This window comes from Melanotaenia boesemani, chromosome 4 (genome assembly GCF_017639745.1).
Source record: "Melanotaenia boesemani isolate fMelBoe1 chromosome 4, fMelBoe1.pri, whole genome shotgun sequence".
NCBI lineage: Eukaryota > Metazoa > Chordata > Actinopteri > Atheriniformes > Melanotaeniidae > Melanotaenia > Melanotaenia boesemani.
Genome location: NC_055685.1, coordinates 22,238,700 through 22,380,647, shown reverse-complemented (window position 1 = coordinate 22,380,647; position 141,948 = coordinate 22,238,700). Strand labels below are relative to the sequence as shown.

At 39.3% G+C, this 141,948-nt stretch overlaps 8 protein-coding genes across 13 annotated transcripts; 5 read left to right on the top strand and 3 right to left on the bottom strand.

Moving 5' to 3' along the window:
• The first annotated feature begins 1,252 nt into the window (after positions 1 to 1,252).
• On the top strand, positions 1,253 to 7,921 carry fscn1b (fascin actin-bundling protein 1b). The gene is made up of 5 exons (XM_041984355.1): positions 1,253 to 2,293; positions 4,467 to 4,623; positions 4,712 to 4,833; positions 5,431 to 5,601; positions 6,476 to 7,921. The coding sequence occupies exons 1-5, from the start codon at positions 1,462 to 1,464 to the stop codon at positions 6,679 to 6,681; spliced, it is 1,488 nt and encodes a 495-aa protein (XP_041840289.1). The 5' UTR covers positions 1,253 to 1,461; the 3' UTR covers positions 6,682 to 7,921.
• Positions 7,922 to 10,875: 2,954 nt separating this feature from the next.
• Positions 10,876 to 20,129, top strand: zgc:112980 (uncharacterized protein LOC503706 homolog). 2 transcript variants are annotated; one of them, XM_041983545.1, is made up of 19 exons: positions 10,876 to 10,961; positions 11,201 to 11,333; positions 11,436 to 11,544; positions 11,632 to 11,725; positions 12,152 to 12,302; positions 12,410 to 12,521; positions 12,968 to 13,093; positions 13,180 to 13,203; positions 13,327 to 13,464; positions 13,658 to 13,813; positions 13,900 to 13,953; positions 15,139 to 15,365; positions 15,472 to 15,551; positions 15,703 to 15,792; positions 15,900 to 15,977; positions 16,056 to 16,160; positions 16,791 to 16,896; positions 18,373 to 18,431; positions 19,087 to 20,129. In XM_041983545.1, the coding sequence occupies exons 2-19, from the start codon at positions 11,207 to 11,209 to the stop codon at positions 19,087 to 19,089; spliced, it is 1,839 nt and encodes a 612-aa protein (XP_041839479.1). In that variant the 5' UTR covers positions 10,876 to 10,961; positions 11,201 to 11,206; the 3' UTR covers positions 19,090 to 20,129. The 2 variants fall into 2 exon arrangements, with proteins under 2 accessions (XP_041839479.1, XP_041839478.1); XM_041983544.1 differs by having other exon boundaries at positions 13,180 to 13,239; positions 13,339 to 13,464.
• A 170-nt stretch (positions 20,130 to 20,299) lies between these two features.
• Positions 20,300 to 29,171, bottom strand: LOC121638649 (guanine nucleotide exchange protein SMCR8-like). Its single transcript, XM_041983543.1, has 6 exons — positions 28,230 to 29,171; positions 26,929 to 27,341; positions 24,707 to 25,455; positions 24,075 to 24,488; positions 22,245 to 22,743; positions 20,300 to 21,266 (listed from the first exon to the last, which is right to left on the bottom strand). The coding sequence occupies exons 1-6, from the start codon at positions 28,413 to 28,415 to the stop codon at positions 20,828 to 20,830; spliced, it is 2,700 nt and encodes an 899-aa protein (XP_041839477.1). The 5' UTR covers positions 28,416 to 29,171; the 3' UTR covers positions 20,300 to 20,827.
• Positions 29,172 to 32,308: 3,137 nt separating this feature from the next.
• Positions 32,309 to 37,386, top strand: plk1 (polo-like kinase 1 (Drosophila)). The gene is made up of 11 exons (XM_041984357.1): positions 32,309 to 33,030; positions 33,525 to 33,693; positions 33,996 to 34,140; positions 34,244 to 34,337; positions 34,432 to 34,657; positions 34,827 to 34,869; positions 34,996 to 35,093; positions 35,457 to 35,534; positions 36,006 to 36,160; positions 36,325 to 36,507; positions 36,626 to 37,386. Exons 1-11 carry the CDS (start codon positions 32,668 to 32,670, stop codon positions 36,818 to 36,820), a joined length of 1,749 nt encoding a protein of 582 aa, XP_041840291.1. The 5' UTR covers positions 32,309 to 32,667; the 3' UTR covers positions 36,821 to 37,386.
• A 1,046-nt stretch (positions 37,387 to 38,432) lies between these two features.
• palb2 (partner and localizer of BRCA2) lies at positions 38,433 to 47,785 on the bottom strand. Of its 3 annotated transcripts, XM_041984134.1 has the most exons (14): positions 47,674 to 47,785; positions 47,366 to 47,463; positions 47,236 to 47,295; positions 46,974 to 47,148; positions 45,411 to 46,793; positions 44,276 to 44,587; positions 43,161 to 44,029; positions 42,918 to 43,070; positions 41,316 to 41,398; positions 40,665 to 40,814; positions 40,461 to 40,577; positions 39,572 to 39,659; positions 39,290 to 39,486; positions 38,433 to 39,198 (listed from the first exon to the last, which is right to left on the bottom strand). In XM_041984134.1, exons 2-14 carry the CDS (start codon positions 47,441 to 47,443, stop codon positions 38,979 to 38,981), a joined length of 3,885 nt encoding a protein of 1,294 aa, XP_041840068.1. In that variant the 5' UTR covers positions 47,444 to 47,463; positions 47,674 to 47,785; the 3' UTR covers positions 38,433 to 38,978. The 3 variants fall into 3 exon arrangements, with proteins under 3 accessions (XP_041840068.1, XP_041840067.1, XP_041840069.1); XM_041984133.1 differs by having other exon boundaries at positions 43,161 to 44,587; XM_041984135.1 differs by lacking the exon at positions 38,433 to 39,198 and having other exon boundaries at positions 39,290 to 39,362; positions 43,161 to 44,587.
• Positions 47,786 to 49,714: 1,929 nt separating this feature from the next.
• On the bottom strand, positions 49,715 to 55,884 carry LOC121638690 (retinol dehydrogenase 8-like). Its single transcript, XM_041983614.1, has 6 exons — positions 55,776 to 55,884; positions 53,418 to 53,579; positions 53,151 to 53,330; positions 52,853 to 52,946; positions 50,604 to 50,787; positions 49,715 to 50,522 (listed from the first exon to the last, which is right to left on the bottom strand). Exons 1-6 carry the CDS (start codon positions 55,879 to 55,881, stop codon positions 50,295 to 50,297), a joined length of 954 nt encoding a protein of 317 aa, XP_041839548.1. The 5' UTR covers positions 55,882 to 55,884; the 3' UTR covers positions 49,715 to 50,294.
• Positions 55,885 to 55,972: 88 nt separating this feature from the next.
• On the top strand, positions 55,973 to 98,120 carry LOC121638689 (collagen alpha-1(XI) chain-like). 3 transcript variants are annotated; one of them, XM_041983613.1, is made up of 66 exons: positions 55,973 to 56,070; positions 68,585 to 68,752; positions 68,854 to 68,945; positions 69,101 to 69,222; positions 69,515 to 69,677; positions 72,577 to 72,699; positions 73,876 to 73,995; positions 74,102 to 74,230; positions 74,330 to 74,377; positions 75,228 to 75,269; positions 75,472 to 75,534; positions 75,618 to 75,692; positions 76,186 to 76,269; positions 76,402 to 76,458; positions 76,718 to 76,771; positions 76,896 to 76,949; positions 77,100 to 77,153; positions 77,239 to 77,292; positions 77,366 to 77,419; positions 77,521 to 77,565; positions 78,175 to 78,228; positions 79,465 to 79,509; positions 79,586 to 79,639; positions 79,713 to 79,757; positions 79,831 to 79,884; positions 79,993 to 80,037; positions 80,119 to 80,172; positions 80,363 to 80,407; positions 80,551 to 80,712; positions 80,796 to 80,849; positions 80,993 to 81,046; positions 81,122 to 81,166; positions 81,351 to 81,404; positions 81,508 to 81,552; positions 81,636 to 81,689; positions 82,577 to 82,630; positions 82,860 to 82,913; positions 83,019 to 83,126; positions 83,265 to 83,354; positions 83,432 to 83,485; positions 83,653 to 83,760; positions 84,012 to 84,119; positions 84,211 to 84,264; positions 84,361 to 84,414; positions 84,785 to 84,892; positions 85,016 to 85,069; positions 85,163 to 85,216; positions 85,305 to 85,358; positions 85,449 to 85,502; positions 85,602 to 85,709; positions 89,767 to 89,820; positions 90,239 to 90,292; positions 90,418 to 90,471; positions 91,403 to 91,456; positions 91,536 to 91,643; positions 91,736 to 91,789; positions 91,984 to 92,037; positions 92,120 to 92,227; positions 93,001 to 93,054; positions 93,165 to 93,200; positions 93,306 to 93,359; positions 93,461 to 93,776; positions 93,951 to 94,063; positions 94,160 to 94,228; positions 95,900 to 96,133; positions 96,216 to 98,120. In XM_041983613.1, the coding sequence occupies exons 2-66, from the start codon at positions 68,629 to 68,631 to the stop codon at positions 96,360 to 96,362; spliced, it is 5,100 nt and encodes a 1,699-aa protein (XP_041839547.1). In that variant the 5' UTR covers positions 55,973 to 56,070; positions 68,585 to 68,628; the 3' UTR covers positions 96,363 to 98,120. The 3 variants fall into 3 exon arrangements, with proteins under 3 accessions (XP_041839547.1, XP_041839545.1, XP_041839546.1); XM_041983611.1 differs by lacking the exon at positions 55,973 to 56,070 and adding an exon at positions 57,656 to 58,067; XM_041983612.1 differs by lacking the exon at positions 55,973 to 56,070 and adding an exon at positions 59,165 to 59,368.
• Positions 98,121 to 104,319: 6,199 nt separating this feature from the next.
• LOC121638804 (noelin-2-like) lies at positions 104,320 to 141,605 on the top strand. The gene is made up of 8 exons (XM_041983800.1): positions 104,320 to 105,188; positions 112,370 to 112,519; positions 116,131 to 116,286; positions 121,016 to 121,235; positions 123,900 to 124,006; positions 138,364 to 138,540; positions 139,614 to 139,787; positions 140,861 to 141,605. The coding sequence occupies exons 1-8, from the start codon at positions 105,045 to 105,047 to the stop codon at positions 141,179 to 141,181; spliced, it is 1,449 nt and encodes a 482-aa protein (XP_041839734.1). The 5' UTR covers positions 104,320 to 105,044; the 3' UTR covers positions 141,182 to 141,605.
• The last annotated feature ends 343 nt before the right edge of the window (positions 141,606 to 141,948 follow it).

Sequence of the window (141,948 nt, the reverse complement as noted above, 5' to 3'; positions counted from 1 at the left end):
TCTCAAATAAATAAATAAATGACTACAATTACCCACAGACATATTACATAACTTGGCTCAACAGACAACTTCCTTCTTGAATAGATAGACAAGAAAATGTCTATGCAAATGTGCAAATTATAGAACCCAGAGAAAATGTGTCAAGCTCCTATCTAAAGGCAATCTGAAGTACAAGAAGTCTACAAGTCCATCACTATGGTTTCTCTTTAATATAAGTCCCACATTTAAAGCAACATTGCTCCATAAACTATATTCATCCCACACTTCGACATGGTCAAAATTCCACTAGTATAAAAAGTCTGTGGTGCTGCCACAGCAGAAAACACAAACTGCAGTGTAACTCAAAACATCTTACCCAATGAATCTGCCTTTGTGGGACTCATATCTCTGCTAATATAGTTGGTGTGTGGGAAAGACTGACCACACTCCTGTTAACTCTGTAAAGGTGAATGTGTGGGCAGGAGCCATGGCGGAGCCCAAGGGGAGAGGACCACCGAGGCAGTTTAAGATGATCACAACAAAGAATGAAAAACAGCTAAACATTTAATATTGTTGTGAATACATCTAATTTTATGCCTATATGTTGTTTCATGTTGTAGATAGAAAGAGGAAGGGTGCAGAGGCATTTACAGCCACAACCTAGTCACCATGGACAATTAAATGAACTGAGGAGAGCAGAAAGAAAAGCCCCACAAGTTGAGAACTGCATGCTGGAGGTAGACATTATGTAGTTTGGCATGTTTTTTATCGCCTTATTTCAATCTATTTTGAAGATGTGGGATTGGGTTGATGATAGATGTTAAAAACTGGATGGCATATCATTTTTTTAAAAACTAAGGTGTTGCTCGTTGGTTTCTCTGAATACTCCTCTACTAATCTTGGCTTCATTTTCTCATTTGAAATGCTCTTTCAAAAAGCTTTGACAACAATTTAAGTTTTGACTCGCAAGTTACGTCTGTTGTCAACAAACGTTTTTTTTTTTTTTTGTTTTGTTTTTTTTTTTTAACTAAGGGCCATCTCCAAAGAAAATAATGAAAGGGTGTTGTGCTTGTGCAGGGTCTCTGACATTTCTGTGAAATGACCATGTTCAGGTGCAAAATTTAACTAAAATGTGAAAAAAATTAGTAGTGGTGGTCTGAAAAATATAGTGTATCTATATGAACTGTAAAGAGTCATTGCTTTTAAGGGTGGGGTGGTTTGCTAAAATTGCAGCACTCTCCCTCCAGCTTCTGTGACTGTGATGGGGCGTGTACTGCCGTTAGGAAAAAAAAGTCCAGTCCTGCAGCTCCAGCAAGGCAGTGTGGATTTTCGGTCAGGAGATTCTCTTCACCTACATTATCATCTGTCAGAGCAGAGCAGCTCTCTTTGTATCGCTCCCCTGGACACCCCCACAACCTCTCTCTGTCGGTGCCTCTCTCATTTAGCCCAGCAGCTCTCCTCTTTTCTTGTCACAAGACAATCATGTCCTCAAACGGCGCCGACGGGGACCTCCTGCAGATCCCCCTGGGGCTCATCAACAGCGCGGGGAAGTATCTGACGGCGGAGTCTTTTGGGTTCAAGATCAACGCCTCAGCCAGCAGCCTGAAGAAGAAGCAGATCTGGACCCTGGAACAGACCGGAGAGGACGGCAGCGCCGTGTTCCTTAGGTCCCACCTTGGCCGCTATCTCGCCACTGACAAAGACGGCAACGTTACCGCGGACAGCGAGACGCGCGGCCGAGACTGTCGCTTTGTAATCACTGCGCACGAAGACGGGCGGTGGTCGCTGCAGTCCGAGCCCCACGGTCGCTACCTCGGCGGCAGTGAGGACAGGATCACCTGCTTTGCGCAGACCGCCTCACCGGCGGAGAAATGGAGCGTTCACCTGGCCGTGCATCCGCAGGTTAACCTTTACAGCTTTGCGCGCAAACGCTTCGCCCACCTGAGCGCGCACGGGGTGCGGCAGGAGGTGTCAATAGACCGGGATGTCCCCTGGGGGGTGGACTCCCTGGTGACACTAGTCTACCGTGATCAGCGTTATCACCTCGAGACCTCTGATAACCGATTCCTCCGCAACGATGGCAGCCTGTCCACCAAAACGGACAAGGACACCGGCTACATGCTGGAATTCCGCTCTGGAAAAGTTGCATTCCGCGACTGCAACGGCCGATATCTGGCACCCGTGGGTCCCACCGGCACGATGAAGTCTGGGAAGGGCGCCCGGGTAGGAAAGGATGAACTGTTTGGCCTGGAGCGCAGCCACGCGCAGGTCGTGCTGACTGCAGGCAATGAAAGAAATGTCTCCACGAGACAAGGTATGGTTCTGCAACTCAGAACAAAAAGAAAGAGAAGGTTGAATCACTGCATAACTGGGCACACACACATGACTTTGGCGTGTGTCTTTGAGAAAGAATGTAGAACAGACCTAATTTTTCCTACACCATGTGTTTTTCATTATGCTGCTCTCACTTTCTCCCCTCCCTTCTTTTGGCCTGTCTTTGCCAAGCTTAACGTTTTCTGCAGTAATTCTGTCACTGCATTGTGGTAGCTGGTCCGGGGCAACTTCAGTCCACAGATATCTACCATTCCTTATCACAGAGTAGTCAGGACATTAGAGCAAGTTGCTTTTGGAAACAAAGGACTAAAATGGAGGAGATGCAAAAAGAACATAGGCCGCAAAGAGGAGAGGTGTGACTCCAGAGTCTGCTGAATGGAGAAGTCTATGCTCCATGCAGCTTCTTTTCCTATTTGCCACTCTGTCAGTAGTAAGATTCTGCTGCCATGTACTGGGCCCGATTATACAGTATTTTATCCAAAAGTCAATATGCCTTAATGTATTCTGAACTGTGTGTGAGAGAGAGCATTCCAGGGATGAGAGATAGTAGAATGTGGTAAGTGGCTTGTGACCTGCAAGAAGGTGATTTCTCGAAAACATTTACATGTGGCTTTGATCTAACAAAGATTGAATTTGGCTGTCTCAGTGTATGTCGCAGAGTAAAGGGCTGCTTTACCATGTCCAGTCAAGAAAAAATAAATAAAATAAAAGCTGGTTAAACCACACCAAAATGTCCTTGACTCCAGCAGAAAATGCACAATTTACACAATTTTTCAAAAGTTAGTTACTCTTTCCTTCCTATTGCTCACATTACAAAGTTATTAACAAACCACCAATTGTTAATCATGTTTTCTTCTTTGTCAGCTGATACCACTTGATGTCACCATGGAAACAAAGATAGCTTTAATTAAACTTTTCTCAGCAAAGTTTAGACCAGCTTAAAATGTCTTTCGTAAGACGGATTGTGACTATGACTAGTAGATTGATTGAGGAAGAATATCTGTTAAAGAAGCTGGTCCTTCACACTGTCCATAACACTTACCACTCATCTCTGCACCAAACCTGATCCAAAGTAGGTTAGATTTTCAGCACAAGTTCCCATGGTGATGAAATAAAAGGAGCTACTTGAGCTACTTATATCATAGTGAGTGTAACATTGCTTATGAGAGAGACTTGTCAGCTTAGCACATGGAACTGCTTGATAGAAATCACTCTGATGAGTCCAGAAAAATAAGTCTAGAAAAATATTGTGTATTTTGTTACTGCCTGTCAACTGTGCAGTGTCCCCAATAGGACTTCAAAATACAAGAGATACACATTGGGTAGTGTGAACAATACAACGATAAACATGGGTTTATACACAACGTGTACTTCCGGTACAACTCAGTCTTACCATGTGCAGATATGCTCAGATGGCTCTGCAGGTTGTGTCTGTGGGGGACAAGATACTGAGTACATGGACTGTGAGTGTTGTGACGCTGTGTGAGAACCAACACTTCATAAACAAGACAAGGAGATGATTGCAGGTTTAAAAGAATCAGAAATAAGCAAAGTAATATGTCCTTTGTTTCTTATAATAATCTAGCTTTTTACATTTCACTGCACTTGGTGCCAAAGTAGAATGTAAACAAAAAAAGTGCAGACTTTTGCTGCTGATGTCTTTAAAATAGCAAAATAGGACACTGGTTTCAGTGGAGTATGTATGCAGAGTGTTGTTCTATTACACTTCATCTGAGTGTTTTGATCTATTTTTAGTTCTAGTCCTTGTTTGTTTGTTAGAGTAGATTATATGCTTCAAAACTGAATGTCATTGACTTCACAGTATCCCAGTTAGCAAAGAATGCAGTTCAGTCACATGACCTATTTTTTTTAGATAAAATCGGCTGCACTCATTTAGACCTAAATTAGTCATTTTATCATGGACAAAAACATGATGTCTCAACATTAGTCTTCAATAATCTTCCCAGCTACTGATAATTTTGTGTTCATGGCTGTAATAATAAAAAAAATCTCCATGCCTCATCTTGGAGGGTCCTTGGAGTTCTGTGTAGCCTGTTGCTTTGAGATCTGTTATAGGGAATTTTATGAATTAGATGGAGTTTTCATCTCCAAACACAAATAAAAACTCACAGCAAACTACCTATTTTTTTTAGGCATGGACTTGTCAGCCAATCAGGATGAGGAGGGGGACCAGGAAGTCTTCCAGTTGGAGATGAGCCGTGAGGACAGGAAGTGTGCTTTCAGAACTGCTGCTGGAAAATACTGGACACTGACAGCAACTGGAGGACTGCAATGCACTGCCTCCACTAAGTAACCACGCAAACACATTTACATTGTATAATGCATGTCTTACACTAAACAATCTACCTGAATCCTGTGCTTTATGGATGCTGTCCAGGTCTGCCAACACTTACTTTGAACTGGATTGGCGTGACGGCCGTGTGTGTATTCGTGCAACTAATGGCAAGTATGTGATTGCAAAGAAGAATGGGCAGCTGGCTGCTACTGTTGACAATGCAGGTATGTCCTGTTTCTGATATTGCTCAAATACCATGAAGTCATGACTTCACTTAAAACATCACCTGATGTTTTATACAGGCGTGTTATTTATTTAACAAAAACTGAACCAAAATGCAGAAACAGTGTGTGAAAAGAATGAGTACACACCCATCAATCAATAGAACCATCTTTAGCAGCAATAACTTGAAGTAACTGCTTTCTCCTTACAGTATCAAATTGTCCAGAAACAGCATTATATCCCTTCACAATTTGATTGGCAAGGGTGGCAGGAGCCTGTGTTGTATTCATGACTTCATCACTGAATACACCCTGATCTGTATTCATAAATACATTTATGTTGTTTACGCATGTGTTGCCAACTCTAGGTAAGAGTTAGTTGTGGGGTAGGGGGTAGCTGTGGTATTTTAAAAAACGGTCCTTTTGTTCAAAAGCACCTTGTCGGCAGTTGTATCATAGCTTCAGGAAAGAAAAAAAAATATTTTTTTTTTCTCATAAACCTAGCAGGAACAATTTTTAAATAAACATGCAGATCTTTGAATGTATTCAGATGTTGCCAGAAGGTGACAGCTCTTGGTTTTAATCACCTTGTCTCTCCAGGGGAGGCTGAACAGTTCCTGATGAAGCTAATTAACCGTCCAATTATTGTCCTCCGTGGGGAGCATGGTTTCATTGGGGCTCGTAAAGCTGGATTGCCGACTCTGGACTCCAACAGAGCATCCTATGATGTTTTCCAACTGGAGTTCCATAATGGTGCTTATTCCCTCAAAGGTGAGTGACCATGTTTACCACTACCTGTGACTCCCATCCATCCATCCATCTATCCATCCATCCATCCATCCATCCATCCATCCATCCATCCATCCATCCATCATTCATTCATTCATTCATTCATTATCTGCTTTATCCAATTTGGTGTCGCTGTAGCCCATCCCAGGGACAAGGGCAGCCTTCTAGTCTATCACAGGGCCAAAATAAAGAGAAACAACTACCCTCATTCACCCCTAGGGTCAATTTAGAATCACCAGTTAACATAGGTGCATGTATTTGGAGTGTAGGACTAAGCTGGTGTACCCAGAAGTGCTGCAAGAGTTGACTACTGCAGAAACATTGTTATACCCGCACATAAATGTTTCTGATTAATTGTGGTTTTCTCATAGTCCTATTTGTTTAAAAAGAGCTTAATTTGAACCTTAACTGACTAAACTACCTATAAAATAAATTCCTATATAATTTCTTAAATGTAAAGTCGAAAAAATAAAAAGGGAGTAGTTTATAGAGCAGCTGGGGTATAGAGTGAAAAAGAGTGAATTCCATAAGCCTCACATCTGGGTTTGTTGGTTTCCTTAGCTGTGCAATTACCTTTTATGAATTAGCTGATTTGATCACAGTCACTAAAAATTAGACTAATGTTGCTCATGTAATGAATTTGTTTTGTTTTTTTATAGATATCTTTCCAGCTATTTCCACTAAGGCTACATGATAAAATTGTGATATTAAAGTGCTGATAAATAAAAATGTTTGAAACATTGAACTAAATTAATGATTTCTGTACAGCTTTCTATATGTATGTCCAATTTGGTCCAGCTCTATATGTATTGTATTGTATGTGCACAAGGCTTCCTTAAAAGTGCTGTTTGTCCAGATTCCCAGGGGAAGTACTGGTGTGTTGAAGATGACACCAGTGTTGTGTGCGGTAGCTCCACACCTATCCAGTTCCTGCTTGAGTTCTGTGACCTCAACAAGATGGCCATCTGTGCAGTGGGTGGGAAGTACCTTAAAGGTGACCATGCTGGGGGGCTGAAGGCCAGTGCCGATTCCCTGGATGGTGCCACCCTCTGGGAATACTGAGAAAGGGCTTTTCTGTCGGATACAATGCTTCAAACTATTGATAGAGACTGTAGGTAGCTGTTTTTCTTTTTTTTGTTGTTCTTTTTTTTATTTGCCTTTTACATTGTACCTGTATGTAAGTGTGTGTGTGTGTGTGTATTGTTTGGATGGCTGTATAGTAGAAATTGAGTTTGTTAAACTGGACATCATGGCACCAAAGCAATGCAATTATTATATATTTTTTTGTTTGTTTGTTTGTTTGTTTTTTTTATCTCCTTGTTTGTGTTTTTTCCCCTTACCATTAACCATTCTCGCTGGGCTTTTACTGGACATTTGGATTTATAATGACTTCTTCTTTAACTGAATGTGCCATTGGACATTACTTGTTTCAACTCCAGTCAAACTCACACAAGCTTTGCCAGTTAATTGTGCCTATCTGTGATAACTATTGGTGTAACCAACATTTACAATGCTACAACTCATCACTTACAATATCTAGCTTTATGCTGTTAAATGTGCTGTTAAACTGATGTATGATGGCTACATATGCTGCTTTCATCTCTTAATCTCTTTCCATCCATACAGTATAGCACATATTGGATGAAAGGATGCTACTGATTTACATTCCTCTGCTGTAAATAACGCTTTCTTTGTCACTGAATGATTCAAAACATAGTAACCATGGAAATGCAGAAAGGGGAAATGGCTGGCAGATTTAAAGTGCTTTTTGCCTCTGCATTCTTATCTTTTCCTCTTTTAGATGTAAGAAGTGGTCAAATGTTTTCCTTCAGTTAGATTTCCTTAGTTTTCTCTGTGCCCCTTGGATGAATGTAAGTTTTTCAATAATATTCAAAGATAGTGTTTAATGACCATTAAATTCACCCATTAAGTGAGTGTTCTTTTTAGAAGGCGTGACAGGGAATTGAATGGGAAAGTTTGGTTAGTAAACACAGCATACTGGAATGCACATAAACATGGTTATGCAGTCATAAAAGCATAAGCTCCAACTGTGAAAAGACAGTGACTATTAGTGCAATAATGAAGTGCCCATTGAAACTTACTGGTAGTTAAAAGCACATGTTGTGATGAATTTTCTGACTCCGATTGGATGCTGCTGCTAGTGTAAAAACAAAATGGTACTATTGTTCCTCTGGCTATTATTTAATCTGTGCCTTCCACAGAGCATTCACTTCTCTTTCTTGCTCTTACATTTGAACTGAACTGAGTAAAAATCTACAATAAAGTTCTGTCTCATAGTGAATCTTGTTGTTTTTCTTTCCCAGTTAATTTTATATATCCAGTTATGGTATTGGTAGTGGTAGCTGCTTGGAACTAAAAAAAAATGTCAGTGTCTGATGTTGGTTCACCATTTTCAAAGATTTGGTGGCTTCTTATCAAGGTAAACTGCCATTAAATGTTCAACTGCAGACTTAAGATGACTTTTGTTTAAAGTTGTGCTCCCCATTTAAGAATTATTTTAAACATTTGGTGATTAATTAACCGTTTACTTTGACCCATTATCATTTAAAAATTTCAATTAGTTCCTTTCTTTGGTTCATAAGCCAAATTTCTTCAATGTCCTGCTAAGTTGCATGTTCTATAGTGTTTATTTTCAACCAAGCAAGCTAAAAAACATTGTAAATTTACTGTTTCTTAGTTCAGTATTAGCTTATTTGATGTGTAATGAACCTGTAACTCGAAACTGGATTAAGAAAGTCTAGAGATTGATTGGATGGATTTATAATGACTATAACCAGAAGCGGAATACTTTGTTAATCCCTGGCAGGAAATGAAATCGTCTTTGTAGCAACAAGAACTGAGTGGTGCATACTAACATAAAAACATTAAAAACACGAAACATATAAGAACATAGGGATGACTCCACATTGGCTATATCAGAATGATCAGCTAAGCTTATGTTAGCATGCTAGCATGCTAAAGTTAGTATTTATCTAAATACCAATACTGGAACCCCTGTTTGTTGTTTGACTGAAGGGATTTGATTAAAACAGAAAGGAAATGCACTAAAAGAAGCAGTGAGGCAAATCATACCATCATTATTCAAATCGGTTCAGTGATATGGAATCTTTGTCCTCTTGATGTCAACTGAATTAAAAACAAAAAACATGAAAAAAAAAAACGAACATTTAAACATAAACTATCTGTACATGTTTAATAAAGCCTATTTGATTCTTTTTATTTGCCTTGGAGTATTATTCTGAATAATGAATTTATGAATTTCATATTTTTCTTTTCTTGTTTAGTTAAAACCCTTTTCACAGTTATTCCCAATGAAGCATCCATTTTGTTAAGAGAGAAAATTCACTGTCATGGTTTTGATAGTGCTGTTGTGTGTGGGAGAAGGATAGAAGAGCCTACATCATATCCCCCCCAGAGATTTCACTGAGCCAAAACTGCAGAAGTATGGCAAGGAGTAGAGGGATGTAACCTACTCTACTTTCTCTGTGCCTCTGCAGATGAAGCATAATTTCCTCCTCTATGAGTAAAAATAGATTTATAAATAATAATAATAATAATAATAAAAATAAAGCTAGTCTTTGTGTCTAATGTAAGATTATCACAGATAGTGACAAAAATTCACTACCAAACTAATATCCTTCTTTTTTCTCTGCAAGATGTCTGGATGTTGCCATGGTAACATGTTATGGCAGATATGGAAATTGTAAGGGATGACTGTTTAGATTTGTAACAGACATGCATAAATCAGTAAACTCAGTCAAACTTGCATCAGTTAGTCATGTTTCTTGAGAAACGCAGTTTCTCAAATACTTGCAGAGCTAGATGAAATCTATTTTTGTAAATTCAGCCTCAATAAAGCACAGATATTTAGTCCTGAAATTAATTTGAACCTTCTCTGTGCTCATATATACAAGAACACATCCACTCCTTCACTGTATTTGTGTATTTAGTACATCTGTCTGCCAAAAAGGCTGGGTTCAGGAGTGAAAGTGTGCTTAGCAAAAGTGGAAGCAAAATGATATGGAAATTTGAATGGGAAGGACTATAGTTTTGAAAAATAGAGGAGAAAAAAGATGGAATACATTCAGTAAAAAGAGAAAATGTTTTATGCTTTGAATAACTTTTAATAATCACTATTCCTAACTAACACCCACATGATTAGTTGTGTCATGCAACAAATTGCTTTTATCTTCTCGAATGATCAACTTTAAAACTTTAATGCTTTAAAACTGAGCTTGGAGTTCACATGTTACATGGGAAAATTCAAATAATTTAAGTTCAAATAATTCATTTCAAAAACCTTTTAATAAATGTGTGGTAGCAGTACAATTATATACTCCTATTTTATATCTTATAATGTTCACACAGAGGAAATATAATTCTTCTGTGGCTAGGTTAGGAAATCAAAATGTATGTGAGTGATGGCTTAACTTTGACCATCAAGATCTCCTATATTATACAAGAACATACCACTATCAAACAATCTTAAGCTTAATGCAGACCATCGTGGGGCAGGCTCTTTTGATCCAGCAGTCTGCAGAAGTATTCTAGCCCCTGAAAATTGGTACCACTACTATTAGGTGGCTGTAAGAAAAAGCAATAATCTAACATCCCTGGAAAGAGTTTTTCTTGTTGATAAGCCCACCAAGGTATAAAAAAAGCAGACATATTGTCAAAGGAGAGGTGAGTATTGGGACTTTATATAAGGGTCTTACCAACCTTGTTGAAAACAGTTTTGCATGTTCATTAGCTAATACATTAGCTTCTCACAACTGCAATGACCCCCAAACCTACTGTGTCTAACAATAAGAGGAGCAATCACCATATTGTGTGACTGTGACCATACCAATCACTTTAATTATGGCAACAGTGATGATCATTTTTATACTGACAAATCAAATTACTGTGTAATCAAATATAAGCAATAAAAACATAAGCATATTAGACTTGGTGAAGAAAGACTCCAGGATTTAAAAAGTCTGGTTGATAGCCTGATCTGGGGCAGGACACTCAAAAAATCTTCACAGTAACTTCTTGTTTTTATGAAAGTGAATTAAGCATAACTTCAGCCAGGAAAATCCCAGCTTGTTTGGCTATACGGGTTTCACGAAAAAAGATAGAGAAAGATCTGTATATATTTATTGAGCTCAACTGCAATTTCTTGTCTGTGGAGGGCAGCATTTCTCTCTGACGTGTCCAAACCTGCAGCAGAAAAAGCTTCAGCCGAAGAAGAAGATTTTTATTGACTTCCGGTGATGGGTTTCAGTTCGGCTGGCGCGAAGAGTAATATTTACTGACCATCATTTACTTTTAGGAGTTAGGTAAGAAACCTCTGTGACGCTCATACTTAGAGAAATGATTTAAATATGTTTGCTTGTTCGCATTTTGTTTACTATACGTTTGGTTACGATAATATATTTTAAAGCGGAAAAACGTAACTTGATCCTGACTTGAAGTCAAATATGGGGCGTCTTTTGTTTAGACTCAGACGGGTGGTTTAATCGGCGTTTTTAATGTGCTTATTTGAACTGAATACCTTCCTCCCCTTGTTTTGTGGCAGACATTTATGATGAGCTCCGGGGAAAACAGTGGAGAAATAATTATCCTTAGTGATGATGATGATGATGATGACAAAGATCCGGAAAATGATCTGTCTTGCCTTATTGTGGAGATGGAGGAAGTAAAGAAGACTGGTAACGACCGCTTTCCTTATTGATTAATTCATTGGTTGATTGTAGTTGGTTATGCTTTTTTTTTATCAGATTGTCAGCATTTCTTTCTCATTTGTGTTTCAGACTGTGTGTCACCTCCATGTACTTTGCAAGAGGACGTGATTGTGACCTTTTCCCGTCGTGCTGATGTGCTACCTCACGCTCGTTACGACTGTCCTGTACACCCTTTCACGTGAGGACATGGCCACACAGACCTTGTAACTCAAGGCGAAGCCCCCATCTCCTTATAATCAGACTGCTTCTTTTCTTTTCCTCTCAGGCCTTCAGATTGTGACACTAATGCTCCTGTGGCCAGTAACCAGCTCATTTGTGATCAGTGCTTCTGCTACATCTGTGATAAGCTGGCTTCATCGGTATGTGCCAATATAGTTTGTAAGCAGTGAAAGACCCCGCATTAATCCCTTTCCACTCCTTTCCCTTTGTATCTTGTGAGCTTTGTCTAACCATATTTAGTCTTTATTTGTGATTTGTGACCTCTTTAAATGTTGTAACTTTGGCACAAGGTCTGTCAGTGCCAAAGCATCTTACGTACATTACCGTTAAAGTTTTTCTTAAGGTTAAACATACAAATGTTGTCCCAAAGCGGCAACAATATAACAATCTAACTAGCACTATAATCCTTTTAAATTAAATGCATTCAAATGCAACTTGAGATAATGCTTCCTTTGTCAAGCTTGTTATGTGAAATTGATGTTAACACAAGTTACTTGTTGAGTTGTAGGTCCAAACTTTTGACTGTTACTGTGTTTTAATAAAAAAAACAACACCATATGTTTCAGTGTGCAATGTGGTCATGCAGTGGAGCGTGCCACTGCAACAGCCACAAGAAAAGTGACTTCTGGAACAACATTAGAAACTGTGAACTGCTGGGAGAACTGAAGATTTTCAACCTCACTCTGTCGGAAGTAGACTCTCACCTCCGACAAGCAGGTGCAGAGTTCATGTTGGCACGGGGAAAAAACTTAAAGTTGAACCACTTTTAGTATTACTTGAATTATGAGTGACAAATTTTGGGGATGTGCCCTGCTCACTTTCAGAAATGATGCTGCAGAACTTCAGACAAGAGCTGTGTACACTCTTCCCATACTTAAAGTTGGGAGAGACGCCGCTGCAGGACTACAGCGTGGACCAGCAAGGCTTTGTCCCCAAGTAAAGCTCCTAGTTCATTATTCTGTGCATATTTATACTAAAATTTTTAGGCAATATTATAAAGAGAGATGGAAACTTTAAAAAAAAAATGTAATTTGTTAAAGTTGCTCCAAATATAACATAAAAATAACATTTTCAGATAAAGTTTATCATCATTTTGATATGTGTTAAAATTGCTCTCCTAACCTTTTTGCTATTTCTGACCACCTGGGGCACGAGCCCAATGTTTTGCAACTGTTCTAAATGGAGGGGGAAACTAATTATAAACACACTGATGATATTCACTGGTCTTACTGCCATTCCTGTGACGGGCAGCAACAGCAGCTATGTTGAGTGTTACAATTTTAGAGGGGGGTATATCTTGGAAATCTCGGAGCAGAAGAAAAATGCTGATGTACCTGTATTTCAAACAATTTTTTATAAGTAAATAACATTTTATTTTCCAGTTACACCTCTGTCTTTGAGTTTGTGTTATCTTTCCTGAACAAAGCGGATAAACAAGACAGCAGAGCGGCGGCCATCTTGAATCTTGGAGCTGCACAACATTTTATTAGACATTTCCAAGTATCAGGGTATGGAAAAGAAAATCTATATCAACAACTGAATTAATTTGCATATTGTTTGTTAATCAGTTCTCTTTCATTAACATTTTCTACAGGCCAACAATACCATCTCTCATGGCTAGTGTTTCTGCAGCAAAGATGATGCTACTGCAGAGGTTCATGCTAACACAGACCGGTGTTGTAACCAGTGTTGTATTCATAACAAATTATTATTTGTATGTTGTTTTTATTGTTTGGTTTTGTTTTTTGCCCAGAGTCATAACATCAGTCCAGAGATTGATGGTGATGGCGGATTTAGCTCCAGATTTCATCTACAAACTGCAGGATTTTTACCTGAAAAGAATAACTCTTCCAGTTGAGATGAAGGGCATGAGGAACAGGTGTGTGTGTGTGTGTGGGGGAGGTGGGGGTGGGGGTGGGGGCGCTGTCAACAACCAAATTCCAGTCTCCACAAGTCCAGAATTGTGTGTGTGTGTCTATATGTCTTTATGTGTGCTTTCCATTTTTTTCCCCCCAAGCCTGCATGTTAAAATCTTAATGTTCTTTTCATGTTTGTTTATGTCTGTGCTCCAGGCTGTGTGTTCGTCCCTGGGATGACATCCTGTTGGTTTCTGTGCTGAAGGGGCAGAATGTGTCTGGGATCCGTAAGGACAAAGGCAAAAAGGACGTCCTGACTGAACAGATTTCTGTGGTTCTACTTAGAACTGAGCTTCTTCAGAAACAGTGCAGGTTGACACACACACATATGATTTCTTTTATGTACTTTATATGTGAAGAAGTGATTGAAAACTTGCCTGTATCATTTCTGCCTTCAGGTACAGAGAGTTATGTCGATATCTCCGAGTCGTCCAGACTGATGATTCCGAACTGTGAGTTTTTATTATTTTCTGCCTTTCAGAAGAAGCAAATATGTGAAAGAAAGTCTGCTCACATTTTTGTTGCTAATCCTATTTTCAAGTGTAGAAGCATATAAAAGGATAATTTGTTTGGTCATTTTAGAGAAAACCTTTTATCTTTTAGCTTAGCATCTAATCTTGTTGCATCCATGTGCACCATCGTATATCTAGCAATGTTAGGGGCCCTAATGACAAGATCATCAGTGACCTTGCTAAAAACATAAGACCATGTCAATATGGCCTTGCTCTATTAAACAAAAACAGATGACATTTAAGGTTTCTTGCATTCATGCTCACCAGAGCCGTCCCTTGGCAAAGGTCATAAAGGCATCTGCCTGTGGCGCCACTCATTAGAGGGGGGCAACACTGTGAGGGGGGGAAAAAAAACAGAGAGAGAGAAGTCCCCGACTGGCAACCTTTCCATCTGCTCTGTCTATATAAAAAATAAAAGTTTAGATACATAAAAATACCCCCCACCCCTCATTTGGCCAGAACCTGGTCCTCTCTGTGTCCTACGAGAGAGGGGGAGGGATGAGTTATGGTGGGGCGCATCTCAGGTAGGGCTTACAATTGACAGATGTCTAGCTTGTCTAAGCACTCAGGGGCTTCCAGAAAGTTTAAAAAAGAAAAAGGAAAAAAAGATGTTCCAGTGTAGAAGTATGTGGTTTTATCTAACTTTAAAAATGCTGTTTAACGTTAATCTATACCAGCTAGAGATTAGCTAAGCTAGAATGAAGCAGAGTTTCCACATAATGATGGTATACTTTATATCAAAATTTAGTGTTAGTGTGGCCTGTTCATTTTTCTTAAACTGATCTTTTTACCAAATCATTGCCCTTGCTGGGTTTTGACCAATCAAACGTCGGCTGGCAGTCACATGACCACAGCACACAAACCATGGCTGCATTGCAGCACAAAGAAACTCTTCACATCTAGCTGACAAGCTATGAAACACAAATGAAAAATATCAGCTACAACTGTCTGTGATGCTAAAACTGAGGAGGATGAACACCTCTGTCCTCATATAGAAGCATGTTTGGAGGATAAAGTGGTTTTTGGTGAAATCTGTTTCAGAAGTAGAACTTTATACAGACGTGCATGAAGTTGTTCCTTTTAACTTTTGATACATCTTTTCTTTTTCCTTTTTCAATGTAATAGCTTCCAGATGATACAGGACCTCATGCCTTTCTTCCTGTGCATGGAGGGGGACTTTACATCGGCTCTCACAAGTTTGTTTCCCTCAGTGAACTCCCCCAGCATCCGCTTCACCTCACAACTCTTCCTCTTTTATCTTCACATCTTTAAAACTGCAACTGCACCCAAGCTGATCGTCAGTCATCCAGGGCAACTCTGCTGTTCTGCTGCAGCGTGGGAACCAATCAAAGGTCAGAGAATACTATACTATATAATATATATATTTTTTGTTTACCTAAACTTAAACAAAAAGAAAGACAATGCCTTTTAAAAGTGTAGGCTCTCTTCTCTGTGTAGATGCTGTCCCACTGAAGCATGTGGAGCTGGTAAAGTTTGCTCTCAGGGCTCTGAGATGCTCTCCCAATGTCTACACTGATGTAGGTCTACAACTTCTGCTCCACTAATCTTTGAAATATCTTCATCTTTGTGCAGACCTTCTGTGGGAGCCCTATTGCCAAGGCTGTTTTGATATGTCTGAAGCAGTGATTTACTTGCATTTTCTCGTGTATTCCTGTATCTTTTATCTAGTGTCAGTGTTGGTCCAGTTTACTAACAATCGTCAACTCACCTTCTGGCTCGCTCACTGCGCTACCTGAACCCAACCCACAATTTCTTCATGTATGTATTTCCTGTTTATTGACCACTCCTCAGTTTTTAATGACCTTTTTATCATTTATTTTATTGGTAATGTATTAATTTTGTATTTTCCTTCCCCTGTGATTAAGGGAGCGCGGGATGTGGTAAATTCAATACTGTTGAGTCAGCAGGGCTCCAACATGCAGATCCCACGGTCCTTTCTGGAGGTCAGTAAGTGGAAATATTACACGTTGAAGAAAACTCATCCATGTCACTACTGGAAACTACAAATGCTTTATTTACAGGTGTACCCAGATCAGGCATTGTTGCTTTTGGTAACAGGAGCTTTAGGTTTCAAAATCCTGAATTCTCCTCTGAGACCAGCGCTACCTGTGCTCAGCACTTTTAAGGTAACTTCCTGCATTTTCTTTCCTTCAATGATGAGACGACTGTTTGTGGTTCTGAAGTCTAGGAAACTGTTTTAAAATCGCTGATGCGCTCTTAAAGTGGAAGTTATTAAAAGCTGCTTTCATGAGCCATTAAACAATCACCCACTATGAGCATGATCTACAGCAGGGGTAGCCAACGTTGGTCCTCGAGGACCCCGATCCGGCAGGTTTTCCAGATTTCCCTGCTCCAGCACACCTGACTCAAATTAAATGGATTCAACAGCCTATAAGGATCTCCACAATGACTCGTTAGTTTAAGTCAGGTGTGTTGGAGCACGGAAATCTGGAAAACCTGTCGGATTGGGGCCCTCGAGGACCAACGTTGGCTACCCTTGATCTACAGCATCTTTCATACATTTTGGAAAACTTATCATTGTACTAAGTACTAACTTGCTCTTGCAGATGTATAATACCAGTATGGGTTCTATTTTGCTTTGACCAAACTCTATTCATACTTTGACTCATCTGTATGTTTAAAATTAGTAAAATGCCAAGACAGAATACTATAAAAAAAAATTTTTAATCGTGGACTCGGATTCTCATGAAAGTATGGTTTTAAAGTTTTATCTAACAGCTTTTTGTGTTTTGCAGGACAATTTGTGGGCATTTCACTGGCTGTGTGAAGGGTTATCTTCACATGGACTACGCCTTGAATCCCTCTCTCTGGAGATCGCACAGGAAGTGGCAAACACAACAGGTATGATGGCAACTTCTGATAATATGTCAGTGTTAAAACAGAATTCATTGACAGACAGCGGCTCAGCTCACTGGCTGGGAAGGCTTTTATTGGCCATCCTAAGGGGCGTCCGTGACTGACTGTGCTGTTCCAGACAGTCCTGGTTTGTGTGCAGCTTTAGCACCAAAATGCGCTGCTTTTACAACACAGTATTGCTCTACTGTACCATCAACAGCGGGAGCAAACAGATATGTCATTCTCTGCATATGTTCTAAGTCTTGTTCTAGCTCTGGAGTGTTACTCTTTTAGGATGGTGGTGGTAGCACTGTGAGAGTCACTTACTTTGATTTCTCTAGTGTTTTTAACACCATCCAGCCACTGCTGCTGGGTGAGAAGCTGCTGGCTCAGATCCTTGAATGTCTGCAGCAAAATGTTGGAGATCTTTTATCAGCCTGTTGTCTCCAGTGTGCTTTTCTTTGCTGCTGTGAGCTGGGGAAGCAGCATCTGACCCAGCAACACCAACAGATACGGGAAATTTTTCCTGCAAAATTCCATCACTCTGTTCAATATGTCACCTCTGGCAGACAGGGAAGACACCAGGCTTTACCTGCTGCTTTTATCCACTTGCCTTTTTATTATCTTTTTAAATTCTATTTTGGCTTGCACATTGTTTTTCTTACATTTGATTTTGCACATCTATAACCTAATCTGTCTTGTCTTTCTGTCTTTTTATCTTTCTCTTTGTCTTTATCTCTCTTTATCTCTATCTTTTTATCTCTTTTTCTCTTTCTCTTTCTCTTTATCTTAATTTTATCTTTATCTTATCCTAAGGGAGAGATTGTGTGCTGCTTCCCCATGCTGTGAACATGAGTTGCATTCTCTTTCTGAGCATCTTATAGAAAACGAACTAATCTTTGATTTATTGTTCAAAGCTAAAATGCATCCAGGACCTCACCTCAAATCAACCAAAGATCCCTGCAGATGTGGAAACCATGCGCTGGCCTTGTGACGGCAGCATGTGATCATTCAAAACATGTATTGACTTTTGCCACAATAGTCTGGTTTGTTAAAATCTTACACTGACCACAAAACTCTTAAAAGTTTAATTATTCAGAGCTTCTTTATGTTTAAAACCTGAATCCTCGTCACCATGTTTTCATCACTATAATATACTGTATTATGTCCACATGTGAGGTGGACTCGTGCTTTCCGTGTGTACTTCTGCATGTTGTGCGATGTGTCTGTCAATAAAAACCACTGTTGTGTGGCTGCTTCGTCAGATGGAGATTTTACTCACCTTTTATTAAATCATATCTACTATTGAATCATATTTCATCATTAATTTGTTGCAACAAGAATCAATACAGTCTTGAGTGCAGAAACGACCAGTTTTTATTTACCTTCCATAATTTACTCTGTGTCCTTAAATGCTGAGGTGTCCTGTTTCTCCTGTTTGTTCAGTTCTCACCGTTTGAACCGTGTGTCCTTTGTCTGCAGGCCATCCATTGACTGTTAAACTTGACTTCTCGCCAGCAAATGCCCCCTCGAAATCAAACGTAAGGTCCTTAGAGCAGTTGCTTCCTTTTTTTTTTCCTGTGAACACATCATGTGAAACCCATGTGGCTTAAAACAGTGATATCATTTGAGAGGAATGTTATCGTCCTTCTTTTCTGAAGACCCGTTTCGATCAGTTGAACTACTTTACACCGGGGGATGCCTGATGCTGTCATGCATTTCACATTTGTAGCAACATCCCCCCACAGTTGACATGAATGTGTGTCATGTGACCCTTGTAATGTCACCATCTACAGCGTTAACTGTGGTCCAAAAACTTGCTTTTTGTAATTGATTCAAAAAGCAAGTACTGCATTCTTCTTGGAATAAAAAAGATATAAATGATATAATCTTAGATACATCTGTGAAGGTCAGTACACCATAAAACACCTGTTTTTAGACTATATATTAAAGTTTATGAACCTGTTAGGAAATCAGAATAATCCGTTTCAGAAGTTCAGGAGCTTATTAAAAATCTAATTGGTGCTTCACAAATTACACAAATTGGATTAAGCAAATTGTTCACTACATTTATTAAATTCTAAAACATATTTGTTTTATTACCAACTAATTGGTTTGTCAACTGCCAAGTTAATACCTCCTCATGTCAGCTCTTTAACTAAATGTGTTTAATTTCTAATATTTTTTCTTCTTCAGTGATTCCAGGTGTGGCCTGATTCAGCATCTTCAACAGCTTGGCAGCTGTGGGAGACCTGAAGCTGCCGACAGCCGTCTCTCTACACATGGCTGAATATTACAGAGCATTAGCTACTTCCTGGTGATGTTGGCCTGAACCTGTACGCACAGAGCAGGTGTTGGTAGCTTGCTGCTCAGACTGAATATTCTTAATATAACTTCATCACTTTAGGTTCTGATCTTTGTGCTAACAGCTAAAACCAGACAAAAGTTTAATTTTGAAGTGTAAGTTTTGTTTATTGAGTGTTTTATGTTAACTACTTTGTGAAAATGCTTTTGGATATTTTTTTTCTTTCGTCTAAACATGTTTTGTTGCACAGATAATTATCCTGGTAAATAAACCAAAACTTGTTTTTAAGAGCCATTTTGAAAAAAAGAAAAATCTTTATTTTTAGGTAAATCACTGCTTAGACTTTAGAACCAGTGAAAAGAATGACTTTATTTTCAGTGTAGTCACAGTGAATTTGTCTAAAAAGTATAAGTAAAATAATTTACGAAAACCTTGTTGCTTTCACAAGTTCTTTAACTGTATTGACCAAATCACATGGTCTGCAGGGCCATATGTGCTTGTGTAAGACCAAATCTTTAATCAGACTGTTATATTCTGTCTCCATGTATGACGTTAGGGCACAAAATACAAAAATTAATGTGTTCTTGTATAGCGTTGTGTGTGTGCGGGGGAGATGCTGTTTATTTCAACAGCTGACTTTTCACACAAAGAAAAAACATGACTGCACTTGCACAAAACTAAAAATCTAACCAAATATCAACATTTATCTAATCTCATAGGTGCTACAAACATTTTTGATTGCACACAAAGTACTGCCATTAATCAGGAAACAGCCACAAAGTAAAGCAATTTCTCTGGTTTAGAACCATGATGAACCTTGAAATAAAGTTTCAATGCAAATATCATCTGCAATGATGATGAAATGTAAATCTTTTCCTTCATTTTATCGTTGAGTTGCTTAGATTAAAAAAAGTCATTTAAATAATTTTGTCTTCTGAAAGTGAAACTAAAGTTTTTCTTATTCCCAAACACCTGCTGACTTAATCAGCAAAGATGTAGAAAGTGCTCCACATTCACAAAAAAAGACATAAAAATCATGCATCATGATTCTAAAAGGGGTTTTAAATATCTGCTCTGACCTATATCAGTAAATTTTTAGCTCAATTTTGTCTTCATACCACTAGTGACATTAAAACTATAAAAAATACACTACCCCAGGTCTTGAGGTAACTTCTAGTTATTCACATTGTACATCCTTGTTTATCTTTACAACTGCTATACAAAACTACAGTTAAATTATGCAATACTTAAATGACAGTGGGACAAGACCCACCCCCTACCAAAAAAAGTTAAGCATTGACATATTAACAAACATCACTACCACACTGGTTAGATGGTACTCTGAGTTATGTTGAGGTCTTTTTGCTTCCTTAAATTGCACAATGCTCATATGTGGCTCAGTTTTGTTACATTATAAAGATTCACGTTTGACTGATAATCGTACAGTTTTAAAATAAGACTTACATATATCCAGTAAGCGAGATTATCAACACGTCGCATGAAATAAAATTATTTTGTTCACAGCGGTTGGTGATTTAACATGAACTACAGTAATTACAGAAGTGCATTTTGATGTTGGTGTTAGAAAACTGGGCATCTCCTCTTCAGTGTCTTTTTTTTTTCTTTGCATTCTTATGTTGCGTTTGTATTTCTGTGAAGATGCACTGAGCAGTAAGAGAATCGTAAAACCGGCGGTCCACGTCCTGCGTGGTGCTGTTTGATGAGGTCAGATAAGAAGTGCATCACTCTTAAATCACTTTCACTTCCAGAGAATCCTTGTGCTTCCTTTTCCTCAGCACTGCGTTCTCCTACAGTAGTGTTTGGACATCGTAGAACAGGTGCAAAAGTTTGCAGCAGTACCTGGTTGGACAGCGCAGTCAGGCAGCTTTCTACATGCAGTAGATAGGTGATGCCTCGGCTGATACCAGTGTGAGGACTGGTCAGTACGCTGATGAGGGAACCGGAGTAGGATGGACTCCGCAGAGTCCTCTGATCAAGGTCCAGCAGAGCCAGATAACGACCGTATCGACTCAGAGAATGAAGAATGGTGGCTGATGAACTGGAGGATGATCTGGTGAGATGAGAAAAACAGAAGTATGATACCTTTAGTGTTTTTTTTGTTTTGTTTTGTTTTTTAACCAGAGTTGGGGAAAAAACTCAGTTTTTATTAATGCAACTTTAATTGAACTTATCTAAATTTAGTTTAACATGTATTTAGCATATGTGATTATTTGCATTAAAATATGGCAGGATTTAAGGTCGAAGAAATTGGAAAAAAAAGACATTTCATCCGTGACTTTGAGTTGCAGATGAACAGAACTGGAAGAGATTGATATTCAAAGATACTGACAGTTCCAACTCAGTTGTATGAAAATATTTCCCCCCATTTTACTTGGTGTCTCATTTCTGGTTCTGCTGTTTCTTCTAGTTTATATACAAACCTAAAACAATTTTTTTGCTCTGTTAAAAAAAAAAAAAAGGTCAGGATAGAAGACAGCTGCATTAATCTCATACATTGCACCAGGGATCACAACCTTGTCAGCATACCAAACCATTTCAGGTTTGTCCATGCCGTAGTCACCATCTGCCACAGAAAATATGTTCTCAGATATTCTGTTCAGATCTATAAACACTACAGGATCTGACAGATCAAAGAAAAGAAAATACAGGGAGAAAAAAATGCTTTTGTAGTTAAAGACAATATTATGCTTCCCTACAAGTGTCAAAGCTATTTGTGCATGTTATAAGGTTTGTCCACACCAAAGGGAAATGACTGTACCACAGAGGACACTATGAACAACCTAGTTTGTAGTCCAAGTTTTTCTTCTTATTCAATAATGCCATTAAGTGAAGGAAGCACATTTACACAATACTTGCTTAGTTGCTAGTTGGCATAACTCAAACAAGGAATGAGAACCCTTCACCTTAAAGAGAAAGCAGCTAAAATAGGGTTTTGACAAACATAAAGAGAAGTCAGAAGAAATGAGTTTTTTTTTCTTTTCTTTTTTTTTCAAATAAAAATAATATGCATGATGCAGGTAATCCTCACCTGTGTATTCCTATCAGTCTCCAGGTGAGCAGGTCAATCAGCTGAAGAGGTGTGGCCAAACAGGGCATCACAGCACTTCCATCAGGACCAGGCGCAGGCAGGAAGAGGCTCAGAGCACCCACCAGCTTCCTCACTAAACTCTCGTCTCCTCCGATGACAACCAGTGGCCGACCACTCAGGAGACAATACACGGCATGCTGGGAATACGAGTGTTGCTTGATGAAACGGAGGGCTCTGAGTCCAGCCTTCCTTCTCCTCCTCTTTTCCAAGTGGATTTTGCTCTGGTTATTTTGAGTGGGGGAGGGTGGGTCTGAGGAGCTGGTGAAGCTGATGCAGTCCGACATCTCATCTACACTAAGCAGCCTCAGAGGAGTGCACGGCGGGGACCTCTGGTCGGAGTCTAGCAGGGCAACAGGAGGGGCTACGTTCACATAGAGATGAGGTACTAACTTCACCCTCTGATGGGTCTTGGGCCACTGGGATGCTGACTGTGCTGATACTGAGAATAAAAACAATTTTGTTCCATGTTAGTAATCTACTAAAAACAAGTAATTTCTAACTGTATTAATTTATTAAGAGATACAAAATAATCTGAGAATTGAACTTTTCTTTTGTTCATACAAATGGCTCTGTTTAGTTATGTTGGATTACATCGCCATACACTTGTAAATAACGAGGGTATAACAGAAGATTTAATTCGACCTGATATCATACCCTTCTGTTACAAGATGCACAATTAGCCAGCTTCCATGTTTCACATCTGCTGAAGCCATTTATATTTTAATAATATACTAAGAAAATAATACCACAGTTTCAATCCTGGACCTCAATAACAAGCTCATTTTGTTTTAATCTTTAGATAACTACCAAAATCTGACTACTTATTATGTAAACTAACTATTACTTGGAAGTGTTTTCACCTCTCTGGGTTGTTGTAATAAAAGAAAACATGTTCTTTGATACCAAATTGGAAAGAATTTATTTCTTAGTGAAAGATTTAATCTTATTTATCCAGTATATAAAGGGTGAGCTTTGTAATTCAAAGTGCAAGCACACAAGGGCATGGTCAGTTGAGGGTTTTCAACTGAACCTGATGGCCATCCTCTATTAGATTATATTTATGCTTCACTTCAGAGTCTGTGATGGTATCTTTCATGCACAAAATATGAAAATCAAAGACAATAATATAGCAGTTGGAATTAAGAGGAAAAAATGTGAATTTTTCACTTCTTTCAACACATTGTTCAAATGTTCCTTAGAGCAAATGTATTACCATGACTTCCTGTAACCTGAAAATAACGAAAACATCTGCATTAATTAAAGTTAGACTCACTGAAGTGCAGAAGAAACAATTTCTGTATGTTCTGAAGATTTTAAGTTTGTTAACCAGTTGTTTTATACCATTACCCAGTTTATTTTATACCATTAACCAGTTGTTTTATACCATTACCCAGTTTATTTTATACCATTACCCAGTTTATTTTATACCATTAACCAGTTGTTTTATACCATTAACCAGTTTATTTTATACCATTAACCAGTTGTTTTATACCATTAGCCTCAGCAGTTTTGCCTAAGTCATATTTTATGGTTTTCAGGAATGATGATGCACAGTGAATGAGGAGTGTAGGGAGAGTAGAGTTGGACAGATTTCACAATTTGGCCAAAATATGACTTTGCCAATTACACTATGAGGTCAATATTCTTTGAGTTGTTGGTTTTATTGTTTATAGACATTTTTCCATTAGAAACATCTGCAGTGTCTGTGGTCTTAAATTATTTTTACTGTTTATGTGGCTTCAGAAATGAATATTTTTGTAGTTGTGTTACCTTGCAGCAGTTGGCATGTCCTTTCTGGAGTGGTGTCTTCGTGGACTTCATTTTTACTCTCAAGATTTGAATCTTCTTTAGTCATAACACCGCCACTAACCATTATTTCCTTTGAAGGCTCCTTAACAGACCCTTCAAGTTCCAGTTCATTCTCTGAATTAGCAGCTTTCTCCACATCGAGATCTTTGTGACATCCAGTCTGTGATTCTTCCTCAAAGCCGTTGGTAAGAGGGTGAAGCTCTGATTCCTCCTCAGTGATGGCAGTTAGGTCGTCAGGGAAGATGGACTCGGTGGTGCTCAGCACTTCGATGCTGTCCTCGCTGTTGGCACGCTTGGCACAGGCTCGCACACGCCTGACGCCTGCGTCCACTGGTGCACGCCGAATGCAAACATCTGTCACCCCCACTGGCGTTTCTGTGGAGGAGACAAAACTCTTAGCTGATCTGCTTGTTTCAGTCACTCATTTTATCTTCAACATACCAAAACAGAGACACATCTTCAAATTGTTTTTTAATTATTGGTCATTTTCTAGTTTTATAATGACATCCAACAAGAGGCTGGGTCTTTAGAAGACATTTTCTGTTGGGTAAATTACTGATTATAAAGCTGTGAAAAGCACAAGTCAAACATACCTCTACTGTCAGACCCAACAATGATGCGCTGTGTCCGATAAGACTTCTCAGTCCCGAGCACTTCAATGCTGTCACCGCTGCTCACACTCCCTGTCATCTCTGTGGGAGCAGTGGGGTCAGGGGTCACTGTTTCAGCTTCTACTACTTCTAGTTTGATTGGTATCTCCTCCACACAGGACAAGAACGACTCCAAACTCTGTGGTTCTGATTGAACTCTGTCCAGATCCCCTTTTCTATTTGAAAAACCATGTTGCTCCACCTCAGCTCCTTCTGCTTCCATCTCCTCAACATCCTCTGGGCTCAACAGCTCAAACAGGAAGTTAGTGAACTTCAGCTGCCTGGACAGTGAACGTGTGATACGAGTAGTTCGCAGGACACTCCTGTCACCACGCAGACGGCGCTCTGTGTCCACAAGCTGCTCCTTCATCAGGGACAGGAAGTAGGTATTACAGAGCTCCTGTAGTGGCTTCAGACGGTGCTCTGACTTGCAGGAGGTGGAGGTAGAGAGGGAGGAGGAGGTATCAGGAAGAACTGTAAGATCAGTGAGGGAGTCAGCTGGGTCATAGGGCAGGAAGTCGGGTTGTTTGAGCTTCCTGTTTGGGTAGGATGTGACCTGGCGTAGGAGCTCTCTATGATTTAAGATCAAACGTTCCACAGCCTCAAGCTCATCTCCTTTGCTATCAACTTCTGTAGACTCATTTGCTGTCCTCTGAGGTTCTGTCTCCTGTAACAGAGACAAGCGTCTGTACCTGGAACAGTAAGAGGAAGTGACGTTAAGTCCAGAGCTACAACTGAGACGTCCCGGAAGACAAGATACGCAGTCACCAATGTGAGGTGGGAGATACATCAAGCATTTCCCAACCATCACTGAACTGGAATATGCCATTCATGTTGGATGCTGTCATTTCTCTGGGCTAAAATTACATTCAGGTCCCTCGGATAAACCAACACCACGGTTACATCATTTAAAAACAACCAAGGTTGACCAAAGTGCCTCACAGGAAACAAGTTCTGCTTTGTTCTAACCTTCTTTAAATGTAGGTAGGCCTAGTCCGTGTAGCACAATACATTTTTTTAATTTTTTATATCAAACATTTATGTATTAAAAAAAAAAATCTCCAATAGATATATTTGCTTTTCTTTGTTAGTTTCACTCTTTTCTTTCTCATGGAGCATATTGTGTTTTCTCCAACACAGAAGTATTTTTTGTCTGTTTTATAATGTCTATATTTGTAAATGTAACTCAAGCCGTCTTCAAAATAAAGCTAGAATTTTATAATTGTATGGCCTTTATTTGTCTAAAACTCTGTGCATTTAATCCTTCCGCTAAAAGAGTAAACATGACATTATTAATGTTAGTTGTTATGTCTGAACCAATGACATTAATCATCCCAATGGATGAATAGAGTTTAGAGCTTTTCAAAATTTCCTGCATAAATCAGCTGATTTCATCTCCTCTGGATAGACAAGCCTCTGATAACGATGGAGTTTTTCATTTGTGGAGTATCGTTGGTTTGTAGACGTGTTTTATAACTACACAGTAACAGTACAAAAAGGAGACAATGAAAACAATCTTTAGCTTTAGGTGTGGGGACAGTGAATGACCATGATAGAGAGGCTTGAATGAATGCTGAATAATTTACAACTGTGAATCCTGCTATTAAGCACAATCCTACTTATCCCGCCTGGAGCAAGCCTGACCCACAAAGGACCCCACACCACAACAAACAGAACCCAAAGGATCTGCTGCCAATGTCCGAGTACCATGTGATGGTGCAGACTATTTTTGATTTCCTGTGCAGTTAAAATTTTTATTCTTATTCATTTTGCAATTAATTTTTCCCTTATAAAGGACTTAAGCTTCTCAGGCATCATATCATTCCTCATTTCCTTCTTCGAGTGGACGCCCACACTGGCAAACCAACTACTATCTCTGTAGAATTTCTACATTTTTTGAGAATCATAAGTTATCTGCTTAACTTGCTTGGTCAGTTCATTCTGACAGAAGACTATCTCCCACACAATTCCTCCTAGATCCAAGTAAAACCATTCAAATTATATTTGACACCTCGTGTTTTATTCTGCAATTTGTTTTTTATTTCAGATTAAATGTGCTGAACCAGAGCCTGAAGAGAGGTGGAAAAAAACCCACAGTTAAATCAATTACTTACAGCCTGGACCATATATTCTTATTTAATGAAAACGGGAAAGACTGAGCTTACTCGAGCACTTGTAGTTTCTGCTGCAGCTCTGTGGAAAATGCCTGTCTGTTTCCCGTCTTCAGGCTGTCAGATGCCTGAGAGAAGCACGCTGACAGCTCAGCAAAGTTCTCCATCAGCTTAGTCTGGTCCGAACTCACATAGGCCATGCAGAAAGGACGCACCATTCCCCGAGCCTCCAGGTCATACAGAGTCAGGTGATGAACATATGCAAATGCATCATGTGCGGAATCTCCCAGGATCACTTTAGAGTCCTCACTGAAGTTGAGTCGGGGACCAGGTGAAGAAGGTGGAGCATGGCAAGGGCCTGATGCCTGATAGTCCACAGACATGATACGAACAGAGAAGTGGTTGAGGTCAAAAGAGCCGATGACCTTCTGGTCATCTGGTATTGTCAGCACAGGCTTTGGACCCACCTGGAGACAAAAGTAGGAGTTTGGAGTGATGCAATCTGCTTAAACATCTAGATATCAACATATATTTGCTTTCATTTCTTGTTATTTAATGTCAAAGTTCATTAAGTGTCTTGCATTTGATTAAATTCAAGTTATCTATAAAAGCCTCAAACACAAACTCTGAACTTCCACAATGATGATGTAAACTTTTCGAGGAAAGTTTATGTTTGCGTTAATAAGTATTTAATATTTAGCAGGAATGTAAAGAAAACATGAGGATGCTAGTGGTATGCTGTCACTGGCAAAAGACAAAAAAAAAAGGATTTGTTTAAGTTTCTTTAAAAGATTTGGTCACTGTAGATAAGGTGATATCTGATCATCAGATGTTTTAATAAGTTTGGCCTATATAGCATTTGCCATTTATATCACAGTTATATAACATTAGTTAAAAAGAAATGTGGTCCTTTTTTGTTTTTTAGTGTATGTTCATAAGGGCTCCTGGAGTCAGTGATGGTTCCTCTATAAGTCTGACTGCATTTTGTGAAGAATTAAGCAGATCTCACTTAAAAAGATCTTAATCTCAAAAACACTTCCTAAAAGTTCATGTTCAACATGTTGCCACGCAATCATAAAGAAACATGAATTAAGTTCACACTTTGAGTCATGAGATGCAGTAACTAGCAAAAAAAAAAAAAAAAAAAAAAAAGTATTTTGAGAGAAAAACACTAAATAACACAATTTCACACAATTAAACATTAACTATTTTGATCACACGTGTACACATTAAATCCTATGGCTGTATTTGTATATTGCCATATTCTTTTGTCTGTAATTTATATCTGAATAGGAGGGAAACTAAATCGTTTCTGTGCACCTTTCACATTTCTTTTTCTTTTAAGATACACGCACCTGCTCCGAGAATTCAGCCACCAGTATGAAGTCTCTGTGGAACTGGGCCCTTGTGGTCCAGGGATGAAAATATGGGAAAAGAGGGACAGAGAGGTCCTCAGGTAAACTCTGAGCCTCCTGCTCCTCTCCTCCTTCCCCAAAACCCTCTGTGCCGGTGAAAGCCAGCAGGTCCGGCGACCCGATCATCTTCACCCGCTGAGAGAGGCTCAGCCCATGAAGGACATCAGTTTCGACCGAAAATCTTTGATCTAGACGGAGGCGGACTGAACTTGAGGGTCAAACACCGCCATGTCCCGGTTCCGCCATGCCTCTTGTCAGTGAGTCAGGACAACGTAACAACAACCGGGTAGTTAAAAACTTGTTGCGCAGTTTATTTTAAGCCGCAACACGACATGGATACAAATGTCCAAACAGAAACATGAAGGAGGTTCCTGGACCTGGTTTCTGTCAGCAGCAGTCGCGTAAACAAGCGTCGTTTTCAGGAACAGACATCATGGAAAAGTTAACGGAGAAGTGAAAGTTCCCCGCGGGCGGCAGTCACACGGTTTCCTCATAACGCTTGTCCCGGGATCTGTGTTCCTCTTTCCTCACAACGAGTAGCCTAATTTTTAGCCTAAATGTATTGCCTCGAGTTTAAGTTGTGGACCGCAAACGGAAGTCTCTACACTAATAATTGTGCACGTGACAGAAGGGTGCCCGGGTCCGCTCGCCGCCCCTCTTTTCTCTTCACTTGAGAATGGATCTGTCCGTGGCCAAGTCAGGCACATTGATTAACACTTCCGGTTATCTCTTTCAAGGCAAAATACACAAACCAGCAGCTGGCAACTCTTCTGTCAAAAACGGCAGTGCAACTAGTATTTACATGTATTTACAACTCAAAATGTCTGGGACAAATGGGCTATTTTTGACTCTCATGGCTTACCCAGCAAACTCGTGTATGTGGGCCCCACATATGCGTGTTGGCTGGGTGGTTATGACGCTGGCAAGTGTTATGCAGGCCACAGGTGGCCCAAAGGTCATGAGCTAGGCCTAACATTGGTTAAGCATGTTCTTTACTGGCCAGAGAGTGTTGTAAGCTGATTTTGGCAGCAGTAAATGTTGTGAGGGCGAGACACGCCTCAAAGGCTGAAAAAGAAAATAGATTTTGCTGTTCCTACTATATGGTTGAGTTTAGGCCGCTAATGTCTCCTGTGTCAACTCTCTGTCAAGACTAGATAACATTACTTATACTGCAGAGTAAACATGCAGACAGACAATGATCAACCCATTAATACTAGTGCAGCTGTTCTTGTGTCTACTTGAATCTAATGACTGAAGTGTGTCTTTGTTTTTAAGACTAATAGATATACCACCAAACCCTCAAACCCCACCACTCTCATCCTATGTCTGCCTATATTTCACATATGTTAGCCACATAATGTTGGCTGTAGTGAACACTTACATCTGTAACGTTTGTTGAAACCTCCTGTCATTATAAAACAAAACACAGATTTATATTTCATAAACTCAACTCAGCTGTATTTAGGACTTTATCAAATACATAAGAGCAGCCCAAAGTACTTTAAAGGGCCAAAAAGAACATGGAAGAACACAACGTGAAAACAATTTAAATAAAATAATTTTGAATCTATACAAACTATAAATAAAAAATAGCAATAAATGCAAGATGCTGTTAATAATAAGATAATATAAAATTATATTGATAATAGCAAGATAAAAAATGTTTACTTAAGTTACTTTTGATTCCCATGTTAATAAACTTGAAGAACAACTAATCAGAACTGGGGTGGCCACTGGCAAGAAGGGTGGCCAGTTACATTTCAGGGGTGGCCCTGCCCCCCCTCAGTGGGTTGCATGGAAAACACAAATTCATTAAACCTGTTTAGGAGAAGTGACCAAACTTTTATTTGAGGAGACTATGATTTTTTAATGTTTGCAGTAAGATATGACACATCTTTTACAAATTGGTAGTAAGTAGCGTGAGACAAATTTTAAGCAAACATAGCTGCTGTGCACTTCCCTGTTTGTCGACTGGTGTGGTCTGATCTGCTGAGCAGAGTGCCGTGTCAGCACAAAGCTGCAGTGCCAGTTTACAGCAAAAATATTCTCTGATTGTTTCACAGTGTTCATGCTCTAAGTCACAAAAAAATTGGTCTTTAACACCATAGTAGAATGAAACCTGAACAGATTTTATGTTAATACAGTTGAAGTGGACTTCCATTTCTTAATGTCGGCCTGTGTTTACTGAGGCAGCGCTAAGACTGATGAGCACAGACAGGGTGGAATGAAACACTTTATCAGATTTAATTAGCCAAATCTACCTGAGCCTCAGACTTTAGAGGAAAATAAATTCTAAAATAGATTATTTTTTTGCTCATGGAAAAACATCTCCTTAACATTTAAACTCTGTGTGCTGTTGGTTGAAATGCAGTTTCTGTGTGATCAGTACAAACAATCAGGCAGAATCAGCAGGATATAGCATATTCCTTGTAGCATCGTAGTTTGTCATGTTTTCATGGTCAAATGTACTTTCGCTACTATTCTATATACACAAGGGTTTGGCAGTCTGTTAAAATTCATACATCCACCCATTTTCTATACCTGCTTATTACTTATCAAGTGTGGACTGAAGCCCAGCAGCTACTAGACAAAAGGCGGGGTACCTTGGATGGGTCACCAATCCATCGCAAGGCCTATACTACAATCAAAGTGGACTAAATGTTCTCATTGAGGTCATATGAGGTTTTGTGTGGACTTGTGTGTATCCTCCAACAGTAATTACTCTGTGCTGTACTTTAATATAATGTCAGCAACAACAAGATGAATGCATATTTTTCAAAAAAGAATTTTTTTTTAAAAAAATTGTAGCTTTTCAACTACAATATAAAGTAATGATAACCAATAAATGTTTGTGCTTTCCAAAGACAGCCATGTGCAACTCTGCAAAGAAGTATAATTGAAGCCTTAAGGAAACTGAGCAATCATCAATACACCTGCGCTTTCCATAAATAAAGCACATTACAATATTTGTTATGAAACAGGGTTACTGTTGTATTCTTAGTCAGTTAATACTGTAGTATTTTGCTGTAGTACCCAGTTTCGCTCATCATCTATTTTACAATTACATTCTGCACAAAGGTGAACTGTATGTTATATTATATCATTATTTGGTCTCTAACATGAAAACTATATACACTATGTTTAGAAGGGTATCCTTTCTTTAAGGGTAAAGGACCGACAATATATTAATTTATTGCATCAAAGTGACATATTGTAAAATAAAATTATTAACTATACCAATTTTTTTTAAATATAGAGAGAGACAATAATGAATAGCTTTGTACATTTAGGGCACCTTTATGGAACTCTGATTAACATTTCCTAAAGGTTATTGTTGACTGATGAGCCAGAAACTGAATGCAAAAATTAAAATGATTAATTATTTTTAAAAAGTTAATGTAAAACTAGAATAGAATTTGAACTTAGCTACTGCTTGAAAAGCCTGTATATCTATTTTATAACCACGTCACAGACATTGTATCTACATTTGTGTTCACCTCATTTATTTGGTTACACCTATTTGTTTTATTATTTTGTTCTGTTCCGGAGCTACCTCAACACTTGGAAAAATGTCTATGACATTGTTCTTATGGCCTCATATTTCTATACATTTTGACCAATAAAGTAAAAAAGAAAGAAAGAAAAAACCTTTAAATAAACATTTTTGTGACTATTTCTGATAAAGTTTGACCATAACATGACTTATGTAGATTAAAAAGAAGAAAAGTTCCTAACAGAGTAGTCTTCAGTGAAACCTTTCTGCTCTAGTTCACAGCAAGCGTTTGGAATTAAATCCCACTCCGACTACAAATCCCGTCAGTACTTGTTAAAGTAAAATGGCGTAATCAACAACAGCAATTTGACCAATCACATCACAGGATTAGATTTACTCCTTCAGTGATTGGGTATTTTTGCAACAGGTTTCCCATGAAGCTTTGTCGGACCGCCCTCTATTTCAAATCTAGCGGGCCAATCAGCGAGTGCCATAACGACCGAGGCAGCATTTTAAATTTGTACTAGAGACTGTTGTCAAAGGCTAGAACAGAAGAACGCCGCAACCAACGAGGGACAAGTCGGCCGAATATTTTCATGTCAGCGTCAGGTTTATTTTTTTCATTTTAATATATAGGTCTGCATGCACTTCATGATTTTGTTGAAGCAGATATTAATGAAGTCTCATGTCTTCTTAGCAGTGCTATCCATAGTTTTAGGTTAAATTTACAAGTTTTATGGTAGCGAGTTAGCTTCTAAGGCTAATCTAACGTCGACTGAGTTAGGGTTAACAATAGTTTGACCCTGGCAGCTATAATCGCTATATCGACTGCTGGGAAGTTTTGAACATATTCTGTAAAGACACCGAAGAGCACTTTAATCCAAAATGAGTGCTGGTATCGCAAAACCGGCCATTCCTTCTGGACATGTGGATCCGAAAACGGCACCTCTCAAAGAAATCCCAGATATCCTGGTTGACTCACGCACGATGAGAAAATACACGAGGGGAAGATTCCTCGGAAAAGGTGGTTTCGCAAAGTGCTACGAAATCACAGATATGGAGACAAAGCAGGTTTTTGCTGGCAAGATAGTCCCCAAATCTCTGATACTGAAGCAGCACCAGAGGGAAAAGATGACTTCTGAAATCGCCATTCACAAGAGTCTCAATCACCAGAATATTGTCGGGTTCCACGGGTTTTTCGAAGACGAGGACTTTGTCTTTGTGGTCTTGGAAATCTGCAGGAGAAGGGTGAGTGTGTAATCAGGACATTTTCTCCCCAGTCAACAAATGGCTGAGGGCTAGCCGTTAACACGGCGGCCTCTTCCGTTTTCCCACACCCTGTCCCTCAGTTGGAAAAATTGTAGGAAATCCTTAAGTGTTTTGAACATGGTTGCATGTTTACACAATCCTTAAACGTATGTAATGAAATTAAATATGGTGTATTAATCCGGGAGTGTATTTATAAATGAGAAGACTGTACTTAACTAATTTTAGCGGAAACTCATTCTTGTTGACCTTTTCTTATACAAGCTCAAATGCATTTTCAAACATTTGCTTTGTCTCTACGGTCAAAACCCCCTCAATAATGTTTATATCAAACAATTCCAGTACTACTACTGGTTGCAGTGCTGCCATAATGGCTTTTTAATGTGCACAAGATATTTGAAGGGATTTGTCATTGTCTTTTTTTTTTTTAAATTCTCTTCAACAACATGATTACTAACGACCTGCTTTTATTTCAGTCGCTTCTGGAGTTGCACAAACGTCGTAAGGCTGTGACTGAGCCTGAGGCTCGCTACTACATGACTCACTTGCTCAATGGTGTCCAGTACCTTCACAACAATAAAGTCATCCACAGAGACTTGAAACTGGGCAACATCTTCCTCAATGATGACATGGAGGTCAAGATAGGTAATCTATTTAGAATTTAATATGGTTCTGTTTACAAAATGTTTGGAAAGTTAATGTTGGTTGTACATTACAGCACCTGCAAATAAATCTATTTTTGTACTAAAACGTTCAGCCTTACATTAACGCCATACCTTCTGGATGACCAGTTCTCCACGTGTGGTGTTTAAATTTCTTACAAGTTGGCTTATTCTTAAAGTATGTGACAAGTCTGTATGTCAAGAATATCAAAGTTTGAGAATTTGTGCTGAAGTGACTAACTTTTTATCCAACGCATGACGGAGCAGTCTTTGTTTCTTTTCTAGGGGATTTTGGCTTGGCAACTAAGATTGAGTTTGATGGTGAACGGAAGAAGACTTTGTGTGGAACACCTAACTACATAGCTCCTGAAGTGCTTGGTAAAAAAGGCCACAGTTATGAAGTGGATGTCTGGTCGCTTGGATGTATATTGTAAGTGTGGGGGGAAAACATAAATGGATACCAGGGTATTCCACATAATTGGGCAAAATTAAACTCTTTTCCCATTTGTTTTTGTTTTTTTTTCTCCTTTAAGGTACACATTGTTGGTGGGGAAGCCCCCTTTTGAGACCGCTTGCCTGAAGGAGACCTACAACCGCATCAAGAAAAATAATTACACCATCCCCTGGGTAAGATGATCGACATCATGTCAAAATATAGTTTTGTTTTTAAAAAGACATTTAAATTGTTCTTCACTCATCCCATAATATTGTGTCTGTGCAGCACATCAACCCATCTGCGTCGTCTGTCATCAAGAGGATGCTGCATGCTGATCCCGCTCAGAGACCTACCATTGCTGACCTGCAGATGGATGAGTACTTTACCTCAGGCTACATCCCTCTTCGACTGCCCACCACTTGTCTCACTGTGCCTCCGCGGTTCTCTATTGCCCCCTCCACGGCTACGGAGCTCAGCCAAAGACGCCCCCTGACTGCTTTAGACAACAAGGGTAATGAACCCGGCACTATCTGGCTATTAATTATCAAAGACATATACAAGTGCATACAATAAAGCTGAAATGTTGTTGCCTTGGTTATAAGGAGGCTGTAGTGTAGCATATCGACTTTAGTAAATGCATTTACAGAGATGTTAAGGTTTTCATAATTTTCTGTTTTCAGAAGGCACAGAGAAAGAGGAGGTGAAAGATGAGGCTGTACCAAGGTGAGATTTTCTTTTTCTTTTTTTTTTGACTAAAATTTTCACTCACTTACATAGTTTTATATACATAAACAGAAGTTGTGCAAAAAGCAGATATGTGACGGTGCTGATTTGCTGTTTTGTGTGAAGGGTGGTTGAACCAGCTACCTCACACCTGAAAGACTTGCTACAGCAGCTGAAAAGTTTCATTGCTGCAAAGCCCTCTGAGAAGGCTATCATACGCCAAGGTAAGCAGATATTTTTGACTTGCACATTTTCTAGGTCCAGAAAATCTTCGAAACAATGGACAATTTTGCAACTGTGGTGAAGAGGAGGTTTCTGAACAAAGTGGTTTCCATCATGGATAACCCAGATCATCCTCTCCACCACACACTGTTCAGACAGTATATGTTGTACATAGATTTGTATATTTTGTTTTTTATACATTTGTAGGTTTGATTTTGCTGCTTTAATTTCTGAGTCTTTTGTGCCAATACATTCTACTGTAACCCCAAATTTCTCCGCTTTTAAATCAATAAAAGTAAATCTCTGTCTATTTAAACCTTTGTCAGCCCTGCCTTTTATACAGTTTGTTGCATTTGTCTTTCCAGAAGAGGCAGAGGATCCTGCCTGTGTCCCCATCTTCTGGATCAGCAAATGGGTTGACTACTCCGATAAATACGGACTGGGTAAGCATTAGTCAAATTTTTCCATCTGTGATTGTCACATTTTCATTTTATTTATTTATTTTTTCTAAATTGTGTTTTCTTAATAGTAATTTAGCTGTGTAAAGACTAAAAGCTGCATTCTGGAGGGAAGAAAAACCAAAACAAACTTTCATTCAGGAGTCTTAAGTCTTCTAAACAGTTTCTTTGTGAATCATAACTTTCACTCAGACTTTGCATAACCTGAACTGTCCTTGAAATTGTTGGCAGTTCATGCTTATGCTAGTTTTTACTGTACTGAAATTCAAAAATTTCTCAGTTAAGTTACAAAGTTTGCTAAATATAAAGTTAGCAACCATTTGATCAGATCGTGACACATCATCTGAACTTCTTTTGCTAAGGTGTTTAATAATAGTTATTAGCTTTTTTTTTTCTCTCCCCCCTCTTGATGAGGACTAATCTTTTTTTTAAAGAGCTTATTAATGTCTTTTTCAGGCTACCAGCTCTGTGACAACAGTGTTGGTGTTCTGTTTAACGACTACACCCGTCTCATCATGTATGCCGATGGAGACAGCCTGCAGTACATTGACAAGATGTCAGCTGAATCCTACATGAGTGTTCGTTCGTTCCCTGCTACTCTCAACAAGAAGGTCAGAACGTCAATCTTCCTTCTCTCAAGTTGCTGACTCTTTTTTTTTTTTTTTTTTTTTTTTTTTTTTTTTTCTCCATGTTAAATGTGTGTGACTGATGACGTCTTGGGGCGGTGTCTTGCTCTGCATGGAGTAATGAAGTGAATTTTATTTTTCTCTTGTAGATAACATTGCTGAAATACTTCCGCAATTACATGAGCGAGCATCTACTGAAAGCTGGTGCCAACATGGCACGGCGGGAAGGAGATGAGCTGGCACGACTGCCCTACCTCTCACTTTGGTTCAGAACCAAGAGTGCCATTGTCCTGCACCTCAGTAACGGCACAGTTCAGATCAACTTCTTCCAGGTAGACATTAATGGCATCGCCTCCCATCCATGTTCTTCATCTGCCTCATCAGCTGTTATGGACATTTGTTTCTCCATCTCATGACTCATCTGCTTGTTTCCCTTAACCCATTTACCAGGACCACACCAAGCTAATCCTGTGTCCGCTGATGGGTGCAGTGACCTACATTGACGAGAAGCGAGACTTCCGCACCTACAAGCTGTCTCTGCTGGAGGAGTTTGGTTGCAGTAAGGAGCTGGCCAGCCGCATGCGTTACACCAAGCTCATGGTGGAGAACCTGTTAGACAGCAAGCCCAACTCTGCTGCACATTAGGCCAGTTTTCCCCCCATCAGTCTGCCAGCATCACAGAACAGGACAGACATCTGAACGGGACAATCCTTTTATGTGTATTTTTATTGAGGACCGTCACAGTAATGCTTCTTAGACCATTGATGAAGAAGAGTCGGCCCTTAATTTTTATCCTCTTTCCTGTTGTCAATAGCTTTTCACTTGACTCCTTTCTTAACTTTCTTTTGACAAACATGTTCTTGCTAAAATAATTGCTGAATTGTCAATAGCACAGCATTTGTATGTAAAAATGAGTTTTGGAAACAAATGAAAGTTTTCAAATTTATCTTAAAATTGGAGGGTTCCACCTAGATGTTTGTTTGGTTTTTTTCGTCTTTGAACTTGCAGTTTTTGGACTCTGGAGTCTGGTGGGGACTGGGACTCAAAGCTTCTCTGGTCTGCTTCTCTAGTTTGTTTTTATCTGTCTTTAGAGGAACACGGACCATGTTTATGTCTTTATCATGCAGATTCTTTAGGTTTTTTTTTTTTCGTACATGTTGTAAAGATGATTTAACTCTTATTGAAGTTTAAATAAAGATTCTTTTGAACCAGGCAAATTACTGATTTCATGTTTTAGATGAATTAGTTGCTCTGAAATATGAAGAAGCAGCTTTATTGTATTGGTAGGGAAATATAACATATTGATGTCGGCAACGGTCAGTCCAGCAGCAGATAAACACTAGATAAAAAAACATTCATGTCCAAAAAAAAAAAATATATATACTGATATAAATACTGAGACAAGTTGCCATTTACATCTTATTTCTTTAGTGTGTACAGCAGGGGTCTCCAACTGGTCCTTGTGAGCTACTGTCCTGCAGGTTTTGGATGTCTGCTACTACAAAACACCTCTGCACAAGCCTGTTAATAGTTCAGTGATTTGAGTCAGGTGTGTTGCATCAGGGCAGAATCCAAAACTTGCAGGACAGTAGCTCACTAGGACCGGAGTTGGAGATCCCTGGTGCACAGCATATACACACATACATATATATGCAGGCTAAAAAATAAGGCACATTTACAGTATTGTAATATTTGATGGGACCAACACAAATGCCCTCTAATATTTGCATTTTTTGTGACACTAAAAACAAAGTTAACAAAGAGCAAAGTCTTTAGATTATTCTAAAAGGCTTACCGATTGACCCACCCAGTTCTCTTCGACCACGACTTTGATCAGTCTTACATCAAACCTAAGTGCTGTTTTTACAGCTTGTTGAAGGAGTGATTTGCTGAAACGACAAAACAGCTTTCTTTTCAGCTTAGTTTTTTAATCCCAGAGAAAATCTGTTATGAAAACTAGAAATAACTGGATTCAACATTTTTTCCTCACAATAGCTCCCATTCAGGATAGTTTTGCTCTATATTTACCTCTTGGTCACCCTACAATGATTGACACCCAGTTATTGACAAACCAATATAATCTTTTGGTATAATCTAACGTATAATCTTTTAGGTAGCCACTGTGATAAAGTAAAAAAAAATCCCTTAAATACAGAGTATTTTTGTGTTGGTGCCATGAGTTGACAAAATGCATCATGAAAGTGTTACTGTTTTTAGAAACAACCCTGGTGTAAAATAAAGGGAAAAAATGCAAACAAAGTTTTACAAATGTTTAATGAAAATTTTATTACCAACATTGGCAATATTTTTTCTTTAAATATAACATAATATGCATGCACATAACAAACGTCGAACTGGCAGCAGTAATAAAAGAGACTGACAGTACAGTGGTCTAAAAACAAACATCTTCACACAAAGAGATTCAGTATGTGATATTTAATATGTACAATAAAAACTATATTTCCAAAATCTGGAGGGAAACAAGAGAGACTTTAACAGTCCAGTCATGCTGATATTAGGCTTCAGACAAAGCTTTTTAGCAAGCTGCCACTGACTAATAGGATGGTTTAAATATACCTGCTTTGCTGCAGTTCATTGGCCAAGAGTCTAAAGACAATCTTCTCCCTAAATATAGAACAGAAATCAAGGTCTTTGTCACATATTAACTGTAACAAACCATGGCAGATACACAGAAATAACTAAGTGTACTACAGATTATTGTAATAAGATGTAAAATGTGTTTGTGTCCTCATATGCTCATTAGATGCAAGAAAAACTTCTCTTCTGATTAAAACGTAACCTCTTAGGTCTGATCCACGCTGTAGTTGTGTAAAGAAACATCTCCGTTATGATGTCCAATCACCAGCCTGTTTCTTCCCCCCCATCGAACCAGCTGCCAGTCCTCACCGTCGGGAGCCCCCACCATCTGTGAAGTGCCCTGCTTCCCGAGCTCCCACACACACAAACAGCCACTCTGACTCAGACCCACTATGCTGGTCCGGGTAACATCAGATTCGCATAGCCTGCAGGGCACAGAGGAAGATGTCATTATATTATTGTTTTCACCCAGAAATAGAAATACAAACCTCGTCCTCCCCCCAATGTGCATCTCACCTGCCAGACCAGGCTTTTGGTGGATGCAGTCGAGTAGCCAAGACGGACTTCCCATTTAGAGGGTTGATACCTACTACGGAGAACAAGGTCGTCTTCGTCTCCTCCTCCAAAACAATCTCATCTTTTATTTTAACTTCCTTCTCCTCTTCCTCCATAGAACTAAGGAACTGGTGTTGCTGCAGGACTAACAACATTCCCTGCAGACCAATTTACACAAAATCACCCAAGAGGTAATATAATCTAGAGCTGCAGCAACACACTTTACAATAGCTGGCTACTTACACAGTAGGAGTATCCTTTGAGACAGGTTGTGTGTGATAAACCATGGCCAAGCAGGACTCTGCACAGCAGCTGTCCTGTCTTTACATTCCTGTAACAAAGAACATCTGTACAATCAGCTGCAGCTTGTAAAGGTAGCACATGGAGACAATAGTCCAAGTTTTAAAGTGACATTATTTTTCATGAGCAAAATTCAAGGAGTGCATATCCAGATATATTCAGCATTTTAAACTTGTAACTATTTTCTTTGCCACAAGAGGGAAGCAAAAAGCAAGCTGTGTGTTGAAGCCTAAAAAAGAAAAAATGGAATTTAGTAATTATCCAATACCTAGTTTGGGCAAAACAAACATAAGATCATTAAAGTTTACAATAAAAGCCACTGTCATGTACATTAAAATAAGGTTTCAGAGAAACAAAAAACATAAAACAGAAATCTGCACAAGCAACATGGACTATGCAACTGCTGGGGTTAAAACATCTGCCAGAGGAGGTGATCTTCTGAGGAAAAACAAACCCAAAGAGAGATGTATTGGATATATACACTTAACAGTATGATGCCAAACAAACCTCATGATGTTTCCTAACCTGACTACTTAGGTGAAGCCGACACCTGTACGGCATTTAGAAGTGTTTCATTAATTCTGATTGACATCGTTAGGGTTGCAAACACTCAGATGGAAGCTTTGTACCCAAACACATAAGCCTATTTTAATCTGTAGTGAGGAGGGCAAATGACTTTATTATAAGTACTTTTAAACATGCAGCTAAAAGTTTGTGACAGAAGGCAAACTTTGAGGTGAAACTGTCCAGGGTTTAGATTTGGACCAGTGGTGTAGGCCAACTACCAGCATAAAAAGGAGTTGGGTCACACATTATCCTGATTCTTGCTTACCAGATGAAGAGGCGTCCACATTCATCCGTTCCAATCAGAGCATCAGAAACTCCGTCCACAGGAGCTAGGGCCCCGACACAAACACCAGGAGACACAAGAGGCTGAGAAATCGGTGAGCTGAGACAGTAAGAAGTGAGACGTTGAAAGATCAGTGCACCAGTTAAGTGATAATGGACATGACAGAAGTAAAATACACTGTCTTACGTGCTGCTGTCTGACAGCGTAAACACCTGCAGGGTGGAACCTGATGCTGAATGAGAGGAGGTACCCACTCTGGACTCAGACATGCCTACAACTGCCTGGATGACCCCCTCACATACCAGCATCTGCATGAGGCTGGAGCATGACAGCATTCTGTTTATAGAAACAACACAAAAAATACAATTAAACACTAAGTTTGCTAATGTACCTGTGGAGTATTTTTATATGCTTGAAAACAATATCTGTGAAATATGTAGTCAAAGTTGTGGAGCCTCAGAGCTTGAGTGCACCAGAAATGGATGAAACACAGAATCCAAGAGTCAGAGCTCATATGTAACAACCTAAAGACCCAATTCAGTTGTTTTTTGTGGACAAGGTTTGACGGAAATTAAAGTAATATACAATATTCTCAAATTCCTTCATGTTAAATCAGAAAAAGTGGAGAGCTGCATACAATTTATTAGACTATTAGTAATAAGAGGCATGCTTAATAAGTAATTTAAGGCTCAGAAGTTTAATCAATAAATGAAAGGAGATTTTAAATCTTAACTTTTAGCAACTTGTGTGTATGGCCAAATTAGTGAATAAATTAGGACATATTTTGTTTTCCCAAAGCTTAAAATACAGCAGACTCATTGATGGAGTTGTGTTTACCTCACTTCTCTGATTTCCAACTGGCCAAGAGTCACACACATCAGCCCAGCAGCATCTGGGACAGGAAAGACGTTGACCACAGGCTGTAAACAAACACAAAAACAAATGAATAACATCCCAGTTCACATCCAACCCATTTTTGTGTCCAATAACACAAAGCATTTTATTTACTCTCCAAAGAAATCTCACTGAACATCTAAATCTGTCAACAGCCTTTGCTCATGGTAATATAACTGAATCAATGATGGTTTAATTTCCTTCATTTGCCTTTACCTTTCAAGCCTAATATGAACGGAGCATTACATTAAATAAACACAATAATTTATTTAAAAACAAACAAACCAACAAAAAAAAGCACACTGCAACATAAAGAGCAGAGCTAATATTTTTTTAACAAAATCAACATTTAAAATTTTCTTATAAAAAAAAAAAGTACAATTTTATGGAAACATCTGGTTTAGGGATGTGACCTGCCAATGTTATAACTCAGTGAAGACTCTAAAACAAGAATGTAATATATTATCAAACGGTTGATTTATTGTTTTGCTTTAGGAAGTCCTTGTTTTTCAGTGGCTAAAATATTTTTTGCTTTTGTCTCCGTTAATGGCAATACGTCATGTAAGGAAAAATTTACACAATTTTTAAGCCTACACCTGCTTTTTCCCTGTGAAGAGGAGAACACTGGCCCTCATTTATCAAATAAACGTACGACGAACATCTGTGCGCACGACCATTTCCACACAAGGAACAGCATTTATTAATTTGAACATTAGTGTGGGACACGATCAACTCTCATGATAGGTCTGAGATTTGCAAACAAGAATATTAAAATGGATTCCCAAAACAAATAAAATAAAATCAGACAGAAGAACATCTCCTCTCCATGGCTTGACCTCACTGGGCGAGGCGTAATGGCGTAACATGTAAATGACGTTTAATTAGTTGGCTATCATTTTTAGAGCCGGAGTACACAGAGGACAAGTTCCTTGAAAACAAAGAATGGATGAAAAGAGAGGAGGAGCAGACAGGAGGGTAAACTTGAAAAAAACAATTTCATCTCTACTTAATCCATAGCAGATCTTTTAGGGTACATTGTTTTCTAGTAATAGATGCTGTAGTGTATCTTCTCTGCACCTGCTACAAACCGGCCTGTTCACATCCGTTTGTAGCACAACTAGCTGCAAGTTTAGCATTTCCTGGTACCCAAAGTAAAGTCTGCAAAGGCTTATGATGAGCATGGCTCACCAACGTCTTACCAAAGTTTGGAAAAGTGCAAACACAAATCACTGTTTTTTTTTTTTTTAATCGTGTTTCATATACTCAAACTCTGACAAGCTTCTAGAGTCTGCACTGAGAAGACTCCTCTATTCTGACTGTTTAGACAAAACTTCCTTTCACAGCTCATCTCCAATGATATTTTAGTACTAGACTTCTCTATCCGATATATATCCAGAGAGATCCTTTCCATAATGTTGTCAGATATTTTTATAAGCACTTTACCTTTTAATACATGAACTCGCGTTTTACAATTTCTAGTTTCAATGTGGGTCCTACAGCATCTCTTTGAAACTTTTGCTAAGCAGACATAACTCGACAACTCACCTCACTGAAGGTCCAAGTGTGTATTAAACTCCAATCAGATGCCAGGGTCTGGCTCCAAAGGCACACAGCCCACTTTCCTGCTGCTGCCACACACAAATCGCCTGACGATCTGGAAAAACAGCACACATCCACAAGAGAGCCTCCAGCTGCGGCCTAAAAAGAATAAATAAATAATTAAAAATAATAATAATAATAATAATAAAAACTCCATACAGGCTGCACATACACAATAACACTTATTACCTTCAGAATGTGTGTGCATCGCATCATTTGTTTTTCTGTTGTCTGCTCTCTTGTTACACCCATCAGCTTAGCTGGGCTCTGGAGCTGCATGTTGGACTGAGTAGCGCAGGCAGCACGTTCAACTTCTTGACACTGATTACTCGTATCTGGTGGCTCACATGAAACCTGAATCTGAGTGGAGAGGAGGAGAGGGGGCAGGCTGGAAGGGAGGTGGGTGATGGTTGAACAGGGAGACAGAGCTGGAGGAGAGAGAGCCTGTGTGGACAGGCTGTGAGGAGGAGGCAGAGTGAGAGAAGGGGCAGAGAGAGAAGAATTCAGCTGGGGAACAACAGCAACAGGGTATGGGGTGAGTCCTATGGAGGGCAGCACTGGGCTGGAGGTTAGCGTGGATGAGGGCAGGTGTGGGGTTGTGAAGATGCATGTAGTCTTGTTTTCAAACAATTCGTTAGGAGAAAGCTGTGCACTGGATACAGAATGCTCGTCAGCATCTTCTGAAGAATATCGCTTCTTTGTGCCATTCACAGGTGACTCTCCTGGAGCTTTTGGGTCACTATGTGCTTGTAAAGCAGTGCAGTTGTTAGAAGCTTTCTTCTGTGTTTCCTTTTGAGAGTTATCAAAGGAAAGAGTCCCAGTGATTGCTCTGTTTTCTACTTCAGGACTCTGATCCTGTAATGAATGGACTACAACACCACAAGCTGTTTGATTTTCAGAGGCAGGAAAGTCATCTGAGTGTCCAATGATGCAATCATTCACTTCACATTGTGGCTTGTCTGTAAAGTTTGGATGTGGCTGTGGTTTGTCACTATAATTCATTGATGTCCAACTCTGGTTATGACTGGGTGAAGTCACAGTTTCATTCCCTTTATTGGTATCAACACAGTCTTGAGTAAACTTTTCTACCACTGAAAAAGATTCTGTTGGGTTGTTGTGAGTTTCTGTCTGGAGGTTTACATCCATTTCAGTAATATTTTGGTCAGACAACTCTTTAGCTAATGACTCATTTTTTAATTTATCACTTAGAACATGGTCCTCTGGCAAGCTCTGGAGACCTAAATGTTGCGTAGCAGGCAGCTGTGCTCCACTGGGATGGGGTGAGTTTGCAATTGCTGGCGTGAAGCTAAATGGGAGATGAAGAGGCGTCAGCTGATCACTACTGGTATAGCCTAGGTTAATGCGTCGGATGCTGCTGCGTGTGTTGTGAGATGGTGTTGAAAAATGTTCAAGTCCAGATTCCACTGCAACTTGTCGGAGCTTGTGCAGTTTCAAACAGGCAAACTGATCATCTGGAAGGTGAAAATCTTGGTGGATGTCCAACTTTGTCAGGTTGCTGACTAGCCAGCCAGGAGACAAAGAGGGGAGAGGAAGCAGAGATGTTTGTGGTGGTGAGGAGGACGATGGCAGCAGAAGAGACGGCCAGCTTGATGTGCCTACAAAGATAAAACACACAATTTACAGAATACATAACTTGTATGACACGTCAGTAAACTTATTAAAAAATGTGCATTTAATCTAGAGTGGAAGTTGGTTGAAGTTAAAGAAATAGAAATGTCTCACCTGTTGAATAAATACAAACAAAAAATAATCACCCATGATTCCTAAAGAGATGAAGGTTTCTGAGCACATCTACTGACTAGTGATAAATGTTTGCCTCAATGCAACCTATGCCCTCTTCAGAAGGCTGTCAGTTTATCTATACATTTTAAAATACACTAAATAAATTCACATATCTTTACAAGTCTTTATTAAAATGACCAAAACTGACACAGGTATCACATTTCAGTAGGTCCAGTTATTTCAAACAATGCCTGCTGAGGCATACCGAGGCATCTGTGTTGGTATAATTTCTTTTCCACCAGATTTTTTTTGCCAAAATTAACTAAAGTATTTGACAACATCACAGCTACTATCAGGCGAGAAGCAGGGTTCACCCTGGACTGGCTGCTAGTCCATCACAGGATCAATACAAAGACAAATGACACAGAGAACTATGCATGCTCACTCTCACTCCTAGGTGCAATATAGACTCACCACTTAACCTAACAAGCATGCTGTAGGACTGAGAGAACATGCAAACTTAAATCAGAGGTTTAAACTAAGAACCATATTGATGTGAGACAGCAGTGCTAACCATAATACTCCCGTGCAGCCACACACATAACCAGTTTAATGTTTTTATAATCCTACATCCAAATATATATATAAAAATACATAAATAAATATGTATGTATGTATGGATAAATAAAGTCTTACCTCTGTTCATCTGAGGGGGGTTGATCGTCTTAATGCTGCTCTTCAAAAAGATGGGATAGATCTTCTTTGGATTTTCAGAGACAGGGCTGCACAGAGTTTTATCAACTCCTGAAGAAGTCTGGGAAGTTGCAGGGATGTGGATGGATGAGGACTGGGTACCATCTGGCTCTGGAACAGTATCTTGTGGACTGAAGTTTGTTCCTTCAGCTTTATGGGGAGACTGTGAGGAAGACACTGAGGTGCTGGTGGGAATGGGATTCCCTAAACTTTGTTTATAATGTAGCTGATGGTTGCTTTGATTAAGGGGGGTTTGTGAGGTCCGAGGTCTACCCCTGCCTCTTCTCTTCCTCCTGCCTCGTGGTGGATGGGAAGCTGTGATGGGATTTGAAATCTCACTGGAACTCTGACTACACTCAGCAGATGCATTGTTAGCTGGCACACACACATTAAGAGGTGGAGATGTGAATGCAGCTGTGGGAGAAGAGAGATCTGTCCGAGTGTGCATTTCCCTGTTTAATCCTCTGCCACGACCCCGACCCCTGCGTTGCCGCCCCATGCTCAGCTGGGAGAGTATGACAGCCTGCATGTCAGGCTGACTCTGTGAAAATGTCATGCGTCTTGTAGTTCGAATGTAGTACTCCACGGGGAAAAGTAGTCCGTCCACTAAAGTACAAGAGTCTAAGAGGCCCACAGCTTTTCCATCTTCAGTGTTACCTTTCTTTCCTTTATTCATTTCCACAAGATCATCATGACATTTTTTACTTTCTATTGTCTCAGCTGCATTCTGTTCAGTGTTTTCATTGTTGTTTTCTTTACATTCTCCCATTTCCCGTTGTATCCTACATCTGGCACCAACTTTCCTTCTTACCATGTCCTTTTTTCCATTTTCTGTTACATTCAGTCCCTTTTCTTCAGTGCTTAAAGCAGGATTGCAACATTTCCCTTCAACTTCCAAATCAGTCTCTGGTTCCCTTTGCTTTTGCTGTATTTGCAGCTCCTTTTCCATTACACCTCCTGCTTCGGTGTTGCCTTGTGTGTTCCAGTGTGTAAGTAGCAGAGAGGGAGACTCGGAACCTGTACTGGAAAATAGCTCTTCACTTTCATCCACAGCATCTGTTTCCTTTGACTTATCTAACCCCTCTTGGTTAAGTATTGTAGCACTTTCCAGGCTTTCACTCTGTTCACTGTTACCCGTGTTCCTGTCTGCCTCAGTACTCCTCCTTTCCCAACGTTGGCGGCTGCGTCGGGATCGGAGTCGCAGGGCAGTGCTGGATTTGTGGCCTCTATCATGACTGGGATCGGGGGTTTGTGGGCAAGCAGCATCAGAGGGGAGCATGAACCTGATCATCTGACTTCTTCTGGATGTATCGGAAAGTGCTGCACCTAGTTAAAAATCAATTATTAGTAAATTATAACTTGTATTTTGTATTTCTCGGTATAATATCTAAATAACCCATGACAGAATTTGTGACCAAGTATTAAGTGGATTATTTCTGTGTGGGTTTAAGTGTTATCACTAGAGCTACTGGGTTTACAAGATTTAATTAATAAAGACACACTTACCTTCAGTGTGCTCTTGGCATGGAGCCATGTCTGTGTTTGTAGCATTGCTTGTGTTTTGAACTGAAGAGTTGAGACAAGGATTAGATGTAACCCCTGGGGCTCTCTCATCCTGTTGGTTCTGCTGAGTGATCCTACTTCTCACATGCCTCTGCACTGCTTCCAAACGCTCAGCACGCTGTTTGCATGTAAACATATAAAAACATGAAAGTAAACTTTCCCACTTCTTTCCTTTGAAAATGCAGTGAAAGAGGACATGTCTCACCTCTAGTCTTTGGGCTGTCTTAAGATACTCTCTTTTTAACTGTGCCAGCTTCCTACGAAGCTGAGTGGAGAAGATATGTCAGAAGAGACATTGCCGAGCACATTGTAAAATGTGAGATAATGTAAATCACCTTCTCCTTGTCATCACAGTGTAGTGCATTTTTCAGCTGCTCCTCACAGTGCAGAATATCGTCCACGTTTGTGTTCATCCTTCTCAGTGTAAACCACCCTGACGTACAACACACAAATTACATGTAACCACCGCACGTCTCATATTTCTGTAGTTAATTTCAATAATAACTTGTTTCCTAAACAACGTTAGCATATCAAATTCAGCGCATTTACCTTAAAGTCGTAACTGTTATAAACTGCAACAATCAATAATAACAGTTAAATATGTATACAGAAATGGCTTTGATTTGATGAACGTCCAACTTGCCTTTTATTTCATGTTTATTAAGGGTTACAAGATATTTTCAGTGGATCCAGCTGCTTGTCCATTACGGTTTAGTTTAATGTTCGATTAGTCGGGGATCGATTAGGTTCCAGTTTCCCGCGACTCAAACAGACATCAGCAGTGGAATTCCGGTGATGCGATCGGGGAAAGTAACTGCAGTCAGAAAGTTTGTGTTTGGTCAGTTATTTATCCCATTTAATAGTACAAATTGATGTTGTATGGTACATCGTTTGAAAGCCGGAATAATCTCCTTTACAGTGATGTATGACTTGCAAAGAATATATTTCTGTGAAATCAACAACACAGCTAAATGTGTGGGTAGTGCCCCTAAAAATATACCGAAACCCTTTGCCCTTTTGGTGTTTACGTTTGTTTTGAGTTGCATGGTGGATAGGATAGCTGCACCTTCCCACAGTAATAATGAAAAACAACACGTAATTTTTACACTTTATTGTTTTTACTGTCAGGGACCCCAGTGGCATGTACAAGATCCATACATAGCCATAAAAGCTTGGCACATTCTCTCCCCATGAATGCAACCGGTCACATTTTGCTGTGGGATGGCACTCCATTCCTCCAACCAGGAGTTATTAAAGATCAAATGGTGTGGTTGAGTTGGTCACTCTAGCATAGTGCTATTCAGTACGAGAGCTGCAGGCCTGCAAGTTTTCATTGTTTCCCTGCTCTAACACATTTGAGTCAAATTAAATAGATCACACAGCCTATGATGTTCTGCACAATGACTCAGTAATTTGAGTCAGGCATGTTGGAGCAGGGAAATATTGAAAACCTGCAGGACTGCAGCCCTCGTCGGTCAAAAATGAGTTAGCATGTACCTGCCCAAGTTGATGCCATGATGATCAGTTGGGTTGAGGTCTGGACTCACAGAAGGCAGTTCCATCTTCTTCACCCCTAAATTTTGGAGGTACTCTGTGATGATCCTGGCTATGTGAGGGAGATTATCGTTATCCTAGAGGATGGAGTAAGTCCAAATTATGGAGAGATATGGGCTTGCCACTGGCTCCAGAGTCTCATTACAATATTCTATCAGTTAGGTGCCAATCATACATCTTTGTCTGGAACACTGGAAGTAAAAACCAACAAGACAACAATATATAATACAACACTTAATATTATTAAAGAGGACGAATAATTGACCAAACACAAATTTCCTTTCTTTTTGTACTAAGTTTATATTATTCAGCTCTGAGGTGTAAGAAAAAGTCTGCTACCAAGTTTTTTCTCACTTTATCTGCAACATTTTACATAACAGATGTTCAACATTTTAAAACCTTCACAGACATGTAGACTAATACAATGCTACTGGGCTGTCAAACTTGAAAACCTTTAACTGTTAAATTGTTTTACAGAGAAATGGTGTCAAAAACTGCTGAAGTTACAAAATTAATGCCACTCATTCATGTAATATGAAGTGCAACAAATTTTCAAATGATACAACTTGTTTTTGCTCTTTTCAACACATTTTAGTGTATTAAATACATTTAATAAAATATAAACTGTTATAGTTAGGAAAAAGATTGGTAGGTATTCAACAACTATAATATACCTAACTACCAAACGACACAAATAAGAAGGGAAACATCGTCATTCGGGCTGCATGGTGGTGTGGTGGTTAGCACCGCAGCCTCACAGCAAGAAGGTCGCCGGTTCGAATCTCAGCTGGGGGGAGGGTGGTGGCCTTTCTGTGTGGAGTTTGCATGTTCTCCCCGTGTATGCGTGGGTTCTCTCCGGGTTCTCTGGCTTCCTCCCACCGTCCAAAGACATGCATGTTAGGTTAATTGGACACTCTAAAATTCTCCCTAGTGTGCGTGTGAATGGTTGTTTGTCTCTGTCTGTGTTGGCCCTGCGACAGACTGGTGACCTGTCCAGGGTGTACCCTGCCTCTCACCTGTTAAAATGCTGGGATAGGCTCCAGCTCACCCGTGACCCGAAATGGAATAAGCGGTCAAGATAATGGATGGATGGATGGACATCGTCATTCTTAGATAAAAACTGAGTTCACAGACAGATTAACCAAAACGCTATTTAAAGCACTGAAGCAGTTTCAGAAGGTATAAATTAAAAGATCTGATCTTCCAATGCTGGCTCAGACACTTTATTTTAATAAATTATACACATAAATGCATATAAATAAACAGAGGTGTAGACCTACGTTTTTTAATCAGTTATGGTCTAAGATAGTTGAATAAGTTGTCTGGGGCTGATAGGAATGAACAAATTTAATGTGGTGTTGATATTTTGTCTCTTTTTGGCACTGTGGGTAAGAAATTTTAAAAATATGTATCATTTAAATCTAACTGGGATTCTATGCTGTATCTACTGCTATTACAATGACATACAAAACTAAATATGGTGAAGAGTCATCACAAAACAGACTACTTGAATGGTTTTAAGAAAGATGATGTCTTTAAAACTGTTCATTATTGATTTGTTTTTACTTTTTCTTCATTTGTGACCAGGTGGCTTTTGCAGCATGTCAAAAAGCAGTACATGTTTTTATGTTTTCTGACAACAAAGAGGTAGTGTGCCATCTACACGCTTTTATTTTAATATTATTATGGCTAAACAAAACATTTTCGTTTTTAGTTAGGTGAAATCGTCCTTCTTTTCAGACAACTGCAGGTAAGATACTTCATGACAGTCATGCTGATGTGCATTAGAGGACCCAAGTTAAAGAGCATGTGGTAGAAAGCATGGACAGACAGGCCTCCAGTTTCATCTGCATATTTCAGTGCAACAATTGGTGAGTACAGCGGGTTGGTGAGGTTACGGAAACGTGGGCTGCTTGCTTCAATCACTTTCTTGGTGCACTGTAAAGAAAGGAAGAACATAAAGGAAATAGAGATTGTGTACATATACAGACCATAGAGTCAATGTGCATGTGATCTTACTCTGGCAATATCATCAGGTGTTTGTCCCAGTGCCTCAAAGATGTCCACAGAAGAGGGAAGATAGACATTCTTGAAGTAATGCACTGTTTCAGGATCAGTTCCAGGATACTCCTTCTGTCTCACATCCTGAATCATCTTTGCTTCAAATTCAGTGTGTACTGGGCCTGGCTCTATCAGTGACAGTCTGAAGAGTGACATATACCAAATGGGGGAAAAATAGTTAAAGGTAAAATGGCACAACTAGTGTAACAATGACAATTGAAGTAACTGACTTCCAGTAATGTGTAGAAATCTTGAGCATCATCTCAATTCTTCATAATGCTGCTGTCGATGTCCAAAACTGTTATTTTTCCAAAAATGAATAAAACTATGGTTTTTGTAATAATGGACATAATGTCATCAAACTTGGTATTGTCTTTTACATCATATATCTTTGGTTAACTATTTGTAAAAGTACAGACAGACATAAAGGCTGACCAATAGTACTGATAAATGAAGGAAAAAGAAAATCATGAATTTTGGAGATAGGAAGTTTTTGCCTGACAGCAATACTACCAGGAAAACATGGTTCTTTGTCTAACGATGTGTTGAGTTTAGACACAACACTGGTTCATCCATTGAGTTAGGTGCCTTTTTTATGTATAAATGGATTGTGGGTCAGGTAAAGTGGCTTAGCAAAAGACAAACAAAAAAGCAAATATAAAAACAACAACAACAAAGCTCTGAAAGTAATCATGTACAAGCGATGGACTGTAAATAAAACAAGAAAAAAAAATCTGTTGAATTTGTGGATACCCTAAATTTTCTGCCCCACCTTTAGGTTAACATTTAGTTTTGGTCAAATGTGTCAGTATGTCTTTACAATACATCTAACCTGATGGTGTCAATCCATAACACAGTTGGGCAGGTTTTGGTTAGTTTTTTTAGAAACTGCCACAGGTACAGGTAGGTTGGTTATATAGTGACAAAGCAACATGCTGACAGAGTTATAAATAACATACAAAAAGTAAGCTTAGTAAACTTCAATTATTTGTCTTTCTTCCACCTTCTACTTATAATGGGTCACTCTAACTTTTTATACAAAGTTGTGGTGGTGGGACAGGCTGTTGGTGGGTAGTGGCTGCCACGTTTCCATCAGTTGGCCCCAGGACAGTTGTGGCGACACAAGTAGCCTACCATCACCAAGTATGAATGTGGTGTAAATGAACAATAGATTCACTGTAAAGTACATTGGGTGCCTTAAAAAATGATGCAATATATTTCCTTTTGCTTGTTTATGCAGAACATTTAAAAGAGGCGTACTCTGCAGTGTTGTTAGCAACAGTTTGAAAGATCAACTACTAGTCACTGCAATAACATACAGCTGTGAGGATAAAAAAGGGGACTGTAAACCACGAGGCCTTGAGTGAATCTAGATACTTTAAAGGCATGATGAGTATAAAGTGTATTTAAAAGTTTTTGACAGCTGTATTATTAGGTTTTATGCCAAGTGGCAACCTCCGCCTGTAAAATGAAAAGCCCATGTGGACGTGCAAAATAAATTGCAGTTCACCCCTCATCTGCTAGGGGCTGGCTCCAAAACAATGCAAATCCCCATAGACTCCCATGTTAAAAAGGCAAACTTCACAGCAGAAATAAACATGTTTATAGCCTTGTACAAAAATCCATTTTAGGAATAAAAGGTCAAGTTTACCTTCATGACAACTGTGAGGGGGGTGAAATTTTTTCTAACTCATCCATTTGGATGTTAATTAATCTTGAAACTCGGCATAATTAGGGTCATATCCTTTTGATTGACAGGTATCAAATATCCACGGAAAGAAGAGAGAGTGCAGCAAACCGTGGTTTTTAGCCAGCTACCAGCGCACCTTAGCTTTAGCCCGCCTACCTCCATTAGCTGGTTAGCTACCGTTGCTCGGGGTTAGCTCAGTTAGCTCTTAGCTACAGGCAGCTCGGAGTTTGATGGTTGTCAATAATCCAAACCCACCTTCACAGTCCCCCTCAACTTGACCTCTTTGCCCATTTTTGGATTTTCCGGGACTAGCAACATGCGTGACGCTACCAAGATGGCGACGGTGGGAACTGCCCACCGAACTTAACTGTTGTTCTTCAGAAACCTACGGGTGACGTCACGAAGGCTCCGTCCATCTTTTTTATGCCCATCAAAACATCAAATGAGGGGATAACTTTTGAGTGACTTCTGTTTATTTTTCTGGGACGGTTTGAAAAGCTTTCCAAGAAGTACTCACGTGACATTAAACTTCAAAAGCTGCACAGCCAAACTCTCACAAAAACCCTCCATGGCAAACTTGGAAGCTGCGTAGACGTCATTGAACACCACCCCTGGAGAGAAAAACAGATTGTGTTAGTGGAGACACTTGGATGTACTTAGCCCTCTTCGTCTATCCATGTCTCCATTTGTCCATCATCCATCCACCCATCTATCAAACTAAAGCTGACAAACCTGTTATTTCTCTCTGCAGCATTTAGTCCCCATACCGCCTCTTTTCTCCTCACCCATCAGTTCATTCCACTGTCCATGCTCACCTTGTAGTCCCATCACACTGCTGACCACGATGATGTGACCTCCTCTCCTTTTCTTCATATCAGGCATCACCTCCTTGATCATGCGGATCACCCCAAAGAAATTGGTCTCAAAAACTTTTTTCATCTCTTCAATGGGGATGCTCTCCAATGGACCCACCAGGCCAATACCTGCATTGTTGACTTAGAGAAACAAAGAAGACAAAAGTGTGGTCAACAAAATTTTAGCAATCCATGTTACAAGGTGTTAATGTTTTTTTTCGGACTTACTAAGAACGTCGATGTGTCGGTCTTTGATGCCATTTATACATTGTTTGACAGACTCATCATTGCAGACGTCCAGGACAGCCAGAGAAAGGGTTTTCCCATACGCATCCCCAGCAGCTTCCACAAGCTTATCTTTGCGCTTCAAATCACGCATTGTTGCTATTACTGTAAACGGTTGAATGACAAGGGGAAACAAAGATCTGAGGACTTTGACAGTAATGGATTTGGCAACACAAGCTGTAGAGCATCTCCATCCGACCTGCAGAAACACACTGATGTTTGCCTCGCCACAGATTAAGAAAAAGACAGAACGACAAGCTGTTGTTGTTTTGTGCTCCCCCTTAAAATAAAGCCTTGCTCTAGGGAAGTAATCTGGCACCGAATCCCTTTTCTGCTGGAAAACATTCACATAAAGTGAAGAAAAAATTCTAGCATGCAAACTGTTGTACTTGAGCATAGGACTAAACCAACCACTTTACAACTTCTAGTTTTCCACGAGAAGCTTTCCTAAAATGAAGAGGTATTCCACACTGACTTGAAGATGCAAATTTATTGAAGCAATACTAGTCAAATATTCCTCATACACTTTTAATCTGTATGCAGGTGTTTTACTTTTAATCCCACAGACAGTTTTCAAGTGTGAGTTTCTGACTGGATTTGATTTGAAAACTACACCCCTCTGGGTGCTGCTGTAAATAAATGATCAGGCAACCTGCCCAGGTAAATGAGGTTAAACATGCAGGGTCAAGCTAAGTTCACTCATTCCATTTAGGCAGACACTATGCAAAAAAAATGTTGTTTTGTTTAGCTGATTGGTGTGTGCTTACATCTAAACTCTTGACTGGTATAGTAGGTGAGGCTTACATGTGTGAACCAAACTATATGTGGAATTCCTTCCTTAAGATACTTTCTGAATAACTATTTTTAACAACAGAGGGAAAATACTTCAGCCAAAGATAGTAAGCATGGTAAAGATAAACCTTAAGAAGCTCTCTGTGGTCATAAGCAGCCCTATTACAGCAACCACTTCACATACAGACAGACTAATACTAATTAGTCCAAGTCATTACGCTCATGTGGCGCGCATGTCTTCCCCATGGTCCAAGAATAGCTCTGTTCAGCCTGTGATCCACAATCGAGCTCTACGAGCCAGGCAAAAATTAACTTAAGTGCGGCAATGCTGCTGCTTTTAACTATTGTCTAGTTTATTTACAGCCTTAAGGCTACACTGGGATCAGAGGGATAATTGTAAAAGCCTACAGGAAAGTGTAGTGAACTGGGAGCTTTCCTTACTCTCAGCATCTAACTCTGACCTCAATGAGAGCAACAAACCAAAGCTCTGAGCTACATTAACATTTCCTTTACCTGGACTAGGTATTGTTGATCACTTTCGATTTAGATTTTCAATACATCTCCAAAGAAGCCATTATTTCCCATTAATATGAGTATGACATGAACATAAATCAGTAACCATGAAACTTCTGTGAAGTTCCTTGATTTTTTTGACTGATTGTATTACAAAGCACATGGACAAAGTATAGCTAAAAATTAGGTACTGGTGGACATTAATGGATCAATACAAATTACCAAAATACACGGGCATGCTGTTCATGCAAATGTACATAGTAAGCTTTAAAGTCAGGTTTGTGTTTTAGAGTAATTGACTAGATACCTTGCAAAGCTACAGGCTTCTCATGAAATTTGTGCAACTGGGAGTACGTCAGAATCGTTCTTCCAGGCTACAAGCTATCGGTTTATGGATGATACACAAAAATCTGAGCCAATCTGTTTTCTATACTGGTAGTTAACAAAAGCATTTTAGGAATGCTGATAATCAGCTATGGCAGCTTCTAAATTAATTAGATATGTGTGGTTCAGCTTGGCTTATCTGATGGGATGAAGATTGCCTATAACTATGGTTGATATAGATGTTTCTTTCAATTAATTGCAAAGGCTTATTAATGTAGGCTTTATTATAAAAGTGGATTACCTTTAAAAGTGATTTCTGTGGAATGCTTCCTTGAGATGCAAATGAAAAAGTCTATATATATAGCATATAAATCTCAGCATATCTTTATGTTTTTATCTTTATATACCCCACCCCCCTCTCTCTCGAGGATAGCAGAGGATACAGGTACAGTAATTTCAGAGGATACAGCTATTATCACTATTATTATTATTATTATTATTATTTCTTTTTAAAACTATTATTTGTTCTTGTATTTTCTGAGATAATCTAGCTCTCTCGTGGCTTCCTTTTTTCTTCACTATGCTTTACATAAATAAATATTACTCATATTACTGAGCACATCAATATTCACCCTATCTCTCCTCTCGTCCACAAACATACCCTACACTTACCGTGATATCGCTTCTGTTCATCCTTGGCCAGCATCACGGCCATCCTCAGGCCGATACCGGAGGAGCAGCCGGTGATCAGCACAACTTTCTGCTCAGGACTCACCATGTTTCTGCTTTCTGCTGCTTTCCCGCTATGTTGACAAACTGCGAGTCCAGCAGACAAGCAGCTCTGCAGGATGAGCGGGGATCCGAGAGTGAAAGCCCTTGTTAAGAGGATAAAATAGTGAGTCACATGGACAGCGCACAGCGAAAACGTAACGAGATTTGGATTATCTACGGGTCAGTCGGTTATCAGGTAGGTTAGTAGGTCCTGGAAACTACTACTTTTTACTACTTTCTACTTCAAACAAGAGTTTACCTAAGGGTGAAGAAAATAAAACCAAGAAGCTCTCCTTCATTAAAATGAAAAAAGAGAAAGAAAGAAAAAATGAAAAAAGGAGATACTGTGTGATTGGGTCTCGTCGCCTGAGAATGTCTGCAGAGATTTGGCGCCATCAAGCGGTCAAGGTTGTTATTGCATAAAGTGGTCGACTCTAAAGGGATGTTTCATGTCCGATTCTCATCAAACAGGACTTTGATCAGGACGATGGTCAATTTTCTAAATTTTGACTTAACCGGGAAATATTAATCATGTTGCAGAGTAGAATAAACAAAATACACAGTCTAGATCTACAAGTAAAAAAGTAGCCTATATGTTTACTCCAAAACACACACTTCAACTCGGTATAGCAGGCAGTCATAAAATTCGTGATAATCCTGAAAGGGGAGAAATTAATTTCCCCCCTTTAACTCAAGCCAGTATTTAGATTGGATTCAGTAACTAAAACGGTGTTACCAGATGATAAAATCTGATAATTACTGTAGATCAGGTGAAAAGAATCTTTATCTTTAATCTTTAGTTTCCAAACAACTCTCAGTACATTTTTAAAAACACAAAAGTCGTTTTATCTCTTTAGTCATAGCTTTCTCACTTGTACTCGCATGGAGACTGTTAAGTGAATAAAAATCCTATTTAATTTATATATACTTTGCAAAATGATCTGGTTCATGTAAATTATAGATCACATGTAGCATTATGGCCAAAGTAGGACACACACGTGCGCATGTTGGCGCATGTTGAGCTCACAATTGTGTCAACCTCTTGTTCTCATAAACCTATCTTAAAAGCTCGTAAAGAGTTTCTTAACATCGCAGAAAGCTCCTGGTGTCTTTTAACCTCTCCCCCTTTGGGATAAAGTGAGAGTTGCCGCATATTGGCTACAGAGGTGGGTCCCCCTACCCCTCCCCAGGTGCCCGAACAGTTATAATAAAAATGCAGCATATATGTTGTGTGTTTGTAGAGAGTATTGGGTGGGCAAAGACAGACAGGCAGTGGAATTTGGGATCTGCAGCAGCATATTTTTATTAGTTGGGCAGCAACGTTGTCCTGTCCTAGCATGCTGCGCGCGGTCACGTGTGTTTGCGCGCGCTGTCTTGTAAGATAGACAGTTGATCTCAGAGTAGAACGAGCGCACAACGTTCATGTTGGATGTTTTGTACTAAGACCCACACAAAGGGAAACTTTTTATGTCTGTTTCAACAGCATTAAAAACAGATATCCTACTCTGTCACAACTGCGCGACTTTAGCTCATATTTCATGTTTGTTCCCGCGCACGCGTATTAATATCGGACAGTGCGAGGAAAAGATAGATGGAGACGTTATATAGTCCCTTAAATCACTCAGCCAATAATTATGCTAATAATGACACGCGCGGTAATTATGGTTGAGCGCAACCCCACGAGTAAGGAGTCTCCTGGAAGGGAGGGGTCGCTCCTGAGAGGAGGAGAGGGCAGGGAGGGAAGAGAAAGTGAGGGAAGTTCTCTGTGGGTGAAAGAGAAAACACCTTACCAGATAAGTTCTTTTTTGTTTTGTTTTGTTTTCCTCCGTTGGTCTTCCATCTCCATCCGCCCACTTAAAAGTTATCAGTAAAACGAGGAGCAAATGGACAAAACATCATTTTAACCAACCTTTATGCACGCGCACTCTTAATTACCAGCTGTCGGAGTGCGTCTTTTATTTTTTTATTTTTATATGTATATGTATATATTTTTTAACTTGGAGCTCGTGCAGAACTGAAATCCCTCTGGCTGCACGTGTGCAGGGGTGCGCACCAGAAGCAAGAGGGAATTACAATTGAAGAGGGTCATTTCACTGGCTTCAAATGCAATAATGATGGATCGATGGAGTTTAATGCGCGAGAAATGGCTGCCGTTCCTTCTGCTTGTCACATTCTTCTACATCTCAAGGGCAGGTAAGCGCAGATTTTAAAGACTGTTTCTCAGTTTTTGTTTAAATGACAAAAGCAATCTACGAAAAGTTTAATTGGTTAATTGGTTCATCTAAATTCTTTTCCTCTACTGAATCCAATTGCTTGTCACCACCTGCCCTCTGGGTCCGCATCAGCTAGAATATCATCTTTCGATCTTACTGTTCTAAGAGACAGACATACGTGTTTGCCTCTTTTATATGCTGACAAATTTTGGTTTGTTCATAGGTCAGATAAAGGTTATATCCGACAGACTTAACTTCCCACCTCATGAAAACATGCCATTTCCACATTTTACTAGAGGAAAAAAAAGTCTGCTGAACTGAGCTACCCCTTTTCTGAGCTTCTGGAGCCGACTGCACATTTGCTAGACAGTCTAAAAGGCATAGGCTTTTATTTGTCTAGACTTGTTCTGCCATACCTACTGCATCACTGTGTTCTCTCATACTGCAGCTTGCAGGATATTTAACCTCCACAGATGGGTAATGTGGAACAGACTCTGGCAAATTAAAGTGAGCTGTGCTGACCTGTGCAGGGCATGCATGATAACATCCAGCAGCCCCTGGAGCAGCACTGGAAGCAGAAGATGGCGACTTTAATCTTCCATGGCTGTTAGATCCTATTATCACTTAATGTTTATCAGCTTATAATCAAGTCTGCATCTATATTCTGGAGTGTCCTCTAATTTTAGAGAATAACAGAGAATAACAGAGGCTTAAAGGAGATTGCTAAATGGTCTTTATAATTTTTAACACTGAACCTTAATTACTTGTTTTGACATGCTTGGTCCAAATGACCTTGACCACAATAATCCCAAATTAGCAGAATCCTGTATAAACACAGCATAAATAGGATCAATCTACAGAGTCATTTGCATTTATCAGAAACTGGGAATTAAAACAAGCCTGTTGGCTTGTAATGCCACAATTATAGACATGGACATCAGTGCCTGCAGCATACATGGTTCTTCATGGAAAGCATGGAATATCTGAAAGGCATAAAAGCAGTCTCACCTCGGGGTATATGGAAGCTGTTTTGGAGTTCAGTTTTATTGCAGGTTATCTGATATAAATAATAATAAGTTGCCAGTTGTCATGGGATTTTATGCATTTAAAATGTCTGAATTCCCTGTATGGTGGTCTTGTTTTCTGTGTTAGCTTTAAGGAATATGCACCTAATGAGAACTGTACTTATCCGTGTCCTGGGAAGAACAATATAGCATCCCAAATGTCCACTTGGAATACATGTAACTGTACCCAACTGTGAGCTTGATTGAAAATAGTCTGGTGAGTTGTATTCCACAAAACATTGAACTTTTTACTACTAGAGACGATTTCTCAGTCCTACAACACAAACAGATCTGTTTTGAAAAATCTTTTAAATTTAGACTAAACAATGCATCCATCATTATGACTTTATTACAATGGTTTTCTTAATCTAATGGCTATTAGATAATAGATAGATGGCTATGTACAAGTCAACATCCACCTGGTTTATTTAGGATTGCATAAGCAGTTCAATGAGCAGGTGACTTGGCAGACACACCACCATGCTGCTTCCACCTGCTCTGTCTGAGGGCAAGTATTTAGACTATGTCCCAGTTAGCTTAAAGCAAGTTTTAATTAACTGCCTTTGTACGGAGGATAGATAATGCCTTAAAATGTTGCTTTAAAAAATATTGCAAAATGAATTAAAAGGTTAACAGTGTTATTATCCCTACGTGTGAAGTATTATCAAGCACATGTTCAAACTACACTCTGTCTGTGGAGGTCATTACTGAAGTGACCAAATGTGACCTTTGAGCCTTCGGAGGTTTGTTTGGTCAAATTCTGGGTGTGAACCCTCTAATGTGTCTCAATATGTCCACATGAATTAGAATTTACTTAAAAATACCTTTTGTGTGAAGAGGTTCACACACAGAAGTAGTCGTTCTCTCATTTTTCTTTTTGTTCATCTTCAGTCACTGAACAAACTTTTGCATGACACTGTCTTCAGTAACGTCAGTTTTGATATTGTGCCCACTCTCAGATGCTGCAACACACCTGGCTGTCAGCAGGTTTGTTTGGATCTGAATTATGATCATGGACCTCAGAGTTATGTGGTTCAGGTTACGGTCAAGGATGTCACGATCTGGCCTAAAGTGTTTAAAAAGCACCTTCTTGCCTCGCTGTGTATAACATGTAGCTATCAGCCTGACCCCTGTGGATTATTACTCCCAAAGTATGACAGTAAATCCAGATTAAGTTTAACTCCTCAATGCCTGAATTTATTAAAAAAATTATAAAAAAAAAAAAATTAAGTAAAAATCAGGAATAACAAAAAGAAAAAAGACTTGAATGAAATAAATAAGTAAATATTGATAATAAATATAGAAATAAATAAGAGTATATAAAGCAAATAAAAATAGGTAGATATAAAGGAATAAAACAAATAAAAGAAAAACAAAAAATAAAATTTGATGCAAATTTGCGACACCGTTTAAGGAATTAAGGCGTTGACCTTCTTCCATTCTGTTTTGCTTCCGAAACAAGGCAACAGCAGGAATATGATACCAGAAGCCCCAAGTAAACTAAATCTAAATGGACTACAATATTATATCTTTAATGAACAAAGTGCTGACACACTCATGAGCTGCTGGGCAATGTGCTGCCTGCCCATTGGGAGGAAAAAATTGTGCAGTGATTGATGAGAGTGGTCGTTTAACTGACAGTGTGAGCAGAGTTGTTGAAGTGAGGTTTTTAGGTCAGGTAGTGCAGAATGTAGAGTCTGGAGGCGTTCCTCGCAGCTGACATTCACTACAGAAGTGACAACCAAGTTCCACATTAACCTCTTCCTCTCTGTAAATCCTTCATTGAATCCTTTCATTAATCATTTTTATAGACTTTAAACATGCAGGTAGAGAAAGTCTGTTTATGCTAGTGAGACTAAAGCTGATGTAACATTTGTTGTGCATCAATTTGTCACAGGTGATGAGGTAAATTCCAAGATTTTTCTTTTGGCCTTATAGGTATGGAGTTTTTTCTGACCTAATTTTAAGACATTTTCCAGGTACAAGTTTTTAAATAGAGCCTTGGGCTTAAAGAGCTCAGTACTTTTTAACAATAATATGGCATTTTCCCATGGCAGTTGGCTAGAGTACACATGTAGAGTACATCTTTAATGCTTTAAAAGAACCAGTTTAACCAGGTAATAATTTCTCTCTTCTGTAGGGAATATTTTACAAATGCAAACTATCTCTTAAAGTCAACTATTTTTATCTACAGTATTGCCATTCAGTCATATAAAACTTTATCTATCCAACACTTTGGCTAATATCTTGCTTATCTAAGGACATTTACACTAACCTAAAATGTCCTTCAATTTGTATTCTGCCCTTGGAGTGTATAAAAAATGGATGTAGCTACCATGATGTCACCTAATAGTTTGTACATTCCCAAGTATCGGGTTTTATATTGTAGCCCTAGAGTCATTCTTTAATAAATTTCTATTTGTGTTATTAGCTTGTGTTATGACAACAGGATTTTTTTCCAGGAACCCAGAGGCCTCATTAATCAACAGTGCGTAGAAAAGGTTTTAAATTCTTGTGTAGGACTGAAATTTAATGTGTGCAAATACAAAAAAACCCTGATATGTCAAATGTGTGTACACACACTGCTAAGTACTCTCTGTTGGCATTTCCCACCTGTTCTATATAACCATGCTCGAGCATGTTCAGGCTAATTCTCATTCAGAAACGCCTCCAATTGACCATATCTGGTAGCAGCAATCCCTTTTAAGAATGCGTGAATTGTTTTTTTCCCCTCGCTGAAATCATGGCAAAGTAGGCAGAGAAGAGGAATTTCTCCGACACTGAAATTGAGGTACTTGTAGGAAGTAGAACCAGGAAAAAATTGGAACAGTTAATGCAGATGTGACCAGCAAAAGAGAAAAATTATGGCTTGGGAGAAGGCAACGGCTGCAGTTAATTCTGTTGGATCAGCAGTAAGAGCCATCTCAAAAATAAAAAAAGAAATAGTTTTACATCAAACTATTGAATAATCTGCTCCTGCGGGGTCTTCGGGTTGGCTACGGGGGTCATTAGCCATGGCTTCAGTGGATTTACCCAATTTCACCTTTAAAAATTCTATAATAAACCATATGAAGCACAGAAAGTAATCTTGATTAATCACCAATCAGCCAGCCATCCTCAGCTCCTGCTTGGAGGCTCTCAGAGCTTTTTTGCTAAATAAATGAGTCGTGCAGTCCTCCAGGCCAGTGGATAGTAATTCCCAACCAATCTTCTTTGGGAACCCCGTTACTTCAAATACTAAAAGTTATGGATACTCCTGCCCCACTCGGGTCTGAAACCATACTTGGTTTTATGCTTTCAGAAGTGAGATTCTCACCATAAATGCATTCTGGCTGAGCCCTGTCTTTCCATAAAGCCAAATTTAAATTAACACATAGCTTTACTTTTATTTTCCTCTTAAACTAGGGACAATGTGTGGACATTAATCACAATGGCTCTGAAAGTTCAAAGCCTCAGTGACCCCCTGTACTCTTTGGGGGATCCCCTTTAGGACGTCTGGACCCCAGGTTGGGAACCACTGCTTCAGGCCACTGGGAAACAACGTTTAAACAGAGACATATGTGGATCACAGATTAGTTGAACATTAATTGCATGAAACACTTTTTTCTGTTCATATAGTTGAAGTCATGCTGCTTTTATTGAGATGTGGTGCAATCTATGGCTCCAGTTATGTTTGAGAATCCAGCAATGGCATGAAATCCTTGTTTAATTTCGGGTTCTTGGTGAGGTCTGTATGGGAAATGGATACAAGTTGGGGCCAGAGAAATGATTGCATCAAACACTGCTGGCATAATTCTGTTTAGTGTTGGCTGTGAAATGCTGCATGTGTCTCCAATCTCCCGTTGAAGTGTTCTGAAGACCAAGAATCCCACGGTAGACAGGAGGTGGGTGTACACTAGGATAGCTTTGGTGCGTTTTGGGTTGCATATTGCAGCATAAATTCAACAGGATAATTTTGGGGAAGCAGTACCTGCTGAGAAGCCACTCTGTGCTCTCGCTAAACAGATCAGCACACTGAAAACGCGCTCCCTGCGGCCTGCACAGTTCTCCAAATCCATGCCATGGCACAGTTTTCTTTTCAGGTTGTTCTGTCACAGCTGTCTCTTATGTTACACCAATTATTCAAATTATATACTACATCATCATTAACAGATAACTTATTTGGTTTGAGAGTGCTGAACATTGACTCTCAGTTCAGTGTTCAGTTCAGGCTCCAGGGGCCTCATTTATCAACCTTGTGTACGCACAGAAATGTGCATACTTTGTGCATACAAACATTCCCATGCAAAGTATGGGAAACACAATTCTCAATATGTGTAAGCACAAAACCTAGTGGTAGAAAAGTGAAACTACAAGGAAAACGCATTGAGAATCAAAATCAACCAGTGATTTTGAAAAGAAATGATTATAAACAATTACACGTTAAAATCTCAAGGATCAGCGTGGACTGCAGACTATTGTGGTGGAGGAGCTTGAATTAATGAGCGATAAGAGGGATTGCCATTTAATTCACTGTTTCAGCACTTACCTTTAAAGGACAAAATAGAGATATCTGCCTTAACTCTGCTGGGTGACCAATGTGGCAAAGCTCTGGGAAGCAATGACACCTCATTTGTCTGCTCTGTGTATCTTATCCTTCCAGGAAAATGTGAAAGACCTGGTCTAGAATAATTTTGTAGCCCTGGGGGGATCCAGAATCCTAGTCAGAAACAGGTAGGGATAAGATACCAAACTCATGTGTCCAGAAGGGGCAGAGGTAGAGACCAGGTTCAGGTCCAAAACAGGTCAGAGCAGGTCTACAGACAGAGGCAGCAACTAGAAGGCTGGAAGGCTGTTAGCTAACAGACAGGTTTGCAGACAATCTGGCAAAGCTTTAGGGTGGAACTCCTGCTTATAAGGAGAGAGGAACAGGTGAAGCAGATCAGGGTAATCACGGGCTGATTTCCATGAGCAGAGGAGGTGACAACGAGCATGACAAAATAAGCCATGAACACGGCAACCTTGACAGTCTGCAATTTTTATTTTGCTCAGATAGATCCGTACTGCATATAACACATTTGATTGAACAAATTATATTAACTGTTTCTTTATTAATTAGTTTTTCTAATCTCATTTGGGCACTAAACTTCTAGGTTTTGTGTACATATGATTGCTTTGTAAATACTTGATGCAGCTATTGTTTATAACACGTCAAAACTACAAATTTTTATTGTCTGGCAATAAGTTTCTTCTTTGTTCTCCAAAATCAAAGCCATCATGTGATGGAGCATCCAATAACAACAGAGCACAAAGCCACCTAAAGTGACATGAAGCTGTTTGGAAAGACTTTGAACCCCATGAAGGACAAATATTGATGTAGTCTTTGAGAGAAACTTTGCTGCAAGAGAGGTGCTGCATGTGGAAGATAACTGTTGTTTATTTGTATAGAAAAAGTTTGTAACTGAGGTGTTTAGACTAAAAAGGTGAGCTATGATTTCAGCACACATTCCTAGAATGAGATGAGGAGCATGTGTCCGTCTGCAGGCTTTCTTCACCGACACTGAAATTAAGGATTTTTTTAGGTAAACCCATATGTGTGTTTGTCTGTCAGCAGGAGAGACTATTCCAGTGTGTATCTTTGATCAGAGCCAGCTGATCTTGGAATAAAGGAAGCATCTGGTCCCTCTAATATATTCTTCAGTTTTTCTCATTTCTTTCCTTCTCATCCTTTGTTCTGTCTGGATTTCATCTTCCTCCTTTTTATTATTTATGTGGTTTTGTCTTTAAGGAGAATCATGTCAAGTTCTTCAGAGGAATGCTTGAGACAAGCAGCAGGAAGAGTGAGCATTAGAAAGACAATAAATGTTAAAGGGCTGTAAGGAAAAGCTCCTGAAGCAAATCCTCAGTGGGGAATTTGAGCTCTGTTGCGGTTTTTGTTTTGTGTATGTTTGTGTTTTGGTGCAATGTGTGTGTGTGTGTGTGTGCCTACATTGCATTTTCTTCCATTACTGAGATAATGATAGACTAATCACAGGCACACATTTACAGCCACACAGACACAAAATTAAAGTACTAAACCATTCTCTAGTCATACACATACAAACAAAGACATGCACCTGGTTTCCAAAAAATGCAGTTTTTCCCAGTGTGTTGCTGGTTAAGTTGTCTGCATTTGCTTCCTCATCCCTGCTCCACATACTCCTCAATCAAACAGCAGAGGTGGAGGTATGTGATTGTTGCTGTTTGCTTGCGTCTTTGTTTGGTTGTTAGCAAGATTTTGCAGAATTTACTCTTACTATATTTCGTGGAGGTGGATGGTAAATTGGAGCATGAGAAAAGGAAATACTATTTTGTCAGATTCCTTTTATTAAATTTGTGAAGCACATCACTGACCTTAGTGGGACCTGCAGTCTCTGCACGTTCTCTTTGTTGGTTCTGTTGTTATGAATGTGGTGCATTAATTGACTGGTGACTGTTTTGTCAACAATTTATGACAAATCTCTTTAGTAACACTGACATCCAGCCATCCGTCTGTCCGTCCGTCCATCCATCCATCCATCCATCCATCCATCCATCCATCCATCCATCCATCCATCCATCTATCCATCCACCCAGTTTAGATTTAGAGAAAAAGTTGTATTGTAACTTTCACCGTTAAAATGTAGGTGCAATTTTATTGTTTTTCTTCTATACTTACATTGTGCCTTTTCATGTACCAGTCAGAATTCTGCGTAAATGGATAATTTATTTATTGTGGATAGGGGAATTTTAAACTTCCATCTTGTCCTCTGCAGGTGAGACTCATTATTAGTTGGGTTTGGGTCATGTGAGTGAGTTGGACAGTCAGGAACATTCCCCAGTTTGGGTCTTTTCTGTTCAAAAGACAGTTGTTCTATTTTGTCTTGAGGCTCACAACATACTCTGCATGTGTGTGCATGTTGATCATAGTACCCTTCAAACTACAGCTTAGAGCCTCAGGATAACTGCAACAAGTGTCAAAGACCAGAACACCCTTTGTGTATATGTACAGTGTGGGGTATGTGCATCCATGTTATGTGAATGTTGTTTCAAACTTTTACCTACTGATGTGTTAGCAATAGAGGGAAACAGTTTTTGATGTACATTTATAAAAAGAACAGTTTTCATGTCTTGTCTTGTCTCGTGCATTCAGTTGTCAGTGTTGCTGCTCATTTCTTGGTAATGTATGACTGAAATCCTTTTCCTCTACTTACCCACCGCTTATTCGTTTCAGGAGTAGTCGCTCTAGTGTATGCACACACCGGGGTCTACTCTGTCATTTATAGTTGTAGAAAAAAATGTTAACAGTTGACAATAAAACCTTTTCTGATTTTATTTATTGTAGAAATATAAAAAAAACATTGATACCACCCTCATGTCTTTTACCATTAATATGATAATGGAGCTAAGTATCTTAACTGAAAGCAGGGGGACAGTTAGCCTGTCTTGGCCAATATTCTCAACCAGAGTTTAAAAAAAGAAAAAAGAACAAACAAGAGGTCATTTGTCTTGCTTTCTGTTCTTAACTTTTTCTTTGTTTCATTTTGTGCCACACCAACTGTGGCGCTACAGTCAGCAATCAAAATACAAGACACGGAGGGAATAATCAAACTGTCATTTTTTTAACAGACGTTTGTCAGCCCATAAAGGAACACAAATCACTAGCAAGTTTTAAAAGCATTAGTTGTATCAGTAAATATGATGCCAAACACATGACAGACAGAATTACAAGCTGACATAATTCCATCTGGCAGACAGACCCACAGACAGATGGACAAACAGACGAATAGACTAAAAATCAAGTGTAACAAATACATCTGGCTTTCAGACATTGATATTTTGCCAGCCTCGTGTTTGTAGGTGTGTGTGTGTGCAAAGGTGTAAGGCAGATGGAGGGTTTACGTAAGCCTCAGAAATACGTGTTAAAAGGAGCCACACCAGTAGAGGCATGCCCTCCTCTCCCCTGCCATCCATTATTTCATCTGTCTTCCCTCTTCATCCCTTTATCTCCACACTTTCAAGATGTTGGTCATTTCTCCACAAACTCTATCCCCAGATTCCCTTTTCACATCTTCTCCTGCTTTATCTCCATCTTTGTGTCCATAGCGTTCAAGAGAAATATGTAGAAATGTGTACATTTCTGCTTAAATGGCAACTCCTGCCATTTCCTTACACATCTACATGCCTCTTTTACTTTTTGTGCTTCCTTTAGTGTATGTTGTATGACTGAGCTGTCATTATCAAAACATGTATTTTTATTACCTTTGAGTTTTAGGATTGTGGGATGCAGACTTATGCATGTGGAAAATGTCCTATTCAAACCAAACTTCTGCTACAAATATGTGTTTTGGACTTAACAAAAAAACTAACTCCTTCGTGCACTTACAAATGCTTGTCTGGTTGTACGGTATATTTGTACCACTGAAAAAGAAAATCCTAGCTTGCTTGCATAAAAAATAGCTAACTGGAGATTCATAAGGGATGTTGGTGGCCAGAAAATGCCAGAAATTAGCCAAAAGAGGCTAAAAAAAGACCAGTAGAGAAATATTAACAAAATTATTTGGTGCAATTTTAAACAAGTAACAGGATAACTAAATTTAATTCTGGGTCAGCAGTTGTGCTGGTGCTCATAGACTGGTTCCACTGTGGAGAAATTGATATTAGTTTTGTGGAAGTGTCCATGCCCACTAAAGCAGCTAATGCAGTTGTTAGATCTAAGGGTAATCAACCTTGTTTCTTTTTCCTACATTTAAGAACTGGGTTATTTTTGCTTTAGCATTCATTAGAATCACATGCTATATATCTATATATAAATATCACATTGTAAAACATGTGACAGTGAATTTGTCCAGTGAATGTGCATATTGTGTGCCATACACACAAACAGTCCCATTTTTTACTCCAGCAGCTGATGTTTGACTGTTACAAAGTTGTGGTCATCTTCAGCAAACCAAAACACCCGACTTGCACTGATGACTCATTACAATTGTTCTGGCAAACTTGGCATTTCTGTGGAGGCCATTTTGCCAGGAGCTACCCATCTAAAACTATATATATATATATATATATACATATATATATATATATATATGTATATATATATATAGCAAACCTCTATGGCAATGACACTTCATGCAGCAGCTTCTCCCACTAAAACAATGCACCAAACTGAAAAAAACTACACAGGAACCCTGACCCAGCCTCCAAACACCCAGATCCTTATCTGAACAAGCATCTGTGGTATGCACCGAAACAAGCTTATTTTACTGAAGATCAATCCTAGAACTACAGGATCAAAATGGTCCACAAATATCACAATGTCAGACATCACAGGACATATATTAGATATTTACCAAAAACATTATAATTAGGTTAAAGTCAGTTCATTAAGAAACCTGCCCATCCTGGAGATCATTGTGTTCTTTTGTCTTTGCAGCTAATCCCATTGATGTCTTGAAGGTCCTCGAGCTCTCAGAGGACATGGAGGGCGTGTCTCTGGAAGCAGGACTGTGTACCAGCAGGAAAGAACGAGAGGAGACGGATCTCTCATTTAAAATCAACAGAAAGATTCAATTGAGCATACCCACTAAGCAACTTTTTCCTGGTATGTTTTTTTTATAACTCAGGCTTGTTTGGAAGAGCAAATATTCATTAGTATTTTAGTGACTACATCTGCCTTATTCTCCATGTGTATATTCCATCTAGATCAACCATTTCCTGTTAATTTTTCACTGATGACAACAGTGAAAGCTGTAAAAGGATCACAGGTCTTTCTCCTCTCACTGTATGACACACAGGTATGCATTAGATCTGCTGCATCAAGGTGTTGAACATATATTGTCCTCAGACACTGTCCAAGAAAAAAGCATTTTTTTTTCTTTTTGCATTTTTCAGTTATTATTTTATGACATTAGCTGTTTCCCTCTGGCCTCTCTGTCTTTGCTTCTGTCAGGGCACACAGCAGCTGGGTTTGGAGATTGCCCGCTCCCCTGTGTTTCTGTACGAGGACCACGAGGGTCAGCCGACCCCAGAACTTTATCCCACTTTTAGAAAGATCAACCTGGCTGATGGCAAGTGAGTAACTGCAAACATCTGAACCTACAACATATTTAACAAGGACAAAGCACATTAACAGAACTGACCAGAATCGCCTTAAAAATGCCAGTATAGGCTATTTTTCATTGCTGACATAATTTCTAAGCATGCAGAGAACATAAAGGAAATTAAAGAATATTTTTACTGAAAAACAGGAAACAGCTTATTTAGTCAGGTACATGGAAAATAAATGCAACACAAATATGCAAGAGGAGATGTAAACAGATTTTCGTTTTTATTGTAAACAGATTTTTTTGCTCCTTGTTTTTAGGTGGCACAGAGTAGCGTACAGTGTGGAGGGCCAGTCAGTGACTCTCTACCTGGACTGTGTGAAGGTGGACACTCTGGACCTGCTCAGAGGTCATGATCCCCAAGTCAGCACTGAGGGCGTGTGTGTGTTTGGGACACGCCTGCTGGACGAGGATGTGTTTGAGGTAGGTCTGTTTCTAAGTTTCAGGATGGCATTTGAGATAACAAGTGAGTGGAGGTGGAAGGCATCTTCAGTCAGGCCCTTAGAGTGTGAAATGTCTAATTGTTGCATATTTAATGAAACTTGGAATAATAAATTGTTAAATCTGAAAAATGTAAACTGAGTTGGCTTTGGCAAAATCACACAACATGCAAAAATAGTATGAAAATACACAATAATATGATGCTTAAAGGTTTGTCACTGTTTTAGATTTGACTTTATTCCTTGTTAAATTGGACCTAAAATATCCTAAGATCTTCACACAAATCTTTCAAGTAGATAAAAAGAACCCAAAGAGAGAGAAATATTTTGCACCAGTGTTACTTACCTGTGAATAAGTATGTGAACCAATATCTCATTCCAACCTCAGCAGATCAGTCACTCCCAAGAAGAAAAATTTCAGCACATTCATCTGTTTCAGAGACAGAACAGCTTCAACTCTGGGACACTGATGGATTTCCTCACATGCACTGTTTGCCTCATGTCCTATCCAAACGTTTCTGTTGGTTTGATGTTATGATTTAGACTTTTCTATTCCCAAACAGTAACTTCATTCTTCTTTCACTATTTCGTGGTACAAGAATGTTGGCAGCATTTCTCTTGTAAGCTACCGACTTTCTGTTGGGATTCAGTGTAGGGATGGGTGTGTTGATATTTGTCTTTAAAATTCACAAAATGAATAATTTATTGTTCAGTGATGACAAGCCATCCATTTGTGGTGGAACAGACTTAAATCATGACAGTAGCAGATTAAGGTTTTTATGCTGGAATGTGGTAATTTCACGGCATGTCTTTTTTTAAAAGAAATAAGTGCTACTTTGGACTTATAGATCTACAAAGCACTTGTCCTCTGGGTAGCGAAAATTACTATCATTGTTTAGTGTTCTCCTGGGGCTGGACTCGTGAATATTAACATTAACCAATGTGAGAGAGGCTCTTGGTCGTCTGTAAGTATGTAAGTAACTGGACATTTCCACAGGATGCTAAGAATGAGCTTGCATTTACACCATTTGTTAACAATCCATCTCCACCGTGGTTGAAGATGGTTTGTGGCATTAGCTTGATGAGAATCAACTACTCTCCTCAGAATAATGCACTTCCTCAAATATATCCTCTGATGATCAAACTTTGATGGATTCCTGCTCTTTGAGTGGAACAGGGTGTCCACCATTGACACTGTCCCCTGGACTTCCAGGGCTGCAGCACCAAATATGATCTGAATAGCCCTGCATCTCTAAAGTGAAGAATTGGAAAAACAGATCTGTTACAATCATGCATTAATCTTCCTGAAATAATATATTTAAAATTTTCAGTTTTTTACACAAGCCATGTCTGTTTCACATTACCAGGAGCTAAAGTTGGTCTTCCTCCATCTGTTATGGTGGGTAAATACATTTGTACTTGGCTGTCTAAAAAAGTTTCAGGGCTTTTTATGACTGCCATATGTACATTTTAGCACTGTGACAGGGAGAGAAAAAAGCACACAGGGCATGTAATTGTTTGAATTAAATGGTCGCTGAGTTGTGTTTTGGAAATTTGAATATTTTCTTTAAGGTGAGAAGAAGCAGTTGAGACTGGAGGAGTTGATTCTGTTACTGCTGGGGCAAGTATGGGTTGGCAAAGAGAAAACATCTTCATCTAACTTCTTTTTTACTTATTTATAAACGATAGATAGATTGGGTCCATTGGTGTTGATGGTTTAGATGCTGCTTCCCCAACACAGAGGCAGTAAATAAAAACCTGCTAGAGATGATAGGATGGTAGAAGATCTCTAACATTTTGTTGGAGATTGTTTTCATATTTCCAGTCCAGTCTGTCCTTGATGGTCACTGCCACGACCTCCACCTGCTCCAGGATCCTCACTTCATCTCCTTCTCATTGGTCTTGGCAACATTCAGATGCAAGTGGTTCCTGCTGGTCCACTCTACAAAGTTGTCCACCAGTGCCCTATATGCCTACTCCTCCACACTTCCCTTTCTTATACAACCTGTTGCTGTAATATAGATTATATCTCAAAATGGGACATTTTTGTTGAAGTAGATAATAAAAGTAAAATATTAAAAACAGCAGAATAAAAAAATGTAATAAATAAGTTGGTAAATTAAAAACAAAAGTGTTAGAAACATATATGATTTATACTCATGACACTTATTTGGTTGTTGCTGCTGGTTTGATTTATCTATCATATGATGGAAAATAAACTAAAACCCATCTCGCTACACCACCCTCCAGTGGTTGTGAGGATGAAGTGCAGTTCCCTACCTACAACTAGAACCTTTCATGCCTGAGCTGTGCAGTAACCTCAGAGTTATGATATTTATTCATTAAGCTCATCAGCAGTTATTGCAGAAATTATACATTATACATACATTTTTCACTTAATCTGTCAGTGTTTAAAATCTCCTTTTTTTGGAGTTTTGTTTTTAAGACCATTTTGTTTGACAATGAGTGCATACTGTTTCCAGTGTTATGGCAGATGGGCCATGTGTTTAACTAAATAGCTCCTAGATATATTTGGCTTGAACTTCTCTCTATGTATGTGCATGTGCAAAACAGAGAGAGGGAGATGTAGTTTGTGTCTGTGGATGTAATGTGCTGGCGCCACTTGAGACTAAAGCTCTGGAGACGATTAACTGCAGAGCGATGATAAAAACAGCATGTTGAGTCACTTTGATCTGACTAAATGAACACATTTAAAAATAAAGACACAAAAGGCATGAATGTGCCATGTCATTAAATGAAACCCATGTTATACAGTGTTGTTGGTGATGACCTCCGTCATTGAACTATTCATGTGCATTCCTGACATCTATTAAATACACACATCACTTCCTCACAGAGATTTTTGTGTGTTTTTTGAATAGGGAGAAATCCAACAACTGTTGATCATCGATGACCCCCGAGCAGCTGAGACGTATTGTCAGGACTACATCCCAGACTGTGATGCACCTTTACCTTATGACAACATACTAGTAGAGACTGAGAAGGTAAGGAATTAGCTGTCTGAGTAATATAGTTAAAATAAAGTCTTTCAGTTTTTCTGGCCTACTCCACTCATATCATACACTGAATCTCTTCAGTCGAATGCTGCAAACTGAATAGGCACAGATGTTTTAAGCAAGAGGAACCCTTGACATGTATTTATGATCATTTCAGAAACCAGATAAGACAAATAGATGAATGGCTCAGTTGTAGCGGCCATTTATGTACATTATGAAAACCTGTAAGTATCATGGATTCAAATGCTCACTATGGGTAACACACATATTTTCTCTGCTTATTTTCCCTTCATCTATCACTTTTTGACTGTGTCCCTTTCTTTCTTTTGTTTCAAAACACATTATGTGGCTTTGTGGCTCGGTATACTTTGCCAGGTTCTGTGTAGTAATGCTCCACACTTCTGGGAAAGGTTTCAAATCCCTTTTATCTTCTGCTGTTTGATTCATCATCTGGTTTACAAGTCAACACACACTTTATGTGGTTAATTTTTTTTTTCTCTGTTGCGTCACCAGAGGTGAACCTAATGGAAAACAAGGAAGTGGGGTGCTAATTAAACCGTCTCACTGAAATGTGCTAGACTTAAGAAGTTAGTGGAAGCTAGCTAGCCCAGAATGCTAGCTGATGTAGCAACAGAGACTCAAAACTCCACCTCAGTACAATGTCCATGCTTCATTGTCTGCATGGATATCAGTTCTCTTTTAAATGTAGTTTTTGATCAGAAAATGCCCAGGTTTCTGCTCAAGCTTTAAATATAGAACACTGAAAAATCATTGAGGCAATTAGTGCTCAAGATCATATAGCAGGGTGGACAAAACACAACTCTCGTTAGACTTAGCTTGGTGGGAATGCTGTACTGTGGTGATAGGACACATTTATTCTGCAAATGGACGATCCAAAGCCAAAATGAAATCCTGAAAAGTTCAGTCATGAAAGCAGGGCACACGCCTTACTTTTGTGATACATTTAATGTAACCGAACACTCAGTCAGACAGGCTGGTTGAGGAAGTGTCTCAAAAATGTATATTTTGTTGTCTCACATTTTCTGTTTATTATATAGGTTAAATTTATCAATTTTAATGTTCTGTGTAAAGATGAAACAAGATTTTGTATTTACTTTATTTTGCGTTTTTGTAAGATATTATTGTTTCTTTTATGGTCCTCAGGTGGAGAGGAACTCTAAGAAATATGTGGTGGAGGAGTTTGAAGAGTTTGACTACAGCAGCCTCAATGAGGACATCTCTGTTTCCACTGTGACTGCAGGTTCTAATGTGACAGACTACGAGGTGACATTTTGGCAGGAAGAACAAAAAGAGGTTGACTTTTGTGCCTTTAACCCATCTGTCTTATCTTCTGTTTCATCATTTGTATCTGTGCATGTGTATTGAACAGATCATACAGTATGAAGACTATGACAACACAACAAACTACTACCACGTGAATGAGTATGAATATGAGGAAGACTACGATGAGCGCTACGGACCTGCTGAGAGAGAACGGGAATATGGTCTTAACGCTCAGGTGCTGTCCAAACTGTAAAACAGCAAGAATTTAACATGGAAACCTTCTTTATCAGCAACATTATTTCTTGTAATATTTCTCTGTTTACTCTTTTATTAGGATCTACCTGAAAAAGGACAGAAAGGAGAGCCAGGCTATCTTGGAATGGTAAGAAAAATGTTTAAATAAAAACACAAAGTTTAAATACTGACTGGTATGTGTCCACACAGCTACCAACAACTGTAATATCCTAAAAAAATGTTTGTCAGATACCTATCACAAATACATTACCTGTTCATTTTGTGCAACTGTGATTTTTCTGTTTTAGATTGTATTTTCTTTAGGCCTAAAGGCTCACTACAGCTAATGAGTTCAAATGTTTATTCATACATTAAAAAAAGAATTGAAAAACATCTGTTATACCAGTGTTAATTTAAGAAACAAGAGCATTATGTGCAGAAGCTTCTAAGTTTAAATATAAAAGCAGTGAAGTGATTTGTTTTAACATTTTTGAGTGTTGATGGATACTTGACGGTGATATGATGACAGTGTACAGATTTTGTCATGCTGAACACATTGTTTACAATCTACAGTTGTACTTGAACATATTGGACTATATTACAAGTTGTTTTTTTGCAGTAGTGTAAAAAAGTACTTTGACTATGTGTTTAATTTGCTAAATAAACCACAACTTTCCTGACAGGTAATTTATTTAAACAACTTACCAACTGACCAGACAGAAGGAAAACGTGTACAAAAATAATAGTAAATAAATTGTTAAATGTTCCACTGACTGTATATTTGGGTCATATTTCTTCAACATCTCAATGAAAGGGATCGTTGTCTATAATGTTCAAGTGTTGTTTGGTTTCTTAATTAGTATATTAATGTAAGGCAATACCTTCTTGAATATCCTTAAGCTAATGATTTCTAGTAGTCAGACTGGACAAGTGTATGACTGGTATTAATGTTCATATTTTACCTAGAAAACCAAAATAAAAATGTTTCTTTTAAACAGGGAACACAGATTACAGGACCATATGGGCCTCCAGGACCTGAGGTTGGTGAAGTTTACTGCATGACTCTTATAACTTAAAGCACATTTTTCTTTCCTCAGTGTTCAGGTTTAAAAGTATAAAAAGGAAAAAAATGGGAGAAATGCAAACAAAACTACAACTTCAGTAACACTTAAAAGAGTTGATGAAAAGTATTAAAAACAAATTTAATTAATCTCAACTGACTTTAGTTATGTGTTTTTGCAGGGAGAGCCAGGGTCTCCTGGAATCACTGGGCCAGTGGGACCTCGAGGAGACCCGGGAGAGCTGGTGAGGACTGCCCTCTGTTTGCTGAGCAAGCGTCTGAGTACTGTGATATCTCTCTTTAACTGTCCTTATCTCTTTCCTGTCAGGGTCCTCCAGGACGGCCGGGACTTAGTGGAGCTGATGGGATACCAGGTCCTCCTGGAAACATCATGCTCATACCGGTAACAGAAAGATACTGCTGTGTTCCCAGAGGCCATACGAGACGCTGTTACACTGCTGTAGCAGCTATTTGGTCCTGTTAACTTGAACAAAGCCTTAGGGCAGTTGTGAAAGTCTGAATGTTGTTACTGAGAAATTTAGGCTGGCTGTAGATTGTTACACAAATAAACCATCTGTTTGTTCTCGAGGCCTTCCAGGACCCATTTTCAGAGTGTGGCTAAATATTTTTAATGTGATGCATGTGTACTTTTTTTTACTGATCTTCTTAAATTTGAAATAATTGGGCTGGAACAAGGTGACTGGAATTACTATGCTACTCGCATTGTTTTGCTGACTCCTATGTGTGAAAACATGAACATCTTTTCTAATTTATTCTTTTTTTCAGTAAATTCAAATCCCATATGTGGTGTAAGACCTGAGTAACAGTGTAATATAATTGCCACTAGATGGAGTATTGAGTTTGCATTGAGAGCCTCTCTGTTATTCTGAGTGCAGTTTCAGTCAGGCGGTGATCCAAGGACAGGAGCTGTGGTTTCTGCACAGGAGGCTCAGGCTCAAGCCATCCTGCAGCAGACCAAGGTAGAAAACCTTACAGCCTCAGTCACATCTTAAACACACTAAGAACTCATTTAAAGATTAAATTTTGTGTCACTCTGAGGATGAATAAAAGTTTGCTGATTCTCCCTTCCTACCTGTTCCTTTTCTCTTTAGCTTGCAATGAAGGGACCTCCAGGGCCACTTGGCCTCAGAGGCAGACCCGGGCCCCTGGTGAGTGAGCTTGTGCATGGTGTTATGTTAAATATTTGGTGTGGTGTTAATAATGTGTTAATTCAAACGTGTAGACATATTTGAATGTATATTTGGTAAACTGATATGTATGCATATGTGGAATATTTAAAAGGTTGGTGTTAGATGTGTAATTAGATTGTATAGATTTTCATGTTTGTGGCTGTTGCAGGATAACTTGAATGTTATAAAACACAACTCTCATAAAGAAATATTTTGTCCTCTCAATGGTTTTTCTTAGGGTGCTCCAGGTCCTTCAGGGTTGAAGGGGAGCAATGGTGAGATGGGGCCACCAGTAAGTTAGTTTATTTTCATAGCTGCATTTAGTTCCTCCTTTTACACTAATTAGAGAACAAGATGAACTTTTTTGCTTACCATCAGGAACATCTCACATTCCTGTCTTACCTCTCCCTCCCCAGGGCCCTTCAGGGTTGACAGGTATTCTGGGTCAGAATGGACGACTTGGGAAACGGGTGAGATTGTTTAATGGATTATTATTTCACCGAGTTGCATCTTTTGTTATTGCTGTCTGATTCCTCAGACAATGTGCCTTTAATAACTCAGAAATTTCCAATATGTCAGTGAGGAATCTGTTAATGTAACATGTCTCTGTGCATTTTTAGGGTCGAGCAGGTGCAGATGGAGGTCGTGGTGCCATAGGAGAAACTGGATCAAAGGTGAACCAGTGTCACACATTTAATTTATGTAATGCTTTGTCTTTATACAATATGGGCCTACTCCTCTTTTCTGCATTGCCCTCAGGGGGATAGGGGCTTTGATGGCTTGCCTGGTCTCCCTGGAAACAAAGGACACAAGGTAAGTTATCAGTCGAAAGGGGTGAGTGTTAAGCTGATTATTTGATCGTCAACTTTTGTATGTAATTTCTCAGGGATACAGGGGGAAGCCAGGCCCTGTGGGTTCTCCAGGAGAGCTGGGGGAAAAGGTGAGAGGCCATGACAGTGACTGTATTTCTTCAGGTGTTTCAGTAGGTTGGGGTTTATGATTATTTTGTTTTTGTTTTTTCATTTTTTTTGTTTCAAACAGGGCTCTGAAGGGCCACCTGGGCCAAGAGGGCAACCAGGAGATGCTGTGAGTGTTTTGTTACAGACTAAAAAATGAAACACTTATTTAAAAGGACACGCCACTTTAGCTCGGTCATGATTAGTGCTACAGAGCTCATGATTTTGGTTGTCTGTTTTACACATTTAGAATCAAACTTCAACTGTAACAGAAAGCTCTTGTTAAACAGCTGAAAAGTTGAGAAATAAAAGACTTTTTTGCTTTGTTAACGCCAGATTTAGTGTGCAGCCTAAACTAGAGACTGAGAGCAGGATGCTGTTGCCGTTGCTACAAAGATTTTTTGCCATTCTCATTAAATATCTAAGAAAATAATTCCTGACTTGTGTGCTAAACAGACCAACATTTTGATTTAGTTCTGATTTTGTACCATAGCACAGCCATATACATGTCATTAACTTATTAAGCTATGCTTACAAGATCTGTCACAAGACTCCCAACTTGTAATGTTTATTAAAATCTGAGTCTCACAGCAAAACCTTGATTTTTAGACAGTTCTATAGAAGTGGGGCCTTGCCAAGATATCTAGGGTTCCAAAAATATCCTGTCTTCCTAGGCTATATTAACCAAGTTTCATGCTAAAATATTTAATTATTTGGAACTTTCATTCTATATTCAAAGGGTTCGAGAGGTCTAAATGGCCCCAGAGGTCGTCCTGGCCCCCCAGGCCAGCCAGTAAGTGTGAACTTTATGCATACCACCCTTATATACACCTACAGACTCTAATTTAACGCTTTCACAGTAAGACACACTAATCTCTGCTCATAAGTATAGAAAACAATCAAAGATTAATTCATTTTTTTAATGGAACTGTGGGTAATAATAGTAATAATAGTATTATATTATAGGTGCCTTTCAAAAACTTAATGTCACCTCACAAAAACAAAGACAAATGACACAATAATAAAACAAATATACAATACAGTAAAAACAATATTCTATTATTAATATATTTAATATACTCATTAAATAGTTTTTGTCTTTCATGTGGTAGACAGTGGTCAGAGCACTCTCAGAAAGATTACTGATGGGCAAACTAAACCTAAAAGCTATTCAGAAAGTGGCCATCAGAAGAGTGATTTTTATTTTTCCATCTGTAACAGCTCAGACCTAGAAAAACTGTATTTTACACCGTGTCACTTCTACATCAGGAACTTGTTTAATATATTTCTCAACTGCAGAATCCCAGCATAGCAAAGCAGGAAAAATAAATTTGTTCAGCCCAGTAACATGAATTCCACTATTCTCTAAGTTTCACACACTTGAAATAATAATACCTCATCATGATGTTCGGTTTGCATCTTATTTGTTAACATGACATTGTGCAATTCTTATCTCATCAGACAGAATAACTGTTTACTCGCCTGAAGCTACTTCTTTCAGTTTCTTGTTATGGATGTTTGCACTTGTAGCAACACGAGTTAACTCTTTTCAGTATCTGATAACACATTTTACATTGTTTAAATTACATTTTTATGCTTGATGTTGGTTCATTAAGCAATGAAACCCTCAAGCTAGAAGCCAGAATTTCTAAAACATTGTGTCCGCGGATCATTTGAGTGTCATTTACTTGTTGTTTCGAGGGGTTCCGAGAATTTTAATTAAAGGCTCTCAGCAATGGACTTCTCTTTTGTTTTTTCTCTATAGTTAGAAATGTTTTAGAAATTGAAGGTTCATGTGACAAAAGTCCACTTCATGCAAAGGTAAATTTTTGGAATTCATTATGGAGCTGGCAGATATTAGCCCCCCCCAATAAAAAAACATCCACCCTCCTCCAGTTCCCTATTATTTTAAAAGAAAATTGCCTCAGTGCCTTCTCGAATGTTTTATAATCAAGGACACATCAGTACACTCAAGGATAAAGATAAACTGCATGCCTTTCTTTGAATGTCATTGTGTTTTTCCTCACAGGGTATTCGAGGAATTGACGGGGTTCAGGGCTCAAAAGGAAACATAGTGAGTATAATAAATGTCTCATACTTGAGTCCTATAACAGATCTGTTCCCTTGACAGAATTTGTTGTCTATAACAGGGACCACCAGGAGACACTGGAGCACCTGGACAGCAAGGCAATCCTGGGATCTTGGTATGAGCTGAACTTCAAGTAGTACTGACAAAAATAAGTCAGTTTAAATATTAATCCAACACATCTTCTGCAGGGTTTTCCTGGTCCTCAGGGATTAGTAGGGCTACCAGGAGAAAAGGTAAGTCAGTTTAAGTTGATGTTTTCTCCTTCAGGTGAAGGGGACTCAACTGACTGAGTTTTTTGTCTTACAGGGACCTCAAGGGAAGAAAGGGATGCAGGGTTTACCTGGAAATGACGGGCCCCCAGTAAGTAAACATTATGTACTTCCACATGTCTAAAGAAAGCATTCCTGAGACATCACTGTTGTAGCTACATACCTAACTGTAGACATTAACATGTTCTTCTATCAACAGGGTCACCCTGGAAGAGAAGGCACTCCAGGAGAAAAAGGACTGCCTGTAAGTCTGGTGTCCATGCTTCTGATATTATTACAACATACAGGAAGTTGTTAATCGTCATGCTTATACAATCATTGTTAGGGTCCTCCAGGAGTGCAGGGACCTGTTGGATACCCCGGACAACGAGGAGTTAAGGTAGGTAAAAAGTAGAAGATTTGGTTTGGAGATACATGGAGTGAAACATGAATCAGTTCAAGTATTACAAACCATGCAAGAGGTTTCAGTTGCTTCCTGCCATATGCCAAACTCAGAAACAGACACAGAGGTATTTTTTGTTTTTATTATGTTGATTTCCAGTTTAATTCTGTGCCTTCCTGTTTGATAGGGAGCAGATGGAATCAGGGGATTAAAGGGGAGCAAAGGCGAGAAGGTATAAGAGAGAAAGTGTCAGTCTGTCCACTTTCAGCATAATTGCTGCCTTAAAAAATATTATTCACAGATATTTTTTGCTAAATCTTGTGCTAAATTATTTGGATTCTCTACCTATCTTGTTGTTTCTTTTACTCTATACAGGGTGAAGATGGTTTTCCAGGAGCCAAGGGGGAGATGGGAGCAAAGGGGGATGTTGGGGATAATGGAGCTCTAGGGGGCCGAGGTGAAGATGGACCTGAAGGGCCAAAAGGTCAAATGGGCTCTCAGGGAGAGCCTGGATCTTCTGGTATTTCTGGAGAAAAGGTGCATGACTTATCAAATCAGAGAAAGTATCAGTGAACAATGAGCTATATTGTTTGTGAAACTTGCATGGTCTATGTTTTCAGGGTAAACTGGGAGTTCCCGGAGTGCCAGGATATCCAGGGCGACAAGGACCAAAGGTGAATTAAATTAGATAATAAGCTATGAATGAATTTTAGGTAAAAAAAAAAAAACTAAATAAAATAAATAAAAAAGCTACAGGCTTGCAATCGTGTAGATGTAATTTTTACAAAGTGTGTGTGTGAATCTTTTTACACTCCAGGGTTCTGAAGGTTTCCCTGGAGCAGTAGGAGCTGCAGGAGAGAAAGGAAAGAAAGTGAGTAGAGTTTAAAAGTTAGTTACATGTCAGGAAATAAATGACCTTATAATCTGATTTTGTGTCAATACTCAGGGTCCATCAGGACAACCAGGAGGTGCAGGCCAGAGGGGTCTAAATGTGAGTGCTTTCACAAAATAGATATCCTTTGTTTAAAATACACAACTTCACATCCTACAACAGCCAAATATGAACATACTCAAAGAACAACTGCACTTCTTGAGCTGCATCTTCTTTAAGGACATCAACACAAATTCAACACAATGTCTGAAGTTTAGTCTCACGTATGCTTATTCTTTGGCAGGGTGCACGAGGTGCCAGGGGAGCAAAAGGGCCAACTGGGAAATCAGGAGACAAGGTCAGCTGACTCATTTCAGCCAAGAGCAACATATAGTCTATGTTTACTTTAGTTCAGCGTTGCTATCCATCACTGCTCCCATGTTCTTCTCACATTTTCACAGGGCGCCTCAGGACATGATGGCCCCCCAGGTTCTCCTGGAGAGAGGGTGAGACAAATTCTTGTAATATGTATACATAAATTAATTGCTCGGTACATTTCATGATTGATGACCTCTTAATTGACTTTCAGGGACCTCAAGGGCCGCAAGGAAGGAACGGAGAGCCAGGACCTAAAGGTTCAAGTGTAAGAAAAATAATTTAGAGATTCATCCACAATCACATATTACATGCTCGCACACACGTGGGGCTGATTTATCAGTTTTAGATGGATTTGATTAATTAATTTTAACTTAAAATGATATCAGGATAACAGTTTTCTCCATAATTCTCACTCCTCGTCTTCATTTAGGAGAAACACATTAAAAAGAAGAAACTCAATCAGCAATCCAATGGCATCAATATATCTCGAAAATATTGATCAAACATAGATACAGTAATCATTTGTAAGACACACTTGTGTTAAGTTGGCATATGATATTGTCTAATTGATTGGTGGCTCGTGAATAAAATTAAATTGAAATCATTTCATGTCAGAATATGTAATACTGACAAACAACACTTCATTATCCACTGAATTAATATAATATTGTTAATTACACCTGGTAAACTTAAGCAAACATAAATTTGATCTTTAAAAGAGTATCTTGGTTGCTTCTGTTCTAATATTCTCTTTGAATGTTGACAAATGGTATAAGCTTGCAGTTTGGCCACACAGCTGTAATATCATTCTCTGCACCTGCAGTCTCCTGCTTTTTACTATCTGCATGTTATTGTTTCCCGAGCCTCCTTTGTCTTTAAGATTTGGACTGTGCAAGTATTCCTGACTGTTTCTTTTAGTGAACTCTTCAGAAAATATGTTATCAGCATTTGATATCCAACAGAAATATTAGACAACAAATGTCCAAGAAGTCTATATTAAATATTCCTACTTGTTGTCATCAGACAACCATGGAGATGTCTCATTATGTCAAGCATTTTATAGGTCTGCCCACAGGTTTTCCCTCTGAAATGATTTTGCAAGGCCAGCGAAGTTTATGAGAGCTATATTTGTCTCTGTATTTGTGTTTGTAGGGTGCAGCTGGGAAGGATGGGCTTCCAGGCCACCCAGGACAAAGAGGAGAGCCAGTGAGTGAGATCATAAAAGATCATCACTAATGAGACTTTGTTTTTTGAGAAATGTTTTTTCTACATGCTACTATATGTATTTGAAAAGTATCTGAAAGTACTTTTGACCCATTAGGACTGGGTTTCAGTCCCTATGATTCATTGGTTGTGATAATATTGTTTCTTTACTGGGAAAAGAGTGGGAAGAAGAGTGGGCACACTCACATCAGACTTTTTTCTTTGATAACAGGGCTTCCAGGGCAAGACCGGACCTCCAGGACCCTCAGGTGTTGTGGGACCACAAGTAGGCATCACTGTTTGAATCTAATACTATAATATTTAGATTGTTCCTCCCTGGCTTTGTGTCATTGGTGTGAGTCACTCAGTGATGTTTTAATGTGTTTTTCAGGGCAAATCAGGAGAGCCTGGTCCAACAGGAGATCGAGGTCACCCAGGAGCACCAGGTGTGCCTGGAGAGCATGGTTTACCTGGAGCTGCTGGGAAGGAGGGTGGAAAGGTCAGTCCATAAACTCAAGACATGTCAATTAATATTATCTTAAAGAGTCATTCTTTGTGATGTAATTAAACTGTGCTATTTATCTTATATTTTTATTTTACCTGATTGTTTTTTCTTTTTATGGTTTTCGTCTTTCAGGGTGATCCTGGTTTACCTGGGACATCAGGGAAGAGTGGTCCTCCAGGATTGAAAGGGTTCAGAGGTAGCAGAGGAGCCCCAGGAATTATGGTAACATACAAAGACAAGAACTTTTTTTTTTTAATAAAAAAAGTCTGAATAGTTAAACTTTTATTTGATATTTATAGGGACCTCCTGGTCTTAAAGGAGGATCAGGACCTGATGGACTTCGAGGAGCCATTGTAAGCTTTAATATTACTACAATTTACAGGCACAGTATTCCTTCTAAACAAGTTTTATGTTGTCTCATGAGGATTTGGGATTCTATCAGTTTTTGAAACATGCATTTTTAGCTTTTACTTTCTTGGATTTTTATCAATGTATTTAAGGACGATCATGCTCTCTATAGGGACCGACAGGTGAGAGGGGTCCTCCGGGAACTGCTGGTGCCATTGGACAGCCCGGTCGGACTGGAGTAGTGGGAGGACCTGGACCAATGGGAGAAAAGGGGGAGCCTGTAATTATACCTCACAAATTTACTCTGTTCCTGTTGCATTTCTTTATATTGCCCATTGGATTTATTTTGCTTTCATTGTATGTTATTAATATTTTTCTTTATTTATTGTATATATAAGTAAACATATATGAGTGGAGTGGATGGAAAGAAAAACACATTAAGTTTCTCCATTTTTGGTTTGGCTTGTTGTTACATATGTGTGTGTTTGTTTGCAAATAATCCTTATTAAATGTGGGCATTATTTGTTTCAGGGAGAGAAGGGTCCCATTGGACCAGCAGGCCAGGATGGGGATCAGGGACCAGTAGGGATGCCTGGAGCTACAGGCCCTGCAGGACCTCCAGGAGATGACGGGGATAAGGCAATTATCTGAGCCCGACAAGCCAGGGAGAATGATTTGAAGTGTGTTTGCTCTATAATGATATCATTTCTGTGTGTGTGTGTATCCACAGGGAGAGCAGGGGGGACCTGGCCAGAAAGGAAGCAAAGGAGACAAAGGAGAAGCGGTAAGTTTGGAGTTGGAAAAATCTTCATATACTCTGCTCCATAACATGAGCAACCTTGTTAATTCTGAATTTGTCTCTTTCGCTCTTGCACTACAGGGCCCCCCAGGCCCCACTGGCACTCAGGGGCCAATTGGTCAGTCAGGACTTCCAGTAAGTCTTCTTCTCTTAATTTCTGTTAAATATAAAGCAACAGTCCAATTCACACAATTGGAAAGTTAAGTGCAGATCATTCATCAGATCAGATCATTGGATTATATTTTGGACTTTTACTGTTTATTACTACATGAACTGGTAGGTTTATCTTCCCATTAATTCTTGGCAAGAAAGCAAATACACATATTTTCACAAGGTGTAGTAAAGTCCAGCATATTTAAGGAATTTACACAAGTTTCATTATATCATAGATGTACTATCATTAAATGTTTTCCTGCTGATAAAACTACTTTCATAATCAAGTGACAATTTCAAGTGACTTTTGATAATTTCAAATAAATTCACTTCTGACTCTGCTGGGTTCCAGGGTGGAGATGGACTACCAGGTCTGCGGGGCCAGCAGGGCATGTATGGTCCAAAAGGTGATGAAGGACTGCGTGGCTTCAAGGGCTCTAGAGGACCAAGAGGATTACAGGTGCAGTTTTTATTTGTCATCATCATGTGACTCCTTTTAAGTTACATCAATTGAGGAGATGACAAGAACATTCATCTCTACACTCTAATCTACTAATCTACTGGTCTTGTATGTGTTTTTAAGGGTATGCCCGGCCTACCAGGTGAAAAGGGTGAGAGTGGGCATGTGGGCCTAATGGTGAGCTCACATTATATTTGAATATCTTTTTAAATTCTCTTTATGTCTTTAATTTACATTTAAAAGTAATTCAACACTATGATATGATTTTAGGGTCCACCTGGACAACAAGGCCCTACTGGCTCTCAAGGACCTGTTGGTGGACAGGTTTGAAAAAATAAAATATTTATAGATCCCCATTAACCTGAACACTTGTTTCAAGTTGAGAGTAAATATCCATTATCTCTGTCTACAGGGACAGACTGGGAGACCAGGGATGATAGGAACGGCAGGTGTTGTTGGGGAGAAGGTAAAAAATGTCAGTGAGGCCTTTTTTTTAAACTAAATAACAATCATCTTTAATGAAATCCTTTTGCTCTCGACTTTTTTTCCCTTTTAGGGTGAGGATGGTGAGGCAGGTGACCCTGGACCAGTTGGTATTTCAGGAAGGCCAGTGAGTTTGTTAGCTTTTTTGAGGGATATATTTAATCTTATGTTGTTAATATTTTGTTTCCCAATCCCTCAAAACTGCAAACTCTGTACAATACTTTAGGGAGAAAAAGGAGATCAAGGCGAGAAGGGGGATACCGGCCTTTCAGGAGCAGCTGGACCTCCAGGAGCTAGGGGTTCTCCAGGAGAAGACGGAGCCAAGGGCAATGCTGTGAGACACATACTATCATAATAACACCATCGTATCACAAGTAGTGGCGTTACTTTTCAAATGCAGTAAGAAGTGAAGTAATTTCATTACAATTTACAGAAGTAATGAGTAACTACTAATTACTTTTTTAGAGTAACTACCCCAACACTGGCATTATCCCTCTAAGATTTTCTAGATCTGTTAGAGACCCCACTCATGAAGATAAAAAATTAGGCATTTAACAGCGTTGATCATACTGTGTGTGGTGTGCTCTGACAATCTCAGCACAGAACAACACATACATAACAGTTCTGTCCCGCAGGAGATCTAAAATCTAGTTCTCTGAGCTGGAAATCTTGTGTTATCAAACGTGATCTAACAACAACAAAGAAGAAGATTCACAGCAACAACCGGAAAACAACACCCAGCATGGAAGAGGATATACTTACACATGATAAAAATTAACAGACTGGAGACTGCGTGAACATGGACGTTATATTCTTTCTTCCACATCAGTCAGCTCGCTCTCTGATTGGTTGCATTTTGTTCCATGTCACAATCCACACAGTCACAACTCTGGAGTCGTCGACTTTCCACACATACATTAAGAATTTTTTGTTGTAAATATTGAACATGTTCAATACTTCCGAATGTTGGCCATAAACCATTTTGGAGCTGATTGCCGGGACGAATTTGCTCGTAACACACCTCAGACCAAATGATAATTATATAGGAAAATCTTATAAGACTCAAGATAATCAGGCGTTTGCCGTCCTTGGTCAGGAAGGGGGAAAATCGGGACAAAAACGGCCCTTCACATCTTTATGTGTGTACCCAGCTTTAGTGAGCACTTCTCCTTTCCCGAGATAATCCAGCCACCTCACAGGTGTGACTTATCAAGATACTAATTAGACAGCATGATTATTGTACAGGTGGGCCTTAGGCTGTCCACAATAACAGGCCACAGTCACAGTGACTACTGTTGGGGCTCAGATACCGTCCTCTGCCCTTGACCCATCTGTCTTTGTTCCCTTTTCTGCTGCTTTTTACTAGTTTGAGCCAGTTATTTTATTTTATTTTATTTTATTTTATTTAACTTGTCCTGTTCAGCATTGTAGCAAACAGAATACTGGTCTGGCTACTGTGTTGTGCCGAACAAATTTGCTTTGCCAAGAGAAGCTTTATGGGTATAAGGCTCCTCTTGATAATCTTGTTTTTAAAATTTCTTTATTTGTTTAAATATATTGTTTTATGTTATTTATTTGGCATTATAGCCTTTATGTAATCTTGCTGGATCTGACCGGAGGGGACAATAAATAAGGACAGTTAAGAAGAGAAGTAAAATGGAAAGTGAAAATGGAAATATAGGAAGATGGCCTGTAAATGGACCCTTCAGTCCAACCTAAGACCAGACAGCCAACTGCTACACCTGTACAGAAACACAACAGAGAATTTCTTACAGCTTTTACAGGTAAACTAAGCTGACAATCATTAGGAGTTCTCAAAAAAATAACCAAGACAGCAACAACATGTATCACAATAACAACCAAAGTACCAATGACACACGCAAAACAAAAAAAACAAAAAAAGAAAAAGAAAAATCTAAACAAAAATAGCTTGTGTATAAACCCACTGGAGAACTCAGTGACTGTGTCAGCATGCAGAGTATGAGGAGTCAGAAGTGAGCAGAGATGCGTGTGACTGTACAAATGTGACCACGCCTCTACAGAGGCTAGAAGCAGACTAGGGCAGCCCGGAGAACCAAGCAATTAGCAGCAATCCCAGAGCATGAGCCCAAGCCTCCCCACCGCCAAGACTGCCACGGACCCACCCAGTGGGTTGTAGAGGAAGGCCCCAGCCAGAGCCTCCCGCGGTCACGGGGCACAGGCCCCAGTGGGCCGAAATTGGCAGCCATCGACCCTTCCAGGCACCGGCCATCCAGAGCAGCCAGAGCAAAGAGCCCCAAGCCCCAAGGCCCATAGGCAGCCACCCCCCTACCAAGGCAGAAGACCCACACCATGTCCATGAGGACCAGACCCCTCATGTGCCAGTACCCACCCCAATGTTCCAGCCTTACACCTCGGGAACCAGGTCAACATCTACCACTCCCTCTCACCCCCCTCCCTTTCCCCCATCTGTCAACCCCATAACCGTTCAATTACAGCCTCCCCTCACTCCGTACCCACAAACACTCCCTTTCACACACCCACTTCACAGTTAACCCTCCCACCATGCCCTGTAGGAGACATACTCGTCAGACCAGAGGATAGTGAGCCCCAAATCCAGCTGTACTTCTCTGAGCTGCTCCCCCTCCGGTCCCTCAGGTCAGCTGATCAGCTGCTCCTAAAGGTGCCAAGGATGCGGTACCGACCTTTTTCCAGTGTTGGAAAAAGTTCAGTTTGTACAAGAACTAGTTCAAAGTTCAGTTCACACATTTTAAAATGAACTAGTTCAGTTCATAGTTCATAATTCAATTTTTTAACTAAGTTCGCAGTTCTAAATATGAACTAGTTCATAGTTATTTTTTGCCAAAATGTAGCTGCGAGCTGTTATCCTCAGAATACTGGCATTTTTCTCATGTTCCCACCCATTCAGTCTACGCTCGTAGCCAGCTGCAGCTTTCACTCACTTTATAAAAACATGGGGAAAAACTTGCTTAAATTGTCTTTTTTTAATGAGGAATTATTAAACTATCTGAGGTAGGAACCAGGTTGAGGTAGGAAACAAAGGATGTATCTCAAAGTGCAAAACATGTAAACATTATTTATCTTTTCATTAAGTCACTTTTCAATTTCTTTGAATGTATTTTTTTCTGACTTGTTTGTCCAAAGAAAACTTCTAGAACTTAGGTCATAAACGTGCAATACTCAGCCCAAATGAACAAGTAAAAAACAAAACATGCTAGATCATATGTCTGCATTCGTCAAGTTTATGAAAGCTGAGGGTTCCTCTTTCCTCAAAGGCTGCAGGTCTTCAACAATATACTGCAAAAGGTTTTCCAGCTGCAGCTGTAGATGAAGACAACAGAGCTGCTGCTACTGTACGCCGTTATTTATTTGTTTTGGGTGGTAAAGGATCTGCTGTAGCACGCCAAGTCTTTAGACTGTTTTTAGTGACATTTAGTGACATTTACCTTGGAAGGCGAGCCGAGTGCTTTATTTCAATCTGCCATTTCAGGTTTGCTGTTGATGTTGTTGATGTCCGGAGTTGCTTCTTGACACCCGCTGGGCAAATTTAACACAAAAATGCAAGATTTCTCCCTCCTGGATCATCACTGACCTTTTTTCAAAAATGATTTAACTGATCATATGAAGATGCTGTAGTGATCATTAAGGCGGAAGTGTTGCTGCTGCCTTCAGTGGATTTTGCCTCCATGTTTTGCAATTTGATGTCGCATGCGTGGCGTGACTCTGTGGTGGCTGGTGTTGCCAGATTTGGTGGTTTTCAACTATGTACTAAGGCTTGTTTACAATGTGTTTTAGCCGGAATTTTGCCTGGAAGGAAATCTGGCACTCTCTTGAACTAAGTTTAGCTGTGAAAGAACGCCATTCCCAAACGCCAGAATGAGCACACACACAAGAACGTTCATCAGGCAGAAATACAGTACGTTCAGGTCACGTTGACCCAAAATATGAACAAGTTCATATACGATCATTCAGTGAACTCGTTGAGGCACAACACCGCCTTTTTCTGTGGTGGGACCACAACTGTGGAACTCACTGACAGACCTCTTTCCTGTCCAACTTCAAACCCCTTCTTAAAACTCATCTTGTTTCTTTGGCATTTCACCCTGTGTGATAATTTTTTTATTGCATTTTTTATCTTATTTATTACAATTTCTCTTATTTCTTTTGTTTCTGTTTTATCTCTATTTGATTTTGTGTCTTATGTAGCTAATGTTGTAAAGTGCTTTATAAATAAAGTTGGCTGACTTGTACGTTTGCTGCACAGTTCATATAGTGTCTCAGCTTTGCTGATTCTGTAGATTCTACTCTCTGCCTCTTTAGTACTGTGCATTTATTGTATAACAAAGTTGGCTACATAATTATAGACTACAATAACCTTCTTCTGTCCACAGGGTCCTATAGGTCTAACTGGTGACCTTGGACAACAGGGAGAGGCTGGACCCAATGTGAGTTTCTGCTTCTATTTTTTTTTCTCTCTCTTCTTCAACACCTTTTACAAATGCTGCTTTTAAATCTATTTTTGTACATGCTGGTCAGCAACATGATACAAAAACTACTCAAAACTTGTGTACTTATGAGATTTTATGCACATCCATATAATTTTGATTTAGTCTAACATAGCATTGAATAATTTATAAGGTGACTTGTTGGGAACAGTTGTGAGAGGACATGAAGAATTAGTCAAATTTTGAAACAGCATCCTAATTGAATAATCAATTTTAAGGCGAAGAGAGTCTCTTGTTACAACTAGAAACCTCAGTTACTGTTATTTGCTCAAGCAGTCCTCTACATTGATTTTCTTTTCTAAACAGATGTACATGTTGTTAAGTTTTCCTCTGCCCACAATGTTCCTTTTTTCTTCAGGGTATAGACGGCCTCTCTGGAACTAAAGGAGACATAGGAGAACCTGGAAAATCTGTGAGCTTCTTTTTCTAAACCATGTGTCTAGACATCCTTAACAGTTTTTAATTAAAAAACATGAAAGGTGTTGTTATCGACAACCCGAGGAAACACAATAAGATCTGATTCTTTCAAATTCTCAGGGTCCACCAGGAGCACCAGGGGAGCCTGGACCACCTGGCCATCCAGGGCGAAGGGTTTGTGTCTTTATTTGTAATGTGTCACAGCCTTCCTTTCAAAAATAACTGAAGAACATCTGCTAACATTTACTGGTATTTAACCCAAGCTAAAGAAGTCAGTGGCTCCTCAGTAGCTTCTGAGCAGCCATGTCTGAAGACACATCCTATAGTTGTGGAAAATGTTACTCTGAAGGGTCTGACTACTGATCTGCATTCAGCAAACAATCAAAATTAATAAATACATAAATAAATTAGGCCATCTGAAAAACCTTAACAACACATTTTATCTCTGTGGCCAATTAAAAAAAATCTTCAGTTTGTTAATGTGTACTGTATCATGGCATGTCCCCCTGGTCCTGGACTCTGGACCAGTAGAAAATTATCATGTGGTTTGATGAGTCCAGATGCACCATGTTCTAGAGAGACGGGGGAGTCAGAGTAAGAAGAGAAGTCAGTAAAGTGATGCACCAGTCATGAATACTGATTGAATATTTTGGTGGGGGCAGCTTTATGATCTAGGTTTTCAGTTTTTCCATCAATAGATTCTTTTCTTTGCTGATGCCATGTGAATATTCCAAGATGCCTAAACGTGGATTTATCAGGCTCATATTTTCAGCCTATGAAACAGAGACTGTGAGACGTTGTTGTCACTCATGGACTGGCCACCAGAGTCCAGATCTTGACCTCACCTCAATCTTTGGAAAACTTTACTCCATGGCCAGTACAGCATTTTGGCAATACAAACAAAACAACGCTAAAGCAATAAAAAAACTGAACATGGTCTAATAAATTATCAGTATGTGATTTTTTTTCTCTTCCTTCTTTATGAATATTCTATTTATCCAAATGAGAAACCTTCTTTTTCTACTAGTGTGAGGTTGAAGTATTGTGCTTGATGCATTCTCATATTTAGATCAAATTAAACAATTTAGATAATTTTGTTTTTCAGGGCCACTTGGGGAAACCAGGAAAGGAAGGAAAAGCCGGCTTGAAAGGAACAAAGGTGAGAGTTACGAACATCGATATAAATAGTAACATAATATTTACAGTTTTTGATGGTGTCCCTGCTTTCTGTGCTTCAGGGTGCTCCTGGATTGGAGGGTCCCATTGGAAAGACGGGGCCCGTAGGTGCTCAGGGACATCCTGGGAGGCCAGGTCCCCAAGGCCTAAGAGGAATCCCTGGCCCTGCAGTATGTCTATTTAGCAACCAAAACACAGAATCAATGACTGAAGAACACAAAGATGGCAGCTTAATTATTTTTTTTGTGTGTGCTTCCGTCAGGGTGAGCAGGGTTTAAATGGACCACCTGGCCAAACAGGACCACCAGGGCCCATGGTAAGATTGTTCAGAAAAATAAGAAAAATAATTTGTTTATATGAATACTGAAGTACTACTCTAAGAGGAAAGATAACATGAGAGCATGACAGAAACATTTCTTTTCAGGGATGGATGACTTAAACCATGTCTTTCAGATTGCTTTTATTTGTTTTGGCCATGCATTTGACCTAATCATAACTTCTTGTCCTCAGGGTCCACCAGGTTTACCGGGACTGAAAGGGGACCCTGGCAAGAAGGGAGACAAGGTGTGTGCAAACTGCACACAAGCAATCACACTGATCTGTAAACTAAGACTTTAATATTGACTCATTCAGCGTATCTCTGCAGGGTCATGGTGGTCTAATAGGTCTGATTGGGCCACCAGGAGATATTGGAGAGAAGGGTGACAGAGGACTACCTGGAAACCAGGGACTACAAGGTCCAAAAGGAGATGAGGTTTGAAAAACACACACATAAGCTAGAACTTCTAAACAAAGAAACAAACTATCCACCAGTTTATTTTATCTGGTCAACCAATGCACAAAATGCATTTAGAGAAACTTTCAGCCCTGATCACAGAATATGGACTTCTTCAATGGGAGCCCATTGAAGCTGGAAATTTTCTGTAAATACAGGGAAAAATAATGAAATCAAATTTTACACACAAAGTGGCACAAAGTCTCCAGACTGTGTGCCACATCTCTATAAATGTCAGTGTAATCATTTTTAATAGTTCTGAAAATGAGAAAATGGGGTAATCATTCAATTAATAAGTAACCCCAGTTACTAATGACACTAAACCCCAGTTTAGTGTCATTACATAAAAGCCATCCACTTGAAACAATAACTTGAGTAAACAAACAGTGTACTGAACCATAAGCAGTGTCGTGGAAAATATAGATTCGTCCTCATTGTAGCCAAGATGCTGTGTCATGTGCGCATTGTAAAGGAGATGATTTATGATACTCTACATGTGGTAGTCATCACATGCCATGATAAGATCAAATCAGTTTATTTGTATACAAAATGTTCCCTTGTTTTGTATTGGGTAAACAATCTCTCACTTAATATGGTGAGATGAATCTGCCTGAAGCAGGTTCATTTCAGTTTTTGGTTTTAACAAGACTTATCACCCCTACTATTCTACCAGTAATAACTCAGAATATTGGCCTCCAGTAGATTTGCCTGTTTGCTTCATTTGACAGCTTTGTTTCTTTTTGTCACACCAGGGTCCAGTTGGCCCATCAGGTCCCCCTGGTCCTCCTGGCCCCACGGGTCTGTCTGTGAGTAAAAAGGATGATCTTAACAGTACATAGAGCATGAGGATCAATTGAAGAATATTTACCCAGTCTCTATGTCCTTCTCTTCTGTCATTCCCTCACCTCTCTCACAGGGAGCTATTGGTCCAAAAGGCTCTAAAGGAAACCAGGTATCTTTTTGTGAATTGGTTTACATGATTAAATTATTCAGTGCTGGACTATAACATCTCAAATGTATTTCTTCCAAATCTGATTCTTTTGCCTTTTTTAATCAGGGTCCAATTGGCCCCAGAGGAGACACTGGGCCTGCAGGGCCTCCAGGACCCCCGGTGAGTTCTGATTACAAAAATGAAGATAATTTAGATTTTATTAACTCATATCATCATAATCCATGTTCTTCCTGACCCCATCTACCTTGTCATTTCCCCAGGGGCAGCCAGCAGTTGGGATTGCACCTCTGCCAGAGCGAGGAAGGAGAAGGAGAACTCACACTGTGGTGGATGGTGCAGCACTTGAAAATGATGATGAAGAGGAAATAGATGGAGGAGACGGATGGATACAAGGGGATCAAGCAGAGCAGGAAGGCTGGATGAAGAATAATGAGGGCAAAGGCATGGAAGAAGTGTTTGCGTCTCTTTCCTCTATGAAAGTGGAGGTAGAAGGTCTGCGTAACCCACTGGGAACATACCACAGTCCTGCCCGCACCTGCAAAGAGCTCTGGCTCCTCCACCCAGAACTACCCAATGGTATTTTATAAGATTTTTGGTTTGATATCTGTTGAGCAAAGCTATCTGCCTTCATGTTTACACAAATGTTCATTCCCTGTTTGTTTCTTTCTCTCTGCATTACTTAACTGAACAGCTGTATGCAAGAGTTTTCCTGTTTTGTTGCCTCCTCTGAGCTGATCTCTCTTTGTCCAGGTGAATACTGGATTGACCCCAACCAGGGCTGCCACAGAGACTCTTTCAAGGTGTTTTGTAACTTCACTGCACAGGGAGAAACGTGTCTGTACCCTGATAAGAAGTTCCAGTCGGTTAGTTCATGCAGATTTAGCCATAAGTTGAGTTAAGCATTGTCTGTTTTGTGATTTCATGATCTACATCAAGTGTATTTTTTTGTTTATATTTAGGTAAAATTAGCAGCTTGGAAAGGGGAAAAGCCTGGCAGCTGGTACAGCGAATTCAGAAAAGGAAAGAAGGTATAGTGTGATAATTAAATTATAAATGAGAGAGGGGTGTTATGTATACCACATTCATTGGGAGAATAAACATGTGAACTTATATTTAAGTTTTAAATTTTGTTTAAAATGTGGAACACATTAGATTGAAATGACTTTTAAAAACCTGTTAATGTGTAGCTGTATTTTAAAACAGTACCACCAATTATAAAACAGTTTTGTTATTATTAATGGAAAAACATCAGGCTGTTGAAGTTTGTGATCATGAGTGGTAAGTAAAATTAGAAGGTGCTCCACTGACTGAACATTTGTGATTTTCCAACAGGCTTTAGCTAACTTTTAGGCGCTAATTGTAACAAATAACAACGGTGGTTGTAGCGATGGGATGGTGACTATGCTCTTCTCTATTACAACAGAAAGGAGATTGAAGGGTAGTTTGTTTTCCTGGCCTGCTTCCTCCAAAGGAGAAAATTAGCTGTGTAAAAAGGTTGGAGGCCTGGTTAGATCTGAGCACTTAGCATCCCACTGCACTCAGAAAATATGTTCTCTAGAGAGGGCTAATATGGTGAGGGGCACAAATAACCACAATGAAAGCTTTAATTTTACTGGGAAGTAAAATAATAAAGCTAGCAGTTTCTTCCAGAACAGGCTACATGTTGTTTAGAGGTACCAGACAGACACTATAAGAAATCTGAATTAGAAGATAGAGGGCTGTTTGGCAGGACAGATCCATGGCAAAAAAACAAACAACAACAACAAAAAAAGGAACATTGGCCTCTTTTTCCAAGAAATGTAATTTGAGGGTGTCTCCAGGCAACAAGTAGACTGAAAATATGATGCTGCAGCTAAAGGACTGCCGTGGCCTTGAAGTAGGCAGCTGCTGGTCCATTCTTGACTGTATAAGGTTTGAAAGATGCTAGGATAAAATGTAGAATAGAAGAGATGCAAGGAGACATATGTCAGAGCTAAGAAAAAGCAGAACATTCAGCCACACTTGCTCACACAGGTCTGCTGTTCTGAAACTAAACGATCATAAAAAACAAAACAAAACACAGAAAACAGAAAATTTTTCATTGTCTGTTTTCTTGTCTCATTGTTTGCCAGAGATGAAGGCAAAGAGATTCTTTTTTTTATTATGCTTTGTTAAAATCCAGCTCTCAGGAATAACAGGATCCAGAACTTTGGAGTTGGGCTCACAGCTGATTTGCTCACTATGTTTCCAAAAATGATCATTGTAGGAGTTTTTTTCTGTGGATAATTCATTCAGTAATGTTTGTGGCTGCTTTTTACGCAATTACATTTTTCGAGGAACAGCAAGAATGAGAAAGGATCCTGGTAGTAGCTCAGATACGTGCATTAAATCACATCAGATCAGTAGATGGTCCCAGAATGTGTCCCCTGGGTGGATTCGGACTATTTTAGGAATGCAAACAGAAGTGTGATGGATCATGATGCCCCGAGTGATGGGATCTAAATGCATCCTCAATACATCCTCAGTGTGTTCACATCTGTACTTGGCATTGTGTACCTCTGATGTGGAATATATGCTAACACCAGGTCATGACATGACAGCAAATTCCTTTGTCAAGACAAGTTGTTCACAACAACACTGCTTTTTTTCTCTCTGCTGTGTTTATCCATCACATTATACCTTTATTAACACATGTGTGTGATTATGATGCTCCCCTCCAGTTTTCATACTCGGGATCGGATGGTGTTTCTGTTGACATCGTTCAGCTAACCTTCCTGAAGCTGCTGAGTGCCACAGCCAAGCAGACTTTCACCTACCACTGTCTCAACTCTGCTGCCTGGCTGCACACTGCAACCTACAGTCATGAACATGCACTGCGGTTCAGAAGTAGTGATGGGGAGGAACTGACGCATGAAAACACACATTACATTAGTGCTCAGTATGACGGGTGCCAGGTGAGTAACATAGACATACAATATGAGTGCAGACACACACACTTTGCTCTATAATCATTTCGCTGTGTTTTTCCTGCTGCAGACACGCTCAGGGCAGGAGAGGACAGTGTTGGAATTTGACGCCCCACAGTCCAACACGCTCCCCATCATTGATGTAGCTGTGTCCGATTTTGGAAAAGGGAACCAGAAATTTGGTTTACAAGTTGGCCCAGTCTGCTACAATGGTTAACAAAGTTGGGGGATCCAACAGCAGGAGTAATTTAATAGGAGAAAGAGCCATGGACACTTTTTACTTGCAGGGAGAAAACTAGATTCAAGACCACATATTTATAAGTTGATGTACCTACAACAGTGTTGTCTCGTTAAAACATTCATGCACTCATTATGTCCATAGTTGGCACATTCATTTCAGACACTCACAGTGGACTCACGCTGTGTTAACAAGAGAAGGGCACCTGAATTGATTGTTGGCTTATCTTCAGTGAAACATTTTTCCATTTGTCCTCTTTGAATAGTTTCTTCTATGTTAGTTCAAACAACTATTGATTCATACACTCAGTTTCCTTTTATATACAATCCCACCCAAATATTATGATCAATAAGTTGCCTTACAAACACAAAACAATACCATTCTTCTTCAGCTATACATCCACGGCGTTCTTTGTTGTCAAACCTCAATTTGTTGTGTTTTTTAATGTTGTAATATTGTGTGGTTATAATTATGTTATGTGGTTTACATCAATGAGTCATAACATTAAAACCATTGACTGGTATATTAGCATTGATCATACACTTTGTCACAAAGCAATGTTTTCTGTTGGCAAACAGACCCCCCCTTATGTTGCCCCTCCTGTCCATGAAAACTGGACTCCCTCACTATCATCACAATGTATCCCACCACACTTTAAAGCTGCTCAGGAGCAACTCGATGAGCACAAAGATGAGGCCAAGAACTCTAAACTACCCAGATCAAAATTTGATGGAGCACCTGGGATACGATCGAACAGGCCCAATCCACAGGGGCCACAATCAGCAACTCAGAGGAAGTGAAGGATCTCTTGCCAGCATCCCAGTGTCAGAAAACCACAGGACACCCTCAGAGGTCCTGTGAATATTTCCGTTGCTGAATATGGGGGTCCTAAACAACATTGTGTGGGGTGGTGGTTTTAATGTTTGAGCAGATTGGTGTATATTGGAGTGTATTTCATCATGGTGCTATTATGTAGGTCCTAGTGAGTACAATTCTTTGTAAAAGGGATTTGGGGCAGAATATTTTGTATTATTGTGAAACTATATTTTATATTTTGTCAGTATAACAAACCAAACTTTGGTACGTGATTGCCTCAAGGCCTTTCTTTACATATTTGTTTGGGAGGTGATAAACACATTTTAATAAAAGTACATAATGTACATTTAAGTTAATATGAAAATTTATTTGATTGAATACAATTGTATTTTGTGCAACCATAAAAAAAGGTGTCAGTTTGAAATAATTTTTATGGTTGGCAGTGTCAGTTGTTCCATTACAATGATCCAAACAGAAATGTCTCAACATTTACAGCAGGATTTTTCCAGAAATGATGCACTGATATTGATGGCCTGAGGGATGAGACATATTGCTACATAATGGTATCTTAACTTCAAGTGTCACCATTTCCATTTCTACTTTATTCTTTATTATTTTTTTGTGTCAACAAGTGGTAGCTGTGTTGCCCCTTAATTTGGCACATACAGTCTGAATCCTAAGAATTATATTGTAGTGCCATCAACACGTCAGTGTCCTCACGAATACTAGCTGTGTTGGCGTGCGCCTTCAGCTGTCTGTGGCTAACTTATTACTAGGTGAAAATAACTTACTAATGTGAGTGAGATACAAGGCCGAAGCAGCACTCAGAGAGCAAAAGCTTTCTATATCAAGTTTGTCTTGACTGTACCATAAGATTGCCAGGACAGTGAAACAAAAGCAAATCCAAAGAATTAAAATATTACGTGCAAAATCATTCAGTTTGTTCAGCAAAACTCTTGAATTGATCTGTCCTTACATCTTTGTTGATGGAACTTTGTCCATATTGTGCCCACATTTAGTAAATTTGCTGCCAGAGAGGAATTTTAGACACTTTGGGAGAGATAAACAAAAAAAGATAACAGATGAAGATCTAAAGATGATGAGCTAGCACACACCAAGCCTTCAGCCAATCAGGACAGAGTTTTAACATCACAACTGATGCCTGTGCTGCCAGAGGAAGGCAGCTGCAGTCCATGACCTGTCCTGACTGCAGGCTCCTTGCAGTTCTCCAGTGCCACTTGGAGTTGCACAAGACTTCTTACTGGTATGAATTGCTTACAGACCATCATGCATCACGTTGATTTTGTGCTGCCAAACGCCGAATAAAGTCAATGCACCTAATGTTTTAAACATGGAAAACAAGTTCAGACATTTTTAGTGATAAATTCGGTTCAACTTTGCATGCTCTCAGATTTTCCCTCTTGTTTAGCCAACTTGCTGATGTGATTTTCAATTTAAGGTCAAGTTTTAAGTCAAACAGTTCTGTGACGCAAAATCCATTCAGTCCTAGTAAGTGTTTGGTAGAAATGTAAGCATGCCCAATATGCTTATTTGTGAACAAACTGCTGACATCTCTTTGTGTTTAGATTGCCCTTGGAAGTCTTTTAGGATCTAGTTTGCAGTATTTTACATTTTGTAAATGCACTTGCATGCGGTATTTGTATGGTTGTAGAGTGATCTTGCTTCATCTGCATTGACCTACTTTCTTCCTATTTGAGACGTAGGTGTTACATTGATAACATGTTAATGTGAAGACTTTTACATAAGTAAGCTAAAAGCCAGCGATGTTATGCCGGAAAAAAAACACCAGACAGGTCAAATTACTGTATATGTCAGTCATTTCAGATTCATTCAGTCAAATACTACATTGTTTTATTGATGTGAGAGGAATGATTACAAAATGTTTGTACTGTAGTCTGATTTCCAGTTAAGGCCAACTGTTTCAGGCTCTCTTTGCAATGGACTGGTGACCCATCCAGGGAGTGCCTTGCCTCTCACCTGACAAAGGCTGGGATTGGCTCCAACCCAATAGCATCAAGGTGTGTATTGAAACTTAAAACAGAGACATATAGTCAGGAGGACAAATAAAAACGATATGAATTTAAGCTAAAAGAACAAACAAATGTAGCTAGAAAGAGATATTGAGAGAAAATAAATACTAAAATACCAATGACAGGCAATTAGCCCAACAGAAAGCAAACAAATACCTAACTCAATACCAACAAAAGAGCACAAAGGAAAAAACTTTCAAACCTAAATAAAAGCAAACTAAAATACAGAACAAAGTAAATGCAAACACGGGCACCAAATAAAATGAAGAAACATAAGAAAGATTCTTTATTTTGTTCAGTGGGACTGATGTTAAGTTGAAATAAGGCTTTTCATTAATTCCCTTTGCCAATTAAATTGTTGTGATGGTTTCTAAGAATATAGTGGAAGATATTTTGTATTCAGTTGAGCATACATTTTTCATATGTGTCTCTCCCTACTTGAGTCGTTCTTTGTTGCAGCCCAGCTTTAACACTCCCTTCTCCCTCTGCCTGCTCTACTCATGTATTTAACCAGACAGCTGCACAAGGAAGCTGAAACTTTAAAGAGGATCAAATGAACAGTTAACACATCCACAAGAGTTTAGCTGCTAATTTTCAGCAGTAAATTATAAATGGTGGGAGATGAAGGCCATCACGTTGTGTTTAGCTAAAGTCAGAATGGCAGAAATTCTGCCAGCCTAATGACGAAAGGAACGAACAATATTTCATTCAAACAATTCCTGCTGTTCTTGTTTTGGTACTTTTTGACCTTCTCGGAGCAGTATGGTTGCTGTGATGTCCAGCATCAGAAAATAAATGATTTTATTCTGTTATTTAATGAACACAAATTACATAAGCAGATAAAACATAAAACCGGTGCAGCTAATTATGACTGGAGAACAACAGAAGAGGAACATATGATTTATATATTGGGAGGTGTGATTACATGAGCTGATGCAGTTGAATAAATTCCCAATGACAAAAGGGACAAAAACACCATTATCTGACTTTCACTATTATATTATATTATATTATATTATATTATATTATATTATATTATATTATATTATATTATATTATATTATATTATATAACTTTGGTGCAGTTATGCATTACATAATGTGCATAAAATCTATTAAAAATATATTTTTTCATTGTCATTATCAATTTCACTCAGACTGAAGTTTATTCAAGCCTTCATACAGTATTTAGCCATTGTCAGGCTACTGTAATGTACTCTATTACTCATCATGACTGACAGTACACTAAAGGAGAGAAAGAGCTGGTATTCTCTGACCTCAGCAACGCCTTCCGTTATCATATAATGTCTATTTCTTGCTACTAAATCCCATTTATCTCCTCACTGAATTTAATCTGAGACGACTACCTCTTTAATAATTTATAGGCAAGAGAGAGCAGGTAGAGCAGCTACTGGCAAAGCAACAGAGACGCTGGAGATGTGAATGTGATCCATCTTCTTATTCAGAACTGAATCCATCTATGTCAATGTTAGCAAAAAAAATAAAACAATAAAAAGCCTTTTTATTATTTGTCAAAGGCTTGCGTATAACTACTATCTTGATGTGTAAAATTTCAAGAAACAGGAACAGGAGAAAGGATGAGGTTGGCTTTAAATGTAAAAGTATTCTAAAAGTATCTTAAAATGCTTAAAATCTTACATGGTGAAAATGGATGGGCCAGGAGAACAGGTCATACTAATATTGAAAATATGATCAAACTTTGTGTCAGAATACAAATTAACTGAATGTGAACAAAAACGCTAAGCAGTCTTTTGGGGCTTTCATTATCTTCTTGCGATACTTTAATATGTTCTTGATAAAATGATAATAATAAATTATATATTTTCTTTATTGATACTTTGCCATAAAACATCTGTAATATTGAGTATAAATTGCCCAGTTGACAGAATATTGCAAAGACAGTTTATATATGTGTGTGTGTGTGTGTGTGTGTGTGTGTGTGTATAGGCCTTTAATCACATAACACAAATATCTGTGTTATCTGTAGGAAATAATTATTCTTCTCCAACTCCTCCTTCTCTACACCTCTGATCAAACATTCTCCGAGACATCTGCCACTTCTCCTGTTAATGCATGAGTGGCTTTCCACAGCTTGCAGCCAACTCCAGGGCTCTGCTCCTCTTCCATAGCTAGAAGCGATTCACAGTCACAACAGTCTATAACCTTTCGGGTAATGTGCTGTCCCCAAAGAAAACTCAATGTTTTTCTTTGTTTTTCTTTTTCATTTTCCCCTCTGTTTTTAAGTCTGCCTTGAGAGTCAGGAGCAGAGAGACCTGGGGGGAAAAAGGACAGTAATGGATTCACCTGAAGCTCTTTGGTTGTTGCAGCTGGTTGCTGTCATCTCATTAAGGTAAGGCACTGCATCCCAAAACTTAAACATGCATGAGATATTCAAATTTCATGATGGAGTCTAATTTATACTTTGGATAGCATATGTCTCTACATTTCTGTACTTTACTTAAAAACAAAACAAACAAACAAACAAATAAAAAAAAACAAACAAACAAACAAAACAAAAAAAAAAAACAAAGAACAAAACAAACAACCTAAAAAAAGGTTTAGATTTACTACAAAAACTTGCTGCAGACTCTTTCAAAATCACCAACTAAATCATAGATCTGTTTCCATGTTCATATCTTGCCAGGACCCATTTCATTGGTAGTCAACCCGTATCTCTCTTGGCATTTTCTGTAATAAATGTGTCTAAAGAGATTAACTGTTTTATGGATCTGCAGCATAAGTACTCTAGTAAAATTCAATATCCACTGCCAGAGGAGTTTAAACCAGACGTCAGAACCTCCATCTTTCTTTTAGGTAATCTTTAAATCACATGAGTATGGATTTCTTATCATCAGCTTTGTGCACTATTATCCTCATTTTAGGGGTCCAATCACTAATGCTGCATGAACCCTTTTGTCTTTATTCTTCTTTATCCTTTCCCTTTATTTTTCTCTCCTTTGTGCTAGAGCCTTGAAACATATTGCACCCACTGTAAATCTGTATTTCTCAAATATAATAGAGACATAAAATCAGAATTCCTTTAAGTTTTTAGTGTCTGAAACGAGCTAAATGTTTTCTTCAATGGTTCTCTGCTTGAAAATTTGGATTTTTCTTTATTGTCTTGCACATTTTCTTGTAAATCTATTTTTGACAACTTCTTATAAATGGAAATTCACCTAGAGGCTCAGCTGATCTCAATTGGCAAAGGACTTTTTATTTTCAGTATTTTTAGATTTTATATTACTCAGAAAGATTTTTTGCATGATGTTAGAATGGATTTTAAAAACATTAAAACATTTAAAGGTGAACTTAATTTGACTTTATCTCTAAACTTTTTTATGCATGTGTCCAACTATTAAATTTTGAAGTATTTATTGCACATTACCCTGTTCTTTAACAAGATTAATAAAAAAATCTTTGAACCACGAATCGACCACTACCTGTTCTGCTTCAGTGACGGCTTTTATTTAAACTGTCCTCATCATATTCTTCACTTTTTTGACACCATGAGATGAAGACAAAACCAAAGACAAGACAACAACTAAGACAACAAAGTTGAACATCCTTAAATTTTTGTGAGTTGATAGATTATACTTTAGGATGATTATTATAACTTTTCCTCATTTCCTTATCAGCTGCTCTGTGATATGTTTTGTAATCACTCTTTTTCTATATAAAAAATGAGCAAAAGGATAAGAAATAAAGCTACCAGAGTCAGTGACCGTAAATACCCTGGAAGTGTTAGATACCGCATGGTTGTCATGTTGGCAATGTTATGCCCCCCATCTCCTCATGACTGTGTTACTCCAGAGTGCTGCAGATTGAAATATTTATGTTTATTCAGAATGTTTGCCGAAGGGGAAATTTATGTATAATCTATGTGTATCCTGCAGGCTCTTTGCAGGGACCAGAGAGGGTGAGCACGTTTCTGCTGAAGTGAACAAAGGCGTGATGAAATATTCATGTGGATTAGTTGAATTGTCAACAATTATATGATGAAACCGGGAACATGAAAACTGGGGACGGTCATGTTCTACTGTAGAAGCAAAGAAATGCTCATCTTGTTGCAGAATAGTTGCATTTAATATTCATTAAAAGCTTAGATGCAATTTACACCTAAACAAATACATAAAAGCAAAAGTATACTATAATAAAACTTGTGGATTGAAGTGATTCAGCTTTGTTTCCTTGAATATAATATTTTTTAAATTAATTCATTCATTTGATTTAGAGTTTATATATATTCTTCATTCTTCATTTAAAATAAATTTTACACACTTTATTTATAATGATGGTGAATAAACTTAAAAGAAAATCAGATTTACCAAATTCAGTCATTTGAGTGTGTTTTAAAAGAGCCTGCATAAAATAAATTTTTGTAAAGCCAGAGAGAAAAAAGAAAAAAAGAAGGGCGTTTAAATAAATAAACAGTCTCTGTCATGCCTACAGAGAACAGGGGCCAACAAACACAGCTCACTGCAGTTAATCTTCGTGCAAAGTGAGAAACAATGTCTGAAAACTTGAAGTTTAAGCTGAAACATGCACACACCAGGTCTTTGTAATCCTAAACAGATGTAGGAGTTGCTATTGAAGATTTTTTCAATATATAAGAATAAGAAGAAATTAATTGCTGTAAAAGAACCATTTTGTTCCATATAATGAGTATCATTCTCAAGTGAATCATGTAGATACATGATTTAAAAACTCGAACTGTTTCATTTGCATTTACTGAGCAAGTAGACAAAAACACAGAAGGAAGCTATCATCAGGATTTTATTTCAGCAGTTTATTGCGTCCATAGAAACCCTCAAGACACAGAGGAAATTTAAACCTTCTTTACTTCAGAAGGTTTAGTCAAACCTAATGTGACCTGCTTGCACCCAGCTTAGCTGCAAAGTTGGCAGGTCTTGCTGGCCACATGATGGCAGTGTTGCACTAGCATGTGGTCATTATGCCAATACACCACACACATGCACACATATAAAAGACAGGTCAATCCAGAGCAATGTGCATTTAATCAATAGAAGGAAAAACAAGAGAAGCAACGGATGGAAAGGAGGAGAAAGGCTTGTGCTGAATACAATCAGATGGGATGAGTCAGTTATTGGTCAGGAAAGCAAAGGAGACAAAAATGAGAGATGTGGATGAATGCACAATGGGTGTGTGTGTGTTTTGTTCTTGCTGCATGCATTCTGTCTAACACATTTTCATCTAATTTAGCTCAAGAGGAGTTTTTGTTGCTGGGATGAAGACGTTTAGAGAATGAGTGAGAGTCTGAGGGCGAGATGGAGGGGTGTGTCTGAGAGAGGGTGGAAGGAGGGAGAGGTAGAGAGTTAGTGGATAAATGAGAGAGCAGCGCTGGCTCAGCCACAACGCCTCACTGCCAGACGAAGGAAGGAGACCAGGAAAACACACAGACTGATTTCAAACCAGCTGTTTTTATAGGAGCATCTCCTGCAGCCTAAGCTGAGCAGTGGATATTTGGACTTTGTTCTCACATGGAGGCATCTGGAGTAGATTGTGTGCCAGGATTTATTCTGTAACTTGTGGCCGTGACGGAGGAGAGACTTCAGCAGTGGGAAAACCTCTGTTGTGCTTTTTATTTTTCATCAACAAATCATGTTTTGCGTGTGAAGAATGTGCTACCTGTAGCGTCGTGTTGTGTACCTGCTGTTTATTTTAGGATGACTTCTTCCAACATTTTTGTCTGTGTGTGAGAGCCTAGTAGAGTTCCTGATTGTGTGTATGTGGTGTGTGAATGTGTGTGAGTCAGGATGAGTGTTCCTATGTTGAAGATTGGTGCGGTGCTCAGCACCATGGCTATGGTAACTAACTGGATGTCCCAGACTCTGCCATCACTGGTTGGACTGAATGGAACTGTCATCTCCTCTGAGGGCACACATGAGCGGATTGTCAGTGTACGTATCCTGTACACATACACAATATACAAACATGTATTTTGAAATAGTTTCTGAAGCAAAGTCTTGTTTAGAATATTTGCTACTGTGAATTAACCGTCCATATTCAGTCAGTTTAGCATGGGTTATTTAAAATGCACAAATCCTTCTGTCAATCTGCTAGTGGGATTATTTTTTCTTTAATGAAGCATAAAATGCTTGTTTCTGTAGTTTTGTTAACATCAACACTCACTCAATACAGTTTGTTGCATAAGCTCTCTACATGTGACATGTTTTGTTCTTGATGAGGTAGTGCCTTTTCAATAAGGCAAAAACACCTAGGATTTCTAGACGTAGAGCAAAAACCCATCACATTGAGAAAATGAATATTCCAGGAATATTTAACCTGCATACATGAGATAATTTTTACAATGGTACAGATGAGACATCAAAGTTGCAAGAAGAAAAGAAAAATGCTCCAGATTGAAAATGAAAAAAATAAATAGTGTCAATGAATAAATAAATAACCACTTCTGTTACATTTACTCACGTAGAATATACACAATATGGTACACACATGTGCCAAAAAACCCACTGCTACACACACCTGTAATAGGATTGCTCTGGCTCAGACTTACTGGAGTGATATTTCTCCTGGGGAGGACTGACTCACCCATGGGACAGCCAGCGATTTGTTGCCCTAGCAACACCCTGGCAACCCCAGACATGTAGACGGACCACTACACACACGGACATCTATAGTCATCGCTTTACATTGTCACATTGTGAGGAAGTGTTTTGCTTGTCGGGACAAATAATAATAATAATAATAATAATAATAATAATAATAATAAAACAAATATCTGTACTGTAAATTGTTAGATTTAAGGCCAGTTGTAAAGTCAGGGGTTATACTTATAGTATGTTCAGGCTTGGGCAAGGGTTATAATCCCCACAAAATTAATTTAGGTCAATGTGATGTCTTTTGAAGTGAAGGATACGTGACGATGTGTATGTGCATAAGGCTTTGCATGATTTAGCTTTCTGGCTCAAAAGGCGCCCCCTCATCTGCTATGTAGTGGCACTTTGCAAGTTCAGCAAAGTACAAGCAGTCTCATGCAAGTGGATGCCCACACACACAAACACACACACACACACACACACACACACACACACACACACACACACACACACACACACACACACACACACACACACACACACAGGAAGTGGAAGAGGACAGATGGACATGTTAGAGGGCTACTTGAGAACAGTGTTTATTCATAGTTTTTTTGAGAAAAAAATCTCTGACATCATAAGCTGTTGTCCTAATGTAAACCAGCTTGATGGTGTGTGAATTTAACTGAAAGGTACAGCACAGCGCTATTTGGTCTCATGTATCTGCACAGCCTTTTTAGAGTAATCCTATCAGCACTAACAGCCATTTAAGAAATGTCTTGCCGAATTGATCTGGATATTGATCAGCTTCATAGTAGTAGTAGTAGAAGCCAGTTTTCCATTACTTTTAGCAACATATATTAACATATTTGTTAATTCTAACCATAAATTAGTTTTGTGTCTGTTTTAATTTATTTTGACAACATGCATTGCTCATTATCTTAGATGCTGATCCAGTACTTAAAAAACCTTTTTTTAATCATCTTTTAAGCTTCATCTTTTACTTTGAGCATGCTTTAACAACTTTTTTGCTAGCAATGGTTGGACAACTTACTGAATATGTAAACATGTAGTTTTTATTTGCTTTTTGTTGTTGACCTGTAGTTATTAAGTCAGGCTAACTTAACCATATCCTTCAACTTACCTTAGGCAGCTGTATTCATCACTGGTTGAGAAATATTGGGCTCGATGAGAGCATCTAGACACCATGACTTCTGTGTAAAATAAGTTTTTGTGTCTGTTCTCTTGTTTGTTTAAGAATTTTGTCTCAGCAACAGCTTATTCAATGCTGAAATGTAGCTTGTTTGTTCTGCTCCCTTCCTGTATTTACACTGATAACAATCATATTAGCTGCCTGTGTAGATTTGTATCATTTCTTTTTTGTGTGAAATTAGCCCAAAGGTGCTTTATGTCCTCCCCTATTAAATTACATCAAGCAGTAGGCACATGACATGCTTTTATTCTCCTCCTGTACACATCTTTCAGTTCTCAGTTCTCCCTCCCCCCATGGATGGAACTTCAAGGTTAACACCAAACCCAGCTGACTAATTGATCCAATGTTTCCCTCCAGGTCTCCACACTTTGCTTTCCATGTTCCCTCTCAGGCATCCATACTTCCAGCCTCCTCATTTGTCATTATTCATTTTTAGGGGTTTGTAGGGCAACCTCTCAGCCACATTTCTCTGACATGCTTGTGAGTGACAGGGGAAGCTCATCAGTTTCTTTACATTGTTCTAAAACAGTATAGGTCAAAGTGAGGATCTGGTTAAACATCACCTTAATGACCTTATTAATCTCATGTTTTCTTTAATTTGATGTGCTGTGACATGGGTTCAACATTCAGACTGCAGGGAACAAATGCAGTCATCTTAGTACCATCTAATGAGGTCCTAAATAATCTAAAAAATATATAGAAAATAAGTTTTTCTATGACAACTTAAATGACCTTTTAACAATTGCCTGTTTCTTATTCTAAGACAGAGCTTTAAAATGACCTGAACAAATTTAGGATATAGTTTTTCTTAGAAAACAACGTAATTTCAATCTGATCTGAAGTGAAATTGGTTTATAGAGTAAAGCACTGCAGCTTTACTAATTAAGGCTAAAATTCTGGAACATGTACTACATTTCCTGTATGCTGTTTTCTACACAGATACAGCAAAGCCCAGTTTAATGAGTCTGACTCTGACCAGGGTAAAAGGTGGAAGAGTTGTAAAGCCTAAAAGCAGCCGGCAGGATTGGACTCCAGTATCGTTCCTTCAGACAGAGAAGTTGGAGGAGTCTGTAGCTGAAGCTGCATGGTGGGTGTAGAAGTTGCTGTCCAAGATTGTCAGCAGTTTTACCCGCATTCTGTACCCAACCCCTCCTTTGTTCAGTCTGTAGCCATTCTTTGCTTTGATGCCAGAGTCCCAGAGCACCACAGCAAAGAAGATGTTGCTCACAGCAAGACACTGGTAAAACATGCAGACCGTCCTGCTGCAGAACATCTTCATCAACATATTAATGTCCTACATCTCTGTTTGTTCCAACACCTTGACATTCATGTCCTACTAGCATTTACTTGACCACAAACAAGTATAAGCTTCACTGGCTTGAGACTTGTCCTCTACAATGTTTTCAACAGTGACTGCTCTTTTGAGTTTCCTTCTACTCATGATTCCTAACTTTTCTACTGAACTCTCACCAGTGAACAGTTGAAAGTGGAGTTTAGTTACTTTAGTTTAGTCTCACCATAAGGGAACAAAGTTTTAACAGATATGGTGTTTGTTCCCATCCCTTCTGTACTCAAGAACCAAGATTAATTTATTTCTAAGTTTTAATTAGTTGTTTTCTTTCAATTTACCAAATAACAATCAGAGGTGAAAAATACTGTTTCAGCTCTGTTCTTTCATCTATCCATTTTCTATACTTCAAATCAGGGTTGCAGGGTTGTTGAAGCCTATCCCGCCACTATCAGGTGAGAGGTAGGGTATACCCTGGAAAGCCTGCCAGACCCATTACAGGGGTAAATACAGGGACAAACAGTACACACTCCTAGGGTGAATTTAGAATCACTAATTAATGTAATACAGGTGTGTTTTTAAGCTGTGGGAGGAAGCCAGAGAGTCAGAGAGGACCCATACATGCACAAGGAGAACAAATAAACACCACATATACTTGTGGTGCTTTACAGTTTGAACCAGGAACCGTCTTCCTGTGAGGTGATGGTGCTAACCACCTCACCACATGCAGACCTCATTTTTTCATTTAAACTGAAAGAGAAAAATCAGCAATAAGACAATTAACAATTATACAAGCACATCCTAATTTCTTATTGCAAGTACTGCACGATAACCAAGCTGCCTTTGCATGGGGACTTTATACTTAAAAAATGACCTTGATTCCTAATAAAACATGGAGGCAAACATAATAATGGTCCTTTTTAGCATTTGGGTTTTTCCGTAAGTGCAAAAAAGGTGTTGTTAAAGTGTAATTACACCCCATACTTTGTGCATAATTTCACCCACTGCCGAATTTGAAAAAATGCCTGAAACTGCAAGGTTTGGGGTGGGAGGTTTAGGGTGAACAGTAAGCAGAGAGTGGACAAGATAAACAGGCAGAAATGATTGACAGTCAGCAGCTCAGCTCACTGGCAAGAAGCAAAGTGAGATTCACAAAGCGCCTACGCCACAGACTGGTCTTTGAGGTGTAAGACTTTTACCCTCCTGAATCTCCTCAGCTACATAAGAACAAGGTGGTTCTGAACCGTATCAGTCTGAGCCGTTAACGCTGTTGTGCTAGCCTGTCAACAGCTCCAGCATTTCTGGAAACTCGGGGCAGGTTGTGGCAGCTGCAGGAAGTGCCGTTGCTACAATTTGAGCTGCTGTCTGTCACCAGATGAGGATCAGCAGGTAAAGAATAGTTTGGTGTTACTTTTACACCCCTCAAAAGCACAAATCCGTCCCATTGCAGGAATATTTTATCAGAAACTCTATGAAAGAACAGAAGTCTGAAACTAGCAAATTTACACCATAAATGTTCACATCCCTTCATATGCGTAGGTGGGCGTGGTTTGCTATGCCTGTAGGGTGAGGACCCGTCTGTTTGCATCTGGAGGGAGGGGCTGTGGGGTTTTTAAAATTTTCTCCTGACATACATAACCTCTCTATGTCATGAAAAACACAACCTGGTTTTACCCTGTAGAGGGTGTTGTGAGCTATTTTTTACCCCAAAAATCCTGTTTTATAATAAATTAAAAAAAAATACAAGTTTTATCAACAATAGGTGGTTTTCATCACAATTAATTAATTCTGTGTTATTTACAGCTCAAAAAACACACTTTTGGGTGCATTACCCCTTTAACCCACTACTGTTCCTCTTTTATTTACTGGCGTTTCACCCAGTATGAGAGCTGCTTTTATTGTACGATTTCTCTTAGTATTTAATTTATTTCTGTTTTTTTTCTATCTGATTTGATGTCTTTTAAGGTGTTAGCTGTCTTATGTTATCACTTTGTTAAGCAGCTGCTGTTGTAAAGTGCTTTATGAAGTTGGCTTGGCTAGTCCAGAGGAAAAGTTGTAAGTTTGGATCTGACTTCTTTACTACCAAAAAGCTGTCTCCAGCTAAAAAAAAAAGAAACAAAAATCTTTATTGATGTTTTAAACGATTATTCTTACAACACAACAGATCAGATCTGCCACTGTCATTGGTCTATGTTATTTGGACCTATTTGCCAATAAGATGATTGGTTAAAATTGTTAGACCAATATATTTGTAAATACCCAATTTAAAGATTGAAGTAAAAGAAACAAGTAATCCAAAGAGCAGAAGCAGTGAAGCATTTCAGTATAAAATAAATAAAAAATCAACATCTGGCAGAGAGACAGTCACATTTATTTTCTTCTGGAGTTGTGTTTATGGCCTTCTTGTTCTAGGATAATGTCTCAACCAGCTTTTTATAGATACATCCGGATTGTTAGCAGCTGGATGTTTCACTTTCTGACATTTTGTTTTTGGCAAAGTATGCAGTCAGTAATTTTACTATGACAGTGAAGAGTGCAGTAAATATGGGACAGGAAACTCAGAACAAGTTGTTCTAAACCTGAGGGGAATTATATTCTGTGGATTTTTCACTACAGTGAGCAAGCTAATTGTCATGGAGGTAATCATTTGGCTCATTTGGAAAAGAAGAAGGTGAAATAAAACATCCTATTTGAATATTATGGTTTGTAGAAGTGAATGTTATCTCTAATAAAACATGGACACAACATTTGAGATAATTCAAGGGCTAACAATCAATGTTGAGGCTTATCAATCTATAAGTTTGGACTGTGAGAGGGTAGAAATCGTCTTTGGAGTAGATTTTTGTGGCTTTTGGGAGTCAGAGAATTTTTTTGCCAGCAAGAATAGCAGCTGCATCTGTGGAGGCAGAAAGTGGAAGCTTTCCAGTTGTGCTGCAAGCTTTGCTAGACACAGACATGTAGAAGATGCCACAACTTTTAGTTGCAAATGAGACATATACAGTTCTGACAGGGATGAATCTGATGCAGTAAAGTACAATAAAGTACAGAAAACATGCTCTCCTTTTTCTACAAACATAAATGGACACTTAAATCTGCTTTCTGTGTGATTTATAGTTCCTGCAGGGTGGTATTAGACAAAATGCTTTTAAAAGGAAAATATTTGTTCACAGGCAAGACTTTAACCTGAGCTGAATGTTGATGCTGAGATTAAAACACACACACACACACACACACCCACACACACACACGCACACACACACACACACGCACACAAACTACAAAACTTCAAAGACCATAAAACTGGGGCTTACCAGCAGCTGCATTCTTTAAAGCATCCTTTACTGCATCAGTAATGTGAAACGCCTATACTTCTTTAATTCCTACCGTTATCCTGTACCAAACATGCCAATTTTCTAGGTGTATTCTTGATCACTAATGTCCAGCATGTCTTCTTCTATAGTGTTATACAACATACAGTATATAGGAGGCTGGATTTCTATGTAGCTGGAGGGAAGAAATTCCTAAGGGAAAAGATTCAGGGCAAAATAAATCACAATGCCCCCACCTGTGTTAATGGAACTAGTGCTGTCTGCATGATAGAAATACACATGATGCAGCAGAAAGCATTATTTCTCAAACATGGGCCATAATGAGTGATGGGAAAGAAGTTTTATAGATTTTCCTCCTTTGTAGAATTGCGGGGAAATATGTCGACTTTGTAAAAAGAATAAAGAATGACCATCATAATCCAATGGATTAAAGCTACAGATAGATGAAATTTGATTTTTTTTTCTTCTTTTTTTATCAGAAACTTAAAGCAAGGACAGTCTAAGATGCTGAAATGTATCTAAAATGTATTGACTGGGTGAAAACAAGTAGGTGTATAAGCTGTTAAAAAAAAAAGAACAATGTGATTTTATTTTCGGCTTCCTTTCCTTTTGCTTATCCTCTGCACTGCTGAAAGAGCGGCTGACATGTTCTACCTGCAGTGACTTCATTAACACAGCGCTTGTTTGTGTGCAGGGTTTGTACCCCGGCTCAGAGGAAGGCTGGCAGGTGTACAGCATGGCCTCAGATCCTGACGGCAGGTGTGTGTGCACGGTTGTCGCTCCTGCGCAAAACCTATGCAAACGAGACCCTCGGAACCGACAACTTCGCCTGCTGACTGAGCAGGTAAGTGTGTGTTTGTGTATTTGTGATTCTGCTTCTTGACTTCGTCCCTGCTTGTTTCATTGGTCAACATTGCAATTCAGCACAGGGGAGAGGCAGCATACTGGAATGAAATATTCCAGGCTGTCTCTTTTCTTTGACACTTGCAGAAACCCCAAACACACACACACACACACACACACACACACACACACACACACACACACACACACACACACACACACACACACACACACACACACACACACACACACACACACACATCCAAGTTTTACTGGCAGATGCATCCCTGATACATCAGTGGCTGAATCCTCTACAGGCTGCCAGTCATTCAATGTGCCAGAAGAGTTTAAACTCAAAGCAAACCCTGACAGATGGATGGAAAAGAAACAATTTGTCCTATACTGCAGGGTGAAGCTCAGTAAAGGACCGTGTGTACTTGTTTTTATATAAAAGTGTGAGCGGATATGTGTTTATATGAAGATATGCTTCTGACTGCATAAGCACATTTCTCTCAATGTATAACCCAAGAGAGGAATAAAAATGATTTGTGACTGAGACTGATGAATTATTGAACACCATCAGGCCAGCAAACATTTCTCAAAGCAGCCACTGCTGTGAGGATCACACACCAGGATATAAGAATGCTGTATTTCCCCCCAAAGCAAGAGTGAGCCACAGCACACCAAGAGTAACATCACAATGGCTGTAACTCTTTTTGTTGTTCACTGCTTTATGATACACCCTGCTCTCTGTTCTTGCAGAACCAGTGAGAAATGAAAGAAGGATAATAACATATCAGAAATAACTTCCTCTCTTCTCACTCTGTTGCTGTCAGGAAGCTTTTGTATTTATGAATCTTAATTAGCTCAGCATGTCTCTGGAAGTGACACCTAGATCCTGCTGTGTGCGGAAATGCATGTTTGTGGGTGATTATGCGTGTTTGTGGATTTCTTATGCGTATTTTGCTCTGATTTTTCTACTCATCTCTGGCCTGTGCAGCATAACTTACACCATGAGATGAGTGGGTGGATTTGTTTGTTTGTTTTTGTATCACTTCTGGATATCTGGGTCATTATTCATAATGGTTTTTCACACTTTTTTCCCTTTTTCTGTATTAAAAGAGATTTGATGTATCTATTTGCAACCCCGAATGGTTAATGAAAAAGTGTGGGAGTGTTTGTTTCTTTTGGGAACGAGATTGTCTTACAGAGAAACTCCTGTTTAAACGAACCTAATGAGATTCTGCTTCAAAAATATATGTATGACAGTAAAGGATGTTTTACATCTTTTTGTATAAACATGTGGGAAAAATATTAAACCTGAAGGTTAATATGTTTCTAATGTAAAAACACACGGTATGCTCCATATTTTGAGTGAACAGTTGCAGCTTTTTCTGTTGCTTCCTTTTCAAAAGGAGAGAGTGATTTTGTTGGTGGTGCTCACAGCTTTAAAAAAGGTACACTTAAAAAATTCAGCAGCAGAGTGTCTTCCCTTGAATCAGTGTCTTTCTTATTTTAGATCAGCTACAGTTCTCACTTCACACAGTTTGAACTGAAACATCCAGAAAAAAAGGCTAAAAATAGATGATTATGACATCATAACAGTATGATAAATGAAAAAGAACGGTCTGTTGAAGACATCAAAGATAAATATTTACTGAATATAGCTTAATCTTTTTATTGAAAATGTAAAACTGACACAAACGATTCCTGGAATTGTTTATGAAATCCTCAATAAAGCCTCTTTTTTGTACTCATCAGCAAGCCAGCTAACTAGTAACATTTGGCTTTTATTCACAATGGGAATCATACACACATGCAGTCCCGTATCAAAAGGACACAATGGTTGTAGATATGTATCACCTCTAGCTCCTATCTGAATGAGCGCACTGTGCAAAAATAGGCAGATCTCTTTTTACAGAAACACGTGTTTACCTCTGTATTATCCTGCATGGACAGCGACCACTTGACAGTTAATAGACACCAGATCAATCAATTTTACCGGACTGCAACACAGCACTTTCTGTCCGGATTTGTTGGACTGACACTCATGGTTCAGCCAAATCTGATAAAGTGCATTCCTAATCTCTGAAAGTCATGCTTATCAGAAACTCTGGTTCAGCACAGCCTGCAAGATACAGAGTAATGCCATCCTTTCATTTAATCATGGTTACAGGCTTGTGTAGGAGCTAGTGGTAGTTTATGGACCAGTTCTAAATAAACTTAACAACCAAAGGAAAGCACATGAACATGCCAGTACTGGCAATAGGAAAGAATTTAATCTTATCTTATGATTTTGTGAATTTAGGATCAATCCACCCGAGAAGTAGTTCTAAGAGTTTTTTTTTTTTCTCATGGCTCTGTATTGTCTGTTTTTATTTTGTTTTAATTAATTAATTAATTTATTTTCATCATCTATTATAGTGCTTATATGCCATCATTTTCTATGTGCCATTATTGCGGATTGGCTGAGCCCTGCATTTATACAGTTAATGCTTTACCTAGCACTTACATCCTATGAGAGAGCGAGGTCTAATGCTCTGCTGGGCTTTGACATCTGCAGCAAACTGCTATTGTGAAGGTCTAATCAATGCAGTCTATGTGTGTCCAACACAGGGGACTATTTGAAATATAAAGTTTCATTTCCATATCATCTCATTGAGTTCCTTCTTTTTCTGGATTTCATATTTCCCTCAGAATAATTAAATTAAAGTAAAAAAAATATATCTTTGGCCATACAGTTATTAATATTTTATTGTACAATTTCTCTAAGTATTAATATTAATATTTTAATCATACAGGAAGTGTGGAAGCCAGGAACAATCTTTTTGAAGAACTGTGAGGCCTTATAACCAAGTCCAAATATTTTAATGAAATTTAGCAAGCAGTTAAAATTGCTCTTGGTCTGCTGTCAAAAACCCAAGTACATCAGCCAGTTAGTACCTCAACTGTAAGCACTATAAAATATTGGAGCAAAGGAGAAAAGCTCATGAACACTTTAAAGGATTTCCATGAATTGTCTTGTGTCTGAATTCCCTTATTTATCCACATCTTCTACAAGAACAGAGCTGTGCCAACACTAACTCCTGAGTTCCCTTTCAATATTCATATATTCAACCTTCTTCAAAGGATTCATGTTAAAACTTTTACTTTGCTAAGTTAATTATGTATCATAATATAGTAAGTTATTGCTTTTTAAGCTTGGCCCTTGAAGCATAATTTCATTGTTTTTGTCATTCTCACTCAGATTTTGACATTTCTCTTATTTCTTACTGGACCAGATTGTTAGAGACTGACACCTGTAATTAGCAGCTAAACAATTGTTACATACTTTAAGTTGTAGTTGTAAGAACATTTCAGGGACTTCAGGGATCCAATATTTTATTAATTTTCCCATAAAAATCTGTATAATCAGTGACCAAGCTCTTAAAATTTCCTATCATGTCAACTGTGTTTAATGTCTATGTGTAAGAAATAAAAAAGGTGTTTGGAAACAACAGGTGGCAGCCAAACAGCTAAAACCTGTTCTAAGCATTTCTGGTGACAGGATACACCAGCAATGAACACATGTAACAACCGTGTATGTGTGTGTGCACCTTATGTATGTGTCAGGTTCAGAACGTGAGTCAGTCCATGGAAGTGGTAGACCTGCGGACATCCAGAGACCTGCAGTATGTTCGAGACTCTGAGCCGCTGCTGCGAGGGGTAGATGGACGTTTACACACTTATGTGGCCAGTCCCCGCACTCTGACAGCTAAAGGCCTCCAGGTACAACCACACACACACACAGAGTAACCACTCAGGCACACACAAAGTATTGCAGTCACTTCAGGGAACACGTAACCTTTGGTGTGAAAACATTGATTTCACGCATGTCAAGCTGAAGTTTCCTGCCTGCTGTCAGACATGCGTGCATCTTTCATCGAGGAGACAAAAATTGTCTTGAAGCTGTCAATTTCCCTCACTTCATGTCCACTGTGTTAAGGTGCCACAGAGCATTTTTATGTGGATGCCCGCAAAACTGTTGCATCGCTGCACACTGCTTCAAGCTGTTAAAAATATCTGTCCAGAGAGATTAGAAAACATTAATATTAATAATTGGATTTACATTAAACTGACACACAAAAGCATAGAACACTGACACCAAGCAACCATTTTTCATATTGGTTCTTGGAATTTGCGGTAATAATAAAAAATAAAATGGATAAGTACCTTTTAATGGCAAAAATCTAAATGTATATTGCTTCTTAAATTAGGAGTACCAATCTCATCAGTCATGATGTTTTCGCCGTCATACCTCTGGCAGGCATCTGTGTTAACAAGAAAATGGTACTGGTGGAAGATTATTATAAAAGAATGAGAAGCTATGGATCTGACTATTCAGAGCTGAAAGATCTAAATGGTAAAATCAGCTGTGAAACTGATGCTTTAATATCTGCAGTTGTCAGCTTAGGGCACCCTGTGATACTGAACTAAAAGGAAGCAAAACCATATCTACCATTATTTACAAATATTTTAGTGCAAAAGTGAAGCCTACATTTGGATGTTTGTAGTGATTTGGGGTATGTAATCACTGAGTATTTTTCCTCCACAAAGAAAGCAAGCCAAACATTCTATCTGTGCAAACCCCATAAACAGAGTAATACACAAATACAAAGAAAAAAGACTAACCCTTACTTCCCCAAATAGAGCATATTACAGCCTTCCCATAAATCCATTCTGCCTTTCATCTCTTGCCGAGCATCTTCTTAACAACTTGGGGGTCTGTTTTTATATAGTTACTTTATGCAGTGTGTGTGTGTGTGTATGTGTTTGCGTCTGTGTGCTTGTTGCTCCTTGGGGGTTTTCACAGTCATAAGCTTTTGCCTTTGCACTGAGAGGCAGAACTCTTGAATATTTATGTGCAACTACAGTAAGTTTATCAATAACTAAACAGCATTTTTATTCCATGGAGGAAAGAAATGAGGGGGGGTGGTGAGCTGGAGGTTAAATAGAAAGATAAATGGATATGAGAGAAAAAAAAAAAAGGTGGGAATAGAACGTAAAAGTTGGCTTATTGCATATGAATGTGACCTCTGCGAAGGATGGATGTAGCCTGAAGTTTAGGTTTAAGGTTAGACAGAAAAAGTAGGGAAGTGATAGAGTGGTATATGGGAAAGAAAGATTACATAAATGAAGGAGGCAACAAGGTTGAAGGGGGATTAAGCAAGAAATCTGTTCACCATCTAACAAACCGTGTCCTTTGCAGCATTTTATCAAGATTTAATCAAACAAATATTTGATGAACCGGAGATTAACTGAACATAGAAATTGCAAATAATCAGTAAAACTCAGGCAGACAAATTTAAGTGCAGTTACCAGGATTTTTTTCTGTACTGCTAAGACAGAAATTTGATGCTGAAATGGTTTTCAAAAATTGTAATGCTATTTTGGAAAAGTGTTCAAGTCCTGAATTTTATCACAGCAGGGAAGGGATTAGACACATAAAGTGTTTGACTGATTGCCAAGCTTCTTTTCTGGAAATGCTGTGTTTGTGTGTGTGTGTGTGTGTGTGTGTGCGCGCGTGTGTGTGCAGGGATGTTTTATCTTCTGAGGAGATGATGACGTTTTTGTCTTTGGTTTGACAGTTCTTATAATACTACTTTCTTTTCTATATGGCATCTAAATTGTTTCTCTACAAAGCTAACTGTTGTGAAAAAAATTGATGGTGAAGATTATCTAGACTAATAAATAAATAAATCTAATTAATTAGAGGCTATGTAATTAATTTATCTTGATTAATTGCATTTTAATTGCACAAGAATATTTGCACCAAAAAGCAACATGTTTTAATTTAAATATGAATCAAATAGTAGACAAAGTCGTTAATATTGTAAACTCAAGCTTATCTGGAAACATGCATTTAATTACATTTCAATTAAAACAATAGAAAAAGAAATAGAAAATATCCCTAGCCAAAGCTGAACAGACCTAAAGTTAAAGCGCCATTTTAAGCACTTTAACAGCTCTGGCTGCTCTCTAATCAAGAATCTACAACATTTTACAGGAATTTTGACTCTGTTTTCATCCACATTTTCCATAAATATCTGACGGTAAGGCAAGATGGGATCAGCCAACAGCAGCTTCAAGTCTGGTCATGGAGCAGAGGTGAACATCTCCTGCTTTGACTGGAGCTGGGAGCAGGTTGCAGCGTGAAAATCAAGCCTGTTGTGTGTTTGTTTGGATGGGGGAGGGGCCTGTGGCAGCACAGCGGCTCATTAAGAAGAGTAAACAATAAGTGCTTTCACTTCATCCTCCAAAACACATTAGAAAAAATCACTAGATTTGTCGCTTATTTGAAATAGTTGCTAGTGGGGTCTGAAAACTCACTAAATATAGCGCCAAAGTTGCTAAGCTGTTAGCCAAACTCTGACGTGTGTACCAGTTTTATCGGTGTACCAGAAACTGTACACTGACAAATGTTTCGCTTCGTTTAGAATTCAAACTGCAAATAAAAGTGTTAATTTTTTTGCAATTAACTAATCATAATTATTGTGTTGAAGTCCACCAATAATATATATATATATATATATATATATATATATATATATATATATTCCTTCAATAGATTATTAAGAAAAACTTATATAAAAAAAAATCATCCATGTTATGTTTTATTTATTTATTTATTTTTTATCTGGGTCAGAGCACCATCAAACTGCAGACCAGCAGTCTTAAGACTTACTCTTCTCTTCCATCACCTCCAGTGGGACTATAGAGTGATCCCAGGCCAGATGGAGTGTATGCTCCCTCTAGCATGTTTTGGGGGTGCTTTGGGGGGTTCCATTTGGTAAATGAAGTTTTGTTTTTGTTTGTTTTGTTTTTTTCCCCACTGTTGCTTGATTTTCCTGCTCTTGTCTTTGCTCATCCCAAAGGAGAAGCTAAGAGGTGTGAGAATGGAAGCAGCAATTAATCGTGACTCACGGAATCTCAGCTGCCAAATGTGAGAAAACAACTATATCTTCAGCCAAAAAGAAGAATAGAGTGTTAGGCAATATGAGGAAAATAAAGAAGTAGCAAATCCAACTATGCTGAATTAAACCTTTAAGTTTCAAAATGTTTGTGCTATGAATTTTTCAGTGTGTGAATCTGGGTTTGTTTAACACTTTCCTTCAGTGAGTGTCCCCATATTACCGCATTACAAGAGTCAAGTCTACAGATAATACAGCAAAGTCATAGCTAAAGCGACACGTTCTTTACTTTATGCTGTGCAATTAAAGTGAAACGCAAGGTTAAATGGATTTGGCTGTGAAACTTCTCATGAATTTTTCATTCATGCTATATTCATACTATAAGGAGCAATTCCCCAAATATAAGGGAGAGTGCTTGTTTCTGCCAGTAGTTGGGACAGAAATTAGCTTGCTGGCATAGCAACATACTGAAGGTAATTTTGAAGGATCTCCATATCCAGGAAACTTGTCAGCTGACTTAATCATCAACATACTATTATTTGCATGCAGGTTTGTTTGTGGGAGAAGCTGCTATCTTTCAGTTTGCCATGTGTTGCTTTTGGGGATGTAGCAGTAGACTGAGCCTGCTAATTTTAATGAGAATAAAAAAATGACACAAGAATGAGAATTTTGGCCTATACTGAGGTTTGGCATGGCTAGTATTTCTAATGCTCATGTGCACTGAATGTGAACTGAACAAGTGCAAGAGGCATGTTTTCCTTCAAAAACATAAAACAACCCTTTTTTTTTAACATAAAGGCTGCTTTAAGTTACAGAACTACAATTCATCCATCCATTTTCTATACAGCTTATTCCAGTTCAGGGTCACATGGAAGCTGGAGCCTATCCCAGCAATTAGCAGGCAAGAGGCAGGGTACACCCTGGACAGATCACCAGTTCCATTGCAGGGCCAACACAGAGAGAAAAACAACCAATCACACTCAAACTCACTGATAGGGAGAATTTGCAGTGACAAATTAACCTTATATCCATGCCTTTGGAATATGGGAAGAAGCTGGAGTACCTGGAGAACCCACATATACATGGGGAGAACATGCAAACTCGACACTGAAAGGCAGCTGTTCAAACCTCCTCCCGACTCGAGGCATTAACCAGTGATGTTCTTGCTGTGAGGCCCTGGTGGTAACAATCAAACCACTGTGCAGCAGTAAACTAGATTCTTGCAATAAAATTCATGATTCCAGAGCCCTACCCTCTTCTATTCTTGCTTGACCAATTTTGAGTTCACTGGGTCCAGGATGGAAAACTAAGGGTAGCAGGAAGCATAATTAGCTGAATGAGAAAAGCTTTGAATCTGCTCTGGGCTTTCTTCCCAGTCAGACAAGCTGGGATGATTGTCACTTTCAGAAGGCATCTTGGCCAGAAGCATAAATTGCTACAAATGAAATGCAAAGGAAAGGTACTGCAGACAGTTTCTCAGATTTAACGACATTGGTGCTGACCTTTTCTCTAGCTTGTCTTACCTCCAATTTCTCATGCACCCACAGGAGTTAAAGGGCCAGATGTCTCAGCTACGGCCACTCTTGTCAGTGATGCAGCAGTACAGATTGGACCTGCAGACACTGGCCACCTTGAGAATGGAGCTGCTCAACCTATCCATCATCCTGACAGCCATTCAAGAGGAGATTGGTGCATATGACTATGAGGAGCTTCAGCAGAGGGTGTTACTGCTGGAGACCAGGCTACACAGCTGCATGAACAAACTAGGTATGTGTTAAAGGGACCATAAGAAAACACAAAACTATACATATAAGATTAATAGTTTTGATGATTAATGTGGTCACCAAAAGTATTCTGTGAAATGTTCATGCAATTTCAAAAACTGGCCTTTTTAACAGTAATTCCAAAAGAGTGGAACAGATCAACAGGACGGGTTTTAACAGAGGATCTTAGAAGTGCATGGAAACATATCTGGCATTAACAGTTCGGTTGTCTCAGTCTGTGTTGTAACAATTTAGGGAGCTCCTTTATTTCCTTTCTTCTTTGATGGGACTGAGAACATTAAAATTGTACTAAGAAGGGGTTCGGTGTGATTGTGTTACCCACCTATGGGTAGTCAATGTGTTAATTGCATTACATAGCTGTCAGAGCACTCTCACTTTGAATAAATTTGCACGGGGGAGCTTAGCTAAGAAGTACTCACAATGGGGCCACCTTTGCATCAAATATATTTGCTTTGGCACTATTTTGCAAACTGGATAACATGATGTTGATCTGCATTATTGCATGCATAGTGTCTGTTCAATGTACCAGTAAGGAATTCTGCAGACCTTTGGAGAGCTTTCTTCTGAGCATTACTTTTTTGAATATTTAAAAGATGGTAATGGTTTAGGCTTTTCAAGTTACTGATAGGCCACACGAGTTTTAATTCCCTTTTAATTTAGAATAAGAATGAAATCCTCTTTAAAAATATTAAAAATGACCTTGTAAATACCTAACTGCAAATGAAAATGACCATTCCGAATTAAACTTAAATACAAAGTGGCTGGTTTATTCTAATTTTGATTGCGTATATGTTCATTCCGCTTTAAATTAATTCAGGTTGTTTTGTGCCTACTCGTTCCCTTGTCCTGTCACGATGACCCATATATGGTACTCTGTCTCCCTTCCCCTCCTCAGCTGATGAAAGTGAAGTAGTATGCTAGTGTCATGCTTCTTCAAAACTAATCAAAATGAAAATAGGTCTTATTATGTGATCTTCCATGAAATGATGGATACCAACACAAACATACTTAGATTTAGGAAATAGGAAACATGTTTAATGTAAAAGTGTCATAATGTAAAGTTAATTATTTTTAGCTGCTGCCCAAACAGCTATGCATTTAAAAAGATTTTAGAAAGTTTGCCTTTGTTCCAAGTAGCTTTTAGCTTAGCTTCTTCATCAAAATTTCTACATGATAATCCAAACTGAGAGCTCTCTGACCTGCTGCAGATGATAAAGTGACTGCTAACAAATACAGTACTTCAGAAAAAAAAATAAAAAATGAAATAAAAAAACTAAAAAAATAACTAACACTGGAACTGAAGCATCAACATTTCTTACATCATTACCATGGATCTCTGTTTTAACACTGTACCATGATCTCATCACATGACTACATAGAGATTATGACAACATGTCATTTAGAAGAGATTCCAATAAGGATATAGCTAAGAGCTGTATTAAAAGAAAAGTCTGAAATTTGGAGAAGCGCTGTTCTTTATGCTTCCACAACACATTTAAAGCCCTGAAACTCAGCTCTGTCAAAAACCTTTTCAAAAATTCCTATTTGTTCCAGGCAAGGCTGCTGGCAGTAGCTTTGTATTTACTGCACAGGAATGAGGGTAGTCTGGGATTTTATTTTCTTATTTTTTTATCTGAATGGCCAACAGACAGCAAAATCCTCTTTCCACAAGATATATGCCTAAATAGGCAGTGCTCTGACATATAACTCTCATAAGGTCAATGCCAGAACAGAAACTGAGGTATTGTGATTTAAGCACTTTTTTAAAGAAGAGTGAAAAGTTAGAAAATACTTTCCTGTCTTTTCATTGTGAGCTCCTGAAGTCAAGAAGGTGATTTAGAGTTCCCCTGCAAAGGCCCCTTCAGAATGTCTTTAATTCCAAATGCCATCGGCATACTTAAGTCAACAAAGTGACCAATCCATAAAGGTTGATTCGAACTGCTGCATTTTATTTTTTACTTCTTAATGTTTTTCCTTTTAGGTTTTTCAGATATATTTTTATTGCATTTGTATTTGTGCTTTTACTGCACCTACACAGTTTGTATTATAGATGCGCATGTTGTTTGTAATGCTGAGCCAAAGACAGTTTTCCAGATCTATTCTATTCTGTTCTGTTCTGTTCTGTTCTGTTCTGTTCTGTTCTGTTCTATTCTATTTTAACTCAGCCTATGAAAAAAGCATACCAATGCAGGAGTCCTTTTAGATATTTATGTAAATATTTCAACCTTCCTTCTACAGTGAAAATCAGCCTTTAATGAAATCCATTGTAACTGAAGCCTGAAAAAAAATCCCTTCAAACCTACACTGTATATTTTATACAGAGGTATTTGGTATTACTTTAAAGTCACAGCTCTGTTTAGATGAGTAAACACTGCTGTTACATTATGAAGCTATAATGCCAAGGCTGCGACAAATAAAAAGAGCATTAAAAAGAAGATTTTACTGAAGCCCTTTCTTCAGACTTTTACACTTTTCTCCTCTTGATTACCATTTTGTAATGTTTTATGTAATGTCTGGTGGCAGGTGATGGCTTCTCAGAAATTAGCTTGCCAAGTGTTCCTGAGAGCAAACATTATTTACACTGGGACTTCATCTTTGTTATCTTGTGTTTATTTTTGCTGAACATGTAAACTTCACTTGTTTATAGGTTGTGGCCGTCTGACTGCAGTTAGCAACCCAATCACCGTAAGAGCTTCAGGGTCCCGTTTTGGCTCCTGGATGACCGATGCCATGATTCCCAGCTCCGACAGCAGGGTAGGTGAACAATGTATATTTATTTTTAACATTGGTCACTTTAGTTTAGATTTTCTAAAGGAAATTTGAGCCCACTCTCACTTTGTCTTTAGCCTATCCCTGTGCTGTTCGTCCTTGGTGGTAGGATAGGTGCCCCTTTGTTCTCTCTCAAGGAAGACCAGTGTCATGTCAGTTTTTACAGTGCATTATGCAATGTTATATTTATTTATTTAAAAGTGGCTTTAAAATCAGGGTGAAGATAGCAAAAGTTACCATTTAAAATCTAAAGTTCAGCTTAGAATAGGATTTGAGTTTAGTATTGTAGTGAATAAATGAAGAGTAAAAGTTTTAGATGAGCTTTTCTAACAGAATATGTGCAAATGTGTGCCTGTCTACTGTTCTTGTGTTACTTATGTTAGGACATAAAGCAACTTACTTAGTCAAATTACATTGTATTTCAAGGGAAAGTTTCCATGAAGTGAATACTTACCTGAATTATCACCAAGGCAAAGATTTTGTTTTCAGCAGCATTGGTTTGTCTGTCTGTCTTTTAGCAACGTAACTGAAAAAGTAATGGACAGATTTTGGTAAATGGTAAATGGTCTTGTACTTATATAGCACTTTCCCAGTCAGTTTGACCCCTCAAAGCGATTTACACTACATATCACATTCACCCATTCACACACACATTCACACCCCGATAGGTTCATCGGGAGGCAACATGGCGGTAAGTGTCTTGCCTAAGGACACTTCGACATGTAGTCAGTGGAAGCCTGGAATCGATCCACCTACCCTCCGGTTGCAAGACGACTGAGCTACAGCTGCCCCAAAAATGTTGATAAAATTTTCAGGAAATCTCTGAAATGGAATAAGGAACAAGTGATTAGATTCTGGGGTGATCTAGATCACCACCTGGATCTAGGAATTTCGTAAAGGATTCTTTACAGGTGTAGGGCAGGGGCAAACATCCAGGAACATCTGTGAACTTTGTCACATCTGGGTCTGTTGCCAGTGAAAACAAAAGGTTGCTAACGCGTATCACCACTGGATATTCAGTGTCAATCCTCATAGATTTTTTTTTTATTTTTGTAGAGTTTCCTTTAAATATGCTGGAAAGTTGTGTTGTAGTTGGCTGCCTTAAACATAGTTGTTCCACAGACAACAAGATTGACACGGTCGGAGACCGTAGTACCAGGAACTGGACCCAAATGCAGAGACACTCGGAGAGACGAGGTAAGAGATGCAAATGTTATTTATTACAATGAATGTGCGAGGAAAGGTCCAGGTCCGGTAGATCCTTCTGTGAAGGGACAGAGGGTTAGTGTGGGTCTGACAAAGAGCCTGATGGTGTCCGTTGTGGCCGCGGCTTACTGAAGTCCAGCGAGGGGCGAGAGATGGAGGGAGCTGTCAGGAGTTGGTTTCCGGAGGTGGTGAGAGTGTTCGGTTGCAGGCAGGGCGAGCAGGCTGGCAGTTGGCTTGGCAAGCAACTTGCTAGGATCCTGGGTGCTGTGGTTATCCGAGGGATCGAGATCATGGGCTGAGGAACACAGATATCAAAGTGAGTCGTACTGAGAACAAGACACAACACAAGAATTGGAGAATGGCCTGGTTACCACGCAGTAAAGTGTGACAATCTGGCGAAGACTGGAGCTCCTGCTTGCCCCTAAATAGCAGGGAGTAGAGTCAGGTAACGAGCCTGCTGATGAGCTGCAGGTGGTAGTAATTGTGGCTCCAGACTCCGCCCTCAGTCCCCATGGTAACCTGCTCACCCTGACCTGCAAACTCAGACACACACCAAAACATGACAAAGATATCGTTCTTTGAACTACCAAAAAGACAGAAAAACCCAAAAAGATGTCATAACTTGCTAGTGGTGATCAAGCATGTCTATGCTGATGGGACACCTTAGAAAAATTCAACATTTTGTTCAGATTATCCTGTGATTGGTCAGTAAAACATATATGATGACATGCCAAAAATACCACGATTACAGCAACATTAATAAACGTTGGTTGGTGGTTTTTGTGAAGTTCTCAATGTCTTTTGTTAGCAGCTCCTTCACAATGTGACAGCAGATAGACATAAGGGCAAATGTTTAGTCCTACAGCCACTTGCTGCACCTCATATCTTTTTCTAGCCTTGACCAGAAGGTATCAATATAACTGTATGGGTTATTTTCTATTAAAAACTAACCAACCGATGGAAAAAATGTGATGTAGGTTTGTGCTTGCGCATGCGGAGATGGGGATAATTTTGCTTTTAAAGCTACTAACTGAAAAACTAATGATCACATTCATTGGCAAAAACTTTGCTTCCTCTGAGTGCTTCTAGTTAGAACTGGGTTGGAAATTTGAATAAGTTTGATTCAGCTATGTTCATTTATAAAATACTAACTCATAGAAAAATAATGCTAGGTCAGGTTTATATCTTCAGAAAATAAATGTGTTTTCCAATAACCTCTGAATGGATGGAAACAGGTTTGCAAGTAATTGTGCACTCATGATAAGTAAGTGCTGTGCACATGGTCACAAGGTTGCCATGCTCTCTTATATTTTCTCTTCTGTCTCATTCAGCCTTATTTCTAACATGACTCCTGTGTGCACCCTGTCTTTACTCACTATAAGCGTCACCCATTTCCAGCACACAGACACAAGTGAACACTCTGTTCAGGGAGTGCACATTAAGCTAGTTGTCAAGGCGACTATCTCCCAGTTGCCAGATGTGATTTATATCGCCATGGTGACCCTTGCCTGTTCCCTATTAGAGCTTCTCCTCAGTGATGAGAAGAAGCTATGCAGAGCATTGGTATCCCAGTTATTGCTTGCCCTTTCACAGTTGTTGGTGCGCTTGGTGTAGGTTATAAATAAGCTCTTACAAATGAACATTAGAATTGTGGATCTTTCTCTCTCTCTCTCACTCTCTCTCTCCCAGCACTGTATTTTAGATTTTTTTTGTGAGACACTCAGAAAATTGAAGCTTAAAAAAAAGCAGCATATGCTCTTTCTGCATGTCTCTTATATAATGCAGTGAAACTAAAAAAAAAAAAAAAAAAAAAAAAAAAAAGATGTAAACTTTTGAAATCACTTTTATCTCAATTCTTTCTTAGCTTGAAGGAGCTCCTTGGAGCTCTCCTCTAAATATAGCTATGTTTACCTTTAGTGCTTTACTGTGTTTCCTTGAGGCCTAACAGGCATAACAGGCACATCTCCTTCTTCAATAAACATGAGCATAGCTTATTTTTCAGGTCATTTCCAGGCTGCTTTTAAAAATTGCATTAAGCATTTTACAGCCACTCCTGTTCATTGTGGTTCCCCACTGGCTGCAGCTAATCACTGCTGCTTCCTGGTGTCCAACACAATATCCATTAAAAAAAAAAAAAAAAAACACACCAATAATGTAAAATATATCCAAAATCCATACATGCAAACACACACACTCAAAAATTGTATTACAATAGTTTACATTAGTCTATGCAAGTCCTCAAAAAGCAAAAATAATACTATCAAATTAAAATTAATCAATTTCATCATCATCATCACTGTATCAATATAACAATAACCGTATCAATAATATAAAACTATTTCTATTACTTGCTTGTGGTGTCAGAAAGCTGGTAGTTCTTTCACACCCCCCATTTTAGCTATTACATATCCACATGCATTTTCCAAGTTAGAAAACACATTCTCCCAAACACGAAGGGCAAGGGCATTTGAAAGCACCCTTCTTTCAACCCTTCCCGAAACCACGAAGAATGAAACACGAATTGCCCAAAACACACGGCCTTCACCAAAATCCTTTAATGCACACAAAACGGCGGAAGACGAGTTCATCTCTGCATCTCCAAAGTCAGGGGGGGTAATTGGGGTTGTCTGAACTCCCGCAGCTTGTCAGCCAAACCAACCGCCAACTTTCTTCACCCCACTAGGGGTGTCAGAACAAAAGAAAGCAGTGCGTGTCAGGGGAGATTTACTGGCACCCTTCCTGCTTCTCACTAGTGATGCGAAGTTCGACTCTTTTCACTAACCCAGGTCTTTTACTCTCAAACAGTAAAGTGAACAAATCTTGAACGAGTCATGTCGTTCATTTTTACAGCAGGTGGCGTTGTAAAAAAGTCCGCGATTCTCAGGCTGTAAATACTGAAGGCAACAAAACTACTGATAATGCCACAAGCAATTCAAACCATGTGAAAACGTAGGGAAGCAAATACACACCACAATAAAGTGATTTGTGTCCTACATCCTCCCTGCCATTGTTTAACAGCGCAACAGTGACTCGGTAGCTATCACGTGACAAATGAACAAGAGACCGAGCCGAGAGCGAACGTACTGCTGAGCTTGATACAGCTTGAGCTGTGAACGAACGAAGGAAGACCCGTTCAGAGACCGAGTTGCCTGTCACGTGACAGAGAGAAGAACTAGAGAGACCAATCCGAGAGCGAACGTACTGCTCGCCAAACAGCCTGAATGATGAACGAGAACGAGAACGTGAACGAGAACGAGAACGAGACCGTGCAGCCCGAGCTGTCTATCACAAATGCCTGAGCAGCCTGGCTGTCACGTGACAAAAGAACGAGGACCTGAGGACGGACCTGAGCGAGTCCTGAACGAATCATTTCTGTTTCCTGTCCTGACCTACTGACTGAGTTTATGCAGCTGCCTGCCATGTGGCGAGAGGAGGTACCGCATGAAAATGAACGAATCGCTCACTGAGAGGACCCGTTACTCCCGAGTCATATAAAGGATTAGTTCATACTGAACGAATCGTTCGTGACCGACACACCACTACTACCGACAGTCGAGAAGGTTTCCCTCCTTACACAATGGGTCGCCCCTAGGCCAGAGCGCCCTTACAAAAGCTGCAAAAACAGAAGGTTCAGCAAACACCATAAATCTTTCCCCACAAGCTTCCAACAGAGCCATCTCGACTTTCGGGTGCCAGCTTCCGAAACACAGAGAATGAAACTCGAACTCAGCATGAGACCTGCCCTGCGGTCTCCACAGGAAGCAGCTGAAAAGAAGCACTTCAAAGTAAGAGATGAAACTTATCCTCATCTACACCCAGAACAACATCATCGGCTGGTTTCGCAACAATGTAAGGAGCTGAGAGGTTCGTCAGTCAGTCTGCATGTGTCATCTATCTTCAAGCCGAACAAGAAGTATTGGATTGAACATGCCTTCACTGCAGACGGCCTGAGTTTTACTGAACACACGTATCCAGTGGCAGCTCTCCAGAAACGGTATGAGCATCTCAAAGGACTTCCTTTGCCGCCGATCCACAGAGCTCAACCACTTCTCCTCATTGGCTCAGATATGCCGCACCTCCTCACTCCGACTCAGCCGGTTAAAGCAGGACTATCAGGTGGTCCAGTAGCCATTTGTACAAGGCTAGGTTGGTCTCTACAAGGTCCTACGGACATCATTCCAGCTTCCTCTCACCAGCCTTCCTGTCTGCACATCGCCACTGAGTCTTCATACACGGAGCTTCTAAAGAATGTGGAACGCCTTTGGCACATCGACACACTTCCATATGTTAGTGAGAAAACTGCATCTCGTTCTAAGCAAGACCAGCAGGCGCTGACACTTCTTCAGTCAGCTTCCGAACTTGTCACTGTCGATGGAGTCCAACGCTACGCAACTCCACTCTTACGTCGCCAACCAGTCGTCACACTACAGGCTCAGCAAGATGCAGTGTTACCCAATCTACGCAGCACTGAACGCAGATTGGTTAAGGACAGTACTCGAGCAGCTTCGTACAGGAAGGAGATTGACAAACTCGTCCAGTCTGACTACGTTACTGAAATCTCTGCAGAGGAGGCATCAGAATCAGCAGAGTCGTGGTTTGTACCTCATCATATGGTACACCACAACGGAAAGAACAGAGTAGTCTTCAACTGTTCATTCTCCTTCAACGGTCTCTCCCTCAATGACCAGCTCCTGCCTGGACCCACCTTAGGTCCAACCATGATTGGAGTTCTGATGCGTTTCCGCTGTCATGCTGTGGCCATAAGTGGCGATATCAAGTCTATGTTCCACCAGATCCGCTTACTGCCAAATGACAAACCACTACTTCGATTTCTGTGGCGGGACATACAGAGGACATCAGCACCACGCATCTTCCAGTGGGAAGTGTTACCGTTTGGAACGACGTGCAGCCCCTGCTGCGCTGTTTATGCGCTGCAGCAGCACGTCAGGGACCACGAACCACCAGACTCTCCGCTCATCCGGGTGGTTGAGAACTCGTTCTATGTCGACAATTGCCTCCACAGTGTGAGTAAAGCTGAAGATGCTAAGGCCCTGATCGACAATCTACGAGCTCTTCTAAGTAAGGGAGGCTTTGATATCCGGCAGTGGGCTTGCAATGTGCCGGAAGTAGTCGAACACTTACCTCCGGAGGCACAGTCAGCTAGCAGTGAGCTATGGCTATCCAAAGCTAGTGACAACCTCAATGAGCCCACACTTGGACTATGCTGGGACTGTTTGACTGACACCTTAAGCTACAAGCCTAGCCATCCTGAACCAGCAGATGCCACTCTCCGACATGTTTACAGTGTTCTGGCAAAACTCTATGACCCTTTGGGCTACATTGTTCCTTTCACGACGAGATGCAAAGTGTTGATCCAGGACATGTGGAAGTCCAACATTGGCTGGGATGATAAGATCCACCCTGCTGAGCTTCTGGAAAAATGGATGAGCTGGGTGCAGGAAATTCCCATTCTGCAACACCTCACGCTGCCTCGTTCTTACACACCAGCCGCAGTTAACAGCGCCACGGCAACCAGTCGTATCCACATATTCTGCGATGCCTCGGAACGAGCGTACGGGTCAGTTGCTTACCTGCAGACAGTAGATGACAACCAGCATGTCTATGTCGCCTTTGTGATTGCCAGATCCAGAGTGGCGCCGCGAAAGCAGCTGTCTATCCCACGCTTGGAGCTCAGTGCCGCACTAACAGGCGCACAACTGGCCAAAGTAATCGAGACCGAGCTTGAAATACCTCCAGAGCTCATTACTCTTTGGTCAGACTCCACAACCGTGTTACACTGGATTAAGTCAGAATCCAGCCGCTTCAAAGTGTTTGTGGGGACACGTGTTGGGGAAATCCAGAACCTGACCGATCCCACACAATGGAGATATGTTGACACGCTGAGCAATCCAGCGGACGATATTACACGCGGGCTTTCTCTACAGGACATGGTCCGTGATCATCGCTGGAACAAAGGTCCACCTTTCCTCTACCTGCCTGATAGGGAGTGGCCCGCTATTCCCACATCTGACACTGAGCCAGACATCGCAGAATCAAGAAAGTCTGCTTTCGTTGGAGCCACTTCCTGCTCCTTTCCAAGTCATCTGCCTGACCCCGGCACTTTCTCCACCTGGAAAGACCTTCTGCGGGAGACAGCTCGCTCCCTTCACGGGGCGGCTGATGACAATGCTACACTGACCAATTCAGCGGCTGACCATCTGCAAGCAGAGAAACTGATGTTACAGAGGGTTCAGAATGACTGTTTTGCTGAAGAACAGAGAGCTCTCATGGCTGGACATGCTCTACCTTCAGACAGTCGGCTTCTATCCCTGTCACCAGAATATGATGGAGCCACAAAGCTACTCAGAGTTGGAAGGTTGCGGCATGCTGAAGGACTAGCTCTGGACACCATCCACCCTGTCATCCTAGACCCAAGCCACCCGGTGACAAAGCTTATTATAAAAGACATTGATGAGTCGCTACTGCACCCTGGGCCAGAAAGAGTCCTTGCTGAGCTCAGACGCCGGTTTTGGGTCCTGCGGGGCAGAGAGGCCATTCGGAAACACCAGCATTCATGTCTGGAGTGTCAACGATGGAAAGCAAAACCTGCTATACCAAAGATGGCCGATTACCCCCCTGCTCGACTTCGGCGCCATAAGCCACCGTTTTATTCAACCGGAGTCGACTGCTTTGGACCTTTCCAAGTGAGGATTGGTCGCCGTACTGAAAAAAGGTGGGGCATCATCTATAAGTGCATGACAACTCGCTCAGTGCATCTGGAACTGCTGGAGAGCCTTGACTCAGATGCTTTCCTGTTATCACTGAGAAGGTTCATCTCCAGACGTGGCAAACCTTACGAACTCCTTTTGGATAATGGCACCAACTTCGTTGGGGGAGAGAGGGAGTTGCGTGAGGCAGTTGCTGCCATGGCGCCTGAGTTGAGGGACCAACTTGCAGAGCAACAGATATCCTTTCAGTTTAATCCCCCAGGTGCACCGCACTTTGGGGGCACATGGGAAAGGGAAGTAAAATCCATTAAGACTGCTCTGCGTGTTGTGCTCAAAGACCAGACTGTTCCTGAACCGGTTCTGCTTACCACCCTGGTGGAGATCGAAGGCATAATGAATGCAAAACCTCTTGGCTACCTGTCTGCTGACGCCTCTGATCCAGACCCAGTCACGCCTAACCTCCTCCTAATGGGCCGTCATGACTCATCACTTCCTCAAGCAATCTATGACCCCAGTGATCTTGGAAGAAGGCGCTGGAGGCACAGCCAAGCCATCGCTGATCACTTCTGGTCATCGTTCACTAGTCATTATCTGCCAGCTCTGCAAGAGCGCAGCAAGTGGAAAACGGACCATGGTCAGACACCCTCAGCAGGTGATGTTGTCTTAATAGTGGATCCTCAACTCCCTCGAGCATCATGGCCTGTTGGCCGTATTTCTCAGACACATCCAGGACGAGACGGACGGGTCCGCACTGCGACTGTTCAAGTAAAGGACCGCACGTATGTTCGTCCTGTTGCCCGACTCATACTACTTCCAGCATTCGACGACGAGGATGAAGAAGAGCCCTCAAAATAGGCTTTCTGTGACTCTTTCAACTGCCATGCGGACAGTTGGGGGCGGCCTTGTCTGAAAGCCTATTCGTCTAAAGCCGTGACTAACGAAGTGTACCTGAAAGCCCCATCACGTGAACTGTGCCTGAAGAGTGCATGCAGGGCACCTCCGTTGTGACATGCGGGTATTATGAGAGCAGACACGGAGGAAAACCGTTCTTTGTTTGTGTGCGTTTTATGAACAACAAGTAAGTTGTATGTTACATGTTTTGGACTTTACATGACTATTTGTAATGCTATTTGTTAACTTTACTTTAGTCTTTTCCCTAAATTTCTTATTGATTAATAAGAGGCTGTATCTTGCTAGCTTGTGAAACGTGCTCACTGTGTACAATGTGTAGCTTGCTAAAGTAAGCTAATCCCTATTTGTTGTGTATTTGTACACATTTAGTGTATAACTGTTTATATTTACCGTGTTCACTAGCTTGGAAACTGCACTCCTGTAGTAGTTATGTTTGTTGATTAATGAAGAATTATAGGGTGATTTGAGGAGGCATTTCTTGTAGTAATGCCAGTTCTGTATTGTTTCAAAGCAATTTATCATCAGTCACACAAGTTATTCACATTATTAACAAGTGTTATTACTTGCTCATTTGTTTATTAGCTAACAATATTCTAATTGTATTATCCTGTTTATCTTTCTGTTTAGACCACACACACATACACGCTCATCAACAAGCAGTCTTATACTTAAGCATCTAACCTGCCAGAACCAACCTGTATCTGCTGCAATTGATGACCAGAATAATAAAGCTGATGAAGGATTCTCTGGCCGGAATCTGTCCATTGTGTTCTCATCCCAAAGTGAATCATTAATCCATATTTTACAATGGTCTTATATGTACATTCCTAAGCCTGAGAAGCCCGATGTCTCTGGTGGTTTATTAAGGGACATGCAGGTTGTATGAGTAAGGTATTTTAATGCCAAATCATGTTTTTATCCTCTAAAAACCCCCCAGATATTTTATTTCTAAACCCACTGGCAAAAGGACAATTTGAAAATGAGTAAGAAAAAGAGAGAGAGAGAGAAAGAGAGAGAGATACGCTTATCACAGAATTAGATGGTGATATAAATAAATAAAAATAAAAATAAATAAACAAAAAAAAAAAAAAAAAAAAAAAAGGGACAACAGTCTTCTGCAGGACTGGAACTCTGGTTTCTAAGATAAAGGATGAGTAAACTGAACATCCTGAGCTGTGCTGTGTTAGTTACTGAAAAAAGTAAGTTGTTACAGTTACTTGTTACTTCATTCAAAATGTAATTTAGTTACTTTTGTTGATTACTTACACCAAAAAAGACATTATCACTGATTCTCTGTCAAGTGAAGATATGCACATATGTGTGTAGGACGGTAACCAAAGAAACAGTTTTCCTGAAAAAAGAAAAGTGTCACTGTGGACAGCTGTGAGAGAAACAGGGGGACTTCACAAAGGGAGCAGAGGAAGCCTGAGTAAGCAACTGCACTGGCGAAAACAAGTCAAAAACCTGCAACCCGTGACTGACGATATTTACAATCAACTTCACAAGAAATAATCCCACCTTTGCAACACTCCCCATGTGGTTCTGCATCACTGCTGTAAACAGGAAGAAGCTCACAGCTGCTGGCCGAAATGTATTAATTTAGATAGGAACGGACAAACGCACCATAGAGTAACAGTAACCGAGTTACTTAATTTAAAGAGTAATGAATTACAATATTAGTTAAGTAACAGTGTTACGGTAATGCGTTAGTAATAATTTGTTTTCTAGTAACCCATCACTACCCAACACAGATCCAGATCTCTTAATACGTACTTGTTTGTTCCTTGACAAAGTTGACATCACACATGTCAAAAATAAATACATATAAAATATAATGAATTGCACAGGAAGAAGTGGTTACAATGCCAGAGGACACATGCATGGACTATGGTATGAGCTCAGTGCAGATTTAAAGTAGACCCATAAGTGCAGCTGTCTCAAAGTAAATTAGGAGCTGGATTTTTTTTAGGTGGGGCTGTTATTTTCTCTGTTTTCTGTTAGCTATTCGATCACTGGCTCATGTGTTTAGGCCCACCTGACTGTAAGGTAAATGCCATCACTGCCATTGGTGTGTGCATTTTAATGAGTCAGTGAGAAGTTACAGGGTTCTCTGTGTAACTGGGTATAGTTCTGCGTTGGGCTGGTTATGATGCTGTGACACAGTCTGATCCCTTGGAGAAGCAATCTCCTTTTATTCTCTCTTGACAATAACAGTGACAAAGAAAAATCAGCATGCCACCCGGTCTAGTTCCTCTTCGGACAATTACACTGAAGGGGTCCAATGCTACACAATGACAATATACATGCGCTTCACATAATGCAAACCTGTATTTATCTGCATACTAGACAAAGAAAAACCAACATGTAAATATGCTGCTCGCTTCAGTTCTCATGCAAATAAAACAGGTGTAAAGAAATGGAATGAAAATTACTGTGATTCTCTAATGCAAATTCCTTTTAACACTTTTTTTTTGAATGTGTAATTAACGCCTGCTCTGTCTGCTTAGTTTGATGCAGAAATACTGTTGTGGTTCTGAAGCATGAATTGACCCAAAATGTGTCTTTTACATGGACAGTTTAGCTTTAAAGCTCTGTAAGATGGTTCTCCGGACAGGACTAAGGTCATTTTTGTCTGATGGACAGCTTCCAGCAGAAATGTCCTGATTATTCTACAATCAGCAATTTTTCAACGGCTGATATGGATAAAATAAAGAAGTGGGAAATCATGCTAGAACACTGCAGGGTATTTACTATTTTTGTTGAACTTTTATTTAACCAGGTTAAAAATCCCATTGAGATCGAGATCTCTTTTCCAAGGGAGAACTGGTATACTCCGGTTTATATCATGCTTGTTTCTAAATGAAGGCGAGTCTGTCAGAAGTGGTATGAGAGAAAGTATGTGTGCGTGCGTACGTATCTGTATATGTATATAATGTCATTCAAACTCAAGTGGGTAAATGTAACAAAAGCAAGAAACGAAATCATATATGTGCAGGCAGAAAACTGCTTGCAGGAGTATTAAATAAATGATAAATATCTTGTTATGGTTGATTTAGAAACAGATAAATAATCAGCGATTACTATGTGATTCATTTTAAATGACTGAGAGCCCTAAAAAGAATATGAAGTCCCATGTCATGGATCATGAATTTTGCTTCAGATTTTTATTCCTGTTATAGTCTGTAACTATTTCATTGTATCTGTTCTTGGTTGTCTTTTTTTCCTGTTTTACTTTATATAGTTCATTCCCTTGTGTATTACATTCTGTTTACTTCCTGGTCTTTACACAGCTGGTTTCATTTGCTAATTTGCTTCACCTCCTCCTTGTTTAGTTAGTTCACCTCAGTGTATAAATAACCCTTGGTCTCATTTGTTCTCTAGCAGATTGTCATTATTTCTCCATTGTGGTCCCTCTTGTATTACTCTGCCTCTTAGTTTTATTTTTCAAACCTTGTGTTACATTTTAGTTATCCTGCCTGTACAGTGCCTTGAATTATCTTCATTAAACCATTGATCCTTACAAGTTAATACCAGCAGGAGAATATTGCATGAGGTTTTGGGGGGCACTAGCCAAACATTCAGTTGTGTTGCTTATTACACAGAAGCTCAATTCTAACAAGTTATACCTCATTTTAAAGGTGACCAACCAGGTTTTCTAACAATATATGAGACAACACTCACTGTTATTGCTAAAGGGGATAAATAATCAACTAAAAACTTTCTTACTTTTGTGCTAAGTTTATCTATCTATGTGTCACCGTTCTGGATGGTAGAAGGTTTGGAAGAAGCAGAAAAGGAAAGATCCACAGTATGATGTAAAAAACTTAAGAAATGCCAATAAACTCCACACACGGTCATTTATGTAACATTACTTATTTATCAACGTCTGAAGCCTGTTTATATGAAGTAAATGATGCATTCAAATGTAAGAAGATTACAGCTGCCAGAAAACAAATGGATTGCTCTTTCTTAGAAACCCAGTTTAAGGCGAATTAAAATGGAGAAAGCTTAATCAGTGTTTAGGAAAGAGAAGAGGTAGTAAAGACAGAGCTGGAGGGAGAATGCTGGAGAGAAGGCAATCAGTCCATTCATTGTCTTCCCAAACCAAGCTGAGTCTCAATTAAACTGAGTTATTAAAGGCCCTCAACATAACTGCAATCAGTAACCTTTGTCTGAGGGTCTGTAATTTAGCTTTAATTTTGAATATTGCTTTTTTTTCACATTAGCTGTATTAAAAAATGGTGCTGGGTCTGTAAGAGATTATTTTCTTGTTAAATTAATCTACTTCCTCTTTTCTGTCTGCACTGTTTTTCTTTCTTTGCATGGAGAATAACAAGCATCTTTTTTCATAAACAATGATTTCTTCTCCCAGAGCTCTCTACTCCTTTCTTTCATGTATTTCACCTCTCGTCCCTCTCTGGGAAATTAATCCTCCACGCTGTCGACACTCAATTTTCCTCCCATCTTGTTGCTTCTTCACCCTCATCTTCTCTGTTCGTTTGTTTCACTACTGATCTCTCACCCTCGCTCTCCTTCCTCTTCTGTCATGTATTTACACCTCCTCTCATTATTTTCAGATCATCTGGTTTTATTTTTCATCAGGCAGTTTTATAAATTTGGGGCAGCCTAATTGAAGAGGTTAGAGAAGGTGGACATCAATTCTCCATTACCTGTTATCTCAATGTGTCTTATAAACTGCAGAAATTTACAGCGTTTAATCCTCTCATATGCCATCACTGGTATCATCATTACGAAAGAGATAGTCATTATTCTGAAGTTGAGATAAGCTCTCATTTTGTCTAATCCTCAGATACCATTAAGCAGCGTAAGAGCAGGAGCAAAAGATTATGATAGGATCCCCATTAGCTGATGCAGAACATCAGGGAAAATCCATAGCAATTAAACAGCAAACAGAGATAAACAAACACAGTCCCCCTCATTTGTTGTTTGTGACTTTAGATTTTACTAGCTTTTAATTAATCTTCTTTTCTGAGAGAAACCTCTTTGATGATGACAATTTACCAATGTGTCTTGGATTTGCTTGGGTTGAGTGTAACCACATAGTAGGACAATCTTGTCTTTTCTAAAAGGGTTCTTTGTTTTTATATTTTATATTATATGAGATTAAGGAGAAGCAATTCATGGAATCCTCTAAACCTTTGCACACTATAGGTATCTGTGTCACGTTGGCTAATTTTGAAGAGGTGTATACTGTATGCTTGTCGAGATTGTTCAGGTGAGGGGGTTTTCATCTGGTTGTAATGCTGCTACTATTTGCCCTTGATTTGATGTATTTCTTGTTAGTTTGTGGTGACCAACAAAGACAGAGTCTGAGAACATCATGTGATTATCTAATCAAGTTGCCAGTGAGCAAGAGGTGACTATGATGGATCGCTCTGGAAATTAATCTCATTTTGTTGCTCGATGGGAGTTAATTTTACAGGCTGGATGTAGCGGTGAGATGAGCAGTCTCATTTCCTGTCCTTCCTCTATCAGGTGTGGTCCATGGACGGCTACTACAAGGGCAGGCGTGTGTTGGAATACAGGACCATGGGGGACTTTACAAAGGGCCAGAACTTTGTACAGCACCTGCTGCCCCATCCATGGGCAGGAACTGGCCACGTGGTCTACAACGGCTCACTGTATTACAACAAGCACCAGAGCAACATCCTGGTAGGAGACTGGCATGAGAAAACTGAAAGCTGTTTCATACTTGAGAAACACTACGTCACTACTATCTGGTAAAATGATGCCATTTAGACAAAAACAATTACATTTTTTTTATTCAGGGCTTTTGTACTCAGTTTTTTTTACCTGTTGATCAACTGTGACATGTTCTTTCAGCTGTTTATTTCAAATACTTCCAACTTCTCTAAACTTTAGTTGCCCGTCTCATTTTTGTTTTGAGACATGCCTTCAAATTCAAGTTTAAGGTAGCATTTTTTCATGAAACAGTAAAATGTGTCATTTTAAACATTTGAAATCTTCTCAATGTTTTAATTAAATAAAATATTTGCTTATAAAATTTACAAATCTTTGCATTTTGTTTTAATAGACATTTCTGACAGCGATCCAGTTCTTTTGGAACAGGAGTTGTAAGATGGTTTCCAGATTATGATGTTTAGGGGTGTGTATAATAATGAGATTAAGATCTATTGATACATATCTGCATAATGTGACTAAGATCAGAATACTCATCATAACTTAATTTGTTTATTTATTCAGATAATTATGTTCATAGACATGGCAGTCTCAAAGTAAGGGGTTGTTATCTCTAAAGGGTTATTATTTAAAGATTTCTGTGCATATAGATATACACAGAATCCTGACCATCTTTTCTGTCCACTCTGAGTGAGATGACAATATGCAGTATAACCATGAACCCTGAAGAGAGGAGCCCTCTGAATTTTCCCCCTTAATTTATATTGAGTACTGTGGGGCAAGAAAAAAAGGAGAGTTTAGATATTGATGCTATTTTCTTATTTATTAACACAATCTGTCAGATTCCTTTAAAAGCTGATCATTGGACAAATTAACCCCCTGATACTGTGTGTCTGTCATTTAATGCGACTTGACAAAGTCTAGTCTATTACAGAGAAGTAATACGGTGCATGTTTGGGTGATAACGACATGGCCAGTCGCCATCATTTTAATGGAAAATAGTGCATGTCATAATGGGGCTTTACTTTTCGATGATCTAATGATCATGCAGATAGATATTGTACATGTGTGTATGTGTCTTATAGGTTCAGTACCATTTCCGCTCTCGCAGTGTACTGCTGCAGCGCAGCCTTAGTGGAGCTGGATACAACAACACTTTCCCTTACAGCTGGGGAGGATCCTCTGACATTGACCTCATGGCTGATGAGACAGGACTCTGGGCTGTCTACACCTCTATCCCCAATGCAGGCAACATAATGGTAAAACCTGCTTCTGTGTTATCCTGCATCCTTATCAGTATTATTAGTGACTTAATTTCAGCATTGTACTTTTTAAAAATCTAAACTCAAATGTTTTTTTTCAGGATGTTCTGCTGTAAGCAGTTTTTTTTCACCTACTCTCCTTTAAAAATCAGTTTAAAGAGTAACAGACTTAGGGCTGCAAAGATTAATGCAATCTGTCATGAACACGTATATTGATGTTTTTCAGATTTTAACATTTTCTGGTTTTAATTTGCAGCATCTAGCCAATTTCCTCTGTTACTGTACACTTGATAAAACTCCCAAACACCTTCCATTCTACAGATACTATACGCTGATCAGCCGCAGTATTAATATCACCTGCTTAATCAAATCTACATCCCCCCTCAGGCTGCCAAAAACCACTGAATTTTCACGGCATGGATGAGGTGCCCTGGGAGGGTTTTGTGTTATCTGGTATGAGATGCTGAGATGGCAGCGTTTTTTTCTTGTGGGTTGTGGGATGGAGATGAAAAGGATCAGGCCTCTTCCTTGGATGGGAATTCAAAGAGTTTAGGAGGTTAGGTCACCCTAACAATTTCTTCATTTCATTTCCAAGCCCGTTTTGTAGAGTGTGGGATGTCCTGTCTATCTGCAGAGTCTTTGTCCATTTTTTGGCTTAGTGTTACATGCTAAAGTAACATCCATAAGGATGCCAAGACCCAAGGTTTCCCAGCAGGACAATGCTGTTTATAAAAATCATCAATATTCCCTTCACTTACCAGGGCTTTTAATATTGTTGTATATAAAGTTGCCCAACATGTCACCGTGGGCAATTGAAAAAAAAAGCAGTACTTCATTTCACTATGTTTTTAGTTCCTGTTTATTACTGCAGGCAACAAATAGTACAAGTGCAGGCCAGAGGTTTGTTCTCTTTTAATTCAAACACAAAAACACGAGGAGACAAACAAGAAATATCACCATGGCAACGGAACACTGCTCTGTTTTTAAGGGCTCATTTGATGCTGTGTGAACTGATCTAGCTATCCTTTCCCTTCCCACCAACCCCACCCCACCTCCCACTCTGTCTCCAGGTGAGTCGTTTGGACCCTCGTTCACTGGAAGTCCTCCAGAGCTGGGACACAGGGTTTCCTAAGCGCAGTGCAGGGGAAGCTTTCATGATCTGTGGCACGCTATATGTCACTAACTCTCACCTGGCTGGAGCCAAGGTCCACTTTGCCTATCACACCAACACCTCCACGTACGAGTACACTGACATTCCTTTCCATAACCAGTACTCCCACATCAGCATGATGGACTACAACCCCAGAGAGAGAGCGCTATACACCTGGAACAATGGTCACCAGGTGCTTTATAACATCACACTGTTTCATGTCATACGAAGTGATGGCTAGAACGTCACATAGGAGGTGGTAAGATTTACCTTTCTAAAGGATACTGCCAGTTGTTACATACACACACTCTCACACTGACAATGACTATTCATGTCAGCAAGAAATGGCTATTGTCTGTTTGAATTTGAGTGACTTCAGAGAATATTTATCACAGCAGAGACGCAAATAGAAAGTTGGAAGTTAAAAAATTTGACCTTATTCTTATTTTTTTTCTGTTTTATTCCACTTATATATCAAGAAGTGACTTTGAAAGCGGAGGTGGAATAGTCAAAAACAAGAAAACAGATTGTGAACTGAACTGCACCTCACTTCAGAAGTCAATGCTGTGACGATGGCCCTGAAGAAGATATTTTGGGTTTGTGATGTGATTGTGATGTTCTGTCAGCATGATTGTTTATTCAATAAACTTTATTGTCAAACTTTACTAAGACGTTTGTCTTCTCTGTTGTAAAACAGGTAAAATGAAGGTACAAGTTTGATTGTGTGTGTATGAGCATCTGCATCATGTGTTCATGATAGCTGAAAATGTAATCTCTCTTTTGACCTCCACACCACTGTGGTCGACAATGAAACCACACAAACATAAAAATGTGTCAGTGTTGGCAGCAATACCTCACTCAGTACTTCCAATACGCTATGTGAGTCAGTTTGATTTATGGGCCGTCAGGTATAGAGGGGAATGAATAAGACAATAAGGAGGAAGAATACATAGAATAAATGGGCATTGTTATCAACACACTCAAGCTTAGAAGCCTTTAGTCCAGCTT

Excerpts from the sequence above, each read along its gene's own strand:
- plk1 (XM_041984357.1), top strand. The coding sequence starts at position 32,668 with ATGAGTGCTGGTATCGCAAAACCGGCCATTCCTTCTGGACATGTGGAT. Across the intron at positions 34,338-34,431 it reads ATAATTACACCATCCCCTGG|CACATCAACCCATCTGCGTC; the intron begins GTAAGATGATCG and ends GTGTCTGTGCAG. Across the intron at positions 36,508-36,625 it reads TTCAGATCAACTTCTTCCAG|GACCACACCAAGCTAATCCT; the intron begins GTAGACATTAAT and ends CCCATTTACCAG.
- zgc:112980 (XM_041983544.1), top strand. The coding sequence starts at position 11,207 with ATGATGAGCTCCGGGGAAAACAGTGGAGAAATAATTATCCTTAGTGAT. Across the intron at positions 12,522-12,967 it reads CAGCAAGGCTTTGTCCCCAA|TTACACCTCTGTCTTTGAGT; the intron begins GTAAAGCTCCTA and ends TTTATTTTCCAG. Across the intron at positions 15,366-15,471 it reads AGCGTGGGAACCAATCAAAG|ATGCTGTCCCACTGAAGCAT; the intron begins GTCAGAGAATAC and ends TTCTCTGTGTAG.
- fscn1b (XM_041984355.1), top strand. The coding sequence starts at position 1,462 with ATGTCCTCAAACGGCGCCGACGGGGACCTCCTGCAGATCCCCCTGGGG. Across the intron at positions 4,624-4,711 it reads CAATGCACTGCCTCCACTAA|GTCTGCCAACACTTACTTTG; the intron begins GTAACCACGCAA and ends GATGCTGTCCAG. Across the intron at positions 5,602-6,475 it reads TGGTGCTTATTCCCTCAAAG|ATTCCCAGGGGAAGTACTGG; the intron begins GTGAGTGACCAT and ends CTGTTTGTCCAG.
- LOC121638690 (XM_041983614.1), bottom strand. The coding sequence starts at position 55,881 with ATGGTGAGTCCTGAGCAGAAAGTTGTGCTGATCACCGGCTGCTCCTCC. Across the intron at positions 52,947-53,150 it reads CAGTGTGATGGGACTACAAG|GGGTGGTGTTCAATGACGTC; the intron begins GTGAGCATGGAC and ends TTTTCTCTCCAG. Across the intron at positions 50,788-52,852 it reads CTTTTGAAGTTTAATGTCAC|ACTGTCACTGATAGAGCCAG; the intron begins GTGAGTACTTCT and ends GTCACTCTTCAG.
- LOC121638649 (XM_041983543.1), bottom strand. The coding sequence starts at position 28,415 with ATGATCGGGTCGCCGGACCTGCTGGCTTTCACCGGCACAGAGGGTTTT. Across the intron at positions 25,456-26,928 it reads CAGAAACTACAAGTGCTCGA|GTACAGACGCTTGTCTCTGT; the intron begins GTAAGCTCAGTC and ends TTACTGTTCCAG. Across the intron at positions 22,744-24,074 it reads GACATGCCAACTGCTGCAAG|TATCAGCACAGTCAGCATCC; the intron begins GTAACACAACTA and ends TTTTATTCTCAG.
- LOC121638689 (XM_041983611.1), top strand. The coding sequence starts at position 57,986 with ATGATGGATCGATGGAGTTTAATGCGCGAGAAATGGCTGCCGTTCCTT. Across the intron at positions 85,359-85,448 it reads CAGGTGTTGTTGGGGAGAAG|GGTGAGGATGGTGAGGCAGG; the intron begins GTAAAAAATGTC and ends TTTCCCTTTTAG. Across the intron at positions 85,503-85,601 it reads TTGGTATTTCAGGAAGGCCA|GGAGAAAAAGGAGATCAAGG; the intron begins GTGAGTTTGTTA and ends ACAATACTTTAG.
- LOC121638804 (XM_041983800.1), top strand. The coding sequence starts at position 105,045 with ATGAGTGTTCCTATGTTGAAGATTGGTGCGGTGCTCAGCACCATGGCT. Across the intron at positions 138,541-139,613 it reads AGCACCAGAGCAACATCCTG|GTTCAGTACCATTTCCGCTC; the intron begins GTAGGAGACTGG and ends TGTGTCTTATAG. Across the intron at positions 139,788-140,860 it reads CCAATGCAGGCAACATAATG|GTGAGTCGTTTGGACCCTCG; the intron begins GTAAAACCTGCT and ends CTCTGTCTCCAG.
- palb2 (XM_041984133.1), bottom strand. The coding sequence starts at position 47,443 with ATGAACACAAACGTGGACGATATTCTGCACTGTGAGGAGCAGCTGAAA. Across the intron at positions 47,149-47,235 it reads AGACAGCCCAAAGACTAGAG|CGTGCTGAGCGTTTGGAAGC; the intron begins GTGAGACATGTC and ends ACATGCAAACAG. Across the intron at positions 44,588-45,410 it reads CCCCCCTCAGATGAACAGAG|GCACATCAAGCTGGCCGTCT; the intron begins GTAAGACTTTAT and ends TTATCTTTGTAG.